This window comes from Chelonia mydas, chromosome 1 (genome assembly GCF_015237465.2).
Source record: "Chelonia mydas isolate rCheMyd1 chromosome 1, rCheMyd1.pri.v2, whole genome shotgun sequence".
Taxonomy (NCBI): Eukaryota; Metazoa; Chordata; order Testudines; family Cheloniidae; genus Chelonia; species Chelonia mydas.
In genome coordinates this window covers 113,200,654-113,339,287 of record NC_057849.1, presented here as the reverse complement: position 1 = coordinate 113,339,287, position 138,634 = coordinate 113,200,654, and the positions used below count along the sequence as shown (strand labels likewise).

The 138,634-nt window shown below is 42.9% G+C and overlaps 2 protein-coding genes across 15 annotated transcripts; one reads left to right on the top strand and one right to left on the bottom strand.

Annotated features, from left to right (window-relative positions):
- Nucleotides 1-27,251: 27,251 nt before the first annotated feature.
- Nucleotides 27,252-60,912, top strand: GPR45 (G protein-coupled receptor 45). 4 transcript variants are annotated; one of them, XM_043536548.1, is made up of 4 exons: nt 27,252-27,730; nt 48,571-48,727; nt 54,829-54,911; nt 56,684-60,912. In XM_043536548.1, exon 4 carries the CDS (start codon nt 56,972-56,974, stop codon nt 58,085-58,087), a length of 1,116 nt encoding a protein of 371 aa, XP_043392483.1. In that variant the 5' UTR covers nt 27,252-27,730; nt 48,571-48,727; nt 54,829-54,911; nt 56,684-56,971; the 3' UTR covers nt 58,088-60,912. The 4 variants fall into 4 exon arrangements, 3 of the variants coding, with proteins under 3 accessions (XP_043392483.1, XP_027686922.2, XP_043392491.1); XM_027831121.3 differs by lacking the exon at nt 54,829-54,911; XR_006287629.1 differs by lacking the exons at nt 48,571-48,727; nt 54,829-54,911; nt 56,684-60,912 and adding an exon at nt 44,972-45,239.
- A 10,484-nt stretch (nt 60,913-71,396) lies between these two features.
- Nucleotides 71,397-138,134, bottom strand: TGFBRAP1 (transforming growth factor beta receptor associated protein 1). 11 transcript variants are annotated; one of them, XR_006287624.1, is made up of 13 exons: nt 137,551-137,704; nt 130,904-131,605; nt 124,197-124,391; nt 116,131-116,285; nt 100,340-100,422; nt 90,850-91,191; nt 88,782-88,839; nt 87,029-87,172; nt 85,017-85,163; nt 82,113-82,272; nt 79,108-79,541; nt 73,078-77,806; nt 71,397-73,011 (listed from the first exon to the last, which is right to left on the bottom strand). XR_006287624.1 is itself a non-coding variant. In XM_043536504.1 (13 exons), exons 1-13 carry the CDS (start codon nt 138,106-138,108, stop codon nt 77,633-77,635), a joined length of 2,850 nt encoding a protein of 949 aa, XP_043392439.1. In that variant the 5' UTR covers nt 138,109-138,123; the 3' UTR covers nt 71,397-77,632. The 11 variants fall into 11 exon arrangements, 10 of the variants coding, with proteins under 10 accessions (XP_043392439.1, XP_043392440.1, XP_037753766.1 ...); XM_043536504.1 differs by lacking the exon at nt 137,551-137,704 and adding exons at nt 120,012-120,167; nt 138,009-138,123 and having other exon boundaries at nt 71,397-77,806; XM_043536505.1 differs by lacking the exon at nt 137,551-137,704 and adding exons at nt 120,012-120,167; nt 138,009-138,123 and having other exon boundaries at nt 71,397-77,806; nt 130,904-131,602.
- Between the last annotated feature and the right edge of the window lie 500 nt (nt 138,135-138,634).

Genomic DNA, 138,634 nt, shown 5'->3' with positions numbered 1-138,634 from the left:
CCTCATCCGGGCTCCCATATCATCTACTGATTGGGCTGTGACACCAGAGATTCCAGTGGAGGTGGTCCAGGAAAAATACAAAAGCTCCTAGACATCCTGCACATCTTTGTTCCTGGATCTCTTGCAATGCCCATCACCAAGGGACATTTAGAGCCAGCTAAATTGCTCTGGCAGATGCCTGCTTCTTTGGCACCAACATCAAAAGGGGCAGATCATCACTATCAAGTGCCTTCCTAGGGCTTCGGGCAACTTTATACACACCTCACTAGTTGTTACCAATTGGGAGGTCTTAGCAAAGTCAACAAAAATCAACACAGACAAGGAGCCCAAGAAATTAAATATAAGAAACTAGGTATCTCTGAAACTTTCCACCTTCCAGCGGTGAGAAACACAACTGCAGATTTCTTCAGCAGGGATTTTACATACCAGGGATTTTACATACCAACATGTGTGGTCAATCAGGAAGGATATACTCTTCCAGATCTTCCACCAGTGGGGGTACACAGTAATAGATTTATTTGCAACCAACCTGAACAACAGAAATTTTGTTCCAGGTTGGTCTGCAGCCTGGGTTCCATTACAGATGCCTTCTTTCTCCCCAGTCCACTCTACTTCCAATATGCATTCCCACCAGCTCAGCTCATCCCAAGAGTCCTGAAAAGGGATAAGGCAGACCATTCCAATAGCACAGGTTGGCCAAGACGGTACTGGTTCACAGACCCTACGTCAGCTGTCCATATGGTCACTAATATCTTTGCCTCTAGTCAAGGTTCTGCTCAGAACCAGGATAAGTCTGTATCCCAACCTCCAGTCTTTCCACCTCGCTGAACAGATGATCTCTGTTGAATACTCACAAGAGGTCATGCTTCCAAAATGTCTAAGCCATCTTAGTGAGCAGCAGAAAACAATACACTAGAGCTGCATATGTAGCAAAGTGGAAGAGGTTCTTCAATCTGGGCACCATCTCAAACACTTAACGCAAGATATACAGTGATACAATTAAACAAAGGGAGGCAGCTTTTATGTCCTCAACTCAGCACACAAAAAGAGTAGGGACACATGCTACTTATTGATATTGCTGGCAAAAGTCCACCTCGAGTGTATTAGGTGCCCACACACCTGCAGTGCACAACACCTATTGAAGAACAATTGTTACTGTACAAGTAAGTAACTTTTTTGTGTTTTTTATTTTCCCCCCATTTCTATGGTGTTTGAAGCACCACCACTACAAACTTCTGGGCCCTGGAAATCATAGGGATGGAATATTACCTCCAATTCCAAACCTTCCCCAACCATCACCCACCATCCCTGTCTCTTTTCAGAGATCCCTCTCACAAGAACATGCGACATCAGGAAGAGCAGCCACTTCTAAATCTCAGCTCAGTAGAAGAAGTACCTCAAGAGCATAGGGGAAAGGAATTTTACTCTCATTACTTAATTCCCAAAAAGTAAGGGGGCTGGCACTGCCCTATTCAGAACCTTAGACAGTTGAACACCTTCATTCACAAGCTCATTTGCATGATGGTGACTTCAGCCTTGATAACTTCAACCCTAGATCCACATGACTGGTACATAGTTCATGATCTTGTTTCCATATAGTAATTCACTTTTCCCACAGAAGGTATCTGAGATTTCAGGTGGGCAGTTTTGGCTAACATGCGGCCTATTGACAGCACCAATAGTATTCACAAAATACCTAGCAGTAGAGGTGACTTACATCAGGAAATTAGTCCAGGCTTATCTGTACTTAAACAACTGTCATATTTGCAAGAAGTCACATCAATAGGTAACTAACTCCATACACTAGACTTCTGCAACCTTTCACATTTCTAAGTATAAGAGTAAATAAGTCAATATTAATTGCAACTCAAAGGGTTGAGTACATAGGGGTGGATTTGGAGCACCAGTGGCCCAGTTGTCACAAGAGAGATTCCTAAACATACTAGACTTGTCCACCCACCTACAAGTTCATCATCGTGGGCAAGGACGTGTCTCAAACTTTAGGACAAATGGCCTCTTGTACATACATAACTCAGCATGCAAGACTTCACCTTTGTTGCATACAAGAGTGGTCTGTATATCTATTCGGGACCAGACCAGTTAGGAACAGCTGCTGGCCTGCTCCCTGACTAACTGTGCTGCTAGGCAACCAATGAGCCCAGCTGCACTGCCTTAGAACTCTGAGTGGCCACAGCACCTGACTGGCTGCTGGTTTAGCAATCCTGCTGATAAGCCTGGCTGATAAGTTCAGCAGCTGTTTGACTGATACCATGCCTGCAGCTGCACTTGCCCTTGTTCCAGTCCCTGCTCCCCTGTGACTTCTGGCTTTGACCCCCGGGTCTGCCTCTGGCTTATAACTCTAGTTGACCCTCTGATCCTGGCATTTAGCTTCTGTTTCTCTGGTATTGATCCTTGGCTCCACCTCTGGCTTACAACTCTGATTTATGCTCCCTCCCCTGGCTCTGGCATTTAGCTTCTGTCTCTCCGGAACTGACCCTCAGCTTGTTTCCTGGACTCTGCCCACGCAGGATGCACCAGTAGACTGAACTCTCACCTTCACCACTAGGCCTGACCACCCACGGCCTGGTCAGCAACAATATCAGCCAAGCAGGAATCACCTGGCTCTGATGATGCACATTTCCCCTGTGCAAGTCCTGTCATCATAAGTAAGCTGGTGGAAAGGCCCCCCTAAAGTTGGCAAGGGACTATGCTGCTCTCTATCATTGCCATGAAAAGCATTGATGACAGGTGTCCCCACGCTGGGTTGGACAACCTTCAGGCTCAGGAACTCCTTAGGAGGCCTACCTTCATGTAAATGACTTGGAGCTGACGACCATTCACCTGATGTGCAGTTTTCCTCCCCGTTCTGAAAAGGCTGACAGATCAACTCATGATAGGCAACACTACGGCTATGTTTTATATAAACAAGGGGAAGGAAGATCCACTTCTCTAAGTCAGGAAGCTGTGCACCTATAGAACTTTTGTACCTGCCATTGAATTACTCCAAGAGGAGTACACCTATCAGGGTTACAAAATATGCTGACAGATCACCTCAGCAGACAATTTACAGGTGACCACAAGTGGTTAGGAAATGACACTATTATCCAAAATATGCTGGCAGATCACCTCAGCAGACAATTTACAAGTGACCACAAGTGGTTAGGAAATGACACTATTATCCATAACATATGTTCGTTAGTGGGATTGTCCAAACATAGATCTCTTTGCCACCAGAGAAAACAAGAAAGGTCAAAAGTTTTACTCCAGAGGACAGAGTCTGGGATCCCTATCTGATTCCCTGCCCTAATGGATGCTTACCCGCCAGTTCCATTGATCTCAAGAATAGTCAGAAAGCTCCAGCACGGCCAAGGCAGTTTGGGCGCTCAGAGCTGAAGAAGGTCTCCGTTCAACCTCCAATTCAAATGTGTTTCTGGTCAGGATGTCATATCTCCTGGCACTTCCATGGTGTGGATCCTGGTCATACTTAAGTGCTTTGTTGCACTTAGCAGCAGCAGAGAGGAAATGTTCAGCAGAAGCAAAAAACATTATTTGCAATAGAAAGGACTCTGCCAGGTTTATTTACTGTGCCAAGTGGAAGAGATTTACTGGGCACAACAAAACCGGTTATCTTTTGTTTCTAACTCAGATACCAGGCATACTGGAGTACATTCTGTCATTAAAGAACTTTGGACTTTCACTGCAAGTCCACCTAGCAGTCAGCTCAGATTTCCACTCTTCAAGTCAAGAATAGTCCATATTTTCATGTCCTGTGGTAGCTAGGTTTTTGAAAAGCCTAATGCAGGTGTATCACCCAGTCCGAGAACTTCCCCTTCCTCGGGATCTAAATATTGCACTGATGCGGATTAGGGGCCACTAGCTACATCTTCTGTTTCATCTTCCCATCAGAACAACCTTTATGATAGCAGTAAGATCAGCTAGGACGATGGAAGAGCTGTAAGCTCTCATGGCGGGATCCCCATGTACAGTTTTTCATAAAGACAGGGTAAGGTGTCCTTGAAACCTCACCCAAATTTTTAACGGAAGGTAATCTGTCTTCCATCTAAACTAAGTTCTACATCTACCTGTGTTTTTTTTCCCCCAAAGCCATACTCTAGCAAAGGTCAGATGCTCTGTGTGGGCCCCTTGTGGGTTTGTCCTTGACCTAGTTTGCATGTCTCATTTATAAAGTTGCAAATTCTTTGTCAGCACTTTTCCTTTGCCAAGTGTGTTCATTTGTAAGTGTAGACTATATCTACACTACGGCTTATGTCGGCAGAATTTACATCACTCAGGGGTGTGAATAAATGACCCACCTATGCAACATAAGTTACACTGACATAAGCGCCGGAGTGGACAATGCTAGGTCAGTGGGGGTGCTTCTCCTGCTGACATAGCTTCTGCCACTTGCGGAGGTGGTTTTATTTTGCTCTCCCATTGGCATAGAGTGTCTTCACCAGACGTTCTGCAGCAGCATAGCTGCAGCTTTGTACATGTAGATATGCCCTGAGAGTCTTTATCTAAAGTCTCCCCGTGTTTTGTGATGATTTGTAAACTATTTTAATTAGTTCACAATGCTATGAAAGATCACTTGAATCATTTATTCGGTCCAACACCAATAGAATATAACAGTGAATAGAATAGTAGGACAAAACAGCTGCATGTACAGTACCTTTATCTCAACACCTGGTGATTCCTTTATTTCATTTGTGAGTTCAGGATCACTTATATGTATGAAGCTGCCTCTGTAACTAGGTATTAGTTAACCATGCCTTTGAGTCAAGTAGTCATTCAAGCAAATCATCCCTATTCAACAAATCACTTAAGTATGTGTTTAACAGTAATACATGCTTAAGTCCCATTGACTTTAAATGAGGGTGCCAGTTGAATATGTTATAGGATGGGGTGTGTGTGTGTGGGGGGGGGGGAGAACAAAGATAATCCAATTCAAATAGATATAGCAAAAATTAATCAATTTAACCATATTAATAAGAACATAAGAACGGCCATACTGGGTCAGACCAAAGGTCCATCTAGCCCAGTATCCTGTGTACCGACAGTGACCAATGCCAGATGCCCCAGAGGGAATGAACAGAACAGGTAATCATCAAGTGATCAGTTCCCTGTCGCCCATTCCCAGCTTCTGGCAAACAGAGGCTAGGGACACCATGCCTGCCCATCCTGGCTAATAGCCATTGATGGACCTATTCTCCACGAATTTATCTAGTTCTTTTTTGAACCCTGTTATAGTCTTGGCCTTCACAACATCCTCTGGCAAGGAGTTTCACAGGTTGACTGTGCATTGTGTAAAAAAAATACTTCCTTTGTTTGTTTTAAACCTGCTGCCTATTAATTTCGTTTGGTGGCCCCTAGTTCTTGTGTTATGAAAAGGAGTAAATAACACTTCCTTATTTACTTTCTCCACACCAGTCATGATTTTATAGACCTCAATCATATCCCCCCTTAGTCATCTCTTTTCCAAACTGAAAAGTCCCAATTTTATTAATTTCTCCTCATACAGCAGCCATTCCATGCCCCTAATCATTTTTGTTGCCCTTTTCTGAACCTTTTCCAATTCCAGTATATCTTTTTTGAGATAAGTCGACCACATCTACACACAGTATTCAAGATGTGGGTGTACCATGGATTTATATAGAGGTAATATGATATTTTCTGTCTTATTTTCTATCCCTTTCTTAATGATTCCCAACATTCTGTTTGCTTTTTTGACTGCTGCTGCACATTGAGTGGATGTTTTCAGAGAAATATCCACAATGACTCCAAGGTCTCTTTCTTGAGTGGTGACAGCTAATTTAGACCCCATCATTTTATATGTAAAGTTGGGATTATGTTTTCCAGTGTGCATTACTTTACATTTATCAACATTGAATTTCTTCTGCCATTTTGTTGCCCAGTCACCCAGTTTTGAGAGATCCTTTTGTAGCTCTTCGCAGTCTGCCTGGGACTTAACTATCTTGAGTAGTTTTGTGTCATCTGCAAATTTTCCCACCTCTCTGTTTACCCCTTTTTCCAGATCATTTGTGAATATGTTGAATAGGACTGGTACCAAAACAGACCCCTGGGGGACACCATTATTTACCTCTCTCTATTCTTAAAACTGACCATTTATTTCTACCATTTGTTTCCTATCTTTTAACCAGTTACCAATACATTAGCCTTTCTGAGTGTATAGATCTAAGATTAACCAGTTGGGCTCAATAATAAATGGGACATATTTAGTCAAAATCAGAGATGACTGAATGGACAAAATATCTGTATTGAATTGCACAAATTCTTTTTTTCTTAGATTTTGTGATCTGAAAAATAGGAAAGAAAGCCTCAGGGTTCAAAAACCAGCAAAAAACAAACAAACACCAGGAATTGGTCAGTCTGATTTAATTATATTATCCTTATAGATCTGGGAATATCCCTAAGAGTAGATATATCCATTGAATTCAGTTTCTTCATAGAAACTTGTTACAGCTCTAAACTATATCTGCTATTGGAGTGGAAAAAGGTTGAAAAACAAAAATATTAGGTAGTATAAATATACAATAAAGAGAATAATAGTTTGTTTTTATTTGTACTAGGTCACTCTAAACAACTCACTTATATCTCCCATTTGTACCAAAACTTTGGAGTTTTGTGATCAAACTCATTCAGTTAAGAAAGAATGTTACATCACTATGTTGAGTCTAGTTCCTGGAATTGAAATGAGGCTTCTTGGTCTAATATCTGGATCAAAATAAATCAACCACAATTCAGACAGAATTTTCTATGGTCCTGAACCTCAGAAATGCTAAGCACTCAATTGCTATTGACTTGAGTGGAAATTGTAGGTGTAGGTCTGTTGTAAGCCTGAATCCGAGGCCCCCGCTGACCCTGAGCAAGCCACTTGACCTCTATATGCTAGTCAACTCTACTCAAAAAACAAAACACAAAAAATGAAGGGGAAATCCTAAGATCTTACTGCAAACCAAGGGATTGATCCTGCTTCCACCACTATCAATGGCTAAGCACTTGTCTTCAGTGAAAGTAGGATCTACTGCCAGATGACACACATGGAGGTTAGTTTTCTGAATAAATTTCCAGGAAAGCAGTGTCTGTTGGGACAAAGCCTGTGTGTACTCATAACCCCACACCTGAGGACATAAAGGGCAGAGCAGTGCCAGATGCCTCTCAGTTCCCCAGGGTCTCTTACCACCCATAGTAGTGAGACTGCACTCAGCAGTGTCCACCTACTACCCTGTCATTCCCTTCATTGAATCGGTTTGTAAATATTTGTAAATACTAGAAATAAGTTTAGTTTTAAAAAATCGTTTCTTTTGTGTACTATTTGGCACCGAGGTGCCTTTCCGCCTAGTCGCCAAACCTAAATCCTCCAACTTCAAGCTATGCCCATCATATGATGGACTTATTTCAACCAACAGTCATCTTTTCTCGGTGAGAGCCATGTCACATACTGTTGCTTTGTATACTAGCCCTTCTCCACCACAACTTGCCGCCCCAGAGATACTTTGCTAAAGCTCTACTGACTGGAGCAGTCCATGAGGGAAGCGTCAGATTCCAAAAGATATTTCTGACTCCAAAAAGGGAGACTCTTCCCAGTGATACCATTCCTTCAGTGCTCCTGCAGAAAAGGCCTCTTCTGTTGCTGGTACTGAGAAGGGGCCAGCAACTTCTTTAGGCAGCTGTCCTTCTGCCTCCAAACTGAATTTGGCCTTGACTGGGAGTTCACTGCCAAGGACTGGTGCTGCCTCCACACACTGAGGCAGGGAAAATCTAAGCTGTGCTCTAAGGGTGATTCATGGCACCAGTCTCCTTCCCCAGAACTAGAAAGAACAAAAGTTTTAAAGAGAGCCACAGGTCTTCCGATTCTTTTAAACCACAGGTCCTGAAGCCTGATCACTGTGGGCAGACCAGTGGGACTGATTCTTTGGCTCGCCTGCTCTGTGTGGAACTAAGTCCCCACTGGCACCAAAGGACCACATCTCATAAGGGACAGCTGAGGGGAGAAATGGGTAGCTTACATTTTCTGTGTTTCTTAGATGAAGTACCTCAGGAGTTCAGAGGGAAGGTTTCTATTGTCACTACTCCCTTATTCCCAAAAGAAAAGGGGAAATGTATCCTATCCTTGACCCCAGGGAACTAAACAAATTTATACACTGACTCAAATGGAGGCAGGGGATGATAGACACTAGCCTCCATCATCTGCTCACAGAAGATCAAGGATTAGTCCATGGCTCTTGACCTTCAGGAAGCTTATTTTCACTTTTAGCAATTCGTTCAGCCACAGAAAATATTTCCAGTTTATAGTGGGACACTACCAAATACAGGGTGCTGCCTTTCTGCCTCTCTAAAGCCTCAAATATATTCACAAAATGCTTGGCAATAGTGGCGGCACATCACGCTTGGATGAATGGCTTTTGAGAGGGAAATCCACACAGGAAATTTCCAGTGTGCTATCTACAGTCCTCAAATTATTTCATGCCTTAATGATGAGAGTCAGTCATCCCCTTACTTCAACCCAGTCTGGAGGATTTATAGGGGCTCTTCTAATTTCAAATCAGCAAAGGCATACCTTCTTCTAGACAGGTTTCAGACAATCACATTCCTGGTCTCCATAGTCAAGGAGAACCCAGCAACGATAGCAAGAAAATACCTCAAACTATTACATCACATGGTATTGTGACACCTCTTGCAAGACTTCACCTCTGCCTTCTCCAAGGCTGACCGAGGTCTGTTTACCAGCCCACCAAACACCATGTGGCCACTCATCTCATGAAACCAAATCTTATTTTATCCTCCCTAGACTGGTGGACAAATCCCCAGCTGGTCTACCAAGGGGTAACATTCTGTACCCCTAGCCCCATGGTGATACTTATTATAGTTGCCTTCACGGCAGGTTGGGGAGCCAACAGAAGCCACCTAAAGACTCAGTGCATACAGTTTCTTCAAAGAGTCAGAAGATATTTGCATTTTTTTCCCCTTTCTCCTGACGGTCAGACAGACCTTTACTGGGTCAGACATTGACTCTCAGACCTGATCTGTCCATACAGTTGCCTATTCTCTCCCCAGTCTACCAGAACTGATGACAGGTTTTCCGTTCAGATCCCACATCTTTACATCTGACTGCTTGGAAGTTGGCTGGCTGAGCACAATGGACAGGGGTTGTTCCACAGGGATCTCAGAAATCCTTATGCAGAGAAGGAAGCCCTCTCCAAGATCAATCTATGCATCACAGTGGAAGACATTTTCCAGAGGGGCTTCACAACAAGGTCTCACCCCATTTCAAGCTTCTATTCCTAAAATTCTGGATTAAATATTCCAGTTCAAGATATCAGGCCACACCACCAGCTCTGTCTGGGTCCATTTGGTTGCCATTTCAGCATGTTGCACACACCCCTTCAAACTTATGCAGGGTTCTCTTATCCCACACTTAAAAAGATTATAAAAGGACTGGTTCATGCTTGTTTTCCAATTTGGGAGCCTCCCTTTTCCCCTTAATGTTTTTCTTACAGACCTCCCTTCTCTCCATCCCCTTCTTCCCCTCCCTGCCCCACAAACGCTTACCCACCTCATAACTCAAAACCACCTTTCTGGTAGCTGTCTCCTCAGCTAGGAGGGTTAGTAAAATTCAAGCACTAATTGCAGACTCTTTTTATAATGTCTGCCAGTAAGCAGTGCTTAACTTGTAATGAAAGAGATGCCGGGGCTCAAGCAATTTTTTTTACATTCCTAACTGATGTAACAAGCCCATAAGTGCCAGGGCTATGAACTGCCAAGCCTAGAGGTGCCAGGGCCAGTCCTGGCAAGTCCTGGCACAAATTAACCACTGGAGATAAGGTAGTGCTGAGGTGCAAAGCTAAGTTTCTTACCAAGATGGTGTCTGATTTTCATTTAAACCGAACCATCAACCCGTCCATTTTCTTCCCCAAACCCCACTCAAATCTGGGAAAATCTAAGCACCATACTTTGGCTCAAGACCCCTTCATTAGTGTTTAGACAGGATAAACCCATTCAGGAAATTTATTTGTGGCATTGGGGAAGGCTATGAAAGTCAGTTAATCTCTTCCCAGGCCTGATATATATGTGAGTGTTCAGTGGAAAAGGGGTTGGACACTACAGGGGAACGCTTCAAAGGGCTCAGGGACTGGAGTACACCTACTGTTAACCTGCAACGCAAAGGAAGAGCTGGCATTGTCCAGAGGAGAGTGCTTGGGTGGCTAACAGGCTGGTGATGTCAGGGAGCTGACACCCAGTTAAGCACAAGCAATTCTCCCTTTTGCTGGAGTCAGGAGGGTAACAAGGTGTGTCTCAGTCCTCAGCTCCCTGGGACCCATCAGACACACCCTCCATCTTTGCTTCTTTGGAATCCATGTCTCCTGGGATTCTGAATTGGTGAAGGAACAAGAATGTTTGTGCTTGCTCTGCCCTTTATGCCCTTGAGGGGCTATGAGGACAAGTTGGCCACAGGCATGGCCCCAATGGACACTGCTATTCAAAAGATTCCAGTTCCGTATGTATGAGCCACATGCACACCAAGAGTGGGATCCATGCAGACACAAACCTCTCAAAGAGCCACAGTTACTGATCGGTAAGTAACTATTGTTTTTCCTTCAGTACAGATACACATAGGTAATGAGTAAGGATATGATTTGCTCATAGAGGTCATGGATTCCATTACTTTAACGGATATCCGCAACTGCTTTGGCTTTGGCTTCTGCCCTGCTCCAGCTTCAGCCCCACTGTGACCATACCCTGATTTTGTACATTTTTACCATGACTTCTCCGTGAATTTTGCCTAATGTTACTGTGACAAAATCATATCCATAGTAATGAGGAAAACTCCTTCACTTCAGATAAAGGCCTATTTACTCAGTTTATGTAACTCAACATTAAACTTTCCCACTGTATCCAATCCCTCCCCTTCAAATCCATGGAGCCAGTGTTACTGCCTCTGCTTGTCTTTTCCTTGCTGAACTGAAATCACAGAGTGAAAATATTTTAAACTAATGGGAAAAAAGAGAAGTTTTAATTCAGGAAAGCATCCTTATTCAGGAAAGGTGCTTCAGCAGATGCTTAAATTTAAGAATATGCCTGATGGTTTTCCTGACTCTGGGCCTAAAAGTATAAATGTGCTTGGCATGCCCTCTGCTTAACAATGTATTGGTAACAAATAGCCTTTTCCAACCCTTCCTGAGCGGACCCCACAGAAGGTGGTGGTGGGGGGAGGAGGGGGAAACAGATGTTGACACAGCAAATATTAGCTTTACTTCAAGACAAAATGAAAGTTCATTAGAGTCCAGTTCCAGTAACTTTCACATTTCTTTGTAGGGAAGTACTGATTCCTAATGCAGAACTGTATGAGGATGAGACATTTTCTGCTCTCCATTAGTACCACTCTTTTGCCACAAGATGGAGCAGTTTACAACCTAATGAAACCAAGGGTATTTCCAAAAGGAATGTTTAAAGTATCCAGGAAGGAAATAATGATGAATTTTCCACTTACTGAAAGTACAATGAAAGATTAATGCAAACGTAAACATCTCTTGAAGATATTAATGGATTCATTCAGGTTTTTTTCTAAGGCTTTTTGGCAGGTAACTTTCCCTAATTGTTGAAATAATATTGTGCAATAAGGCTAGTTTTCAGCAGACTTATTTCCATTTATAAATAGTTTCTTTAAAGGTTCCTGAACCCACGAAATCACTTTCTCTTCTGAGAGATATGTAGGTTGATGTTTGAAACCTGATGTTGGAGCAGTGGTACTGTAAGAATCATCCTAAAGTTAAAAGATGTAATCTCTTTTAAAATTGAAAGACATCTAATATTAGCTTGCTGGTGAACAGACATGACCCCAGTGCACCACTTCAAAAGAGCAGAGGGTTTTGTGAGGAGAGGATGAGTGTTGAACATATTTATTTTTAAAAGCTCTTGATAATTTCCCACAGAGATTTAAAAATATGTCTTCCAAACCTGGGCAAAAGTCATTACTGCATCTCCTCTAGACTAGAGTGTTACTTTTAAGTAGAAAAGGACATCTTCTAGGCTTCTGGGGGGAAGTGTGGAACACTAGAAAAACCAAGAATGTAGCAAAAGATCTACAAAGGTTTTTGCTTGCACCTGATTCTTTATTCTATTAACGAATTCTATTATTCTGATTCTATTAACGAAAAGGTTAATGTCTACTCTAATGATTTAAGACTAGTGTATAGCACCTGACATACCATTCTTGATTCAGGTTGCTACTCATACTAGCAAAGCCAATTTAATTCCGGGTTATTAAGTCTCACCCACTGTCCTAAACACATGTTGTTGTGCTTGAATATTGGGGGCTCAAAGTCCAGAATATGATCTCCCCGACCACACATGCTGTCATATAAAGTAAAACAGTATATGTTAAGAATAGAAAATCTGAATTTCTATGAATTTTTTGGCTGTGTCACAAAAATAATAGAAAAATGTAGTTTGCTCTGGATGTGTGTGTTACTGATAGCTTGATTGGTTGACAAAAATGAATGGGCCTGGTTCACAAATGTCTTAAGTGCCTAAAGCTAAAACCACAAAGGTACATAGGCATTGCAATACCTAACCCCAGGTGTCCTGCCAGCTGAGTCAGCCATCAAGGCTCCCCATACAATGCATGGGGAGAGTTAGGTGCCCAAGAAAGGGAATCTCAGATGTCAGCAATCTGAGCAGGGAACCACCTAATCCAGGTAGGATTGAAATGCAGAGGAAAGAGTGGGGGTGGAGGGAGGTCCAGATCCTCAAAAGCATTTTGGCATCTAATGATCTGGGCCTCTAGACATCTGACTGACAGGTCAGAGGCAGACACTGATCTCTGCTCAGTATTCTAAACTATGAACTGTCTTCTGGTTTTAGGTGCCCAAGCCAGATCAGCCCATGCTCAGGCAGACAAAACCCAGCCCCTTCTAGTATGGAGACAGCCAGAGCCAGACATACCATTATAGCCAACAGCACAGTGATGAGGGCACTCACCTGGGGTGCGCGAGACCCGTTTTCAAGTCCCTGCTCTAACTAATTCAGAGCAGGGATTTGGACCTGCACCTTCCACTTCCCCCTGAGTGACCTAACCATTGGGCTATTGGTTATTCCTGGAGGTTGTCTCTCTTTCACAAGGAAGCTGATCTGCCTAAAGCACCTAAGTCCAGGATCTGGCCCTTCAGTCAGGCGCCTAAGGTTCTGATCAATGGGAGTTAGGGAGATCTGAGCCTAATTCCCATCCCTTTCCTCAGCATTTCACTCCTGACGAGCTTAGAGCTCCATGCTCAGTTTTCTGGCTTCCGAGAATCCCTAGGTGCCTAACTCACTGTTGAGAATTCCACTAGACAGCAGGGTGTGCAAGTCCATTTGTGATTCTAGTCCATATGTCTAGTATGATAAAGAATTATTGAATCTGCTGCATTTTTGTGGAATATTTTGATTTTTATATAAACAGATTTGCAATGTTTGTTTTAAAAAATGGCAAAAACTTAATTCAGAATTTTGTGGTTCTTCATCATGACAGACTTGCAAAACAAAGCTGAGTACTAATTTCTGGCAATTTAGCTAAGTAATAAGATGCGTCAACTTTCTATCTCACTAGTGTAAGGCTTTTAATGTTGCCCTAGGATGTGGAAAGTTCTGCAATTAAATCTGCACTTTTACCTGTACAGTTAATTTCTTTCATAAAATGCTCATGCGTATAGAAATTAATCATTACAGAAAGTACTTATTTATATAAGCACTTTTGGAGGCATGGAAAGGAAAAAGTGGGACAATCAATTTTCTCAGCACACAAAAAATGGTTTTCAAATCAGAACATAAGAACGGCCACACTGGATCAGAGCAATGGTCCATCTAGCCCAGTGTCCTGTCTTCCAACCAAGGCAAGCAGGGCCGGCTCCAGGCCCCAGCGTTCCAAGCAGGTGCTTGGGGCAGCAGTTAGAAAGGGGCGGCAAACTGAATCTCCTCTGTCCCGCCCGCCCCGGTGGAAAATCGGCAGCAGCTTCTCCCTTTTGCCGTCCGCGGGAGCAGTTTTTTTCACTGCTTGGGGCGGCAAAAGCTGTAGAGCCGGCCCTGAAGGCAATGTATAGTGTTTCACTTAAGATATTGTTTCAAATATCACCTTTTCATTCCATTCATGCTGACCATTTTATCTATCATCTAAGTAGCTGGGTGCTATTTATAAAATGAAAATTGCATTAATTCTACCTAAAAAAAGCTCCACAGATTGTGTGCAATCCTGAATGGGTTCAAGGTTTGGGGGTTGGCTGCTAAGAGGACGTTGCCAGTCATTCTACAGCTCTTTCACTGGGATATCTGCCTGTGCACAGAGGTGAATTTTGCACTGTGTCCGTAAAGTGGCAAGCCTTGGCCACATCCTGATCTCCACTGGTCAGGAATGACACAGCCAAGGCCCTCCACTCTTCCGATTGATGCCTATGAGTCTCACCTTTGAGGTTGCTGGCACAGTCAGTTGATTGTAGCTGCTGTGATTTGATATGGAGGGGAAGACTGTCACGAGGAGAAGTTAGTCTAAGGGATTTGAAGCCAGAGCTAGCACTGTGAACTGAATCTGAAACTGATTATAGAGATTCAGTGCAAAACCCAGAGTGTCTGAAGCAACCTCTCTTGTGCATTCTCCTTAGCAGAAAACCAGTTGCAATTTCTATATGCCCTTCATGCCAGTCGCAGATAGTGCTCATTGCTGTAAACTAGACTGGGAGTTTCAGAAATGCCTATGGCAATTAAGCTCATTGAAAGTCAGTGAGAGCTGGTCTCTTAAATCCCCTTCAGCTTGTCTACATAATGGAGTTATTCAGGAATAGCTATTCCCCATTAAATTCATACCTTACCCTATTCTGTAACTACTTTCATTAGTAGACAAGTCACGAGGCTCCTTTGAAAATCTAGGCTTGAAATGACAAAAGCATGGATCCCTGTATCCAGATCTATGTCTGTGAGGAAGGGGGTGCACTCTTTGGATGGTTGAAGAGGAAAGCTGTTCCTAGCCACTGTAACTATTAGATATCAATGGAGAGAAATCCAACACAACCCTGCCACTGTACACTATCTTGACAGTTAGGGAAGATGTCCTCAGAAGGTAACCACAACCACTTCCTCAAAATAAGTTTCACTTCATAGTAGCATCATCTCCACCTTGTCTGGATTTAGCTTGACCCAATCACTTTTTTGTTCAGCCTCCTGTTCCCCGCCACACACTGGGACAGCTGAGAGACAATGTAGTCTGTACTTAAAACACACTGCAAGTAGAGCTTTAGAATAAACTGGGTTTTTTTTTTGGTTTGCTGGTAGTCCTAAAAAATCAAGGAGAAAAAAGACGTTTCGGGTTAACCTAAAACAAAAAATTTGAATTTTTTGGCAAACTGAAAAGTTAAAAAAAAAAATCATTTTGGGTTGAGTAAAACATTTTGTTTAATTTTTGAGCTTTTAAAAATATTTTTAAATAAAATTCAATAAATTTCTAATGAAAACTAATTCAGAATGGAAACATTTCATTTAGAAAATATCGAAACAAAAAGTTCAGATTTGTTTGTATTATTTAGGGTTTTGGGGTTTTTTACCCAAATAATTTTGTCAAAATGAGTACGTGAAATGTTTTAATTGACCCAAATCTGCATTTTTCAATGAAAAAAGTTTCAGCCAAAATTTTTTACCTAACTCTAATAGTGCATACTACTGACAACAAATAAAAATGCAGTGTTTTTGTAGCCATGTTGGTCCCAGGATATTAGAGAGATAAGGTGGGTAAGGTAATATCTTTTATTGGAATAAGACAAACTTGTGAGCATACACAGAGCTCTTCTCCAGGTGTAAGCTTGAGAGCTTGCCTCTCTCACCAGCAAAAGCTGGTCCAGTAAAAGATATTATCTCACCTACCTTGTCTCTCTAACAGATAAACAGTAATGAATATAGATAGGGTGTGTATCATGGCAGAGTTAATATTCCTGAGGAAATGTTAACTTTTGAATTTCCTAACTTTTGGGTGCTTGATATTGTAACTGTCTTATTATTATTTGTTATTTATATTCTGGTACAACTTAGAGGCTCCCATTTGTGGCCCCATTTTAGCAGGTGTTTTACCAGCACATATCTGCCCACAAAAAAGGTGCAGTCTTCACAGGCAAAACAGATGAAGGATATGGCAACATGCAAGCCAATGGTCAAGGGTGTTTTTGGCATTTGTCATGTTAAATACAAGATGTATTTGTTGTTTTAGGGTCCCCTGTGAGAACTGTATAATGAGATAGAAAAAAGGGGCTAGAGAGAGGGGTGGGCTTCAGAGCCTGAGCTCCAACCCAAGCCATAACTTCAAAGATCTGTCTACACAGCTGTTGTTAGAGTGCTATCACTAGCCTTGCTAGCTGGAGTCTGTTGACCTGGACCGTGCAGTCATAACCTTATAGGTCTCCTCAGAATCTCCCCTCTTGCTTGTCCAAGTTACCTGGCATTATAGGGGGAGGAGGGATGGGAAGCCACTGAGGTTTTGTATATTTTAATGTAGTCAGATTTTGGACAAGGGCTAGCACTTTCCAAAGTGCCTAAGTGACTTGAGTCTAAGTCCCATTTACTTTCAATGTGGCTTAAGCTCCTAAGTCACTTAGGCACTTCTGAAAATTTTACCTGAGATCTGCGGATTTATACATTTGAAGTTAGGCATTGATCCCAAATTGTCTAGGACTGTATTTTTCTTAATAGCCTGTCGCCATCACCATTTAATTTAAAAGATACAACTTCTATATTAATTGGGGAGAACTTTTTTATGTTGCTTCACTACCATCACAGTGTTCAAATGGTAAATGGAGACACCTTTTTGAGTCATTTAAAAACATACTTAGACTGTAAGCTCTTTGGGGCAAGGACTCTGTCTGTGCTGTGTTCATATGGCGTCTAGCACAGTGGGGTCCCAGTCCATGACTAGTTGCTATGGTAATATAAATAAATAATAATAATACCTTGAAATTTTTGGGTCCCCTCAATTACTCTTGGTCTTTGCTAGGTAAAGCGGTAATATGTGCTACTTAATAACTTAATAACAGTGTTTCAAATTGTTAGTATTAACAGGTGCTAGATACAATTCCAAGTCAAAAGAGACATGCCCAGTACCAGGTTGTGGCATTTCTACAGTCTTCTGTATTTTGGTGCTTGACTACACTACAAAAAAAGGCATTGCAACATTTACAAAACACCTTTGGTTAACACTGAAGGTTGCACCAGCAAAGCTAACACCTTTGCATTAACTTGAGCTGGTTTTGACAAAATTGCTTTTCCAATTAAACAAACATTTTTATGGAAATTATTTTCTTGAAATGTTTCAGATTTTCAGTGAAAAATGTGGTCAAAATTACCCTTTGGGAAAGTTCTAGGAAGATAAATGTATGTACTTACCATGGCCCAGCATTGGCATGACGGTTTGGGATAGGCTGAGAACCATTTCACACAACCAAGAGACAGCAGACAGCGGAATAATACTAGTAAAACAACAGAAAAATCATACATCCAGTCACTAGTCAAGCTAATTACACCCCTCATAAAATCTTAGATCTCAAACACAGGTTACAGTAACTTTCTCATTTGCCCCTGAAGTGGTGCGCTTTTCTATCATAGTGCCTTCAGAGATCACCTCTCTCCTGGGAATGTTACTTCACGTGAGATCAGCTGAGGTTCCTCTCTCCTTGGTATGTTACAGGTGAGATCAGCTGAGGTTCCCATGAGGTGATGTGTTGCTAACTGTCACGATTTGATCATGATTCTCACAATATTTGTTGCTTTTCTTAAAGGCCCAGGACTTGGAATCTGGAATATGAGAATCTGAACTTTCTTTTTTTTGTAAAGTATGTTTCTACCTTGGTTGCAGAGAAAAGCTTGAGAACATTAACCCTAAATTCTCAAAAACCCAAAGGCAAATAAATTCACTCCCAATTTTATTTTATTTTTTTAAATCTCATGATTTTTAAGCCAATTTCATTATTTTTGTAGGCTGATTTCAGAATGGTTGAGAGTGGTAATACTGAGATAAGTCCTTAGACTTGCATGGCTAAGGGCAGGGTATTCTGTGCAGAGAGTTCTTGACTCTGGAATCAGCTTTTCCCCTTTGAGCTGACAAGCCCCCAGTTTGTTGACTTTTATGACATGCTGCCCGTCCCATTTATTTACTCGAGGTTCCCTGAAGAGATGGGCCCAGTGTATTTCCTTTGTAGCGGTGAGGGTGAGACTTGTTTCTATTATATTGCTTTTTTTAAGTGTGTGTGTGTGTGTCCTAGAAATTGTGACAGGCACACTGTGGAAATCAACAAGATAAATAAGGGCTTTCATTTATGTGAGGCCCATGTCAGAGAGCTTATGCAGATTGGCTTGTTAGATTGGCTTGTTTAGCCACCAACCAGTCCAAAAAAGGGACAGTTGATTCAGCCTTCCTGCTTATTTTTGGCAAACAAAGGACAAAGCCACATCACTCGATCAGGGATACTGCTCCAGGTTTAGAAAACCGTCCTTGGCACTGGAGGAGTCAGAGGAGATAGCTGCACCAGTATCTCCAAGGAGTCATAGGAGTCCTGACAGACAGTCAAGAGGCTATGCTTACTATGCCTCCAGATACAACGCCCCCAGGGACTGTTGGTACTGATTCCTATGGGGCCCACCGCAACTGATGGATCCTTCCTCTGACCTAATTGGGGCCCTTAGGATCCCTCTGACAGGTGGCTGGATCCCTTTAGGTGGTCATATCACTCCTCCCCTCTCATCAACTGGAACCATCAGTGCACAAGGAGGAAGAGCTGGATTCAGTTCTGCCAATACTGACTGTCCCAACCGTGGCTCTCTAATCATCTCCAGATGACCGCATGACTCCTTAGTCGCCTTCTCCACCAGATGATTACAGTCTGTACCAGCAGCTATTGCAAAAGGTCACTAATGATCTGCAGAGCCCATTAGAGGAGATCCAGTTTTAGAACATGATTAAGAACAGTCTGTGGTGTGGATTCCAGCCTGGTGGCAGATATAGTTATAGGCTCCTTTGTGGATAGGGGAAGCAGTCTCTATTAAACCTCTCTGTGAAGGTGGCTCGTTCTCCTGGAAGCATGTAGTGTTTTGCAACATGTTAGAGATCACTGACATATTCCTTAAAGGAAAAGAATTAGTATTTTCAGTGTTCACACGTAGTTTTTGACGCAGCTTGCATGCTGCATAAATCTATTCTCCCCTCCCCCGCATAAAGCCTGTTTAAGAATCTAATATTTATTCTAATAAACATGAAGGCAGCTCTCTTTATCCGTCTCTGTAGATAATACTCATCCCTTCACTGTGAAGACAGATGTCAAAAATTAAAACTGCTATGAAGAAGCCTAAGAAAATGTGTGCTTCAAAATGTCTATTACACAACCATTTAAAGCATCTTCTGAATCATGTCATTGCCCTCATTTCATTTGTTCCTTTGGTTCATTTTTTTCCCCTTGTGCCATTTTCCTCCTCAAACTGTTCTTGCTGCTTCCTTATTATTCAGATGTATAATTAGAAATCCATTATTATGTTTTATGGAGATGTAAAGAGTAGGAAGAAAGCGGCGTAACTACTTTTTACATACTGCATGCAAATTATCCACCTTGTGTATTTTGGCAGGGGCTCTGAATGTTCGGCAGATGTAGTTTTCATTTCCCTTGGAGCTCTGTTTACCCATTTTATTGCTAGTCATCAAGTAGAGCAGCAGAAAATCTAAAGAAGGGGGGGAACTTTCTATACAAGGAGCTTAATATATGTGGATTGTAGCTTTTTGGCTGGAATGTATATACATAAATGTACTGCACCTACACAATGATTTTCATGGCTATTATATATAATTGATGGCCGTAAAATACACGAGTAAGAAATATACCATACAAGAACTGTCACTCCAAAATTACAATTGTTAGACTAGCATTTTGTAAGATATGATTTTAAATATTCTGCCCAAATAAAGTATGCATGGAATAAAGGAGATGGAAATACCGTGTGGCTGTTTCATTTGTATCTCAGCTCTGAAAATTAAAAAAAAAAAAAGCCTGTTTCCTGAGTCTGCTTCCTCTAACTGAGCATATTTATGGCCTCATAAATGTCAGTAGTGCCTTGGTTACCTAGGTGGTTTGATGTACTTAGTGCCTGATGATGTCTTTTTCTGTGCACAAATGTGACACTATGCTATCATTCATAATATGCACACGGTATAACATACCTTGTCTGCCTAAGTGATGTGATGGAGAACCAATTCTGGTCTCAGTTGTTTCTGTACAACCATGGCCCATTTTATGGATGTTCACTCCAACTACCTAGTGCCTCAGCTGTGTAATGCACGTATTACTTTATACTGGTGCTGGTCACTGTATCTGGGACAACTGCATGGAAATAGCTTTTAAGAGACAGTAAAAGAGCAACATTTCTTCCACAATTACTTTGTTCTTTTCCTTAAGGTATTTGGAGAGGAGATGTCTTGAGGGGAAATAGGGTATTTGTTAATTGAGGTACTATGGATCTATGGTATGTAAATGTATTAGAAATGCACATAATGTATAAATGCACATAATCTGTGGTAGTGGATTTAGCAGTTCAGTGTAAATTTGATTCCTGTGTTCTAAATATTGGAAATGCAATGGGTGAAGTCCTCCTATGTATGGTTTAAAATGAAAATAAAGAAAGAATGTCAGAAAAATGTACTAGCTGACTCTTTTCGTCAAAGGGGCATTCATGATAGCTGGAAGCACCGCAGATAACATATAGTATTTTGCCAAAATGAACAGTTCTTTGGTTTTTTTCCTTAAGATGTAATTTCATGCACCTGACCATAATAATGCAGTATTTCACAGAATTAGGGCATGTCTATACTTACGGCTAAATTGGCACTGGTGTGATCAATGCAGCAGTGTTGATTTAGCAGGTCTGGTGAAGACCCACTAAGTTGATAGCACAGTGCTCTTCCATCGACTTCTGTACTCCAGCCCCCTGAGAAGCATAAAGTAAGTCAGCAGGAGAGTGTCTTCCATTGACACAGTGCAGTGTAGACGTTGCTTAAATTGGCCTAAGTTACATCGACTTAAGTTACGTAAATTATGTAACTGAAGAAGCATAACTTAGGTCAACTTACAACTTTAGTGTAGACCAGCCCTCAGTTTCCTTTCGGGGGTGGAAAGAGGAGGAAGCAGATTTTAGAAAACAAAACAGCACCATTCACTTAATACTACAACATTCACCTAGCATATTATAAACATAAGAATTAAGGATGACTGTTTCTTTTTTCACTGGACTATTATATTCGTATTAACTAGTTTGCATTAGTAATGGCATGTAATGAAAGCCTTTTGTCTGGAAACTGAAACTGTGCTTTAGTTTTGAAGGAGGGAGTTGAATTGCTTGGATTGATTTGGAACCTCAAATTTATGTAAGAAAAGAATGATGGTCCAGTGACAGGTTTCTAGTCTGCAACTTAAGAGACCAAGGTCCAATGCCTTGTTCCATCTGCAGACTCCCTGTGTGATCTTGGGCAAATCATTCTGAGCCAGACTCTCAGCTGGAGTTAATCAATAGCGCTCCAATGAAGTCAATGGATTTGCACCACTTGAGGGTCTGCCCCTTAGCCTTTCTGGCCTCAGTTCCCCATCTGTACTTAAAGATCAATTGAGTACTTCCCAACCTCATAGGACAGTTGTGAGGATAAATGAAGGATTAAAAGGTGGTCAGATACTGCAGGAATGGGGCTGATAGATAGATAGATAGATATGTGGTAAAAGAAGATGTCAGTGAGATAGAACGGGCTTTCTTCTACTGTCAGGTGTGTGTCTTGTATTTTGGCTTTTTTGCATAAAAGGGAACTATGGTGCCGCCTTTTCACTAGAGAAATAAAAGAACCTCAAGGACCTTTACGTGATTCCTATAAAGGAGTAGAAAATTAGGAGAGTAGCTTGATGAAAATAGCAAGATCCATTATCCTCCGCCTTTCAAACCTGCTTTTTCTAAGAAAAAATGTGCACTGAGTGAAAGGTAATAAATTCACAGCTTTGGAGAGTAAAGTCTTTTATCCATGCACAGGACAGGCATAGCACAGATGGCACTGCAGGCTACCTCATACCACTCTGTTAATGTGTCTCATCTCTGGACTAGAGGGAGCATCTCCCAGGGTAAAGCATTGTTAGATTTGCATGTCATTCCATTTGTTCTCTGTAGACTGAGACTAGTGATGGGTGAACTTTAAAGATAAACATCTAAAAATGTATATGTCTGTCTCTCACCCTTAGAAGATGGCATCTTTGTGGTGGGTGTTCACAGGAGTCCCCCTTGCCTCTGATAACGGCAGTCTTTGCGAAGCCTCTCCCCAAAGCTAGTCTCTGAACAGCCTTATCTTCAAAAGAAAGATGCCAGAGCAAGAAAAATATCCAAAAGGGTGGAAGGATGGACTCCAGAGGAAAAAGTAAAGTGCTAAACATGAGTAACTTGGTGGGAGGAGGTACAGTCTGCAAATTCCCTGAATGTTAGATCCATTGGCTGTGGAATAATCTCCAAGGGAAGTGATGGACACATCATTGATTGGGACATTTTGAAATGGTAGTATGCAATGTTGCACTGGAAAGGAGCTAGACTAGATGACTTACTTGGACTATCTCATCTCTAAATTCTGTGATTATAGAGTGAAATAAAACCACGTAAAGAAATTCTGGCACGCTTTTATCAGACATGCCCACTGACTGGTGAAATCCCAGATCTTGCTCTAAATCAGGGGTTTGCAAACTGGGGGTCAGGACCCCTCAGGGGGTCGCAAGGTTATTACATGGGGGCGGTGAGCTGTCAGCCTCCACCACAAACCCCGCTTTGCCTCCAGCAGGGCCGGCTCCAGGCCCCAGCTTTCCAAGCAGGTGCTTGGGGCAGCAGTTAGAAAGGAGCGGCAGTTCCTCCGGCCGCAGCGGCAATTCGGTGGCAGCTTCTCCCCTTTGTCGGCCATGGCGGCAAATTGGCGGCAGCTTCTTCCTTTTGCCATCCGCAGCGGCAGTTTTTTTCACTGCTTGGGATGGCAAAAACTGTAGAGCGGGCCCTGGCCTCCAGCATATACAGTGGTGGTAGATATATAAAAAACTAAAGGAGTACTTGTGGCACCTTAGAGACTAACCAGTTTATTTGAGCATGAGCTTTCGTGAGCTACAGCTCACTTCACGAAAGCTCATGCTCAAATAAACTGGTTAGTCTCTAAGGTGCCACAAGTACTCCTTTTCTTTTTACGAATACAGACTAACACGGCTGTTACTCTGAAACATATAAAAAACTATTTTTAATTTATAAGGGGGGGTCGCACTCAGAGGTTTGCTATGTGAAAGGGGTCACCAGTACAAAAGTTTGAGAACCACTGTTCTAAATTATATGTAGATAATTTTTTGGGATAATGATACCACTGGAACATTGTGAAGGCCAAAGATTGATCCAGGTGAGGTGAGAGATGCTAATGACAGTGCAACATAAAAGCATGTAGCAGTGGACCTGTAGACAAGGTGAGTGCTGTGATTTATGTTTTTACCTTAGGTGCTATTATCAGGCTAGTTGTGCACCTATCCTACATCTATTGATCGTTGTTAAGCATAGTTTTGTATATGGCCTCCATGGTTAAAATGCCAGGCTTCTTCTGTTCCCCTACTGTATAATACTGGCACCTTTCTGTCCTTCTATTTTAAGCCTCTTCACCTGGATTTACTGAAGTAGCTGCACATCTCTCACTGCAAGCAAGATCAAGCTGACACGTCTGAATTCCTTAGAATTCTATCTGGAGTGCAGAAGAACCACATGAGCATGGTTTTGGGGGTTTTTTCTCCTCTTCCTTGGGATGGTTTTCTAGATGGACAGAAGGAGATTTCTCAGAATGTATTGGTCACATCCTGTTTACTCAAGCATGTGTAGAGCTCAGTTGTTGCAAGGACTCGGAACTTTCCTTCTTCCCTTTGCAGGACTTGTTCTCTTAATGGCTTATTGATACAATTTGCTCAGCTAATAAATTAAAAGATGTTGTTTTTAATGTAAACCATACGTAATGTAATGTAAACAATGTAAACAAACAGGGATCTGAAAATCAATCTGGGTTCTATGCTGTTTGTGCAACATCACCACTAATAAGGAGTCTTCAGGCCAAATTCTGCCCCTCTTTACATTTGTGCTACTCCAGTGTCTTCAAATTCTGCCCTCAGTTATACCTCTGAAAAACCGCATTGCCTTCATCTGAAGCCTTGGCCTCTAAGTGTAGGCCTCAATCCTGCAGACAGCCTCTACACTTGCACTTCTTTAAAGTGAATAGCTCCATGTGACGCAAAGTTCACCTTTGGAGACCGATTTGCAAGGCTAGGGTCTGAGGCCTTGTCTATACTGGATGTTTGCCATGATTACAGCCATTAGTGACTAAGCAATGGTGTAGCTGAACTGGTGAGAATCACTAAACAAGCAAAACTGCTGTTTGAGCTGGTGGCGCTTACCCTTGCTTGAAAGAGAAGGCAGAATTTGAAGATAGTGGAGGTGGAGATGGCTGCAATTAGGCAAATCCCCAGTGTGGACAAGTTTTGTTGGTGTGTGAACCAGAAAGAATCTGGCTCACTGTCCCATAACCATGTTGGCTCTGCAGTGCCAACAGCTGTAAAGACTAATACACACTACAGTATTTTTTAAATCACTAAAGTAAGTAGATACAACTCTGGATAGACACAGGAAGCAGAGGAAGCAGGTGTCATTTTTACATAGCTACTTTTCAGAGCAAAATTGCGTTTTAATCATAATTTTTAATTTGAAGGCAGTACTGTGTAAAAAAAAAAAATTGAAGTGTTTTTAAAATTCATTTGATCCAGCTGGAGCTTGCACTTCCTCTTTAACTTTTTCTTTTATTATTTAAAAATCTTAATTATCTGAGACAAAATTGGTAGGGAAATCTGCAGAATCTGGGGATTCCACAGAGCACTATCTGCAAACACTCATGCTATTCACTGTTGCCAAATAGAAATGTGCCAGCATTGAAATACCCACCCACTCCCGCCTGCTGCTGCAGCAAACTAATAAGCACATTGACTACATTCATTTAAAGAAAAATGCTGTTCTTTTAATCTTTACATTCTGTAGGCTTAGATTTCTGATTGTGAGTAATGTCATGTTTATCACACATCAGATGGTGCAAAAGCTACTTGACACACCTCAGTGCATTAGGTATTTTAAAAAATATTTTAAGGGTGCCAGCCAGTGAAAGTAGCAGAATATCATCATTGCCTGCAAGTTGTCATATACCTTTTTTATGCCCGTACCAGAGCGAACGAATCTGAAATCAGAACTGTTTGTTTGTTTTGTTTGTTTTCGGGGGGAAGAAGTGCTGGTCAGGTTCACCAGTTGATCTCGATAATCCTGAAGCCAGCTGCTCCAATAATAGCAGACAAACTTATTCAACATCTTCCACAATATTTCCACACTAAATCATTCTGACAAGGATCACATTATATCTACAGTGATGTATAAAATTATGTTTTATTTATATGTTTAAATTAAGACTGGATGACTCTATGACAGAGGTGGGCAAACTACAGCCCGCGGGCCACATCTGGCCCACGGAACCGTCCTGCCCGGCCCTTGAGCTCCCGGCTAGGGAGGCTAGCCCCCGGCCCCTCCCCTGTTGTCCCCCCTCACCCACAGCCTCAGCTCGCCGTGCTGCCAGCACTCTGGGCGGCAGGGCTGTGAGCTCCTGCCAGGCAACACAGTGGCGTGGCTGGCTGCAGCCAGGCAGCGTGGCTGCCAGTCCTGGTGCTCTCAGCGGCATGATAAGGGGACTGCGGGGGGGGGGGGGGGTTGGATAAGGGGCAGGGGATCCCGGGGGCAGTCAGGGGACAGGGAGCAGGGGGCAGTTGGATGGGGTGGAGGTTCTGGGGACAGGGAAAAGGGGTGATTGGATATGCATGGGAGTCCCAGGGGCCTGTCAGGGGGCAGGGGTGTGGATAGGGGTTGGGGCAGTCAGGGGACAGGGAACAGGGGGGTTGGATAGTGGGTGGGGTTCCGGGGGGGCAGTTAGAGGTAGAGGTCCCTTAAGGGGGCGGTCATGGGGCAAGGAGCAGGGGCGGTTGGATGGGTCGGGCGTTCTGAGGGGGGCAGATAAGGGGCGGGGCCAGGCTGTTTGGGGAGGCACAGCCTTCCCTACCCAGCCCTCCATACAGTTTTGGAACCCCGATGTGGCCCTCAGGCCAAAACGTTTGCCCAACCCTGCTCTTTGAAGATATATTCTAGTTCAAACACAAGTTGATGGTCTTGACTGGATGAAATTCTTTGGCCTGTGTTATGGAGAAGGTCAGACTAGATCAGTGGTGTCAACCAGGGGTACGCATACCCCTGGGGATACACAGAGGTCTTCCAGGGGGTGCATCAACTCTTCTAGATATTTGTCTAGTTTTACAGCAGGCTACATAAAAAGCATTAGCGATGTCAGTACAAACTAAAATTTCATACAATCATTTGTTTCTCCTGCTCTATATACAGTACACTGAAATGTAAGTACAATATTTACATTTCAATTGATTTATTTTATAATTATATAAAAGGAGAAGGTAAGCAATTTTTCAGTAATAGCGTTCTGGGACACGTTTGTATTTTTATGTCTGATTTTGTAAGCAAGTCGTTTGTAAGTAGGTGAAACTTGGGGTACAGTAATCTGGAAAGGCTGAGAGCCACTGGACTAAATGATCATAATGGCCCTTTCTGACCTTAAAATCTATATCATTTAAATGTCACATGTATATGAAAGCTGGAGCTGGGCTGATTCATTATGTATAAATATGTTTGTTGACTAGCATGAATTTCAGGATGTATGAGGAGCATATTATCTAACTGATTTTTAAGTTATTCATCAGGCTCGGGACTTGAAGCTCACTGCTCCTTCCTCGGTGCCTGCATCGCAGCCTAGAAATCCTGTTCTTGTTTTGCTTCATGTTTAAACCTACAGCCTATGGGGGGGCGCTCTGCTAGGGGTCCCTGGCATACCATGCACTTGCTGCAGCCCCACCTGCGGCAGGTCAGCGAGCCGGGGGAAAAGACACATCCCCCAGAGCAGGGCGCTGCGATGAGTCATGACCTGCCTCTGCCTCTCCTCCCACCGCCCCCGAGGATTGCCACCCTCTCCCTTGCTGATCGGCGGGAGGCCGGGGAGCGCCTGGAGGGGGCGCTCTCCCCCTGCCCGGGCGCTCGCGGGCCCGCTCCGTGCTCCGGGGACGCCAGCTGTTCCCAAGCTGGAAATAACCCCGCGGCTTGGGCGGGCTCCTGAGTGCCGGGCTCGCTCCTGCCTCGCCCGCCGCAGCCGCGGCGTCCCTGCTGCGCCGCTGTCAGTGGCCTTCGCCTGAGCCCCGCGAGCTGGGCTCTGTAGCGGGGTGGGCGAAAGGGCTGCTGAGGTGGGCGGCTGCCCCCGTAAAGAGTTTGGGCCAGGGCTGGTTGTGTCACTGCCCGTGGGCGGGTTTCATCTCCCAAGCGGAGGGTGACCAGGCGGCCCTCCAGCGCCGAGGGCCAGCGAGCTGTGGGTCTGCCCCTCTGCGGGCTGGGGGTGCTCCGAAGTGACTGTGTCCCCTGGGGCAGCAGCCGCCGCCGCCGCCGCCTGGCGAGTGGACCAGAGCGGAAATCGTGGTGAGCAGCTACACACACAGACCCTCCCTGAGTGATCCGTCGTCCGTCCACGAGGAGCCAAGGATCTGCCCCGGTCAGTACCCCGCTCTCTGCTTTCTTCGTGGGGTAGTGCAAAGGGTACCGGGGCTGGAGGGGCTCTCGTGCCAGCTCTTAAAAAAAAAAAATCCCATTTCACTCAATAATAAACTGTATAATTATGGAGGGTGAAGACCAGGGCCGGCGCCCTGGAAGTTTTCTGTCCTGTCCATTTGTTTTCCTTCAGTCGCTAATGTTGTACAGCTCTAATGTTAATACCGACGAAGAAGAGTTAGTAAAATGAGGTCAGCTGTTTGCTGTGGATAACCCTTCTACGTGTTGCAGTAATTATCCAAAGTTTTCCATAGCTTCAGGGTATAAATTATGTCTTTAGGGGCCTAATCCAAAACACCATCTCATGAGCTCATGGATGGGTAATGCTGCCAAGAGCATATCTTATCAGAGTAATTTAATACCTATCACTAAAAATGCACCTTTGTTAATAATTTATACCCCAGTTCTGTCACTCTCACTCCTGCTGAATAGTACTTGATTACTCCCATTGAACTCAGTGGCACTATTAGGTCACTATTTTTAAAGGTTTTTAGGCACCTGAAGATGTGGTGCCTTTGAAATTCCCACCAGGTGCATCTTCAAGTGTCTAAAAACCTTTAAAAATCTGGCCCTAACTCCACTAATAGCAGGAAGGGCGAACCGTGGCCAGTGGGAGCTGCGGGGGCCCGTGCCTGCGGACAGTGAACATCAGCAAAATGTCTCGCGGCCTGCAATCAGATTACCCTGATGAGCCGCATGTGGCCTATAGGTCACAGGTTGCCCACCACTGTAACTCGAAGATTGTTCTAGAGTGTTTAGCAGAGTGAGGAGCCCAGGAACTCCAGAATCTTAGCCTTGACTTCGCAATGGTTTTAAACTGTCCACTTTTTCCAACTGTAAAGTAGAGATAATACCCAAAATCTAACCCTTTAACAAAAATCCTAATCCCTTCCCCTCAAATGAAAAAGCAAACTGCCAGAATTTATGGAAGGTGAGACTGTGTCCCCATTTTCTTCTTGCCCCAGTTGCAAGCTGGCAACATGCTGCTGCGTGAGGGAAGCAGCACCCATAGTGTCTTTGGTGACCATGAATGGTCAGAAACTGTCAGCCATTTCATCTGAAAGTATTGGCATTTATATTTGGTACTTCTGACAGAGCTGTGCGGTCAGATCATATGGATGTTTCTGGTACAAGTCCCAGGTGTACGTGTTCCATAGAGCAAAGGTTTTCAGCCTTTTTCTTTCTGCGCCCCGCTCAACGTTCTCCAAAAACACTTCACAGCCCCTCTGTGCCGCAGCTATTTTTCTGTATATAAAAGCCAGGGCCAGTGTTAGATGATAGCAAGCAGGGAAATTGCTTGGGGCCTCACGCTAAATTGCTGAGGCTTCGGCTTCAGCCCCAGGTGGCGGGGCTCGCAGCCCTGGGCTTCAGCCCCACATACTGGGGCTTTGGCTTTGTGCACGGGGTACCAGCAAATCTAATGCTAGCCCTGCTTGGGGTCCTGGGCTGAGAACTGCTGTTGTAGAGGTCTCCCATCCAAGAACTATACAGCAGCCTCAGCTCAGCTTGCGAGATCTTACTGGATCAGAGCAAAGACGGTGGGATAACTGCAAACAGTAATGCAGTTCTTTAAGTTGCTTCTTTGCTAAGGTATCTGCTGCCACTGAATTTTGTTCTCACATGCTTCTGGGCTCTCTACTCCTGTGTGCTCTATGTCAGTGGCTCTCAACCTTTCCAGACCACTGTATCCCTTTCAGGAGTCTGATTTGTCTTGTGTTCTCCCAAGTTTCACCTCACTTAAAAATTCCTAGCTTACAAAATGAGACATTAAAAATACAAAAGTGTCACAGCACATTACTGAAAAATTGCTTACTTTCTCACTTTTACCATATACTTACAATATTTATATTCCAACTGACTTATAATTACATTTTAGTGTATCGTATATACAGTACAATTTCATTGTCTGTATGAAATTTTAGTTTGTACTGACTGCCTGAGTGCTTTTTATGTAGCCTGTTGTAAAACTAGGCAAATATCTAGATGAGTTGATGTACCCCCAGAACACTTCTGTGTACCCCTAGGGGTACGCGTACCCCTCTTTGAAAGCCACTGCGCTACAGTCAGCAAATAGGGGTATCTAATGAATGGCGGTAGGGGGCATGGATCAACGTTCACGTCGCACTCCCTGTCAGTACCTGGCTCAGGCCGGGGAAGCTAATGATCCAACTAGCGGACCAAATTCGGTGATGAATCCTGGTCACGTGCCACCTGAGGCATGCTGCACATACGCTAAGAAGAGGATGAATGGCTGTGAGGGCAGTGGTATGGAATAGCAGCGATCTTGGTACAAACAGCTTGTGAGAAGGAAATGGTGGGAGGTTTTAAGACTAACTTTGTCCTGTCCTTGACATAAATCTAACCTCAAAGGTTAAAGGTCTGCAGAAAGCACTGTTACGTGTCCAATACTTGAATTGGAGTGGATACAGGTAATACCCCACCCCATCCCCCCTCCCCTTTTTTTTTCTACTGCTGGTGAAGTAAGCCCAGAGTCCCCACAATTCTAGCTCTTCAGGCTGGCTCCTGTTAAATGATCCAGTGAATACATCCATAATAATGGTAGCCAACAAGGGGAGATCGTTAATAAATAATAACTGTTTATTATTAGTCAAAAATACATACACAAAAAACTGCTCTTTTTTTCCCTTCATAGCTCTTGACTTATAAATTACTGACCATCACATTTTCAATCAAATATTAATGAAAGATACTGGAATGAAGTTTTTCTTGACATGTAGGTAACTGTTCTATACAGCTGTCCTGGTAGACTTTTGGTGGTGAACTCTGTGAAAAAATGTTTCTAATATTATTACTGTTAAACTCCTATTTCTCAGAATAGCTTTTCTGTAGGAACGTGGCAGATAAAGCGCTATTATCATTCCATAATACACAGTGACAGGGGAATGTTAAAACTATACAAGGGATAGCCTTTTGTGTGTTAACCAGTTTTCCTCTCCATCATCTCTGTTATTGTAGCTGATAAGGATCACTTAGACTGCATAAGCAAGCATATTGGGGGATTTTAAAGACAATTCTGTGTACTCAGAGATTCAGAAAATTAATGACAAATGACACTATCAAATTTTCTTGTGCTATTTCCAGTTTATTTTTCAGTCTGAGTATGTTTCTTAATGGTGGCTTCCAGTAATGGAATCCTAGCATCCTCCACTAGATTGTTCCCACATACTTGGCTCTATATGTAGGCCAGCCATTCAGTTCCTATCAAGGACAGAGCTGATCTACACTAGCTTTGAAATGTTTTCAGAAACCAGTGACCGACTACATGATAGTTAAAAGGCAGCATGGAAAATATAGTTTACCTTTGGAAATTGGGTTCTTTCATTGTCTGACTGTGTTATACTTAGTTATCCCCAGTGGTGAGATGGAGCTGGTTCCCACCGGTTCGCTAGAACCGGTTGTTAAATTTAGAAGCCCTTTTAGAACTGGTTGTTCCGCGAGGAAGCCCTTTTAGAACCGGTTGTCCCTCGCGGAACAACCGGTTCTAAAAGGGCTTCTAAATTTAACCGGCCAAAAGTGGCGCCTTAGGCGCCGACTCCATGGGTGCTCCAGGGCTGGAGAACCCAAGGGGAAAATTTGGCGGGTGCAAAGCACCCACCAGCAGCTCCCCAGCCCCAGCTCAGCTCAGCTCACCTCCGCCTCCTCCCCTGAATGCGCCGCCCCGCTTTGCTTCTCCGTGCCCCCCCGGACTCCCAGCTTTCCGCGAATCAGCTGTTCGCGTGGGAAGCTGGGGCGGGCTGAGAAGCAGGCGGCGGCTTCGCACTCAGGCCTGTGGAGGTGAGCTGGGGTGGGGGGCGTGCAAGGAGGGCTGCCCGCGCCGCAGCAGGTAACCCGGGGGGGGGGGGGCCGCAGGGGAACCACTCCCCACCCAAGCTCACTTCCGCCACCCTCGGCCTGAGTGTGAAGCCGCCGCCTGCTTCTCAGCCCTCCCAGCCTTCCTGCCTTACAGCTGATTCATGGGGGGGGGGCGCGTTCAGGGGCAGAGGCGGAGCGGAGGTGAGCTGGGGCGGGGCAGGGAGCTGCCAGTGGGTACTCTGCACCCACCAAATTTTCCCCGTGGGTGCTCCAGAGAGTGGTGCCTAAGGCGCCACTTTTGATGTGATCAGTGGGGAGAGCGGCCGCTCCCCCTGCTCCCCCCCAGCTACGCTCCCCCGCCCCTAGGAGCCAGAGGGACCTGCCGGATGCTTCCTGGGAGCTGCCCCAGGTAAGCACCGCCGGGACTCCCCACCCTGTCCCCCGGCAGGTCCCTCTGGCTCTTAGGGGTGGGGTGGGCACCCACTATGGTGGCCCACGAGACCCTCCTTCCCGGTTCTGGGGGCAGTCAGGGGAGGGGGATGGATGGGGCAGGGATCCTGGAAGGGGGGGGCAACAAGGAACATGGGGGGTTGGATGGGGCAGGAGTCCCAGGGGGTGGGGGTGGGCAACGACCCCCTCGTGGGGTGAGGAGGGAACCAGTTGTTAAGATTTTGGCAGCTCATCACTGGTTATCCCAATGTGGTGATCAGGGCACAAACATAATCTGTTTACTATAATCTCTATATTTGCATCATATAAATCCATAAAGTGGAGCAATGCTCAGAACTGTTATATGCTATTTGAAAGCACCTAAAGGGTCTTACTGGAAACTGTAAAACCACTTCTCCATGTCCAAAGAGTGAAAATATTCAGAAGTTTGCTTTTGTCAGATTTCTACTCTTTTTTTTTTCCCCTCCCCCTTCCGATGAGACATCTCACTATACTGATATTTACAGCCCAGACTCCCAGAAGGGTTGATTTCTTTCCTTCCTTGTTACTTATAGGTTTTCTGCTCCTGAAGAACAATATAAAACAGCTGACCCTGTCCAGAATAATAGCATTAAGGTTACACAAGGAAGACAGTTGTATTAAACTATGTGTTAGTCTGGATCTGTGTGAAGCTCCTTCTGAATTCTTGTGGAATAAGAAAATGTGATTTATTTGTTTTTAAGAATTATAAACAAATGATGGGTTTGGTACTTGGTTAACTTCCAACTTACTGAATATAAAAGTGTTAGCATTTTAATACCAATGTTAGAAAAAGGGAAAACTGGAGCACTACATGCCTTAAAAACTCGTTTTAAAATTAGCATTATCTTGATGTATTAAATTCAGTGACCATATCTTAGAAGACTTTAAGAATGTTAATTCTGTTTGTTTGAGGAGAATGGCAAATACATTCACTTTGGGTTAGGAACAGAGGACTGAGAGTGACCTCCTGGGTTATCAAATCCAGTTCTGGCTATCCCAGGCCTTTCAGGTCAAAGTTTGACTAGTGTTCAGAGTCCTACCTCCACCAACTGCTGGCTGTGAACCAAACACATAGGCTACATCTATCTGGTGTGATTCCCCTGCTCATGTACATGTAGTTGCACTTGCTGTCAGTGAGCTAGTATGAAGGTAAATAGCCATGGTAGTGTGGGTGGCAGCAGTGGGGGCATGGCTGACTCATGCCAAGTACAACCCTGTCTGAAACCAGTGAGTATGTACTCAGCATGGCTCAGCCATATACCTCTGTGGCCACTAGCCATGCTACTGCGGCTACGCTGCTATTTATAATCTCAATGAGAGCTAGCGTGAATGTGTGGACATAAGCTAGGGGTGAGATTCCCCTGCTCGTAGTATAGACAAAGCTGTAGACAAGACTGAGGGATGGTACCTGCCAAACACAATGGGCTGGTGTTAGCCGGCACAATCAGTTGAAGTCAAAGGAGTTGTGCCTGCTTACCCCAGGCTGGCATTTGTCCCAGCAAGTTTGGTATCCCAAAGGGGTGGGGGGCGGGAATCAACCACACAGAGCCTTTTTTTGGCCTGTTGCTCCCATTGACAGTGTACAAGATGGGAGAAAGGACACCAGTACCACTATAGTCAAGGTGAGCTGAGGAGACAGTGAATAGTAATACCAGTCAGTGAGGAAGGGCACCCACAGCAATTACCCAGCGTGACTATGCTAAGAGAAAATTGAACGTAATTGTTGTTAGACTAACAAATCTAGTTTACATCTTTTTCCCTTAGTCAGGAAGGAGCCCCGCTATTTTTATATGTGGATTCCATGTACACAGCCTCTCTTTGTGCATGATTTTAATTGTGCAAAAAGAAAAGGAGTACTTGTGGCACCGTAGAGACTAACCAATTTATTTGAGCATAAGCTTTCATGAGCTATGTGACGAAGTGGGACTGTTCTTAATGTTTCCTCTGAATAGTGTGGGGGTGCCTCAGTTTCCCCTATGAGTTCTTAAGTGTCTAGGTGGTGGGTAAGGTTGTATGATCATTGCAGAGCCCTAGAGGGCAGGTGTATGCAGGGGTCTGGACACAGAGAATGGCCAACACCCTGTTTCCCGGCAACTGATGGCCTGGCCCTTCCCCCCTGTGAGGTGAGAGCTAAAGGGTTGGAGAACAAAGGAATCAGGTGATCTCCTGGCCCGGGAAAGGGAAAATCCCAGAGGAGGAGGGGCTGGAGGGCGTTTCAGTTTGGGGCTGACTGGGACATGGAGTGAAGTGCAGACATGGTTGTCTGGCTCACTGCCCCCCAAAATGGACCCAGCTGAGGGGTCCTGTTCTCTGCACCTGCAAGCTCTGTTTTAGACCATGTTCCTGTCGTCTAATTAAACCTCTGTTTTACTGGCTGGCTGAGAGTCACGTCTGACTGCGGAGTTGGGGTGCAGGACCTTCTGACTTCCCAAGACCCCGCCTGGCGGACTCGCTGGGGGAAGCGCACGGAGGGGCAGAGGATGCTGAATGCTCCGAGATCAGACCCAGGAAGGTGGAAGCTGTGTGAGCTTTGTGTCCTGAAGACAGGCTGCTCACAGAAAGGAGACTTCGCCAGAGTCCTGACTGGCTTTATGGGGAGCAGTTCCAGAGCATCGCCCGGGGACTCCGTGACAACTGGTGAGAGCGGTGGGATGTACTGCACCCCGTGGATGGCGCTTCCTGCAGTAAGTGACTGGGGAGCAGTAAAACGAAGGGGAATTGACGAGGACCAGGCGTGCTGAAGGCTCAGAGAGGAGCAGTTTCGGGGGGGCGGTTAACCCCTGGGAGTGTGTGACCAGCGAGAAGGACTGTGCAGTAATGGGGTCCCCCTGGGGACTGCAGTGAGCAGTCTCAGGGGCGGAGGAGCCTGCAGCTTGGCCCTGGGAGAGAGAAGGACTTTTGCAGTAACTGGGTTCCCCTGGGGATTGCAGTGAGCAGTCCAAGGGGTGGAGGAGTCTGCAGCTCGACCCTGGTAAAGAGGTGGTGACCTCGAGAAGGGCTGGCACACTAGGGGTTCTCCCTGGAAACCATGGGGAGTTAAGAGCACAGAGGCCTGTGAGTCCACAACAACTTGGAAACAGTGGAGTGATGGCCTATCACCATCTCCTTAAGAAGGACACTGTAACTCTGTGCAGAAAGAGAGGGTTGAACATTGGAAAATTCACCAAAGCACAGTTAATCGTGCAGCTGGAGGAGGATGACCGCTCTAAGGAACAGATTCCTGACCCAAATGGGGCTGTAGCAGGATCTGGGAGCAGCTGGAGTAGTAGCCAGGCATCCCCAAGACTCCTTTCCCCGACCTGACGAGGGTCTTCATGATCGGGTTCCCCATCAGGGGATCGGAGATGGATGGGATTGGAGCTGAATCCGAGAGAGCAAGAGGACTCACGAAAGCTTATGCTCAAATAAATTGGTTAGTCTCTAAGGTGCCACAAGTACTCCTTTTCTTTTTGCGAATACAGACTAACACGGCTGCTACTCTGAAACCTTTAATTGTGCAGAAATTTAAGTGTTCATCTTCTGCTTCTCCAGTGTGCTCCTGAGAGAGTCAATGCTCTAGTGACTTCCCCAGGCTGTGCTCCCATTTATAAAGATTAAGTCATCCAGCGATTTAGGTGGCCAGTGAGAGATGGACCAATGAATTTTAAATATCAGATGCATGAAAGATGTTGCATTGCAAATGGCTAATGAAAATCCATAGACTGAAATAGGTTAATAAAAATGACTGACAATAACAAACTGATCGTGATTTTTCGAAGTTAAGGGAAAAGATCCAAATCTGCTGCCCACAATGCTCAATTCAACTAGCTTCAGTAATATGATTTGCACCTTATGGAATAATGCCATATTGGCTTTTATCTTTGGGGAGTTCCTCTTACAGGTACCTGACTCTCTCAGCTACCAGAAGGGGCGTGTCCATTTCTGAAGGCCCCAGCAATGTTTAACAAAGTTCTTGCCTCCACACGGGTTGGCTGAAGATAATACTGGAGAAGACACGTTGTCTAACTGCTGCTGATGGACCATGCTTAGGGCTAAGTTGTGAGCTAATCACTGCTACATACTGATGCATAAAGAGGACATACGGTGCACTTCTCTATGCAGGCTACTCATATGGTGGGTCCCATTCCCCTTCCTCTGCACCTGGGTGGCACAGAGTGGGAGGAGCCTTGATTCCAGACCCCCCAGTGCACCAGCCAGGGCAGTATAGCTAGTACATAAGGAAAAAATAAGCTTTGCCAAGAAAAGCGCTGGGACAAATTACTTCCCTCAGGGAGCAAGAGGGAGGTAGAGTCCCTCCTTTATCCCTGGGATAACACAATCACATGCTGCCCCTTGCTTAGGGCCCACTGCAAGATGCCAATGTTTCTGTCTACGGTTTCTGTTTCCCATTTCGGGCAAGTCCTTATGGCATTGATTCTGGTTGACTTAAAGGGACTTGCTGCAGTGACAGTGGCTCTGTATTAACGGTCCATTGTCTTAAACTGTTTCAGAATAAAATATCAAACTTTTAAGGACCCCTCAGCTGCTGGAAAGGCTGACTTAGATACTCTGTCACTGCACCTATAAGTCAGTCTGAACTCATATTGCCCCAAACTTTCTCCCTTGCATTCAATGTCAGCCTTGATAGTCATTGTACTGTAGATGTGCACAACTAATTGGATCAATTTGATAGAAGAAGAATACAAATAGTTTGATGCATGATGCTATTATAGTAACTTTTTCTGATTTCCCATTCTGACTGTAAGCTGATTTTCCTCGTGCTGTCCCTTTAACCCTGCAGGGCTCAATTGTGAGCTGCCTTATATGCCTGTGCATGCCCTTTTACAGTCTGTGTCTGAGGGGGAACAGCAGCCTGGAGAGAGGGAGGCATTACTCTCCTTTCCATAAGGATGGGTAGGGAGTGGGCAGGCAGGGGCACTGAGTGGAGTCAGGACTCTACTTTCCCTTCCCTGTCCCATCATGCATCTGAGCTGGTGTGGAGTAGTGTTAGCCCTGGCTGGTATTTGACCAGCAGCCTGGCTGGTTTTTTTTAAATGGATTTGCCGGTTGCCAGAAAAATTAAATCTGCTGGGTTCTTTTTACATGCGTCTGAAGATTTGCATTATCACAATACACTGGGATAGCTAATGTTAAAAGTTTGTGTCCAGCTAAAGATGCTCTAGTGTTCCCACTTCTGCCGTTTAAGTAATCTTATCTATATGTGTTATCTCTCTAGATTCGATAAGTGTCTGTGGAGGGAGGAGGGGTTGTGGAGTTGATAGAAGATTAGGATTGGAAGAGACCTTGAGATCTAGTCCAACCCCCTGCTTGAAGCAGGACCAACCCCAACTAAATCATCCCAGCCAGGGCTTTGTCAAGCTGGACCTTAAAAACCTCTAAGGATGGAGATTCGACCACCTCCCTGGGTAACCCATTGCAGTGCTTCACTTCCCTCCTAGTGAAACAGTTTTTCTTAACTAGTTGCTTTGTGGTGGGGGTTGTGGTGGGCTTGTCTTGTGTGGGGAGTGGGTTCTGGGATTTTTGTTTTGCATTTCAAAGGTGGTAGCCCTAGGGTGGAGGGGAAGCTGATCTGCATTAGATAGAGAACAGATGGATGTGGTGTAAGTTATGAATGTCTAGAGCAGCTGAGCTGGCAGAGAAAAGGCCTGAAAAACCCAGTGGCTGGAGGGCCCTGCTGTGGTGAGTCCAGGGAGGGAGGATGAGACCCTAAGGAACACCGAAGCTAATGCTAGCCCCATAGTAACACCAGTTTGGTTCCTTTAATGATTAAGCTACCTTACTCCACGTAGGGGCAACCAAGAAAAAAGGGTGGTGCAGGGGCACTGGAACAATGTATGGGGGGGGTTGAGAGCTATTGAACCAAACTGTAAACCCTGCATATGATGGAAACCACTCTAAGCCAGGGGGTGCTGCAGCATCCCAAGTTCCAGCACCTATGGGGTGGGGTGGGGGCACAATAAACAGTCTGGTAAAACAGCAAAGATGGCTACCTCTGACCCGACCTATTTCCTGCACCAGGAGGGATGGCCACTCTGGGTAAGCAGATTCCATAGTTCCATCAAGTGTTGGGGTTAGATCAGCAATCGGAGAAGAAACAAGTTAATACCCTGCTCTGTAAAATTGGAGATGAAGCAGAGACATTCTCTTTTCCAGAAGCCTTGTAGCTGCTTAGATGAAACAGTTCAAGACTGTTAAGAAGAATGAGATAAGCATTTCATGCCATGCCACAGTGTGGTGTTTTTTTTTTTTTTTTTTGTGGGCACAATTTCACTTACACAAGCAAGAGAAGGGTGAGTCAGTGAATGATTTTATAACAATCCTCTACAACCTAATCCAACACTGTGGCTAGTGGGAGGTAAGTTCTTCTGTCATCACAGACAATCTTGTTGTAGGCTGAGGGACAGCCAAATGTCAGAAGGAATCCAAACTGATCCTAATGTCACACTAGAGATAGCCAAAAACATAGTCTTTCAAAGTCAGTACATAAAGAAGCAACAGACTCTGATCAGAAATAACTTTGAGGAGGAGTCCACTTTAGAAGCCATAGATACAGGGAGGAAAATACCTCAGGATGCCCAGAAACAATACCCACCTTGACCAGAATAAGCACAAAGGGATCCAGAGAGGGCTATGCTAACATGGAGTAAAGAAAAGAAATACAAGAACACGAAAGAATGCAGGGGTGTGGCAGACCACTTCACAGAAGATGGCTTTCTCCTGCAAGGGATACCACATGCATAATGTCTTCTTTTTAGACATTTCCTGCAACAGTTTGCTGATCTAAATGTATGGTACCAGCTATCTTTCAAGAAGACCCAAAAACTGCTGGGGTGTATACCTTGAAGCCATAGGAGATACTAAAAAGAACCACTGTGGATCCCATGATCGCCACAGGAAAACATAAAATGGACTTCAGAATAGACACAGCTGCTGCTAACTGATTCCATAAATTACTTTAGAGGAGGATGAAAGCACCAACATTTTAAGAGCCAAAAAAGATATAGAAAGGACCAGGACAGTCTCCATTAAACATTTGGCCACTCAAACTACATCTGAAGAGGTCTATGTTGTAGATGGCCTGTGCACGGTTTTACCTTCCCGCCCAGCAATCATAACCAGGCCTAAGGCTATAAGGATAGAACCCGTCACCATGGACCTAGAGCCAGAAATCAGGAAGAAATTTCCTAAATTATTCCAAGGAGTAGGGAAACTAGAGGGGGAATAACACATTAAGCTTGTACCAAACGCAAAGCCTTTGTTCTGTTGTTGCCTAGGAGAGTCTGTTCCTTTTTGCCCAGGGTGAAGGCATAGCTCAGCCACATGGAGCCATTTCCAGAATAGGCACCCCTGCCAAATGGTGTACAGGCATGATGATCCCATAACCAAATGACAAGGTTCAGATCTGTGTAGACCTTACCAGGCTTAATGAGAGTGTCTGTCGAGAGTGACTTGTACTCTCATGCATTGAAAACACCCTTGGACAACTTAGTAAAGTAAAAGTCTTCTCCGTATTGGATGCCCAGTCTGGTTTCTTGCAGATACCAGTTGCTGCAGAATCTATACTAGTAACAATTTTCATCACATCTTTTGAAAGGTTTTGTTTCATTTGGCATATCATCTGCTCCTGAACACCGAGGAAAATATCACAACTCCTCGAGGGTCTGCCTGGAGCAATTCTCTGACAAATGAATTATATCTATGAATCAACCCAAACCCAACATGACTAGTGTCTCTTTGTAGTCCTGGAAAGACCGGAGAAAGCACTTAATGACAAATGCAAAGTCTCAAAAGACAGAGTCAAGTTGCTAGACCAGATCATTGGTGGAGCAGGGGTCAGTCCAGATCCAGAGAAAGTGCAAGTGATTACGCGCAGATGAAGGTGCCTCAGAGTGTCAGTGTATTCTGTAGATTCATGGGCATGGTGACACATCTGGGAAAATTTTTACATCATCACCTGGCAGAGAAGTCAATGCCATTATGAGATTTCCTGAGGCCACACATTTCCTGGTATTGGGGAACGAAACAGAGTCTGACATTCAGAGATAAAGCAAGATCTGAGCACTCCACCAGTTTGGGACTTTATATAACCAAATACAACCACCACAGGTTTTGCTGGTGCTTCATTCTGTGGGATAGTGGCAGTCCTCCTTCAGGAACAATCACTTTCCCTGTGGCGTCCAATAGCATATTCCTCACAAGCACTCACCTGTACAGAGCAGCACTATGCAGACATGGCAAAAGAAGTCCTGGCCATTACATGGACTTGGTGAACATTTTAGACACCTTCTAGTGGGCATAAAATTTCATGTGGAAATTGACTACAAACTACTAGTTACTCTTCTAGGTTCAAACAAACTAGATAAGTTACCATGTGGGATGCAGCATTTTCAAATGAGGCTCATGAGGTTTCAGTTCTAGACTGCTCATATACTTTAGAAGAATATCATAGCTGATACTTTCCAGGCACTGGTCCCAGACACACCACAGCAAGAGCGTAAACAGAAAGAGCTGTTCATAGAAGATTCTGTCGATACAGTCCTTACTACTTTGTCAGTCAAAGAAAGATGCCTGCAAGAACTGAAAAAGACGCAAGAGGCAGATGAATTACATAGCCACGTCATGATTAACTGCAAAGAAGGCTGGACAAAAGGCACAGTCAGAAATCTCTGCGAAACCATATTTGGTGGTTTCTGGAGATCTTACCATAAACCAGAGTCTGTTGGCGGGGTCCAGATGGGTTATCCCTACATCCATGCAATAGGAAATCCTTGACAGACTTCATGAGGGACACCAAGGCATTACAAAGTGCTGGGAAATAGCTAAACAGTCTGTTTGGTAGTCTGGGCTGAGCAAACCACTACAAAAGAGAGTTGAGAAAAGTGATGATGTGATCCTGTGGAACAAACCCACTGGAACTGTTGCTACCATCTGCTCTACAAGACAGGCAATGGCAGCAAGTTGGGAACTGATCTTTTCTGTCTGGATAATACAACTTATCTTTTGATTGAATATCTCTTTATTCCCTGAAGTTTGCCTGGTTGTTCATCCAGTGCAGTTGTGGAAATTAAACCCCATCTTTTCCCATTTTGGGATTCCATAGCACACAATCTCTGACCAGTGGTCCACGCTTTTCCTCTGAAAACTGAGGTTTCCAAATACCTGTGGTTTCACTCATGTCGCATCCAGCCCACAGTTCTCTCAAAGCAGCAACAGAACAACTTCTTTCTAATTCCTCAGATCTTCATCTTGTCCTGTTGCGAGGGGCGTTGACCAGTATGCAAATGGCTTCAGCCCTGCAGAACTGTTGATGGGGAAGAAGTTGAGATCCACTATCCCAACCGTCCATTCCTAACTAGACCCTTGTTGGCCTGACTTCCCAAGACTACAGAAGAAGGAAGGTTAATATAAAGCCTGTTGGAAGAAGGACTCAAACAGGTGCCATAGTCAAACCCTTGAGGATACTGAATCCAGGAGATTGCATTTGGTGAGAAATTCTCAGGAAAAGGGGACAGTGTAGGAATGTTTCAGGGCTCCTCGAGTCTGCTTTGTTAGGATGCCAGGGGAAATCATCTGTCAGAATAGGAGACATCTTGTTCTGGAGGTTCACCTGATGATGCAACACCCTGACCTCTTCCCCACAACTGAACCTATGAATAACACCCTGCCTGTCCACATAGAACTGCGAGCAGTTTCTCCAGCTCCTTTTCCCTGCAAGGAGATATCCAGCAAGAGAAACACTGCCTCCTGCATTCCTGAAGAATTACATAAAATCTTGAGGATTCAAGAAAGTCAGAGGACTAGTGGTCAGATGTCATAAAAGGGCATAATAAATCCCTGATGCAAGGCTGAAGGTTCAGGCAGCCTACCCTGCTCTTCATATGGCTGTTGGTTCTTGTTATTTCATTCTTGTTATATGCTTTAATGAAAAGTTTGGATACCAACCTTCCCTTTTCAGAAAGGAGGATGTGGTGTTAATCATGAATCTTTAGAGTGGCCACTAGAGGGCATAGAGCAAGCAGGTAAGAGCCTGAACAGGAAATAGTCATTCTTGCATTCACTTCAGCCCTGATATACTGGCAGTCTGTAATCTCTACCGTGGAGATTACTTCCCCCCCTGTGACGGGGTCAAGGCTCATCACTGCGGTTGCCTCCCGCTGGTTGCTCTGGGAATTAGCTCTGTCCAGTCATGGAACACCTTTTGCACATGGTGCCTTGCCATTCGTCTGCTCTGCTACTTTGGGGACCCACGTTGCTCCCCGCTTAGCGGCGCCCTCTTCAGGACACCGCCCTCCAGCAGTGCCCACTGCTCCGGTCTGACCCCCTTCTGGGGGTTTGGTGTTATCAGCAATCTTCGATCTACACCAGCTCTAGTGGCCAACTGCAGCCTCAAAGTCTAGCCCCTTTGTCGCAGGGGCTAGCCACAGCCTGTATCAGGCCACGTTCCTTCTCAGCCAGGTGTAGTACAAGGGGTAAAGGGGGGACCGAGGCTTACCCGCTACTCTGGGTCCCGACCCAGGGACCCTCTAGCGGCAGCCTCTCAGCCCTCCTTCTCTCCCCTTGTCAAACTATTGTCCCTGGGCCGCTTCTTCCCCTTTGGCCCTGTGCACCTGCTCAGTCCTTTGTAGCAAGGCCTACAGCCTGGGGTTTTCCTTGACCAGAGCTCTCCAGCACCACTCAGGAGCCAGTCCTCCTCCCTTGCTAGTCAGGGAGAGACTGCCCTGCTCCCTAGCTGGGCAGCCTTTATATAGGACCTTGCCCGGTCCTGATTGGCTGCCCCTTCCCCCGCCCTGATTTGCTCTCCCCAGGCCTTCATTGATTGGCTTCTGGTTCGCGCAGCCTTTCTGGCCTGGTTCAGCACTTTTCTCAGGAGGCGGGGCTCGGCCCCACCCCCACTACTCCAAGAGGAAGGTGGGTGCAAGAGACCTGAGTGACTCTAAAACATGGTCTACATTACATACATACTTCAGTATAACTACATTGCTCGTGGGTGTTAAAAATCCATGTGTGTGGATGTGGGTCTGGGCTGCTCCCGGGGCAGTGTAATTATACACTGCCCATTACTTAAGTCTTCCGGTAAGACCAAATCTAGTTCATGGATATTAGCTCACATCAGAGGCTTGCTATAATTTTGTGCCACTCAAAATACTTCATGGCCCGGAGGCTGTATTTAACACAGATGGCTCTTATCGCTGGATATATATAAGTACCTTAGTTGAATGCACTCTTGGCTAATCTTTAACCAAGCACATTTTAGTGAAGAACTGATATTTCATTATAACAGGAAGCTTTTAGTACCAAAAGGTTAAGTGGTTCATTTAAATATTGCCCATGTATCTTTGCCATGTAAATTTTTTTTTAAAAATTGCCCCTCTTGTGGCCAAGTCTCACAGGCAGTGGATAAAAATAACGGTAGGTTACAGGAGTCTGCTGCCATGACATCATTTTACTGGCATTCAGCATGTAGAAATTTTTTTAACATTTCCTCTGTAAACTTTTATCAGCATGGATCCTCATTCAGCCTAATCATAACCTGGTAATAGGTCATCCTACGATGGGAATTATCGATTGGCTAGATCTGAAGCATTTGCTTTTAGAAGCCCTAAGGGATTAGGGGGAAAGCATTCATGATATTCAGATAGCATCAAAAGCAGCAGCTATAGCTAATGGAGATAGAAGAGAGTCAAATTCTCTGCACCCATTTACCCCAACAGAGAGCTTGGCTCAGAAGCAATTGGGAGGGGAAAGAGAGTAATCAACCTGCTGAATGCCAGTTAAATGATGTAAGCAGACTCCCATAACCTGCCATTATTTTTACCCACTGCCTCTCAGCCTTGGTCACAACAATGACAAATTAATGTTTCTTGGTTTACTCTAAACTTTGAGATCCTTGAATAAGGGTGCTATAAACAAATTATTATTATTTATTATTCAGTTTCCCCTATTCTCCTGTTCTGCTTATTGGGAGGGGGGAAAATGCACCAGACATATTGACTGCGTACTGTTCTGTTTTGATGCTTTGCCAAATGGGGAGCTATTTCACGAACTTGCCTTCCAAGTCTTGCAATATTAGTCTGTTTTGTTTTCATATACTAAAGGAGTAACAGTCTCCACAATAACTACAGTGGGGTTGTCCCTCCAGTGACGTGCATAGTAAATGATTTGTTCCGTCTGTCAGTGTTTTAGCAATATCAGTATTGATTGATTAACGGAGTACCAGGCCTACTTAGTCCTTTCATCTTTTAAATGGGGTTCTGATACTTTTCCGTTGTATTTTCCGTGTGTAATCCTTTATGCTAGTGACTAATGATGATCCCCTTATAACTTTATACCGCTGGAAAACAGATGTTACTTATCAGAGCGATGCAATTCCAAGAGAAATGTGGCTTTGATTTAGAGGTAGAGGTGTGAGGGTCAATGGGCAGTTGGAGGGGAAAGGGTTCAAATCGAAGTCTTTGGATTATGTTGGATTTCTATTTAAAAGGCTGTATTTGTCTGTAAGCAAAGTGTGGACTGGTTTCCTTGCCTTATAATTAATCCTAAAATGTTAATAAATTCAAGTATTTTTTCCTGTTTAAGTAAAAAACCTTTTTGTTTAATAGGTAAGGTAGAGTGGGGGCTTCTTTAATTTCTTTCCATTTCTTATTTACACCAGTTTAGAATCTTAAGCATTAATAGAGTGGCCTATGGGAGTTGGTCCGAGCATAACTGAATCTATATTAGGGTAAGAGGATCTCACTTCTCCTTCCCCTCTGAGTTGGACCCACTGGCATACCTGAAGCTCTCTGAGACAGTGACTGTGGCTTATTATATGTTTGCACAGTAGGGCCCAACCTCACTGTGCCTGTGGGTGCTATTGCAATATAAATGTTTAATAATACAAATCCCTATTTCTTTTTTCCAGAGTGCCTCACTACAGTTTTGAAGTAGGGGAGGAGTATCCAATCCATTCTTTCCTTAGAAACATGCCTATTTTTTTTTCATTTACACCACTGTAAATCAGGAATGACTCCACTGCAGATAAGGGAGTTACACCAAAAAATGAAGGCAGAACTGGGCCCTGAATCTTTAAAGAATTTCTCAGAAGAACATACTTCAGAGAGTATCGTGAGGAGAAGAACACTTTTTGTCTTTTATTGTTGGAATGAGTTGAGCTGGACTCTGTGCTGCAGGAATAAACACCAACTGCTCCTGTTTGAAAGACCCTTTTTTCTCTCTCTCATTTTAGAAATTCAGACCCTTACATTCCTTGGAATACAATCTCCATGTCCTAGTTAATGTCAATTGTATATGGGCTGCGTCCAGCTAGGTCTTGAGTACACTTGCCCATATCCAGCCAAGCACTTAAGCATGTGCCCATGAAGCATGTGCTTAAGTCCCATTGACTTCATGTGCTTAAGGGCTTTGCTGGGGCAGAATGCTCAGCATCTTGCAGGATCCTGTTCTTGGACAGGGATCAGGACCTCCGTATTATGAGCTTGTGCAGCGGAAGGATATATAAACATTTAAGAAATCTCCTGGCATTTGTTGAATAAAATATTTAGATTTTATTACATAAGATTTAGCTTCAGCATCACACCAACTGATCTTGCTCTCTGTTGGAGCTTGTCCTCTGTTTCCCTTCATGTGTCACTTCTGCCTGTTCGATCAGCAGAATCCGGCTTCGTGTGCTGGGTCAGTCTGAGTTTAGTGGACCTCCAAAGTGCATCTTTCAGCAAACCTCTTCAGGATGTCGCTAAGGATCAGGCAACTAGGTAAAGTGCTTGAGACCAGAAATGCGGTCAACGATTAGGCTTGGAAAAATACAAGGAGAGCACAAATTGAGATCAAACAGCATGTACAGAAACAGGAACTAAATGAACTGGGAACAATTTACAAGTGATATTTATTAGGAGTGTGCATTTCCTTCAAGTAAACACAGCATCCTCAAGAGGGAAAGAGCTGCATCTAATAGAGATTTTGCAAGCTCCAACTACAGGAAGAAGTGGTGGATGAGTGCACAGTTGTTGATGCATCTTCTCTGCTCAGTGGTTTAACATCAAGTGGAGAACTTATAAAGCAGTCCGTGTGTAACTGCAGTGTGTGAAAAGTTAAAATCTGCTGTCTTTGGACTGCTCGTCTGTTGAAACCAAAGGCATCAGAAATAAATTAACCAACTATCCAGGCACAGTTCTTGGATATATGAACAAGAGCTGTATCCTGTGATGCATTTCAGTGCACAGCTGTGCAGATTTCTTGGATAGAGGCCCAGGACCAGGCAATTTGTAATGACGGATCACTGGCGGCATGCGCTATCTCCTCGGAAGGTTGTCCCTCAGAGGCACAACAGTGCACATGTCATGAGCAGCAGCTGTCCTGGCGTGCAGGCAATGATATGTGAGTCTACCCTCCTGTGATCATTACTCCATATGCCGTGTGGATGCAGACAATTGAAAAGCAAAGCACGAAGCAGGTTTTGGATTGGTTTGATTTTGGTGTCTGAAGTTAGTTTTATCAAGGAAAATGCTAAGTGCAAAATTGGTTGGAGAGTTGTTAATGTTTTGGCTATCTCATAACCTGACCCTCTCCACCACCACCACCACCACCCTTCCCCCCCCCTTCCCCCACAGCTAATTGTGAAGTGTTGAGATTCTAAGATGTTGAAAGGCACAGTGCTGTGAACACTCAATGTAATGCTGTTTATGGCATTCTATTATAATGCAAAACTGGAGATATGGTAGATATCTAGTTTACAAGCTGTTTACACCCTAAATTGAGAAGCCATGTTATCATCTGCACATATGCTTTTGTCTTACATCTTCTAAGGCAAATACAGTATATTGTTTTTTGGCAATATCCATAAAGTATTACCAAAGCCAAGAAGTTTGCATGTGATGCATTGTCATTTCTCTTAGCTAGTCAAGCTGATGTTCTGGTTGGGCTTGGAAAGCAATTAGGAACAGATACACAGCAATGGCATTTCAAGGTCCAATCAGACCCTGCATAATTATGTATACTTGAATCATTAGTTAGCTGTATGTTCTGGAATGATAAAACTGATCCAAATAAATTCAGCAAGCCCTAAGCCACAGTTAAATAAGCTTGTTTCTTAAACTGCCTATTCCAAAGAGTAAAGACCTCTATTCTCTCATAGAAGCTAGGAAAACTCTGACTCCATGAAACCACGGGGGTTCTTTTTTACAAGAAGGCAACTGAAGAAGGCTCATTGCTTAGTAGAACTGCCATATGCAGTTAGGTTGGCAAGAAGCACATTGTCCAAACATTTTTTTTCAATGTCTTGCATGCATTTCAGTCTTCATAGGTGGTCTGTCTAACGGTCATCTAGTGTAATCCACTTCTAAATGAGGTGCCATTTTTATTCTTGCTGTAAATATAATGAAACTTGCTCTAAGGAACCACCTCAGTAGGTATTTTAAACAACTACTTTAAAGTACCCTGAAGTTTCCAGTACCATCTTCTCCAGCCTTTAGTTAGACCATCCGTGTTAGGCAACTGTTTTTGCTGGTCCCTGGAGGTTGCTTACGGTAGTTTCAACTTCATTGCCTTCACTCCCCTGAAATCAAACCTATCTTTTTGTTGTTTAGCCTCCCACCATCCTCACAGTGGCTTAGCATATGTGGATGATTCATTTATTCTTTGCATTGCATTGCTTGATTACTTTTTTCTGCCTCTATAACCTTGTTTTCATTTTCACAAAAACTTATTTAGACTCTAAGATTGTGGTGAATCCTCTATAACCTTTCTGTTTGTTGGAGGTCTAGTTATTATTAGATTGTTTGTTTACTTCTAATTCTGAAGTTTAATTGTTTTTCCTTCTGCCATTGGTACAGGTGCAGCAATTAGATGGCATTAAGCCTGTCTCAAGTTAATTTAAATAGGCTTGTTATTGCCCTCTTTTATATTTTAGGTACTGTAAATAAATCTTTTTTTTTTTTAAGTGGATTGGATTGAAGTTGATGAATCTTTGGTGTTCTACTGCTTTAGTACTACTGAGAAATTTCTTGCATTGCCAGTATCATGGCTTATTAACTAGTTCAACCCAAACTAACCTTTTCCACTGAGGTTGAAAAAGCCAGAGTTTTAAAAAAAGAAATAAAAGGTAGATGGTGCACATGCACACACATGTGCTCGCTCTCTTTGTTTCAGTGTACATTTTGATGTATTTACATGCATCTTGTAGCTGTTCCCATATAAAGGGAGCTTGCAGAAGTGGTATAATCAACTAAGATAAATGAACCTCAGCAAAGGGGGTGGGGAGAAACAGTTCCAAGATTCCCAGGGCAAAACTGGTTATACGAAGTTGTTTGTGAATGTACTGATCTGGTTTCCTTGGCAACAACTGAGATGAAGGTTGAGAACAGCAGTTGCGTTCAGGGAGCCAGTTCTGTCTATGACAGTAAGGAAGATATCGGTTAATTCCTAGATTTAGCAAATGAGAGCCCTATTTTGAGAGTGTTTGTGTATAGAAGAGCAAGAGAGTAAACATTCCCCTATGATTTACAGGAAAAGAGTCTCTTCCACATGTAGACCTCTTCTGTGCAAAAGGAAGTGTCAGCTGCCTCTGCAGCACCATCTCCCTCCATCTTTGGACCTGAAGAGAGCTATCTGAAGATCTCTAGATCCCCATGTGGGGAGAGCATGGACCAGGGCGGGGAACCAGGTAGGCAGGCTTTGTTCAGTCCCTGCGGCAATGAGCTGAGGATCTACAGAGGAGTTAGTGCAGTCTCAGACTACATTAACTCTCAGCTGCTTCCCTCTGTGGTATGGTATATGGGTGCACATCACTTGCAACTGCTTTTAGTGCATCTTTAAATTTCTAGGAGTCTGGCTAGCTGCAAAACTGCTGCCATTTTCTGGTGCAGCAGATTGCAGAGGAAACATGCATCGTGCACTCTCCTGGGGAATCTTATTTTTATTTCTTTTTGTTTCTATTTAGAGCTGTGGAATGGATTCAGTGGGCATAAGTATAAATTACTATAGAGTACTTACTCCTTAGTGGAGTGAAACCAGACTCTGGGGTAATATTTCAGTCCTGGTCATGTGTGGAACTCTCAGTAATAGAAATTAATTATGCAGCGTGAGTAGGGACCATTCATCTATGTTCTCCCTTGACATTCGGAACACGTAATGTATTTACTTGATTTAGTGCATGAGGACTGAAGCGTAACAAAGTAAATTTACCTGAGACCCCAAATTTCAGTAGGCGGTTCATTCAATCCTACCTGAAATAACATTTGGTTTAGTAGTTAAATCTTGTTACAATGAATACGTCATTTTATAAAATATATGCCAAAGTATGTTTTCTTTTCAACTCTCCTGTACTTAACCACTGTCAAAAAGACATGTATTTTGGTCCTGTGTTTGCAAGAGGACTGTTCACTGACCACTGCAACGTTAATCCATTAAGGATAGGAAAGGGGGACAAAAGCATCTACAAATATTTGAGCAGTCAATGACCTTGAGGATGGAAAGGGTGATGCATAATTAGGAGTAGCAGAATGAAATTAAGAAAAGGAAACTCAGACTGGAAAACCAAAAAAAATATTTCTTGGCAGTGAGGTCTATCAGGGAAGAAAAAGTTCCAACAGTTGAGACGTAGAAAATTAGACTGAACAAAGAACAAGAAAATCAACTCCTGCACTGGCAGATGATATGTGTTTTCTGTTTCTAACTTATATTATTGTGGCGGGTTGAAGTCAAATAAGTATGACAATTAATGGCAATGAGCCACATTTAGAGGTAAGTCTAAGTAAGTTTAGAGGGGACATTAACTGATGTAACTTACACCTACTTCCAGTAGCCACTCTACCAATGTCTGAGGAAATCTATGCTGAATATGTAACCCTAAAGAGAGTTGGGAGAAAAGGTCCCTTTAACTGCATATTACTTGCTCAGGCAGCTGTTGTTCCTCTCTGCTTGCCGGTCACCTTCTGCCACCTACCTCCCTTCTGTGACCTGGGCAGGTCAGTGTCTTGAAAGTCCACCCAGCTCTTAGTGATTGTCAGCTCTTAATGACTTTCAGCTCTTAGGGTATGTCTACACTTACTTACAGAGTTTCTGTGCTGTAAGTTTCACCAGTGATAGGGAACCGGTGAAAGTAAAGCACTGGTTTGTGTACTCACTCAGTTCCTCAGGCATCAGAGAGTGTTTACACTACCAGCATTTCCATCGCCGATGAGAGCAGTGCTGTAGGGAAGCTATCCCACAGTGCAGCTCTCTCAATAGATCTTGTGGGAAGGTGGGGGTGAGCAGAAGGCATCCTGGGTCCCTGCTCAGTGCCCTGTGCTGCCCCATTACTTCCTTGTTTCTTTCGTGGCATTTTTTAAAAAATTCCCTGCTGTCTGGCTGCTTTCCCTGCCATATCTACAAGCAAAGGGAAAGGGAGTTTCAAACTTCCCGGGGCTTACAGGTGGGAGGGGCAGACATCCGTTTACCTGGCATCAGAGCAGCGGAGATGCTGGCCAGAGTGGTCACTTTTGGAACTTTGACCCCCATTGACTCATATCCTTTGGAGGCCAAAAGGTGTTTACGCTGGTAGACTGTGTCTTCACTTTCACAACAGCGCAAAAAGAACAGCAGTAAGAGCTATATGCCTCTCGTGAAGGTGGCTTTCTTTTTGTGGTGAAACTTCTGAGCTTCACTGCAAAAAGTCATTAACAAGTGTAGATGCTCCCGCGGTTTTAGCGCAAAAAAAGGACCTTTTTGCGCTTTAAATAAGTGTAGACAAAGCCTTAGTGAAGCAAGCTGGGCAGAAATGCTGTCCCACGAGTGTTTTCAGCTCTAGGGAGTACTTAACATAACAAAAGACTCCTAATGGAGCCTATTTAGCTCTATCTTTGAACAGTGGGGAGAAACAGGTTAAACCAGATTGGGGACCCTTAGGGAGAGGCCACACCTCCTGGCTAGGACACCTGTCTCTACCCTTCTTACTTTCACAGGGTTCTGGCATTCGAGCCCCTGGCTTAGCGAGTTCTTTTCAACTGAGGGTGACTCCCTCAATCAGGACTGGCTCAGCACAGTTCTGCTCCCCTTTACTCATACAATAAAGATAACATTAATAACATTACCACTCATTCAGTATTACAAGGATTTGTAACCCAACACCAGCCAAAGTTGATCACTTTGAGCAACACAGCTCCTGTCTGCTGAATACCTTCGCAGAGTAGATGTGTTCATGTAAATATAGTTTGCTCCTGAAGTCTCTCCCCCTCCACAGATAGCCGTCAGGGGAGAGTTCTTTCAGATCCTGCTTACATTAATATGCAAAACAAAAGTGATCCACACTAAGCAATTAGAGTTCAGGCCTGCAAGAGACTGAGTGCCTCATAGCATCAGACCATGAGAGAATATCTTGAATTCAGTACTTGAGCAAAATGAAAGGGTTGGGAAATGAAAATTTACAATCTATTAGCTGGAGTATCAAGACTCCTTTCATTCAGTGTATGAAATACTGCCACTTCAGCCTTTTTAAAATTTTATTGAATAGTCTTCAGTCAGAATCCTTACTCCCGTAGCCAGGAAGGCCAACTGCCAACAAATCATACGATCAAGTTAGTTCACCTTTGCTACCCTTAGCACTAGGGAAAGGCCCCTAGGAGAGGTGGAGAAGTTTCTTGCAGAGTCCCAGGCAAGTTTACTTTTATCCAGACAATTCACCAACTTTCTTAAAGAAGTGGAGCGGAGAGCAGCCAGACCCCCATTGACTCATACTGTCCAAAAGACAAGGCAGTAAAGTCTGTTCCACAATGTAACAATTTTTTCTTGCATGGGTGGGTTTTTTCCCCCCTCTCTCCTTTAGAAAAGACACATTTTAGAGGAAAGAAAGCAGACAGAATCTGCAGCAATAATAGAATCAACTGCTGTCAACTCTGAGGGGTTTTCTTATCGATGAGGGTACAAGCACTTTCAGATTGAGGGCTGGTTTACCGTTCAAAAAACTGTACTTTAATCAAAGCCTGACACAAGTGTTCTGGTATGACCATTACCACAGCAAAAGCAATATGGACAAGATTACTGGTTGAAAAATATAGTTCATGGGCTTTAGGAAACTAAAGCAAAACAAAACCAAAGAACATCATTTTCGTTAAAATTCTGCAGAAGAGTTTAGAGTTGAGATTCTGTGCTGAGCTTCAATTAGGTGCTTTAAGGCTTTTTTTTTTTTTTTTTCTTTCATCCTGCACTCGTGGAGGCTAGAGCAGCCACAGGCATGGGCTGTGTAAGGACATGACTTCACTGCCCTTGAAGGTGTGATTGTAATGGAGCTAGCACAGGTAACAACAATAGTGAAGCTATGGTGACACAGGCTTATGTTTGGCCTATCAGCCAGAGTACAAGCCCACTGAGGACCCTGGGTATGTGCTTGAATTACCAGTCGGTGCTGAAACCTGTGCCACCACATCTTCTCTACTTTTGTTACCCATACTAGCTAGTTTTAAGCTAGCTTGGGTATGCCTACCTACCACTGCTACAGTCATACCTTCTCATGGTGGTGAAGTCATATCCTAAAGTTAGCCTTTCCTGGGCTGCCCTATGGGTTACAGTGCTGGCTGAAAGCTCTGAAGTGCTGCATTCTGCATCCCCTGCCCACCTTGCCCCCGCCCCCATCACAACCCCACCATACTCCCTATACCCAGCCTTGGGAAGAAGTATACAGAAGGCTGCCTGTCTTCCACCATGCCTATGCAGGGGAATCCTTGCAATGCTCCCTGGAAAATGGCTTTTAAAGTCTTTTTGTGGCTCCATCCCATTTATATGACATAAAGGGACCAAAGCAGGGGTGAAGATCTCACCCTAGATTTTCATCACAAAAACAAGCCATTTTCAGTTGTGGAAAATCAAAAGTTGTTTTCTGATTAAATCCACCCAAATAGCAATGAAAACTAATTGTTTTCTTGCAAAAACTTCCATTTTTGTCAAAATAGCCATGATTTTTCATAAAAAATAATTTAATTTGGCCATGGTGGACAACTTTATTTTATTGCTCAGAGACTCTCTCTAGCCATGAAAGACATTCCTAGAACACAGTCTGGTATGGAGAAATAGTTTCATGTTGCTACGGTGTGTCTGCATGTGCTTGGTAGGAGGTATGTGTGTGCATGCGCACACATACCTCTTCACGCTTTTCTTTATTCCCCTTTTTTCCTTCCTTGTGCATCTCTCTCCTCCTCCTTTTTTCTTCTCCTGTGGGGTGAGACTTCCCCCCCTTCACGCTTCATTAGTGCCATTTTCCTTCCTTCCACCTTACTCAACTTTTGTACTTTATTTCCTGCACTGACTTGGTGCTCCTATCTTCCATCTTGCTCTGTCAGCCCCCACCCATGGATACATGAGGGCCTGGTACAGACATCCATCCTCATGCAGACCTGGGGGCCTCACAAAGGGGATCTTAATAGTATTGAACATTTAAAAAGGATAATTTAAAATATGAAGACCAAGCAAATTATTCATGGCTTTTTTTTAAAAATAACTCCAGTGATTAGTGCATAAATGGCAGTGGTAGCAGACTGACATTTTTGCTCTGTCTTTATAAAGCACTAGTAACTCAGACTGAAATGTCAAGTCCTTGGAAACAATATAGATGAGGTGAAATACTGGAAATTCTTGCTGTGGCATTGAAATTAGTCATATTAGACTTTTACAAAAGATGAATTAATGAGCCTATGGTGATGTGTGTGCCTGTGCAGAGTGTTCACGTGTTTTGAAACACTGTTAATGGATCCATTTAATATAATGGACCTAAATGGGGAAGACATTTGAGTCATTTACTTATGGACAGCAAATGCTCTTCCCAGACTATAGTTATGGGTTTGGAAATTCATTTTTTTTTCCAGTTATGATACTCAAACAAAAGTTTGTCCATCATTTGGAAGGTACACACAGGCTTATCTAATATTTAACACTTGTTTATGAGCTAGCACAGCCACCAAAGCAGAGGGAAGGACCCTGAATAAATATTAACAGAATAATTAGAAGGGTACTGCAGTTAGAAGTAAAGCTACAACTAGAAATCTTTCCAAATCCCAAGGAATCATTTAAACCTAGAGTCACAAAGGTACTTCGGTGCCTAGAAAAATCACAGGAACACATTGCGATCACAAATCTTGAGTTAGGCGTCTAAGCTCCCTAGATGGTGAAGGGGCAATTCACAAAAGCCAGCACACCACTGTGAGGGGTGTGCACTAAGCCCCACCCCTGTCAGGGAGATAGGTGCCTAACTCCGAAGCTTTACAACTGAGATCGGTACCTAAAGTGGATTTTTTCCACACAGCAGTGGGAGAGGGAAGACCTCCCTTACAACTTTTAGTCCCATGCTCCGGGTACTCAGCTGCTGTTTCCTTCACAGAGAGATGCTGAATGTAGGTTCATTTGAACAAGTGGAACTTTATTAAACCCTCCAGACAGTTCTAGCCTAATTTCTTCCAGCCTAACTCCTTGAATTTCTATTGTCCAGTCAAAAAATAGTCCCGACGGGACCGCTGACTGCAGTTCTACTGTCAAGATACACCTGGTTGAAGCCCCTTCTCTTGGGATTTGAACTGGGATCTGCCACAGCACAGTTGAGTGCCCTAACCCGTGAGCTGTGGGTAGTCTGTTGTGGGTGGCCTCAATTTCTCCTGTTGAAGCTGTCCTATTGGGGATAAAGTGTTATCACAACAGGGGGGCTCAGTCATGGCTCTTCCACATCCCGGGTGGGTGCGGTAACCATTAGGCAAAAGTCATTTTTGTGTGCACACTCAGCCAGTGACTCTTATTTATCCACAGTGGAACAACTTCAACAGGAGAGACTAAAGGAGCCTCACAGCTAAGAGATGGCAAATCCCCATTTAAATCCTCTCTCCTCACAGGTAGGCAGGACTTGACGCCGGGGTCTCTTCCAATGTGAGTACCCTAACCACTGGACTAAAAGTTAGGGGGTGTGCCCTCCCCTCCTTTCCCTCACCATTTTGTGTAAGCGTGCCTATAGAACCTGATGCACTAGGTGAGTTTGAGCACACTTACCAGCTACGGCCCCACAAGCAAGTTTAGTAGAGGAATGCCTATCATCCCCCAGTTCATGTATCACTCTGGGGCTTAGGCAACCGGACAGTGAGCATGGAGTTGCAGTGAGCATGTGCAGATGTGGGACCATAGGTGCCTAGGGAATGTCTAGTGCAATAATATAGGTGCCAAGAGAGGTTGTATAGGCACCTACAAAGTCTGGAGGCTGCTGAGCGGGGAGGTTTGAATCATAGTCAGGCCTGATTTGGGGATTTAGGCTCGTAACTTGTATTTCTCAAAATATAGCCAAATGATCTTGACTAAGCTTGTGGTTCAATATTAAAAAAGTTCAAGAGATCAAATAACCAAGCTCCACTCACTTATTGTCTAAAGACATGCAGTTCACTGTTCACAGTTGTGCTCCCATATCATGCATGTGAGACTACATAAATACAGTAACCTCTTTACAAGTTAGAGGGTACGCTGTGACGAAATTTAACCAACCAGCTTTTTGTCTTGTTCTTCTGGCACCATGGTGTACCTTTCCTTTGCTGTTTTGGGTACTGTATTCCAAACTAATTGCCCATGCAGATATCTCCATACTTGTACCAGGACAAACCACAACTGTATATTGCCTTTAACAGGTTTCCTGTTTTCCAGTGCCAAAGCTGACTTTAGCTTTGCGAAGTGTTGTGGGATACTTGGCATAGGTGAACAGAATTACAGGAAGAACATGATATATGTCAGGTAGCCTAACTACACAGAATTCATATTTAATATCATGTGGACAGTATTAGTGGTGCATAACACTTTAGTAATGTGGTGTGTGTGTGTACATAAAATGTGTTGGTGAATAGTAGCCAGTTAGGGGCTTACGTCCTTTTGTGAATCTAGCCCAGTGTAGTATTGCTATTAGCAGAGTAGGATTACGTGCTGTTTTACACACGAGTACATAAACAGGTAAAAGGCACCCAGGTATGAAGGGCAGGGAAGGCACAATTGTGAGATGAGACAGGGAATAAGAAATAAATCTAGGGAGATAACTTCCTCTCTCCTTTGTAATCACGTGTCTTCTGGACATTCCAGGGGCTTATTTTTCTTGTTTCCATTTGTCATTTATTTTCTCCATAGGCATTTCTATGGTGCATATTACCACAGAAGGAGTATGTGGCCTCTCTAGCATTCCTAATCCTACCAACAGTCAGACAATGGAGTAGGCAGGGGAGTTTAGTGGCTGAATATTAACCCACACAATGTTTTCAGGAAGGATTTGAAGAAGTACACTAGACCTTCCATTTGATAAATAGAGATAGTGGAGCAGACCACAGAAACTTTGAAATAAGACCTGATAAGTGAAAACCTGAAAAATGATTCAAACATCCAGAAACTTCAGTCATTTGTTTTCTCTGACCAGGTAATGTGAGGGTCTAAGTGTATCTAATAAATAAAACTGATATTGGTGGTCTTACTAGAAAATGTAGTTCTTTTATCGAACACTGGAAGCATGTGCTGTTAGGACATCTGACTATCTTTACATATAAGGATTAAAGGAATTTCATCATCATCATTGCATGTATCCCATGGTCCTTGAACAGATGCAGAGAGTGACTTTTTTGATTCACCTTCCTGTTTTCTCTAGGTCAGAGATTCACCAAGCAAATGTCCTTGAAGATGGACTCAACTCCAACTCCAATAAACCCTGAAGTTACTTGCTGTTTGCTAAATATTAGCTTTTGTTCAGCCCTCCTGATATCTGAAAAATATTTCCTCAAAGACAGATCTCTATTTTAACCATTTTAACCACAGCCATCTGCAGACGTTTCTCCATGGCCTTTTTCTGGCAAGCAACATGAAAAAATGGCAACAATCAAAGCATTAACAGGAAGACTTTTTAGCTCTTCTTTCTCCCACTTCATGTTTGTCAGGGATGGCATGCAACGACACTCCCATAGACAGTGATCTTGCTCTCAATCAGAGTACCCCATCCATAGGCTCCAGTTACATAGCTCAGCCTGCCCCATTCAGGATATTGTTGGTAATAATAATGGTATTCATGATTGCCGTTGGATTTTTTGGTAATGCCATTGTCTGCCTCATTGTCTACCAGAAGGCAGCCATGCGTTCAGCCATCAACCTGCTGCTAGCAACTTTGGCCTTTTCTGACATCATGCTGTCTTTGCTCTGCATGCCTTTTACTGCAGTTACAATTATTACAGTGAACTGGAACTTCGGAGCTCACTTCTGTAGGATATCAGCTATGCTCTATTGGTTATTTGTCTTGGAAGGAGTCTCTATACTCTTGATCATTAGTGTGGACCGTTTCTTAATTATTGTTCAGCGGCAAGACAAGCTGAACCCTCACCGTGCCAAAGTCCTCATCGCCATGTCTTGGGCACTGTCCTTCTGCATTTCCTTTCCTTCAGTGATTGGACGGACCTTTGTGGAAGTACCAGCCCGGGCTCCCCAGTGTGTTCTGGGGTACACTGAATTTCCTGCTGACCGAGCTTATGCCGTGATGCTAGTTGTGGCAGTTTTCTTCATGCCTTTCAGTGTCATGCTGTATTCTTACCTTTGCATTCTAAATACCGTGCGGCGCAATGCCCTAAGGATCCACAACCATGCTGAGAGCCTTTGCTTGGGCCAGGTGAGCAAACTAAGCCTCATGGGACTACAGAAGCCTCAGCAGATGAATGTGGACATGAGCTTCAAAACCAGAGCCTTCACTACAATTCTCATTCTGTTCATTGGCTTTTCACTCTGCTGGCTTCCACACACCGTGTTCAGCTTGCTCTCTGTGTTTAGCAGACAGTTCTACTACAGCCCTTCTTTCTACATCACCAGCACCTACATCTTGTGGCTGAGTTACCTCAAGTCAGTGTTTAACCCTGTCGTCTACTGCTGGAGAATCAAGAAATTCCGTGAGGCCTGCATGGAGTTCATGCCTAAAACATTCAAGATCCTTCCTAAAGTGCCTGGACGAACAAAGAGGAGAATCCAGCCAAGTACAATATACATCTGTAGTGAGACCCAGTCAGCTGTTTAGGAAGAAGCTGTGGGCCAGTGAGGGAAAAGTTATGAAAGGACTGGTTAAAGTGGCAATAGTTCATTTCTACTATTTACTTTCTGCATTTGTCACAAATCTTTAAAGGGATGCTGTGCTCCATTGTTCTGTGTGTTAAGATTGTATTTCTAACTTCCCCAAGCTTACAAATAACTCATTAGTACTGCTTCAATTAAAACCACTTGGGGCAATAATGTTGCAATACTTGGTGCCATGTAAAAATGTCACTTGTGACCAAATATATAGTCACACACCAATACCTCTAGAAGCTGGTACTAGGTGAGGTGCATATGGCCACTAACACATTTTTATATTGTGACAATGACTAACAGTTTTGTAGCTTTTCATTTTTTAAAATAGCCATAGCTGTCATATCCTGTGCAGCTCCCCAAGCGAGATTTTTCATGGAGGAGCTTTTTCTCACTGTGCTTCTCTTCTATTACCTAATTTGTTCATTGACACTTGTATACACTTTCCATCAGAGAATCTTAATATAACACATACCTGTGAGATGGCTCTTACCTCCATTTTACAGATGAGAAACTGAGGCACATAAAGGCGGTCTCGGGGGACACTGGCACTCTATTGCAGACCAGAAATAGAGTGCTGAAGTCCTGGCTTCCAATCTCATGCATTGACCTGTAGCCTATCCTTCTTTTATTTCTATCTTCAGCATTCTCTCCTCTCTTGGTTACATACGTTCGTTTCCTTTTGTGTTCATCGCTCTTGTTTGACCTAGTTCTTTCTCCCCCTGCAGAGGCCTTTGTTTTCCAGTTCTACCTTCCCAACATTTTCCTTGTCACTGCCCTCTGGTCCTGTCCTACTTCCCCAGTTTGTCAAGCTGTATCCTGTATCTCACCCCAAGATTGGTCCCTCCACGCATGCCATGCGTGTTGTCTCTCCGTGATCCTGTCCCTTGCGTAGGGAGTGTGGTGGTGGTACATGTGCCTCTTGGCCCTAAACAGCAACAAGAGGTAGATGCGCAAGAGAACCCATATGAAGCATCCAGTGCTGGTGAGCTTTTCCTTCATGCTGCCTGCTGCAATATGCTGCTCTGAGGGATCGAGAGAGCAGTGAGAAAAAGAAAAAAGTCTGGACTCCCTCACAGTAGGAGGAGGAACAGCAAGGGAAACCTTTAGTCCACATGACCCTGTTTATGCATATCAGCTGTTACGTATGACAGTAACAGCTGGGGCAGATGCATGATTGTCATGACAGCAGTGGCCTTTAAATTGCTTAGACTTGGTGCACTCAAGTTATTTTGCAATAACCTGTTTTGTTAAAGATTCAAATGCACAAACTAAACTGCTCTAAAGCAGTCCCATTCAGTGCTACCAGTCCATGCAGTCAGACCAGCATCGTCTCATGAACAAAAGCTGCTGAGAGAGCAAACAGGCTGTATGGAAAACTGCCTAGTATTCCTGTTTCTTACAACCTAAAGCCAGCTTCCCTCGTGTAAGGTACATAACTAGGATTGGCAGATATTTTTTTTTTTTAAATCCCATTTTCCCCATAGGGAGTTGTTCTGCCATCATCTTTTCCCCCCAAAAGAACAATTTAAGACTTGGTACAATAATTCAAGAAAACATCTGACATTGAGGGATCTATTGATCAGTGATCAAAATTCAGTGGAAAACCAAAGAATGGAAAACCTTGTGGTACAACCTTAGTTATAGAAAGACTATAAAGTTACTACTAACTAAAATCGGTGAAGCAGCCAACCACAGGGTCTCTCAGCTCTAGTACAGAGGTGCCCCTTTCTGTATCCCCTCTTGCGGGGAAGGTTGCATCAGTACTGAGAAACAATTAGATAGTTACAATAAAATGGCTGGAATGTCTGATTTCAGGGAGGCTGTACAGTTAAAAAAAAAAAAAATTTCAATTACCGTCCCATTAGAATGGAGGATATGTTTAAAATCTATACCTAATTAAAACTATAGGTTTGGAGAAAAGTAGAGTACTCCAAATTATCTGAACATCATTCTAACATAGGGGTTAATGTTAAAGTGTAATCGCTGATGGCCTGGAAAGCAAGTGTCAAAAAATATGATTAACATCACACTTTTTGCAAGATAGCATAGCCAAAGCTACTCTACAGTTGGATGCAAATGCAATGCCCAAAATTTGCATGGCCAGACCAGCTCCAGCTGTCAAAAACAAGTTAAGGACCAATGTTAAGGTCTTTTGGAGCCAGTGGCCTTTTCCAAATGCACATCATATAAGTAGCAAGGAATGATATGAAATAACAATCACATTGACTCTATCAGCATACTGCACTGCAATGCTGCTGCATAATGATGTGATTGAGCAAACTGTAGATTGATAGCATGTATGAATTTGGCTCACAGGACAAGGTATTAAAGGTGACATCCACAGCTTTGAGGACATTTGGCTGACTGATTTGAAAATGCCAAGGCATGCACGTACATAATGCAACTGCAGTTGCAGTTTCTTCCTGAAAAGTTACACGTTCTATGGTTAGGAAGACAGAGCTACTTTCATGTGTCTGTAACAGTCCCTCCTCCCTAGGTCTGTGGGGATAGACAGAGGACTTTCAACATCAAAGCAAAGACTGCCACCATTTGAGCTAAAGCAGTGACTAGCAGATGCCTGCTCTCTCATGAGCATCAAGATAGGGACATGTTACAGCTAATGTCATCCTAAAGACTAAACCTTTTTAAAGGGATGCATTGTGATGAGGTTTCAGAGTAGCAGCCGTGTTAGTCTCTATCCGCTGTTCCTCAGACGTTCTTGTCAACTGCTGGAAATGGCCCACCTTGATTATCGCTACAAAAGGTTCCCTCTTCACCCCCTCGCCCCCCCCCCCCCGCTCTCCTGCTGGTAATAGCTCACCTTACCTGATCACTCTCGTTACAATGTGTATGGTAACACCCATTGTTTCATGTTCTCTGTGTATATAAATCTCCCCACTGTATTTTCCACTGAATGCATCTGATGAAGTGAGCTGTAGCTCATGAAAGCTTATGCTCAAATAAATTTGTTAGTCTCTAAGGTGCCACAAGTACTCCTTTTCTTATTGTGATGAGGGGCGTTTTTAGCAACCAGCTAGGTGTCCAAGCCACTGCCAATAATTGGGATGGACTATCAATTATTCTGCTTCTTGCATTTAGCAGGCCTTTGCAGGAACTTAGCTTAACTAAGGCAAAGCTGGGAGGGAGGAGGCAGCAATCACATGGAATGTGCCTGAGTCTATGTCCTCTCTGATGCATCTGAAGAAGTGCTTTTTTTACCCATGAAAGCTTATGCCCAAATAAATCTGTTAGTCTTTAAGGTGCCACCGGACTCCTTGTTGTTTTTGTGGATACAGACTAAAACGGCTACCCCTTGATACTATGTCCTCTCTGATATGCTTGGGTGAGCATCTGTGAAAAACAGGAAGGCTATCTATATTTGACTTCGGGGGGCGGGGGGGAGGGAACGGGATGGGACAGACGGACATGAGAATGCAGACTCTGCAAAAACACATCTGTAAAACTAATGGCTTAAAAAATGCTTGCTTAATGGTTTTTCTTTGATTGACATGTTGTTGGTGTAATTGTAGCCGTTACTAACATAAATGGGGTAGACAGGTCTGAGGAATTTGGATTTGACCTTCTGGCCATCTCTTGGAATCCCAGTGACAGGCGGATAGCTGGCCACTTGGACCTTGTCATTTGACCACTTGTGACCCCTCTAGGCCGTAGGTAACTAGTGTTTGCGGGTGCTGTATAACTAAGGCTGTGAGTTTGTCACGGAAGTCATGGATTTTGTGACTTTCCAGGTCCTCTGTGACTTCTGCAGTGGCTGGTGCAGCTGGCCCCACTGAGCAGTCTTGGGCCACTATGCCCTCCCCCCACAGCAACAGTAGGAGTTTGGGTGTGGGAGAGGCCTCGGAGCTGGGGCTGGGGCGGGGGGTAAGGGCTCTGGGCGATGCTTACCTCGGGGGGAGGGGAGGGCTCCCTAGAAGCAGTGACATCCCTCAGCTCCTAGGCGGAGGCGTGGCCAGGCTGATCTCTGTGCTGCCTCCGCCTGCATGCACCACCCCCGCAACTCCCATTGGCCATGGTTCCCAGCCAGTGGGAGCTGTGGAGTTGGTGCTCGGGGCAGAGACAGCACACACAGCTGCCTGGTCATGCCTCCACCTAGGAACTGAGAGATGTCGCCACTTCCTGGGAGGCACAGAGCCAGGTAGGGAACCTGCCAACCCTGGCAACTCCCCTCCCCGCCCAGCACCACTAGGGGTCCCCCCCCCCGCCCCAAAGACCCATGGGCCACCCTCCCCAGGACCTGCGGCATCCCCAGGCTGCCCTCCCCACCCCAAGATTTAGTCAGGGGTATATAGTATAATCATGGACAGGTCACGGGCCATGAATTTTTGTTTCCTGCCCATGACCTGTCCATGACTTTTACTAAAAATCCCTGTGACTAAAACGTAGCCTTATGTATAACCTATTGTGTTTGTATGTGCTTGAGACTAAATAAAGCAGAGACTTTGAGTAAAGGCGTTCTGGTGAGAGTGCTGGAGACTAATAAAGTGAAGGCTTTAAGTAAAAGCTCTTGATTTTGTGTGATTTATGCCAGCCATATAGCAGAGGGAGGTGCTGTATCTCCCTTGGTTTATTTCCTGCTACTGCCTTGCAGAGAGTAAAGTTACTGAGTGCTTTGCATTTAGAGAGCCCCAGATAACAGATTTTGAGGCCACAGCAAGGACGGCTGAGAGGAAGGAGACGCTTGGCATAAACAGTTTGTTTTGTTACAGTAGAGATTAGAGGACCGCAGGACAGGGTCACTCCCTACACTTCCTGTGTTGTAGCTTGCGTGTCAATTGACAGGGCTCAGGTCGTTGACCTGGTTGAGAGAGAACTTATGCCCAAAGAAAAGGGAACTTTTGGAAAGATGGAGACACTCGGCGTGGCGTTGGGTAACAGCTTGACTGATTTTGTACAGGAACATGGTAATGGTTTTTGGAAGCTCAGCCTTTACCCTCCCTGGAGCTCCGTAAGCAATGGGAAAGCTGGGTCCGGGTGGGAATGTGGATGGCAGCGTCAGTATTCGAAAAGAGAGATTGGGGTTGAAGGAGAGGGTGCAAGAGTTAGAAAAAGTGAAAGCCGAATCAGATCCCCTCAGAGCAACCACGTTGCCTCAGACAGTACAGCAGCAAGCCTGCGCCAGAGAGAGAGAGTGAGAGAGTGAGTGAGTGAGTGAGGGGTTGCAGCAGGAAGTATTTGAGTTGCAGAAGCAGACTGATAGCAGCAAGGTGAAAGTTTTACTGAACAATCCCAGGATAAGATCCAGGCAGATCAGGGGGAAGGTAAGAGTCACTGTTGTGCTCTCAGAGCCTTGTGAGGAGAGCAGAGGGGAATAGCAGCTGCGATTAGAGGAAGTCGTAGTCTGGGAAGGGTCAACGGGTTAGAGGAAGACCCTGACTTGTATCCTTCTTATGATGATGAGAGGGATGGTCCCATGAGCTTCCTTTTCCCTTGGGCCCTGCTGGATAGTCCCTGTATAGTCCCTTGCGTGAAACACTGGCAGAGTTGCAGATGCCCCCACCCATAGCCTCCATAATAAACACCATAGTAAGGAAAATTGGTCCCCAAGGGAGTAACCAAGGAAGGGAAGATGGTAGAGGTCAGGCCCTTCTCCCTTGACCAGGCTAGGGAAGCAGGGAAATCAGTTGGCCTGTTAAACCGGAGTACAGCTTTGGGATGGCTGGCTAGGGTACCTGGCATCCCTGGTCTCACTCTGGTGGCTGAAGTGGCTTTGATCAGGGAATACATGACCCCAGAGGATTTTGCAGGGCTCCCTTATTCTGTCCCTGGCATCGAGAGGAGAGTGGAGTTTTCACCTGCTCTTATATGCCTGGAGGATTGGCAACCCTAGAAGGTGCCCAAAGGCATATTAATTTACAAGAGCAGGTGACAACCCCCACTCTCCTCTTGATGTTAGGATAGGGACAGGGGTACGGATTCCCAGATGCTTGGACCCACAGAGCCCCACTTTTCTTTAGTTTGTTAGATTTGTTGTTGGTGGCTGTACTTTGTTTGTGGCTTAGGTTTTCCTTCCTAAGTCATTCTTCACGCACACCCTTCTCTCCCCCCGGCCCCCATGCTTCTTTCTATATCCCCCTCTCCCCACCCTCCGTTGCTTCTTTTCCACACACACACTCTCTCGCTGCTGCTTCTTTGTGTGTGTGTTTTGTTTTAAAGGTTAAGAGAAATAGTAAAATAATAGTTAATAGAAAGGTTAATAAAAGGTTAATAGAAATAGTAACAAAAGAAGGATCAGGTCCCAGATTATTGTTTATTATCAGACCAAAATCGGGAGGTTCATGGTGTAGGTGAAATTTGAAGGGGTGGTGTGTGTACAGAATTTTTTGTTAGATACAGGTGCTATTTATTCCTTGATGAGTACCCAGAATAAGAAACTGATTGAACCTCCAGCTGGAGTTAAGACCTGACAGGGATTTAATGATGCAGAAAGCATTTTCCCCTGTTGTAGGAAAATTCCATATAGCATGGGGAAATAAGAAAAATAAAAGGGCAATTTGGCTTAATGGATTTGGGAAGGGAAGGGATCCTGGTAATTGATGCCTTGAGGGAACTAAGAGTGCTGATTGATTTCGCTAATAGGGTTCTGTGGGAACTGCCTCCTGGTACATACTGGGAACCAGTGGAAATGTCAGCAAGTTGCTGGATAGCAGCCCTTAAGGCATCTGACGAACTGGAGTAGCCCAAATGGTGCAGAAACCCCCCGAGAGGTGCAGGCCAAAAATAAAATACAATGTGTTAAAATTGATGCAGAAATCCTAGACTCAGGCCCCAATCTCCCTACCCCAGAAGCAGTATAGGTGTCCCAAGGAGGTAGAAGCCAGCCTGAAATAAACAATTGATGGACTGTTGAACCAAGGTGTTTTAGTGGAACAGTCAAGTCTTAATAACGCTGCTTTATGGCTCGTCCTTAAGAGAGATGGCAAGACTTGGAGGCTTGTGGTAGATTTCCGTCCCCTTAACCAGGTGACCTTGCCAATGGCTCCCGTAGTGGCCAAGTATAAGGAGGTAAAGGCCTCCATTGTAAGAGGGGCCCAGTGGTTTTTTGTGTTTGATTTAGCCATTTTTTGTTGTTGTTGCTATCCCTTTACATTGGAACAGCTACTATAAGTTTGCATTCACCTTTTGGGGAAGCAACTGTGTTTTGCTAGAGTTCCCAGGGGCTGGAACAATGCCCCTAATTAGTATATGTTATGCCCATGTAGTCAAGATGTGGGATGGGATGCCTGAAAGAGAGTGTAATTTCTTATGTGGATGAGATCCTGATCTGTACTTAGACCAGGGAAGAGACTCTGGAGGTATCAAACAAAGTGTTACAAAAGATTCAGGAAACTGGGTTAAAGGTTAGCCCAAAGAAAGCCCTATTATGTTCCTAGCAGGTAAATTATTTTGGAGCAACCCTGGGACAAGAGGAGGCACCCCCATGGTCAACAGAAGGCTGAGCTGATATTTAAACTACAAAGTCCCATGGATGTTACTGCTCTTAGATCCTTTTGGGGAATGGTTAATTTTTCCCAAGATTTTATTGAGGGGTTTCCAGAAAAGTCAGCCCCACTGCATGAACTGTTAAAGAAGGGAACAGAGTTGGACTGGGGCTCTCAGCAACAGGAAGCCAGGGTCCAGTTAAAGCAAGCCTAAGCCCCTGCCCTTGCCTATCTAAGGGTGAGAAAGTCATTTGTGCTGCAGTTGGCAACTACAGACAGGAGTAGGTGGGTTGTGCTGAGTCAGAACCATGGCATGGGCCTCCACCCCATGGCTTATGCCTCCAAGATTCTGAGGTAGAGATGGAATTCACTCCTGTGGAAAGGTGGTTTTGGCATGAGTTTGGGCTTTGCAGCATTGAGAATAGCTGGTGAAATTGTCCCGTGTAATTGAAAACTGCCCATTCCCCAGTTAAATATGTACTCACTGGCAAAATTAACTGTCATATGCCAACCCCCGCAAGCCCTAAGCAAATCAGGGCTGATGAATTTGCTGAGCCTCAACTGGGTGCTCAAAGCACAGTTAAAAGTTCAAGAGGCCTCTCCTGGGGAAAAAGAGGGGGGAGAGACAAACTCAAACCCACATGGGTCTAAGTAGAATATAAATTTAGCTGAAATGTCTAACAATACCTCCCACTGTACAGCGAGGGGCAAGGTTTGTTTTGCTTTGTGTTTTAGATTAGTAACCATGTAAATGCTGGAAGTCCTGGGAGATGATGTACTCCTGTGTGTTGTTTTTGCTGGCTTGGGTGTCGTGATCCTGCTCCTCTGGTGGTGTGAGTTTGGAACTTGTGTTCGAGGCATGGGGAAACTTCCCAGGGAGGACAGTGGTATACAAAGCAAATGATGCAGTGAAAATTAAGATCAACCCTGCTGACCAGAAAAGTTTGGAGCAATACTGCCATTGCCTCCTGGAAGCGTTTAAACATCCATGAGACAAAAATGACTCCTCCATTGACCCACCTCCAGATGCTGCAGTGGCCATCTGCTGCGGGAAGGGGGAAAAAAAGTAACACCAATATGGTTGGGTGACAAATACTAGTTTTATTTTTACTACTTTTCCCATCTGTAAACACCCTTGTGTTCATTTATGGACTGACACCCCTAATCGGACAGCACCAGGGAAAAACAATTCGCTTTAGGCTGCAATAGTCCCTTTCACCTCCAAACATTGGGCAGGAAAGTCTAGGGAAGGCAAGCCTACAGCTAGTGCCCCCAGAAGGGGAATGGAAGGTTATCTTGTTCTGCATTTTGGAGGGCCTGGATTCTCAGCACTGCAAACTAAGCACTGAGTTTTAACAAGATCATTTGCTGGGGCTCGGCTGAGAGCCCTGAGCTTTTGTTGGATCACAGCTTTGGTGCACCTAGGACTCTTTATGGGGATGACTGCGGCTATGTGAAGGACTCCTTTTTAAGGAAATAGCTGCAGATTTCTGAAGGACTGACTGCGGAGGGGAAAAAAATGGAACAGACACAGCAATTTGCCCCACTTTCTCTGAGCCTGTCCCCTTCTTACCTCCTTTTCCTCTCTTCACTTTTGATTTTGAGTTGAAGTTAATAAAGCAAGTAATTTGCATAAAGGACTGATTCTGTTAAAAGTAACTCTTACCTTTCCTATATTTTTCTTCTTCCTACACTACACACTCTGCCTTTTTCTCTTATAAAGATAGGATTTGCTACACCCCATTTTGAGTGGCAGTGGTAAGTATATCTGATGCTTCAGAGAAATGTTAAAATGCACCTAGCAACCTGTACAATGAACACTGGGGAGAACTCTCTTCCTTATGCAATCCTTAGGTCTTGAAGTATAAGATGCTACTATTATGGTCAAGATTGTCCAGTCCTTTTACATTTTCAGATTATTATTTTAGTGACAACATTATGTAAAGACACTTAATGGTTCCTTAATGTGCTGCTCTTTAATGTTCTCCTAGTCAAGAGCAGAATAATGAGTGATGAGTTTTTACAATACCCTTTAATTGATAGCTTCTGGATTTGTTTGTTAAATAAATTGTACCAGCTTTGAAGTCTACTATGCAATTCCTACCACTCCTATCTTTTTCAATTTCAGCTTTTTGCATTAAAGGAAACAAAACTGGACAGCACTCTGGCTATTACTTAATATAGTGTAATGTTCTACATTGTTTTCCCTTTGTAAATACAACCAAGGATCATTTTATTCATTGAGAAGTTTAAACTTATTAAATTTAAGGTGTCAGATGGCATACATATAGCAAAGCAATGGCTGCTAGCATCCGGTACAGTTAAAGGACTAAATCCTACACCTTCAATGGGTAAATATATAGTCAGTCTTATTGGGCTCCATTGTCCAACATTCTCAAGATAACATTCTTAAGCTAACAAAAGCAGAGGCCAGTGATCATGAACATAGGCATTACCACACCAGATCAGACAAGTGGTCCATTTAGTCTGGTATCTTGCCTCTGACAACAGCCAGTAGCAGAGCTGCAGAGGAAGAGAGAAAGAAACCATAAAGTGGGGCAAAACTCTGAATAGCTGGTACATAGTCTAAACATCTCATCTCTCTAACATGCTCTAAACCAACATAGGATAAAAATTGGAAGGGATGTGAGCTTGTACTTCAGAACTTAAACCAACCTATCTAACGTAACCATGAATGTTCCCATCCATTTAGAGGCCCAATCTTTTCTGAATTCTAATAAGATTCTCTAAGATACCTTGAGGCAGTGAGTTTCAAATGTTCAGTACACAAAAAGGAAATCCTTTTTCTAAATCAGTTTTAGCCTTGGTGCCTTGAGTGGTCCCTTGTTCTTTTGTTGTGAGAAAGGGTAAAGAAGCCCCTGATTTAGCTCTCGCCCTTCAAAGTTTTTTTATTCCTCATTTTTCAATGGACAAGGTCAGTCTCTCATGAGAGTCTAAAATAGCCTCAAAATATATTTCACCAATGATCATGATTTAACTTAGTTGCAGCTGTCAATTTTCCTGTATTTGTTTTTTGTGCCTTGCCCCAGAGAAACCTTCAACATGGATTTGCAACTTATGACAATTGTGTTGAGTATTTAAGGTCTTGTCTACAGAAGGAAGTTGCCCTGATTTAGTTTAAATCTGCTTTTAAAAAGATAGGCCTTGTCTACACTACAGAGTTTTGTCAACAGAAGTCAGCTTTCATTGACAAGACAGTGGAGGTGTACACGCTACAATCCTCCTTCTGCTGACAAAATAAAGCCACCTAGACGAGAGGCATAGAACTTTTTGCAGCAAAGTTATATCGACTACATGTCAGTGTAGACACTGTACTTGGTTATGTCGCTGTAAATAGCTCCATGAAGAGTCCAACAATGCCCATCCTGACTGCTCTGGTCAGCAGTTCAAACTTCGATGCCCTGCACCCGGATACAGAGGCATCCATCCCTCCCACTTTAAAGGCTCGGGAATTTTTGAAAGACCACTTCCTGTTTGCTTGGCATGGCCAGCTCACATCTCACCTTCCCAGCTGACCATGGCGGCTCCAGGGAGCAAACGCTCTCCCGCTTGGAGCACACCAGAGTTGTTGGATCTGCTGGCACTGTGGGGAGAAGAGACTGGGCAGTCCCAGCTCCCCTCCAGCTGTAGGAATTTTGATACCTATGGTCAGATTTCTTGTGGCAGGCTGGATAAGGGCTATGAACGGGACACACATCAGTGCCATACGAAGATAAAGGAGCTGAGGCAGGCATACCAGAAGGCAAGGGAATCAAACAGTCGCTCTGGTGCTGCACCGAAGACCTGCCGCTTCTATAAGGAGCTGGACACCATCCTTGGCAGCGACCCTACCTCCACTGCCAAGAACCCTGCAAATACTTTGGTGGGGCTGGAGACAGCGGACATCGGAATTAATCCTGAGGACAAAATCATGGATGAAGAGGTCAAGTTGGAGGACGATGTGGAGCACAAAGCAGGGTTGTCCAGTGGCACAGTGAGTCAGGACCTCTTCTCCACTTCAAAGGCGTCTAGCCAGTCCCACCAGTTGATGCTGCTTGGTTATATGAGGTAGAACCCTTCTTTGCTTTGTATGTTCTAGAAGTGGGTGAAGGGATAGAAATGTACAAGACTAGCTGTGGTTGCATGTGCTTCACATTCCCCTGTGCAGCTAAGCAGTGCGGAGGAGCAGGGTGTGTGTGTTAATGCACAGCGAGATTTCACAGGAATCCTCCAGAGAGATCTGTAGGAAACTTTACTGGAGGTACTTGCCCATCCTATGCCAAAGATTCCTTGGCAGAGGTGCTTTGTTCCTTCCCCGTTGTAGGGAGCATTCCCGTATATGCAGGGACCAACGTGGCACACAGGTGAGCAGCATAGGGACCCACTCTGAAGCCGCAAATATGTAGGACATACATCCTGGCGTCCTTGTTTACTCTCAGGAGTGAGATATTGGCTTCAATGACCCTCAGCTGTGGAAAATGGTGGCAGAGTTTACAATATGGTCCCTAGTCACCCGCAGTGATCCTCTTAAAATACCACCTACACCTTTTGCCCCTACCGTTAGTCTAATGTATTTCAAAGTCGCTCCACAAAGTTCATCTCCGCTGTAGATCTACTTAACTAGTCAAATCAGGGATAATATGGCCAGTCATATAGCACCAGAGGAAGGCCATTAGAATTGCCAAATCTGGAACGCTCAACAACTACTTCTATTGAATCCCCATAAACTCAGTCAGGGGATAGGAAGGGAGGAAGCATGGTAAGTGACAAAAACTCTCCTTCCCCTGGCAAAAAACCCCCAAATTGTCTAGTGTTCAGGAACAAGGAAACCAATTTATCCAGGACTTGTTCAAAATTTTTACTATTTCATTTGACCACCTCTCTCAAGAGGCACAATTGAGTTACCAACAGGGGTGAAAGTAAGTTAGAGGACTTAGCGGTACGCCAGAGTCCTGAGCAGGGGGCGTGGCCTCCACCGGAAGAGGTGTGGCCTTAACCGGAAGAGGCAGGGCCTTAAATCCCTGGGCCCTTTAAATCTTGATTTAAAGGGCCAGGGCTCCAGCTGCAGTAGTGGCAGCTGGGAGCCCAGGGCCCTTTAAATCATCCTCTAGCTACCAGCTGCAGAGGCAGCTGGGAACCCCAAGGCTCCAGCTGCCGCTACTGTAGCAGAGCCCCGGGCCCTTTAAATCCCTGAGGAGCCCGGGGGGCTCCTGACTGCCACTGCTACCCTGGGTCTCTGGCAGAGCTTTAAAAGGGCCTGGGGCTCCGCTGTGGTAGCGGCTGCCGGAGCCCCGAGCCCTTTAAATCCTCGCCTGAGCCCTGCTTCCCGAGCCCTGGGGTAGCAACAGCCGGGCTCTGTCAGGGATTTAAAGGACCCCGGGGTCCAGCAGCCGCTACTGCCCCGGCCCTTTAAATCCACTCCGGAGCCCTGCTGCCGCTACCCCAGGGCTTGGGCAGCAGGGCTTAGGCAGGGATTTAAAGGGCTCTGGAGCCCTTTAAATCGCTGCCAGAGCCCCGCCGCTGCTACCCCAGGGCTCAGGCGGGGATTTAAAGGGCCCCAGGGCAGTAGTAGTGGCTGGAGCTCCAGGGCCCTTTAAATCCCCGCCAGAGCCCCGCCACAGCTGCCCCAGGGCTTTAAATTGCCATCTGGAAAAGCCGATCCTGGTACAGCGCACCGGCTCTTACCAGTATGCCTTACCGGGGGGTACTGGCTTACTTTCACCTCTGGCTACCAATAAGCCAACACTTCACTCATGCATATATTCCCTTCATTTAGCAGTCCCATACCAAGGCACATATCCCTCTAGAAAGTAAGTTACAGAAAGTAATTAAAATAATTTATTAAAATCAACATGTTTACATTTGTACATTCCACATACTGCTGGATATGTTCACTGACATACCGAGCAAGAAGTCAAAATAGCAGACAGTAAGTGTGAAGGTTGCCATCGTAGCAAGCTTAATCCAGGGGTACTTTTAGTTGTGTAATTAGCCATTAACTTTGCAGCAAATAGCAGCACATTTCATAATCTGTGTTCAGAGGACATAAAGCTAATAGCTTACACTTCAGACAATGTTCTACACCAAGGAAACAGTCTGCATTAGTAATTCATAGGTAATAGAACAGGTGACATGAATTAACTCATTATTGCTAGTGTAATTTTAATGTAAAAAAATGATGTAACTATAGAACAAGCAGACTAAAGCTAACTGGGACTGAATGAGTGATTGTATTACTGTAGAGAACAATGAAAACTATCAGAGTGACAGCTTTTTAAATCATTACTCATGGTAAGACATATACAGAAAGACTGATAAAACATTTTGTTGTAAAGTCTGAGCCTTGGTTCAGAGTTAAGCTTTCATATAAGAATGTATAATGAAGATATTAAACTGCTTATATGCATATATTCCCATCCCGGTATGATCAAAGATACCAGTCTCATAATACTGATGCATAATGAAAACTGATATTTTAATGAACCCAAGAGAAGCATGGCTGAGGATGCATCTAAAGCTCTTACGGCTACAATCCAGAACTTTCAGTGTGCTGTAGCAGTGACCACATGGGATGTGAACACATGGCAAGCTGTTGGGCTGTAGTGTCACATTTTGAGGCCTTGTCTACAGTTGTTCAGCAAAGATGCTACCTATGCCGATGGGAAAGCTTCTCCCAGCAGTGTAGGTACTCCACCTCCCCAAGAAGCGATAGGTATATGGATAGGAGAAGTCCTCCTGTTGACATAGCGCTGTCTACACCAGGAGTTCGGTTGGTATAACTGTGTCGCTTAAGGTTGTGGATTTCCACACCCATGAGCAACACAGTTATACCAATATAAGTTTGTAGTGTAGACCAGGGCTGAGTTGCAGAGCAGTAACTTGCTGTATAAACAAGCCCTTAGTGAAATGTGGCATAAACCCCCCACAAAATAAAGTTTTGGAGAGAGAGAGACTTCAAAGAGCATAAAAATCTCAAATCAAACTTTGTTTCATACAGTACATAAAAAGTAACTGTCTCAAACACATGGATAGGAATTTATCAAGAATATTCTTGTAGTACAGTCAAGTTGCATGACAATTTGACAGATTAAGGAGGACAACTGATTGAAATCCTTTACATGCATAATTTGGACTGTTCACTGCTGTTTCTAGCCTCTAATTTGAACAGAACACTGGATTCTGAAGTACAGTTTTTGTTTTATCAGTTATTTTCCCCCTCGTTTTTGCTTCAGATAGGGAGGAAAGCAGACAGTAAATCAGGACAAGACGACAGTCAGGTTTTTTGGGGGGAGCAGAGAAAAGTTATCCTATCTCACCAGAACAAATGTGAACACACTAGTCAAAGTAGGTGACTAAAGGAGAGCCTCCCTAACTGAGTTACCTGAAATTCTAGGCCAACATTCAGGGCAGGTCTACACTACAGGGAAAAGTTGATCTAAGCTATGCAATTTGAGTTACATTAGTAGCGTAACTCTAGTCGACATAGCTTAGATCTACTTACCTAAGAAACTCTCCCATTGACTCCCTTACTCTTCTCCTTCCAGTCCAGTACCGGAGTCAGAGAACAATTGGCGGTCGATTTAGCGGGTCTTCACTAGACCCACTAAATCAACCCCCGGTGGATCGATCGCCACAGCATCGATCTTACCAGTAGTGGAAACAAGCCCTCAGTGAGGTTTCATTATGTGCGAGTAGCAGGCAGTACAGAAAGCTATGAGCTGGGTGCTGAAGCAAAAACGAAACTCAACCGGAGAAGTTTGTTTCATGTTGATAACAGCTATCATATGAATCTGAAATTGTACGGACAACACAGGATGGAAAGAAGATTCAACTCCTGTAGTAGTGTTGAATAGTATCATTGTTACAATGCTGCGTTTTATATTCTATGCTGAAATTTTGATTGGGAAGCTTACCAAAGATGTGATATACTAGAGAGGCTTGCTCTTGAAGACAGAAGTGCTTTGAACTGACTCCAGAACCAGCAATGATTGAATAAACTGCTAGAACAAGAAAAGTGGCAGAGATACTGCAAGACAGCTGATGTGAAAGCACACACACAGAGCGAATAGTGTCTCAAAGGCAAGAATAAACCAGAAAAATGGGACTTCCAAATCATAGCTGGTGTCATTTCTTATCTCAGTTGTCAGCAGGGCTGCTGACACCAACCATCTCTAATGAATCCCTCCCGGAGGCAGTAAACAAAGACCCAACACGTTCTTTATGATAGAAGTCTTACTAGCTAAAAACAGACGTTCCAACCGTCCCTGAATATAGATGGTTAGCATAGTTCTTCACTCCACGCTGAAATCAGTGCTGCTGCTATTGGTATTAGACAGGGTTAAAAACAGGTAAAAGGCAGAAACAATGAGAGAAAGAACAGGAGAACTTGTGGCACCTTAGAGACTAACAAATTTATTTGAGCATCAGCTTTTGTGATGAAGTGAGCTGTAGCTCACAAAAGCTTATGCTCAAATAAATTGGTTAGTCTCTAAGGTGCCACGAGTCCTCCTGTTCTTTTTGCGAATACAGACTAACACGGCTGCTACTCTGAAATGAGAGAAAGGTTAGTCATGGACAAGCACACACACATGTGGGTCAGCATCTTTCTGCAGCTTCTCTCTGACATTTTGCTTCAAAGATCTTAAAAGGGTGGCCAGCGAGGCTGACAGTCAAATCATTAAGCGTTTTCAACCTCACCAGATTACTCCAAAACTACCTCTGGGAAAGTCACTCTTTAAGCAGAGTCATTAAAGAGTGTAGTCAGCCATGTTTTCACTGTCCTCTGTGGAACCTGGATTTATCTTTGGATCACTTTCATTTGGAAATTCTAGCAAGTTTCCAAACACAGGTTATACACAGTTTAGTGATGCTGCATTAATGTACCGATTTCTCCAAATTTGAATTTAATTGGAGGTAAATTCTCAAAGTGGACGACAATAGCACAAATAGAAAAGTTGCAGAATATGATGCTGTAACTGAAGAGGTTTTGAAACAAATGCCTTGCAGATTTCTCTAGAATTACAAGTTTAATTATGGTCTTTGTGCCAGAGGCAGTAGTCCCACAAACCTGCTAATTTATTTTTTGCACATAACTGAGTTGTTTTGAGACAAATTAATTTATACTGCTTAATTTTTCCAACAGGCTTCCTGTCAAAGAAAGGTGTTTCTCTAAATTTTAGAATTGTACTCAAAATGTGCACAGCTGTAGTTAATACACTGAAAGCAGTAAGTGATATAGAAGTTGAAATTCAAGCAGCAATATATTGTCCCCTACCCCGCCCTCCAAGATTACACTTAAATTAAAACCTTAAGCATCTTTTTTGCCCATTATCCTTCCAGTTCAGGTTAGATTATGTTATTCTACACTATCCATTTTTGTATACCCTTTAACATTTGCCTTGCATGTGCGCAATAGCTGGATTTTAATTTGTTTTAGATGAATTACAGGTTGTGTTTAGATAACATTAAATGTTAACAAAAACTAATATTTGGTCTTATTCACATGTAAACTTAGTTAAGGTGTTCTACCATGAATCTGCCCATAGCCAGGTATTATAAATCCCCAGGGCGCCACTTCTTGAAACAGAGTGTGAAACATCTGGATTTGACATTCTGCCTGGACAGTAACCTTACTTAAAAAAAAGAAATATTATATTTCCTTTTATTAGTGAGACATCTTTATGAAAACAAAATTAGTGTACTGCAGCTGATATTTTTGTATAATACCTGTTTTCCAATAGGATATATAAAGCACTTCTTACAAACTCCATGCTATTGCCCACATCAAAAAATGTCTATATTCAAATCTTTACAGAAACTAACACTTTTTGTGATTTCCTCACGTCAGTACTCCTCGAGTTACATGGTTTTGGTTTATTTTTTTCAACAATATTTTGTCTACATTACCAACCTCTGAACTTATTTTATTAATGTATCTGTGTTTTGGACCATATTGATTTATGATACCCCATTCAAAAAAAGTAGTTACGTCTAGGTTGCAGTACTGCCACCCTTACTTGTGCGCTCCTGCTGGCAGCGGCACTGCCTTCCCAGCTGGAGAGCAGCGGCTGCTGGCCGGGAGCCCAGCTCTGAAGGCAGAGCCACCCCCAGTAGCAGCACAGAGTAAGGATGGCATGGTATGGCATTGACACTCGTACTTCTGCACTGCTGCTGGCGGGGCGCCGCCTTCAGACCTGGGCGCCTGGCCAACGCTCTCCCGTCACCCAGCTCTGAAGGCAGCGCAGAAGTAAGAGTGGCAATACCACAATCCCCCCTAAAGTAACCTTGCGACCCCCCTGCAACTGCCTTTTGGGTCAGGACCCCCAGTTTGAGAAACACTGCTCTCCTCCATGAAATCTGCATAGTACAGAGTGAAAGCACAAAAAAGACCAAATTTCATTGGGGGAGACCAAATTTTACGGTTGGTGACATTTTTCATGGCCATGAATTTGGTAGGGCCCTAGACATTGTGCAGATACACTTTGTGCTGAAAAATCCCAACTGACTCAATCTGAAAATTTAGAGGAGTCATACCAACTATTTCAACCATGTATCATTCAAGAATCTATTATACTTATTACAGCTAGATTTCTTCTTTGGCTTAAAGAATTAAAGTTTTAAAAACGTTTATACATAATCCTCTTATGTAGAGTGAAGTTGCCTCCTTCAACTCTCAGGCTCCTCTCGAAATTTGGTTAAACAGTATCTTGAAGAGTTCACAGGATCAGCAAATGTTGTTATTTTTGAAATTATGATAGAAAAAGCATTACCTGAAGAAGAGCTCTGTAGAAGCTCTAACACTTGTCTCTCCCATTGGTCCAATGAAAGATGTTGCCTCACCCACCTTGTCTCTTTAACAGAACACTTCAGAATTTATAGAGCATTTACTAAATCATACCAAATTCACTAGCACCTGAGGGTGTCATTACTGACTTCTTCACGACCTCTCCTCCCCTTTCCGTCTAGGTCCTAGATCTCACACAGGGATCCGAAAGCACTGACCCTTACTATTGCAAGGAGTCCCACTGAAGTCTCTGCTTGCTGTCATAAAGTTATATTACAGCAGACATTTATAATGTAACTCATACTCTGACATCACTGGTTACATGTTATCCTCCATGAACATTCAAGAATAAGACCAATTTATTCAACTGTATTTACAGTATATTTGCATATTAATAAATAAGTCCATATTAAAAATTATTAAAGTCTCTTTCCCCAACAAAAAAGTGACTAGGGTCTCACTAAACTGTATCAGACAGCTTCATTACAACTGGGTTTTTCAAATACAGATGTGTGACTGTATGAGGCCATCAGTTTCCACTGAGTTTATTACTTTATACACAGCAAAACAGTAGAAACTAGCAACAGGCCAGTACTTAAATTTGTTTTATGACAACAATACAGCAGAACGGGGGGTGAGGGGGGCGGAAGAGGGACAAAGTGCATCAAAAGCCAACAATTTGTAGAGCACAGAACAAGTTCATAATGTGATCCTGTGGAACAGATTTCAGCAGAAATGAGGACATGCTGCAGCTAACAATCGATATGCATTTTTTTCTTGAAAATAAGCTGCATCATGCCAGTCTCTTCTCTACATGGCTACAACACTGTATAATCTCTTCATAAAGCATTCTAGAGACAGACAAAATCTGACTCCTGAATAAAAGGGTCTCTCCCCGCCACACCATGTTTATAAGCAACACATTCAGTGCAAATTTAAGTTTCCTTAAAAAACATTAGTCTGCCCCCGTAGCCATCCTTTCTGTGAAGAAAAGGCTTATTTTCTTTCAGAAGGTAGATTTTTTTTTATAACTATACACAGAAGAGCCTATTCTTGCATGTCTCTATTTCTGATAGTTAATATTTTCTTTGCTGTCTACATTCATAAAGATCAGCAGATAAGTGGCCATATTTCACATTTATTGAAATCTTCCCATTAGCCCCAGGATAATCTCTTCATCTTGATTTATTGTTAATGTAGCTGCACTTTGCTCTTTATCCAGCACGTTTTCCAAGGAGTAAGTCATGGAAACTAGTGGAACCTGGAACTTATTTCAAGTCTGACTGTGATGGGTCATGTTAGGATTCATGAGTCTGTTTGCAGCGCAATGGGTGTGAACCATACCACCATTTGGGTATCTCACAAACGCAGGCTCACAGAAAGGACTTTGGCACACCTGGCAGAGCTTTTTGTCCGAAAGAATAATTGGGCTTCCTTTTAGTTTAACCTATAAATAGGAGAAAAAACATGAATCCAGTATCACTGCAAATAAGGAAGGGAAGTAGAACAAACAACATAACAAATCAGGTTGTTTATAAGACAACCGTGTCCATTAAAACTTTTTACATTACAGCTACATTAGCTGAACTGTACTGAGTGAATAGATCTGGGTCACTTGATTGGGATTTATAAAGCCCAATTACATGGATTACTTAAATTAAGATCGACTAATTTTGCATATTAACAGCAGTTTGTTGTAACTATTCCATGTTTCCTCCTAATACTTTTTTTTTTTTTTAAATTGCACTTGATTCAAATCCCGAAGCTTCCCAAGTAACTATGTGGAATGTATAGCAAGATTTGCAAGTGTATGTTACTCAGTTTCCCTGGAGATGTATTAGATTCTTCTCTCAGTCAAATTCTGTAGGTCAATTTGTTAACTATCTCAATTAAATGGACATAAGAGCACGCTGGAAGCATTGTTGCTTCAAGTTGCAATGGGGGAGGTTTAGATTGGATATTAGGAAAAACTTTTTCACTAAGAGGGTGGTGAAACACTGGAATGCGTTACCTAGGGAGGTGGTAGAATCTCCTTCCTTAGAGGTTTTTAAGGTCAGGCTTGACAAAGCCCTGGCTGGGATGATTTAACTGGGACTTGGTCCTGCTTCGAGCAGGGGGTTGGACTAGATGACCTTCTGGGGTCCCTTCCAACCCTGATATTCTATGATTCTATGATTCTATGATTAAGTAATATAACTAAGCAGGGACGGAAGGTGGTTTCTCAAGTGAACATTGTGCTTACAGAAGTGATCCAGTAGGTTTGAGTTGGGATGAGTGCTGTGCAAATGTTACCACGCAACTCTGTCCAATACATCTCAATCCTGATTACAGTTCTGCAGTTCTGAGTTTCTCAAGGAGAGCATGCTAATCATGAAACTAAACACAAAATGTGGTAGGATGTGCACAATACATGCATTAGTCTGGGAACACCCAATTCTTTCACTTGCAACCTAAACAAAGTACACTAAGCTAGCCACTACTCTACCCAGGCCCAACACCATCCCCTTTTAAAGGGAAAATGAAATTGTTTTTGTCACAATGTTTTGAAATTTAACACTGGGTAGAGTTGGGCAGTTATCAGAACGGTCCTGAGAACTGGAGGTACAGCCAGAGGAAAAAATAATTTTGGATAACTGAAGAGAACTAAGGGAAGGATTTCTTCCCTCAGGAATCAACTACCTTAGTTTATAGAAAAATATAAAAAAAATCCACGTATTTGAATTATAACAAAGAAAGCAATACACCCACCTTGTCATGTTTATAGATTAAGTTTTCAGCTTTTGCTAACCCAAGTGTAATCTGAGTCATTCTTGTTGTATGAATGCTTTCCCTCATTGCTCCAGTCAGGAATGGGGAGAGGAGCTGTACTGACCAGCTGTCAGGCACAAGCTGTAAGACACGGGCTGCATCAAATTCAGCAGCATGATTATTCAAGAGATCTACAGCAGCCATGACCAGTTCACAGTCCGAAGAGCCTGGATTTAGATACACTGAGAGCAACATATGGAAAAGCCTTTGCCTGTATGGTAGGTCTTTACTCTCAGAGCTCCATATGCAGTAATCTTCAGCAGCAGAAAAGTCCTTTGATTCGTGGACTAGGATATGCAAAGCTTTGTCATGTTCTTCCAATTTCCCATATAGTATTGCCCTTTCCATATGAAGATCCGTCCCCTTGATTTTATCTGCCAAACGAGAATCAATGTAAGACCGTGCTCTGTTCAATAAAGGGCATTATTTGCCACCCCAGAAGGAATCAAAACTTAAGGGAAAAAAACTGCAAAATACTGCTATCTAGGTGACAAAAGGCAGTGTCATTCCATGTACTTTATCTGAAAAAAAGTATATTTTCTATAAATCTACCTTGTGGGCTCAGTGTACCTCAGCCCATATTGTGAACTATGAAAAACACAAGAAGTCAGTACATTTCTCAGCCTCCCTTCAAATTCTGGAATCTTTCAAGTCCAAAAAGAAAACAATATGTTGAGCAAATGTCCCTTTTATGAAAAAAGAACAGGAGTACTTGTGGCACCTTAGAGACTAACAAATTTATCTGAGCATAAGCTTTTGTGAGCTACAGCTCACTTCATCAGATGCATTCAATGGAAAATACAGTGGGGAGATTTATATACACACACAACATGAAACAATGGGTGTTACATACACACTAACAAGAGTGATCAGGTAAGGTGAGCTATTCCCAGCAGGGGTGGGGGCGGGGAGGGAGGGACCTTTTGTAGTGATAATCAAGATGGGCCATTTCCAGCAGTTGACAAGAATGTCGGGGGGGGGGCAAGGGGGGGAGGGGGAATAAACATGGGGAAATAGTTTTACTATGTGTAATGACCCATCCACTCCCAGTCTTTATTCAAGCCTAAGTTAATTGTATAAAGTTTGCAAATTAATTCCAATTCAGCAGTCTCTCCTTGAGTCTGTTTCTGAAGTTTTTTTGTTGAAGAATTGCCACTTTTAGGTCTGTAATCGAGTGACCAATTTGATTGAAGTGTTCTCTGACTGGTTTTTGAATGTTATAATTCTTGACGTCTGATTTGTGTCCATTTATTCTTTTACGTAGAGACTGTCCAGTTTGACCAATGTACATGGCAGAGGGGCATTGCTGGCACATGATGGCATATATCACATTGGTAGATGTGCAAGTGAACGAGCCTCTGATAGTGTGGCTGATGTGATTAGGCCCTATGATGGTGTCCCCTGAATAGATATGTGGGCACAGTTGGCAACGGGCTTTGTTGCAAGGATAAGTTCCTGGGTTAGTGGTTCTGTTGTGTGGTATGTGATTGCTGGTGAGTATCAAGAATTATAACATTCAAAAACCAGTCGGAGAACACTTCAATCAATTTGGTCACTCGATTACAGACCTAAAAGTGGCAATTCTTCAACAAAAAAAACTTCAGAAACAGACTCAAGGAGAGACTGCTGAATTGGAATTAATTTGCAAACTGGATACAATTAACTTAGGCTTGAATAAAGACTGGGAGTGGATGGGTCATTACACAAAGTAAAACTATTTCCCCATGTTTATTTCCCCCCCGCCCCGCCGCCGCTGTTCCTCAGACGTTCTTGTCAACTGCTGGAAATGACCCACCTTGATTATCACTACAAAAGGTCCCTCCCCCCTGCCCCCACCCCTGCTGGGAATAGCTCACCTTACCTGATCACTCTCGTTACAGTGTGTATGGTAACACCCATTGTTTCATGTTCTCTGTGTATATAAATCTCCCCACTGTATTTTCCACTGAATGCATCCGATGAAGTGAGCTGTAGCTCACGAAAGCTTATGCTCAAATAAATTGGTTAGTCTCTAAGGTGTCACAAGTCCTCCTTTTTTTTTGCGGATACAGACTAACACAGCTGCTACTCTGAAACCTTTTATGAAAGAGACCATACAAATTCTAATTCCAGAACTATGTTGCAGCTGCCAAAACATTAAGTGTTAACACCGGGTAGAGAAGGGCGATAATTTAATCCATCTATAAATCTCTTGTTAAGGAAGGAAATCTTAATTTTCAGCAAATGTATTTACAGTAAGTAGGTGCAGCACAACTTCAGAAATTTAATGGGAACACAAGTAATTTCCTTCCAAAATATCCTGCTTTATTTTCAGTTGGGAAAACACTAGTGTGCAGTTCGAACCACCACCCATGAGTAAGCCTACCTTTAGTTCACTACCAATTTATTCCATGTTCGTGTAAAATTCTGAAATAGGAATTCAGTGCTTCCAATTTTAGGTATTGCAAAAGTTAGCAGCTCTTTGCTCTGAAATGTAAGATTTTAAAGGGGATAGTTTATACATTACTACCTTTACCCTTGGTTAGGCTTTAACCTACACATTAACATCTTCAATGACTGGCACTGTCATATTTGTCTGCTAAATGCCAGGTGCTCATACGGTGCAACATAAAAAGAGCTTGCTCAGGTTGATAAGGAGTGACTAGGGTATGTAATTTCAGTTGCTATTAAAACAGTAATAGCCAGTTCAGTGTACTGGTAAGAAGACTGAGCTCAAATATTCTATCTTTGTTTTAGGTTCATGAGCAGAGTCAGTTTGATGGCACTGGAAACCACAATGCTTTCTCCATGTAACAGATATAGCACAGATAAAGGCAATTAAAAGTTTCCCTCCCTACAGTATGCCTCAAACCTTTTCCATCTCCATACCTACCCTGGTCTCAGTATAAGCTGTCAAAGGAGAATATTGTCTTTCATTTATAACAGAGTAAAAGTACTTATCTTACCTAAAATAAAATGAATTCTATAAAAGTCAGATTTCTGAAGAAGACTGCGTAGCTTAGTCTGTGTTTCAGTCAATTCCACACAATTGTCTGTGGTCACAGACTTTAGTTTCAGCACTGTCTCCAAATACAACACAGCTAAGTGGGTATGATACTTTTCCTTCTGCAGGCATAAAGGACAAGATTAATTCAATACATACAAAATGCATTACAAGACAGACAACACACCCACCCCAAATTAAACAGTGATTAGTCTTTACAGGATATTTAGTGTAAATACAATGACATGTACAGTAAATATTGTCCAATAAATTGAACCATTTTTTAATCTTATAGACTGTGCTCTCCAGAAGATTTTAGTAAGTTCTGAAGCCTTTTGTCCCTTCAGTCAATGATTCTTCTAGTCCTGTATACTATCTGATGGTTGTTAGTTTCTGCTGTAATGGACCAGAGTCTATATCCCTTATATGTATCCTAATATTACAGCAGATATTCGTTATATAAAACGTCAAATCCTTATTTTACTCCTATTGAGGTCTTGGCCTCAATGGTATCTTGCAACAATGAGCTCCACAGGTGAGTGGTGTTGTATAAAAAAAATTCCCTTTATCCGTTTTATTTTTGCTGCCTTCCAATTTCATTGGGAAACCCTTCGTCTAGTACTATGAAAGTATGAAAAAGAGCACCTGACCTTTTTGATAATAGTTTTAACATATCCTTCTGTCACATCCTTTTATATCTCCCTCCTCTGTAATTGAATAGTTTTAATCTAATTAATTTAAGTCTGTTCTCTGGACCTTTTCTATTTCTATTATATACTTTTTGAGATAAGGCCACTAGAATCGGATAAAATACTTAATCTGAGGGTATGCCAAAGTTTATATAATGGCATAATGTTTTCAGCATTACGCACTTACCCTACTTAACAAAACTTAAGTCTGATATTTTTGAACCACCATTACTGAGAAAAGATTTTCACTGAAGTGGTCCACAATAACTCTTAGGACTGAGTGGCAATAATTAATTTAGAACCCAGAGTATATAAGTAGTTCAAATGGTTTCTTCTAATAGCATACCCGTGCATTATCTCAAACTGTGTCACATAATAGAGTCCGTAATCTGGTGACAGTGGTTTACCTAGAAATATTCAGGACATCAGTTGAATGCCATTGCTTCATGGAAACAAGTATGCTCATTAGCATAGTCAGGGCTGCCTCAACTGCAAGATTTTAGTGAATGATGGGAAGAGGAAACTACCAACTTATCCCAAGAACGCAAAGTTTTGTTAACAGTTCATGTTGGGCAATTGGGCACCAAAAGTCCTGGTCCCCCGCCCCCACTATCATTGCTTTGCTTTATCTAGGTCAAATCAAATCGCTTTTTCTCTGTGTCTCAGTGTAACACCATTTACCTGCCTCAGGAGGTTTTGCTTCACTTTTAAGATCTGTTGTATAGTGCTGCTGTGTACTGATAAAAGGCTATTGCGTTCCAATCTGAGGGCTGCTGGATGTCAGTGCTGTGTAAACAATTCCTGTATATGCAATTTCTAAAGTGCTCTGTGATCTTACAAGGGTGCTAAATGACTTAATTCTATGAAGTTATGTTCCTCCAGCTCTTTACGTAGGGATTGAAGAACAAGCTTGCCTCTGAAATATTGAAATTGTGAAGTTAAAAGTAACACCAAAGTGTAACAAGATTAGCAATTATTGCTCAACTGATTTTTTTTATGACCTTGCCAACAGTAGAATTTTTTAGATCTTTAATTCCCTCTGGTTGCAAGTCTACTGGCGGAAGCACACACAAGCTCAGGCCAGCTCAGGTGTGTTTAGCATCATGATGTTTAACTCTTGTGGTAAAAACACTTAAACCTGTCCACAATACAGCTTCCACTGGTGGACGTGTTCTAACTGTAATTAAGTGTTTAAAAAAAAAATCTTAGGAGACAACTTTCCCTCCAGTCTGGTCTGTATGTTGCTTATTAAAGTAATGAACTCTCTGCAGCAGGAAACATATCTGTTTATTCACCATTCTTCATGTCTACTGCACTATGCGCATGAATAGTGTCATATAAGTAATAAATAAGGCTACGATTTAGTCACAGAGGTCGCAGAAGTCATGGAATCCGTGAATTAAAAGACCCCTGTGACCTCAGCCCCCATGCAGCTGGAAGCTGCAGGGTCTGGCTGTTGCCCGCAGCAGACGGAACCCTGGAGCTCCTCGCCATCATGGGCGGTGGGGGAACCTCTGAGCTCCTTGCTGCTGCAGGCACCGACGGGCTCCTTGCTGCTGCGGGCAGGGGACCCCACAGCTCCTGGCCAGGCCCCTACAACTCTGAGCCATGGGTGGAGGGGAACCCTGGAGCTCCGAGGCCCCACAGGTGCTGGGAGGCCCCCGAGTTCCCAGGGGATCCCCATTTTGTCATGGATATTTTTAGTAGAAGTCAGGGACAGGTCACAGGCTTCCGTTAATTTTTCTTTATTGCCAGTGACCTGTCCCTGACTTCTACTAAAAATATCTGTGACAAAGTCTTAGCCTTAGTAATAGATGGCACTTCTATAGTTCCTTCCATCTAAAGATTTCAAAGTACTTCCCATAAATGATTTAAGCCTCACCGATGAGGCAGGAAAGCATACATTGTCCAGAGATGGAGAAAGTGTCAGAGAGGTTAAGTAACCTGCACAATATTACAGAAGCCCAATGTTGCAGAAATGGGAATGGAAGCCAGATCTCCTTATTCCCATGGTTACACTCTAGCCATAAGATCCTCCTCTCTTTCTCTGCCTTCTGGGTAAACTTGAAACAACACTGTACAAATTTGCCAAGAAGGGCTTCATAAAAAGTGTAATTGAGGTATCCCAGTTAGCACACTGAATCAAACTTTTCTTCTGGTATTTCTGAAGAGCTTACCTTTATTTTTCTATCCAAGACTAGGTACTCCAGATATTTAACAAGTGACTTGGGGTACTTGTTAAGGCAGTTTATGACATTATCTGGATTAAAGCTGTTTTTCCCTTGTTCCTCCAAAGGCCTTTTCGTAAAAATCTGTACCCCCACCTATAACAAGTTAGTTGCATTGAGAAAGTCAGACTACATCTTTATTTTTTGTTTTAAGCACACACTTTTGTTAACGATTAATTAAGAAATCAAATATGAAATATTCAGAACACACACTAAGCAAAAATAATGGATTAACAAAACGTACTGAACTGGGCTGCTCAGTCACTGCTTCTGGATGCATCACATACCTACTGCCCCAATTCATAATCTATACATTGCCCTATTTGTAAGCCTTTTGTGGTAGGGACCTTTTCAAACAAATACTTCTCATTCTAGGACACGAATGTGAGAGAAGCATAACAAAATATTAAATACCCCAAAGGACAAGGCAAAAAAGGAAGACTCAAAGGTCAGAATGTCAGCTCAGATTTTCAACCTTCTCTGATTCCTTTAAGTAAATCTAATTGATCAACTTTTATAATAGCTAAAATCAACAAGATTTACTAATTGTGGATTTAATTACCCTGCTTCTGATACAGTGACAGTACGAATCCATGAGGTTGGTTTCAGTATCAGTTAAGTCTACATGCTAAATAATAGATGGAATAACCATGCCTTAATTCAGAAATAACTAGAACCTATTTAGATGGTAAATTCCATGGGACAAAGTCTGCTACTTGTGCATTTTACAGCACAAGCACTCAGTTGGCACTTAAGCTGGAGTACTAAATACTCATTCATATTACAGAAATGATGGACTTGGATTTTGGCCAGTAAAGAGCATAAGCCACTCCTGAAGCAGAATAAGTGTTGCCAAGAGAAAAGGTTGTTTACCCCACTTTCCCACACACATCACCACTTCTGCAGCCCTTTAGAGCAGAGGCGGGCAAACTTTTTGGCCTGAGGGCCGCATCGGGTTTTGGAAATTGTATGGAGGGCCGGTTCGGGAGGCTGTGCCTGACTCCTGCCCCATCCTACCCCGCTATTCCCTGTCAGCCCCCCCAGGACCCCTGCCCCATCCACTCCCTCCTCCCCGCCCCCCCCCCCCCGCTCACTGTCCCCTGACCACCCCCCAGAACCCTGCCCCTGACTGCCCCCCGCCACCCCATCCAACCTCTCCTTCCTGACTGCCCCCCCAGGGACCCCTGCTCCCATTCAACCCCCCCTATTCCCCACCCCCTATCCACACCCCTGCCCCCGACCACCACCCTGAACTCCCCTGCCCTCTATTCAACACCCCCTGCTCCCTGTCCCCTTACCACGCCGCCTGGAGCACCGGTGGCTGGCGGCGCTACAGCCGCGCTGCCCAGCTGGAGCCAGCCACGCCACCGTGCAGCACAGAGCATCGGGTCAGGCTGGGCTCTGCAGCTGCGCTGACCCAGGAGCTCACCGCCCACAGCATTGCACCAGCAGCACAGTGAGCTGAGGCTGCGAGGGAAGGGGCACAGCGGGCGAAGGGCCGGAGGTGAGCCTCCCGGGCCAGGAGCTCAGGGGCCGGGCAGGAGGGTCCCACGGGCCGTAGTTTGCCCACCTCTGCTTTAGAGCAATGGAATACTACCAGTACTGAACTACTAACATGTGACATCAGCTTGTGTTTTAATCTTCATACATACTCACACAAAAAATCCTTATTAATATGAAGCAAAAAACTCTAATATAAATCCCCTTTAGCATACATAATGTCATTTCTTCCATTGTTTAAGACGACAGCTTAATATTGTTTTTAAATCTATTGTTTACAGTAGACATCTTCAAATTCTGAAATGAAGCACTTGCATCAAATAAATTAGATAGGAGATAGTTAAGACTGAAAGATTTAAAGGGGTAAGAAACACGAAAGGGGAAAGTGATGAAGTTATTAAATTTTACCAAGAATTTATTTTCTAGAACTTTTTGTTTTGAGAAGGGTTACAATCACAAACCTCCTCACTTTTCTGTAAAACCCATTCAGCATACTTCCACACTAGTTCTTGGTCTGAGCAGAAGGTAAGGAAGTCTACTATATATTCATAGAGGTCTGAACGTGTAGAATCTTGAATGTCGCCGTTAACTATTTTCACCCATAACTGAAACAGAAAAAGTGTACAAGAATTAAACTTCTTAGGAGTCTGCCTTTAATATATACTTAAAATCTTCTATTAAGTCCACTGCTCAATGAAAAAATTACAGCAACATTATTACAATTGTACATCTTTCCCTGCTTGTTGGTTCCTACTGAGTTCAGTGCATGCACATGTGCACACTCTCTGTCATCCCTTATACTAGTCCCTAATGGTTAGAGATTGGCTTAAATCCTGAAGCATGGAGGTTTACTATTCCTTTAAAATTTGTTAGCACTAACTCTGAATATCCCTTTTTGAATGTTGCTAAAGTTCTTGGCCTCAATGGACTTGCACAGTCTAATTATATGCAAGGAAATATTTTTTTCACAGTATCAGTTCGGAATTTGCTCTCTTTGCTCTTAAGTTACATTCAGCTTCTGGTTTCTACTTGAATCCTGCTCTTAATATTCTAGCACAAGTTCAAAATAACTGAATCAGACAGCAATTTAGCAAAAAGCAACCTAATTTTCTTTTATGCCTGTTTTGTTCCTAAATGCAGAACTGTATTAGCTTGCCTAGCAGCTGCAATCAACTTAGCCTAGTTCTGACAAACTTGTATGAACACCTGTAAATGTGCTAAGTAGCTGGCAGACACTATTTCAAGGGCATCAGGGGTGCTGGAATAATTTTTATAGAGGGGGGTGCTAAGAGCCATTGAACCAAACTGTAAACCATGTATATAATGGCAACCACTTCAAGCCAGGGGGTGTGGCAGCAGCCCAGTTCCAGCACCTATCAAGTGCATTACTGGGTTAAGAAGTTATATGCTGAATGATTTTTCTCACCCTCCACCACCTCATTTCTGCACCAAGGACCTGACCAATCTTACCATTAACTTGAACGGCCATTGATTGAGACCCTGAAGAAGGGATTAAACCCTTATAGGAAATACAAGAACACAGGAAAAAACTTCTTAAATGAATAAGTATGCTTGTGAAATATTGGAACAGTTTTTGTTGATGCACAAACACACACCACAGCATATCCAGAGGCTGCTTTTCTGCCCAGGATCACTCAGGTGACTACCTGCCTCATTTACTTAGTCAAATATATGTAAGTCAAAGTTTATTTAAATCTAGGAGACAACCATATCCCAAGAAAACAGAAAAACACAAGCTACTAAAGACATCTTTACAATCTACTGAAGGGACTATCTTCTAAATAAATTACCAAGATAGTTATTCAGTATGAGAGGTTCCTGTCAGAGACTGAACATTTTAATGCTTCTAGCTGAAGATGCACAGATATGATCACAACAGTAACTAGGGTACACACACACTTGGGATTTCTATGTCCATTAACCCATCATAATTCTGGCTAAGAATTATTATGGTGTAAAAGTTTATCTTGAAAAGTTAGCTTTTTTAAAATCATCACTTATGTGGCTTTGTATTTCTCTAACATTTTAACCAGTCTGAGGAATTAGGTTTTTAAGAGAAAGTTCATCCTGCTGTGGATATATGCCAATTTTGAAATTAGAAGTTACCTAGACATATTTTCAAGGTGGTTTATGAAGGAACTAACAAAAGCTTTATTATACCATCTTGATTAAATACTGATTTGTCATTCTAACCTGAAGTGCTGCAGCATCTTGACCATTGTAGTGATGCAGGAGTCCAAGTGCAAAATACCTGTATTTTAAAAAATGTATGGACATTTAAGTTCTTAGATCCTCTTCATCAGTTTAAATATGGTACAAATAGCAAACGATAAAGAGCAGTGGTTTACTGTCCTCACACATTTCATGCTTTCCTTCATTTTAGAATTCACCTACCCACAAAGTTCTATATTAAATATCAGTGGAGCAATTCTAATTCATTAACAGCTGTTATTCAACCAAAATCTCATTTTTACACTGTAGTGTTTATAAAACTCTACCTCCTCTCTAAAAAAAAAATCTGCTTTTCTTTACTGCAATACAGACTAGTGTCAAGACACAGCAACACGCAGTTCTGAACAAGAGTCTCCCATGTCATATAATTTGTTCTACTATAGTATAGCTTTCCGTTGTTTCCATTATAATGCCTCTTTATTTCCATCGGTTTAAAATTCTACCTTTCATATTTATTCCAACTAGCTAGTCATGTAAAGTCTTTGTCATCAAGTGGATTTGTTGGACATTTGAAACAGTAAAACACTCTTAAATCCAATGAAAATCACAACCAGCATTCCAATCCAGCCTGTCAATCATCCTATGTTATATTATTGTGTAATATATTTTTGGATGTCTGAGAGGGAAAAATAGAGAAAGGTGCAGACAGTTTTCTCACTTTTTCTGGGTACATATACTGTATACAGTGCTGAATGTCAAGCACCTGATTCTCTACTTTTTTATTCTCTTCTAGGTCCTCCCCTTCTAAGGTATTCCAAAATTAATCCCTTTGGGGCTCTCATAACTGTTCTTCCTTTCTCAGTTCAGTGGAAGCACCAGCAGGGAAACAATATCAGATTTCAGAATTCAAACGTGAAGTTTCTGGCCAGTGAATAAACTAGTAGTCTGAAAGTTAACTACTACATAATTTAACTATAGATTTAATTAGAATTCAACTTAAAAATAGTTCTGTTCATGTACTAAGGCTTCTTTTCTCCCAGCGCAAGACATCTCAACAAGAAAAATTTTATTCTTATTGTTCCACTTTTAATTGTTACACTGTCTCTCAGATCACAAGGGGGACAATATCAATCACCCTATCATTTGTTCAGTACTGTACAAATAATTTAGTTTTTACTACTTAGGATTGCCAGGTGTCTGGTTTTCGACCGGAACGCCCATTCAAAAAGGGCCAGTGCCGACCAGGCCATTAAAAGTCCAGTTGGTGGCACAGTGGGGACCCGGGGCTAAGGCAGGCTCCCTGCCTGCCCTAGTTCCGCGCAGCCCCCGGCGGCTGGTTCCTCAGAGCCTCAGTAAGAGCTGCCGGAACCCTGCACCCCCACACACACCCTAACCCCCTGGCCTAGCCTGGAGCCCCCTACTGCACCCCAAACCCCTCATCCCCAGCTCCACCCCAGAGCCCACACCCCCAGCCGGAGCCCTCATACCCCTCCTCCCCTGCACACCACGCCCTGTGAGGGTGGGGAAAAGTGAGCAACAGGAGGGAGGTATGGAGCGAGCGGGGGCAGGGTCTTGGAGAAGGGGCAGGGCAGGGGTGTTCGCTTTTGTGTGATTAGAAAGTTGGCAACCCTACTACTACTACAAAGTATCAAATGACAGCTGAGGTCCTTTAAGCCTAGAAACACCTAGGGAACAGGCAATCAAACAGTTTCCTAACTTCAAGGGAAATCCTCCCCCCCAAAGTTTTCATTTTCAAGCTCGTTAATTATGAAAAGGAAGTTCAATCTGTGCTTGCCTGAACCAGCATAAAATTGCAAGCTCCCTACACACAGCTTTGCCAATGCACCTCAAGTCTGAATTTCAACCCCACCCAGACATTCCAATCTCTCTTAAAACAAATAGTCAAGTATGCTGTTTTGCCATTTGGTGCACACACCAACACCACAAACTGAAGTGAGCCTAGCCTGACTGGGACACCTAGAGAAATGGGTTCAAATCTTTAAGTGACTGGTAAATGTACAGACCCAAAACAAAACATTTCTCCCACTCCCAGCCCAGAGTTGGTGATCTATCTAATGAAATGTCTCACTTTGTGTGTTTCTCCAGCCAGGTAGCACTGTCTGTTAGAAGACAGAAATTCTCTGAGACCAGTAGATCCAGAAGGCTTTCATGATTAGCTTCTGCATATAGCTTGAGCAAAGCTGTATCAATGTCTTCCTTGTAGCCATTTGCAACTTCAGTGCTGCGGACTTCATTCAAATAACTCATGAGGAATCGTTTGCACTTAGTCATCTTCTCCTGGTCCCCTTGGGTCAGCTGGTTTAAATCAGCATACTCGTGAAGAGGCGGATGAGACCGTGTGAATGAAGAGGAAGTAGGCAACAGGAAGGGGTAGAGAGAGATCAGCTCCCGGACATCCAGCTGGCCGCTTCTGCAATTACAGTGTCAAACTAAATGAAGCAAAGAAGAAAGAAAAAGTATACATAGGCACACACATACACAAAAACCACACTGATGTTGTGTGCACACATGCTTTTGAGTACAAAGACACCTTTAAAATTATCCTACCAGAGACATTTCCCCCAAAACAAGTCCGGGGATTTTTCTAGTTCTACGGGAGAACTCGTGTCATTCCATGTATGTGCCCCAGGGCATGAGAACTTCATGATTCAGGGAGACTAGTCAGGGGACGATCAGCCTTTCCTTCTTGGTAACTGGTATGAATCCACCTCAGGTAAGTACTGACAAATTAACATCCGACAGCTGTGGCCCATGTGAAATTAGTTGGTGGCCCCAGTCCAGCTCTTAGGGGACTACTAATTTATATTATTTGTGCTGGTCTCTGGTGCAATCAACTATCCTCTCACACGGGGCTGAGCCACAATGAAACCACCAGTACAGTATGTGTTCTGTAGATAAAGGTGACTGGTCCCATGGATGGTCCACCTGGCACCTTTCACTAGCCACTAAATTTGCTCTTCTTTAAAAAGACAGAACCTCAGGGAGACCTCTATGCTTACAAAATTTATTTTAATGTGGGCTGGAGAGCATGGTGGCCAACATATGGCAAAGAGCCAAGAAAACAAAGGGTTGATTAAATGAACAGCTCTTTATAGATATACGCTATGTTGTGTAGGGCTGACTAAAGTACAGATCTCTAGGGTGTTAAAACCCAACTGACAACGAAGGAATTACCAGTGTTTAAAAAGAGTGTTGCCTGTGCTAACAGAAGCCTTGTTTTTCTTCGAGATGCTCCTTCAGCCAAGGCTGAAAATATTCCTGAAGGATATTTTGAGATTAAAAAGTCTTGCTAGGAGAAGAAGTTACTGCATATGTTCAGATTTCTAGAGCACCTAAGGATGTCTAAAACATCTGTCTGACTTATATTGTAAAGGTTTCAATGCCTGGGACACTAATCAGATTTGGACACAAGTTTAAACAGAGCCAATATTCTCACAGAGCAGATCCAGAAAGTGTAGAAAAGTCTCTCAGAAGACTGCACTAAGTTTGGAGGACCGAACTGGAGTAAATTAGAGTTGCAACTGCACTAATGGGATGACTGGGCCTTTTTTGTTTTGGTTTCCATGCTTGCAGACACTCTACTGGACAGAACAGAACGACTGTAAACCTTCAGAGATGGAAGCAGAATGCTCAGAAAGAACAGGGGCTGCTAAGTCTCATCCTGAATTACTTTTCCCATCTTTTATCATCTTTTATTGTGTGGAGCAATGGAAGAAGTGTATTTATGTTTGAAGCACAGTGATCAGATACAATTTCTGAAAACCTCAGCCAAAACCTCATCCCAACCTTGACCTCTTTTACTCCGGGGGAATTATGCATCAACAAATTAAAACTTCTGCAAAATTCTGCATATTTTGTCAAAAACACCACAATATAAAAACACCAGTTTCAATTATTTTGATAATTTATTTCAAAATACCTGTCAGCAACCATGTCTCTAACAATGCAGACAACAAAAGAGAGATTCAGGAAATATTTTTTTGACAAATAGATTCCTTACTAGGTATATTAATACAGAACTCTGAGTAATAATTCATTTAAACTATGGCTGTCGATTAATCACAGTTAACTCACATGATTAACTCGAAATGTAACTGATTAAAAAAATTGCAGTTTTAATCACACTGTTAAACAGGTTTCAGAGTAACAGCCATGTTAGTCTGTATTCGCAAAAAGAAAAGGAGTACTTGTGGCACCTTAGAGACTAACCAATTTATTTGAGCATGAGCTTTCGTGAGCTACGAATACCACTGAAATGTAATAAATATTTTTGGATGTCTATATTTTCAAATATACTGATTTCAATTACAACACAATACAAAGTATACAGTGCTATTATTTTTATTACAAATATTTGCACTATAAAAATTATAAAAATGGTATTTTTCAGTTCACCTCATACAAGTACTGTAATGCAATCTCTTCGTTGTGAAAGTGAAACTTACAAATGTAGAATTTTTTTGTTTACATAACTGCACTCAAAAACAAAACAATGTACAATTTTAGAGCCTGCGAGTCCACTCAGTCCTACTTCTTGTTCAGCCAATCGCTAAGACAAACAAGTTTGTTTACATTTACAGGAGATAATGTTGCCGGCTTCTTATTTACAATGTCACCTGAAAATGAGAACAGGTATTCGCATGGCACCGTTGTAGCTGGCACTGCAAGATATTTACATGCCAGATATGCTAAAAACATTCGTATGCCTCGTCATGTTTCGGCCACCATTCCAGAGGACATGTTTCCATGATGATGACACTCATTAAAAATTAATGCATTTATTATTGTGGCTGAACACCTTGGGGGAGAATTGTACGTCTCCTGTTCTGTTTTACCTGCGTTGTGCCATATATTTCATGCTATAGCAGTTTCAGATGACCCAGCACATGTTCGTTTTAAGAACACTTTCACAGCAGATTTGACAAAACGCAAAGAAGGTACCAATGTGAGGTTTCTAAAAATAGCTATCACTAGATCCAAGGTTTAATAATCTGAACTTAAAATCAGAGGGATGAGGTGTGGAGCATGCTTTCAGAAGTCTTAAAAGAGCAACACTCAGATGCGGAAACTGCAGAACCCAAACCACCAAAAAAGAAAATCAACCTTCTGCTGGTGGCATCTGACTCAGATGATGAAAGTGAACATGCATCAGTCCTCTCTGCTTTGGATCGTTATCAAGCAGAACTAGTCATCAGCATGGACGCATATCCTCTGGAATGATGGTGAATTGAATTACTGTACTGTATATACTTGATCATAAGCCAATTCGTTTATAAGCTGACCCCCCACCCCCCAAGATGGTTAAGTAAAAATGGTAAAAATTGTATGACCCTTTCATAAGCTGACCCTGTATTTCAGGAGTTGGCAAACTTCGGCTCCCGGTCCATCAGAATAAGCCGCTGGCGGATCAGGACGTTTTGTTTACCTGGAGCGTTCGCAGGCATGGAGCCCCTCAGTTCCCAGTGGCCGCAGTTTGCCATTCCCAGCCAATGGGACCTGCGAGAAGTGGAGTCACTTCCCACAGCTCCCATTGACTGGGAACAGCAAACTGCGGCCTCTGGGAACTGAGGGGCTCCGTGCCTGTGAACGCTCCAGGTAAACAAAAGACAATGTATTAGATATTCAATTGAATGATTTCATAGAGTTTAAAATCATCAAATTTTGGTGTACACCCATTTATAAGCTGATCCCCGCTCTTTGATGTGTCATTTTTTTACCAAAAATATTCGGCTTATGAACGAGTATATACAGTACTTGTATTAGGTGAATTAAAAAATACAATTTATTTTGGTTTTTTTACAGGGCAAATATTTGTAATAAAAAATAGAAAGTGAGCACAGTACACTTTATACTCTGTGTTGTAACAGAAATCAACATCCAAAAATATTTAAATGAATGGTATTCTATTATTGTTTAACAGCATGACTAATCACAATTTTGATCATTCAATTAATCACGATTGATTTTTTTAATCTCTTGATTGCCCTAATAAAAATAGATAACATGCATATCTAGCTTTTCCCGAAGGCCTACTATTCACTAGATCTGCAAAGACCTTACTGCTTAAGACTCCCTCTTCAGAGTCTCTCTCTCTCAGCCTAGCTCCCTCCACAGTTTCTGACAATCAACCCCGTTCTCACTCTGAGAGTCTAACTCTTGAGTGTTCTTTTGTTTTCTAGCTTTCCAGCTTTGGCAAAATAAGGTTTGTAACCTATGACAGACTGAATATTGCATTCTTGAGCCATTTACTGTCTTTCAGGTGCACGCTGGGGTGTCAGATCTATTGGGTGACTGTCTTGTTTGCTCTTCCCACAACCCACTATTAAGTCAGATTAATACATTCACACTGGAAATTCTAAGAACTCTGTAATTATTCAGTGTTTTGACCTCACTAAGCCACTTACAATATTACATATTATTCATTGATTAATACATAGCAGCTCTACAATCATCACAGTGGGAATGCATAAAGCAAGCACTTCAACCAACAGTGTCCATCCCCAGTTACCTGGAATCTGCTTCTGTAATGAAGTACTTTTACAGCTTTCCATTTTTGTGACTGGCAAACAGATCAACTGCTGGGAAACCATACTTCTATGAGATCAGTTTGAAGATGTTCAGATTCACACATGGTGAGCTGTGCTGAGTCAGTCTGCCTTCTTGTTTAGTTCTCACTGTCTATTTCTGTTATAGAACTAGTGTCTCCTCAGCCCATTCCATTACTTCCAAGCGTAAGATCCACCTCTGAGTTCTCCCTTGGTTGTTGAGGTTTTCTAGCATGCTGCTGCTGTCCAACTGGACCAGAATAGAACATTATCCACAAGGTAGCTGTGGAACCTTCACAGGACAAGCTTCACCACTCAATTCCACAAGGCTGATGCTCTCATTCCTACCAATGGAGCTCCAAGTGCCCTGCACTATTCTGCAACCCAGATGTGTTCTTCACCCAAATAGGCTGGCATCTTTCATGAGTACCTGAGGGACGGCAGGGCAGACAGAAAGACCATTGACAGTGGACCCTCCCTAGGACTGTCCAACATCTGAGACTCCAGTAGTTGGACTGGAACCAACAACCACTCTTTCATGAATAATGGTGTGCAGTTCCAAACCTTCAGCAGAAATTTCTGGAAACCTGATGTGGAATTATGACCATTCCATAAGAAACCATAAGGCCCTACTCCATCCAATCAGGCAATCCTATTAAACACTAGATGGGGCTGACTGAAATCATGCCTTCTGGATATAAAAACAATACAGTCCTTCTTCTGAGGGAACCAGTTCTCAGGGGTATTGTTGAGAGAGACCATCCTTCTGAGGAATGGGATATTCCATCTCCTAGATTCAAATCAGGACAGATGCAGTGTCTTTTGGTGCCATAGCAAAGTCCATATATTGCAATCACCTCTGCTTTTGATGCCTGATACATGGTTTTCCCCGGACTTACCTGCCATCTTCCTTTTTGGTACTTCTGTGATGTGGATGAACAAAAGGAGCTTTTCTCCCTGTTGTTGGGCTTGTGGTGCCTTTGAGGTATGGAGATGTGAGGGTCTGCTTTGGTTTGGATGCTCCTTTTGCCACTATCTTATCCAATTTTTTCTCCAGAGAGAGTAAAGCCTATGAATTTGGATGAGCACAGGGTTTGTCTGGTGTGAGCAACTGCAGTCCAGGACCAGATGTGGCACCTAGCTGAGAATCATACTGTCCAATGAGGTGTCTGAAATGAAAGGTGTTGCTAGGGACATTTTCGTAAGGGCAGAACTGAAGTCAGGATGGGCTTTGTCATCCAAAACTTGTAGGTCATCTAGCCAAGAGACCGTAGCTCTCATAAAACAGATAGCAGCCAGAGTTGCTCGGAGCACCCAGCTAAGGCTCAAAGTCCTTACTAAAGGTGACCTCCATCTTTCTTCCCGTTGTGTCTCTGGGAGAGAAACCCCCTTCAATATGACCATCATATCCTTTGCTATGATGCCATCACAGCATCTACTTTCGGTATTTCTTAATGGCATTTTTTGGCTCTTGCATCTTACGGCACCTAAGTGCATGCCTGCTCATATGCTTTTCCTTGTCAGGGCACTCCCATTAATCCTTGATTAAGTCTTCAAAGGAAGGGGAAAGCGAATTCCTGTATCAGGATGGGATCTGGATGGTATTTGAACTTAGTCTTCCCATCTACTGCCACATTTGGTTAGATCTGTATGGAAGATGCCATTTTCCTGCTGTATCAAACTTATGAGGGGACAACATTTTCCTCCCCTCACCCTGCTGAGATCCTAAATCAGAAAGCTCTCCCTCCTCCTGAGTAGTGGAGGTGGGGTCTGAGTAAGAATAAGAAACTTTTAGATATTTTATACTCATTCTCTTTTGTGCCTCCTGCGGGCAGGGGAGGCTCTTCTCCCCCGTTTTGCAGGAGTAACTCCATGCCTGTGGCCAAGGTGGGGTATCTCTGCAGTCCCTTTTTATCAAGACACCTAATAAGAGGTTGGGCCCTTTAGATACATAGAATCATAGAATATTAGGGTTGAAAGACTCCTCAGGAGGTCATCTAGTCCAACCCCTGCTCAAAGCAGGACCAACACCAACTAAATCATCCCAGCCAGGGCTTTGTCAAGCCGGTCCTTAAAAACCTTTAAGGATGGAGATGTCACCACCTCCCTAGGTAACCCATTCCAGTGCTTCACCACCCTTCTAGTGAAATACTGTTTCCTAATATCCAACCTAGACCTCCCTCACTGCAACTTGAGACCATTGCTTCTTGTTGTCATCTGCCACCACTGAGAACAGCCTACCTCCATCCTCTTTGGAACCCCCCTTCAGGTAGTTGAAGGCTGCTATCAAATCCCCCCTCACTCTTCTCTTCTGCAGACTAAATAACCCCAGTTCCCTCAGCCTCTCCTCAGAAGTCATGTGCCCCAGCCCCCTAATAATTTTCATTGCCTCCCCTGGACTCTCTCCAATTTGTCCACATCCCTTCTGTAGTGGGGGGACCAAAACTGGACACAATACTCCAGGTGTGGCCTCACCAGTGCTGAATAGAGGGGAATAATCACTTCCACGATTTGCTGGCAATGCTCCTACTAATACAGCCTAATATGTCGTTGGCCTTCTTGGCAACAAGGGCACACTGCTGACTCATATCCAGCTTTTCGTCCACTCTAATCCCCAAGTCCTTTTTTGCAGAACTATTGCTTAGCCAGTCGGTCCCCAGCCTGTAGCGGTGCATGGGATTCTTCCTTCCTAACTGCACTTGTCCTTGTTGAACCTCAGATTTCTTTTGGCCCAGTTCTCCAATTTGTCTAGGTCACTCTGGACCCTATCCCTATCTTCCAGCGTATCTACCTCTCCCCCCAACTTGGTGTCATCTGCGAACCTGCTGAGGGTGAAATTTATCCCAACATCCAGATCATTAATAGAGATGTTGAACAAAACCAGCTCAAGGACTGACCCTTGGGGCACTCCGCTTGATACTGGCTGCCAACTAGACATCGAGCTGTTGATCACTACCCGTTGAGCCTGACAATCTAGCCAGATTTCTATCCACCTTATAGTCCATTCATCCAATGCATACTCCTTTAACTTGCTGGCAAGAATATGGTGGGAGACCGTATCTAAAGGTTTGCTAAAGTCAAGATACATCACATCTGCCGCTTTCCCCATATCCACAGAGCCAGTTATCTAATCATAGAAGGTAATTACGTTGGTCAGGCATGACTTGCCCTTGGTGAATCCATGCTGACTGTTCCTGACCTTCCTCTCCTCCAAGTGCTTCAAAATGGATTCCTTGAGGACCTGCTCCATGATTTTGCCAGGGACTGATGTGAGGCTGACTGGTCTGTAGTCCCCCGGGTTCTCTTTCTTCCCTTTTTTAAATATGGGCACTATATTTGCCTTTTTCCAATGTCCTCCCCTTCTGGATCCTAGACTCATTGTTTAATTGAAGGATTCTTCTGAGGAGACTCCCATAATCTTCAGAGAAAAGAACTAGTTAGCAGCCCTGCTTTCTTTCCTCGCGAGGAGCTGATGACACTCTTCATATTAGGAGTACTCTGGATCTCTTCTGGCCAGGGACTTACCGTATGAGCTGGCCTGATGGAGTCCTCTTTGTCCTTAAGACTGTCTCCCTGAAGTGCTCAGCAACTCCTAGTTGAGCTTTTCTGCATAGCACCTCTGGGGAGAGGGTGTCCCGACATGCTGGTCTAAGACTGAACCCCGAGCCCAGCACAGCACAGGATATAATTTGCACTCTGTAGAGCCTATAAATGCCACTTCACATACAGAGCACTGCTCTGATTCAGGAGCAAAGAAAGCCATCTGTTCAGGCATTTATTTTCCTCAGGAGATTTCTCTATTTCACTGTGTTTCTTTATCCTTCCCTGCTAAATGTGCACTACCCCCCATTCATCACAAAACTCTAGGAACACTGAGCCACACATTGGGAAATTTCTTTCCCATTCATTTCTTTTTTGTCATAGCATTTCTCACAATTCTATCCTCCTTAGCATGGGTTCATTAGCAAAGGGACAACATTTAAATTTATTTTTGTCTACAGTTGTAGGGCAGTTAGCATTCTATACATAAGTCACTGGTTGGCATGAAGGTTTTACAAATCATATTTCAGGAGTCTGTATACTGATCTATACTATTCTAATCATTCTAAATGATTTCTGGTGTGAAGCCAAAGAAGGGGTGGAAATAGCCAGGACTTCACTGCAACAGTGAACAGTCTCCAGAATTACAAAGAGGGGAACAGCCCATGCGTCACAGAAATGTAGGAGACGCTGACAGTAAAAACAAAACAAAACAAAAAAACAACCAATAGGGTGAGCAGCATCATTTTTAACCACACTTATGGAATGAGAACAGAGCAACAAGATTGTCAGCAGCCATTTTATTTCCAACAGTGAAGTCAGGAAGATTTGCAGAGATTTTTAAAAATGGCAAGCAGATCTTGTGGACGAGACCCAACACTGTTTAAGAAGGCAAATCTGAATATAAAGAAGAGCTTCATAGAAAAATCTGACAGTGCAATTGTGTATCACTAGTATATAATTTGCAACTGATTCTACCTTAATGCAGAAATGTTACTGCTTCCCAAGGGTAACTGAGAGCACTAATACATCTCTCCTTCCACTCCCTCCTGCCCAATTTAAGTACTTTAAGTGGACACTGTGCCATATTTTGCAGTTTTAATAGATTTAAGAAAGCAGAACAAAACTTACATCAGACCCTGATCTTGGAAGCTGATCTGCATGGGCATGTAATCAGTGGGTCTCCACATGGGCACAGTGGAGATTAGATTACAGGATCAGGGCCCTAGTACTTTATGTCAATTATATTTATGATACAAAAATATTAAGTTAACATTATGGGTCACCCTTCATCCAATCATAAAGCTGAGGACCAAAATAATTTTGGTCCTCTTCAACTATAGCCATTTCTACCACAGCAGTATTACACTCGCATCATAAAATATTCCTTTGAAATACCTTTAAATTCAAGCATGTAACCTTGTTCAAAGATGATTAACATGAATGTTTCATTTTGTCAACACACAGAATTACCTGAAGAGTTCTTTTGCTTCTAGGAACTGAAGCTGTGCAAAGTATATAAAACCTGCTTGCTGCAAGATTCGTTTGTACATTACCTGAAAGATGGGAGAAAAGGTTTGTTAGTTTTTTGAATGGAGTCATTTACACTATCATTACTGCAATAGCTAACTACTTCACAAAGCATTCAATGTATGATATAGAACTATGCTTCTGAATTATTGCACATGATATCAAACCCTCAGCTTATGCATTTTAAATCAGGTTTACTCAATAACAAAGAATTTTAAAAATATTCCCTACATGAAATTTCTGAATATTTAAAACAATTTTAGTCAAGACTCCTGAACACAAATCCAGATTGACAAATTTAACTGCTCACTGCACCATCTGACATCCGACTAAGTTTTCAGGAGAAGTCAGGGTATATATCTTAAAAGTAGGGCTGTCAAGTGATTTAAAAAATGAATTGTGATCAATCATGCTGTTAAACAATATACCATTTAAATATTTTTGTATGTTTTCTACGTTTTCAAATATATTTATTTCAATTACAACAGAATACATAATGTACAGTGCTCTTTTTTTTATTCCAAATATTTGCACTGTAAAAAACATAGTATTTTTCAATTCACCTAATACAAGTACTGTAGTGCAATCTCTTTATCATGAAAGTTGAACTTACAAATGTAGAATTATGAACACAAAATAACTCCATTCAAAATCAAATCAATGTAAAACTTTAGAGCCTACAAGTCCACTCAGTCTTACTTGTTCAGTCACTCAGCTAAACAAGTTTGTTTACATTTGCAGGAGATAATGCTGCCCGCTTTTTGTTTACAGTGCCACCTGAAAGTGAGAACAGGTGTTCACATGACACTGTTGTAGCCAGCATCACAAGATATTGACATGCCAGATTCACATGTCCCTTCATGCTTCAACCACCATTCTAGAGGATATGCATCCATCCTAATGAGGTGTTCTGCTTAATAATGATCCAAAGGAGTGCAGATTGACGCATGCTCACTTTCATCATCTGAGTCAGATGCCACCAGCAGAAGGTTGATTTTCTTTCGGTGTTCCCAGTTCTGCAGTTTCTGCATCAGAGAGTGTTGCTCTTTTAAGACTTCTGAAAGCATGCTCCACACCTCGTCCCTCTCAGATTTTGGATGGCACTTCAGAGTCGCAAAACTTGGGTCGAGTGCTGTAGCTACTTTTAGAAACCTCACATTGGTACCTTCTTTGCATTTTGTCAAATCTGCTGTGAAAGTGTTCTTAAAACGAACATGTGCTGGGTCATCTGAAACTGCTATAGCATGAAATATATGGCAGAACGCAGGTAAAACAGAACAGGAGACGTACAATTCTCCCCCAAGGAGTTCAGCCACAGTAATAAATGCATTAATTTTTAATGAGTGTCATCATCATGGAAGCATGTCCTGTGGAATGGTGGTCGAAGCATGAAGAGGCATACGAATGTTTAGCATATCTGCCACATTAATAGCTTGCAATGCCGGCTACAAAAGTGCCATGCGAACGCCTGTTCTCACTTTCAGGTGACATTGTAAATAAGAAGCAGACGGCAGTACCTCCCAGAAATGTAAACAAACTAGTCTGTCTTAGCGATTGGCTGAACCAGAAGTAGGAATGAGTGGACTTACAGACTCTAAAATTTTACATTGTTTTGTTTTTGAGTGTAGCTATGAAACCAAAAAAACCAAAATCTACATGTATAAATTACACTTTCACGATAGAGATTACACTACAGTATTTGTATGATGCGAATTGAAAAAATTTCTTTTATCATTTTTACAGTGCAAATATTTATAATATAAAGTGAGCACTGTACACTTTGTATTCTGTTGTAACAGAAATCAATATATTTGAAAGTGCAGAAAACCATCCAAAAATATTTAATAAATTCAATTGGTATTCTATTGTTTAACAGTGCAATTAATCATGATTATTTTTTTGAGTTAATCGCATGAGTTAACTGCGATTAAATCGACAGCCCTACTTAAAAGGGGGAAGGCAAAAAAAAGGGAAAGTGCAAGCAGACAGGTAGGAAGAGCCAGACCTTATAACAACTAGAAAGTGCTACAAAACTAAGGTTCTTCTAGTGTTTCTTTAAAACTTCAGGGAAAGTTATACTTTCAAAATTTTTACGTACTTGGCATACACATTTTCATCAACATGAAAATAGCATTTATTTTAATTAACCCACCCACACCTATAAAAGCGGAGGTGAAACTGACCAGTATATTTTAAGCTCAATGTTGATTTAGTGGTCACTAGATAAAGTTATATGCAATATTTTAGGTATTCCCTGTATTAACAGAAGTATCTGTATTACTGAAAATACAGAGACAAGTACACTTCTCAAATTGCAGTCTGCAGCACACCTGCTGGTGGTCACATGATGCTGGTTCCTCTCGTTTCCAGGAGCATCTACAGTTATGATAATCTGCCAGCTTCACTGACATAAATTGATTTTTACACACTGCTCTAAACAGTGTTATGAAAGCTGTCAACACACACAGTGCTAACAGCTCCAATTTTGAACTAAAGTACCTAGGAAAATTGTAGTATTCCTCAACAATCTATTGCATGCAGAAAGATACTGCACAAGAATCAGAGGCCTAAGGCAGGGTGGATTGATTTACAAGTGATTTTAAGTAACCAACTTTAATCATGATTTAAATCAGCAAACAGGAAACTTTGATTTACATTGATATTAATTGTATTTTCCATGTGGAACTTTTCAGTTATTTTCCTAAACAACAGAGCTTCACTCTCATTGGTTCATATAACCATTAACAGTTGATTTGCAACCAAATTTGGTATTCTTTGCTATCTGAGAGGGTATACTATCCCTATACATTTAAACAGTTATATGTATAACACAAGTATTCAAATTCTTAATTTTTACATTTTTTGTGATAGACAACGGTGGATGATGCATTTCTTATTTACTAGGTAATTTTTTTACTCTCAATTTGTGTCAAGCTACATTTGAACACAAAATAGAATTCAGTTAAAATGTATAAAAAGCATTTTAAAATGAAGTTTGCTAGATACATAAAGTATCAAATTTCAATTTAACCCAGCTTTATTAAGCAAAGGCTGTAGATAGTGAATTGATTTGTTTCTGGTCACTGTGGGCCAGATTTTCAAAGGTATTCAAGTGCCTAAAGATGCAGACAGGTACCTAATGGGATTCTCAAAAGGGCCCAAGCAGGGCAAGGTGCCCAACTGCCATCAAAATCAATGGGAGTTAAGCATCTAACCTGCTAAGGAGGTTTGAAAATCCCACGGGACACCTGCCTGAATCTGTAGATGCTTAAACCCTTTGAAAATCTGGCCCCATGTCCTTTTTGAGAACTAGCAGATCTCACTTTCTCCCCAACCTGTTTTTTTCTTAGATTGGGAGTTGAAAAAGCAAGAAAGCTTGTTTTCCTCTTCCAACCTGTGTCTCAACTTCGAGCTAACAAGTCCAGAAGAAATTTTCTCTACACACCTGCTAGAAAAAGTTAAACCAAAAGTAATTTAAGGCCACAGCTTTTCTGCACAACAGAAAGTTCCTATATGTGCAAAAAAGCCAAGACAGACTACATATACTCAATGAAATACAAAAGTCATTGTGACATATATAAAGCTTGAGTTGACCTAAGAAGTTAAAGATATTTTCCCCCAGATTCTGCTAAAAAACTAAAAAAGCAGCAGCCTTTAATTCATTAAAATTTGAGGAGGGCTCATTTATGCAGCATATTTTTATTTAAATGATTTTAATAGATTATAGTAAATTTAGGCCTTAATACAGGCTAACAATTTCAAGTTCAATTTTCAATTTTAAGAAAAATGTATTTAATTTATATTAAAACTTTTAAGATCAATTTTTTATCCACCTTGGTCATAATGGAATAGTTGACTGACTTGCCAAGGCTCAGTGAACCCAGTAAAGGGGAGGTAAAGTAAGACCATTTACAACACACACAAAGGATTGTAAATTAACAGTGACTAAGAAAGGCAAGAAGAGTCCGTTTCAGAAGTCATTTTTCCCACCATGCCATTGAGCCTCTCCGTAGTGCTGTATTTCAGGTGTCCCTAGAACTGAGGGCATGTATGAACCATAATATAAATCTTGGAATACCAAGGCACAATGAAGGTTATCAATTGACTAGTGGTACCACTGAAGATCAACACCAACCCAAAAAAAAAAAAAAAGTATTTGTGTCATCTGAAGAAGCCATTGTAATATAAGTGTTAATTTAACAGTTTTGGGTTTTTTTGGCCAGCTAGTTTAACACTATTGGCTCTGCATTTATGTCTGGAAAAATATAAAAAGCAAGCAGCAGCACTCTCTATAGTCTGGCCGTTTTCCGGCTGCTAAAAAACTGCATATTATAGTTTATGTTATTTTTTGGAGAAGCGTCAAAATACAACCTGTTACAAAATAAGTTACCCCACATGCTTCTTTTCCCCTACCTTCTTTATTTTGTGGATATACTTTGTAAGGACCTTATAAGAATATTCCACATTGTTCCTTTAGGTTCATATAAGGAAAAATAGCTGCTCTTTGCAACTACAACTGACACGGACAAGTTTACTAAGATTAAATAAAAATGAGGTGAAAAACTGGATATTTAAAATAGACTGCTATACTTTAAACAGGTCAAACAAAGTAGCCAGAGGGCAGTGCAGAATAGTAAGAACAGGTTGCTGTACTTGCAACTGTTTGAATAACAATTCACTGGTCCTACAGAATCAAAATAACCACTACAGAGTAGAGTGTGTTTCCCAACTTCTGCTAAGTCTGTATATTTTCAAATAAGTTACTAACTTCCAGTAAAATGACCATTTAAGCTCCATTTCATATTTATAAATCTACAGGTGATTTTAATATTTGGTAAAATTATATTGTACAAAGAATGAAGAATTATTCAGGCAAAGAAATGTGCACCAGAAACATTCCCAAAACAAAGCTCGCATTTGAGTGTTCCAGCAAAACATGTTTATAGTCATGTATAAAGTGCAATTTGCTAGATTTTTTTTTTTTTTTTTTTTTTTTAAAACTGGGTGACACATTTATATCACGGGACAGAGCCTGATCTCAGCAATGGTAGAAACAGTCACTTGTCCCAAGACTTGCTTAGATGCGGTCTTTGAGCAATACGGCTATCATCATTGATAAATAATCAACACAGAAAAGATGCCCACAAAGAGGAAAAACATTTTAAACAGAGGGTGCCAGCTCCTAGCGTGTAGGCCTTGAAACAACTGGCTTTGTCTGCCTCTTCTCTGTCCAAGCACAACAGCAGGCAGGAGGTGTTACTGACAGATTCCCTTGATCTCTGCCATCATAAAATGACCAACATTAAATTAGCCTCTTTCTTGAGAAAGGTGGAAATGGACAGCAAGGCTAAGACAAAATGTTGGACAAACCACTTTGGAAAGAAAAAAGGATTTGCAGTTTGCATGCTTAAAGTTCAAAGAATGGAAAGGAAGATCAAAATGCTGGGGGGGCGGGGGGGAATCAAACACGCCAAGAAAGCAAGTGCTGGGTATTCTAAGGAAGAGGAGAAAATACACCTGGTGCAAAATTTGGCAATATTTCTAATAAAAAGTTTTATAAAGGGATGAGGAAAATACTCCTTTTAAACTGAATTTTACTAAAGATTTGCACAAGAGGCCCTGCTGGGAAACTAAACTAAACAGGTACTTTGATTATCTGTCATTGCCACAGTCAAAGACAGGAAGGTTGATGCTGCTTCCAAACATCAGCTCTTCGATAACATTTTCAGAAGACTAGACTGTAGAAGCCAGCTGCTCCGAGATGACTTATCTTCCATTTTAACTTGATTTTGATGTTACTGAATGAGGATGGAAACTTTACAGACTGACTCCCTGTTCACCTATCAGTAAATTTTTCATTTCATCTTTAGACTGTCGGGATGTGTTCTTCCTGGAAAAGTGAGTGCTTGTATCTATCTATTTAGAAAGAAGCCATCTGAGAATCCCCTTCTAAAATTTCATCGCACCTTGCTTGTTTATATTTTTTTTAAAAAATGATGCTTAAATAACCTCGCAAATAGGTGAGAAACCACACTTCTGTTATCCCAGCCCCATCTCGCCATGTATGTCTTCCTGAGGAATCAGTTCTGAAGAGAAGTTTTTCCTTCTGGATAGTTGCCTTTATTCATATTAAAAGCATTAAGACAACTTATCAAGCTTGTCTTCAGACTTGTAAACACAGAAGCCCTTTTAGTCTTTTCAGAAGACTAAGAACTATAAAGATAATGAGCCTAAAAAATGAAATGAAAGTTTGGAAAAACATTCAAATAAAGGAAAACATTTGAAATTAGAATTTAGGAGTAACACTAAAGCTAGAATCTGAATTTGTGGATTAAAAGGAGTGGTTGATTAGTAAAATCAGATTAGTGAGTGAGTAGGCAAAAAATTTTCTTGAAGTCATTCTTGAGGCAAAATTCTATACGCTGTTACAGAATGGAAGTGGACATTGGTTCTGGTGATTGCTATGCAGAAACTGGGTCCACATCAACTGTCAATTTTTTTTCCCAAAAGAAACACATTCCTTATAAAAATCTAAGGAGAAACCTCCCAGCATAGCATACACATCAATATCACCATCTTGGCTCCTTATTCAAGTAGAGGTTTCCAAAGTTAGCACAAGCTGCTGTGTTATCTCTCTATTTTTAGCTCTTAAACAGTAGCTATCACACATTTACCACAGCACTGGGTGATTTGACAGCTGTATTATCTGAGTAGGATTAAGCCAGAAGATGGTTGGTTGGTTGTTTTGAGGGAAGGGGTTGTGTGGAAAAATTAAGCCTCAAACTCAAAAGGAAAAGTCTACTGATGATTTACCTCTTATCTTACTAAGTCTGGTAGGCTGAATTTGGAATAATTGCTCCTTTTTGGCTTCAGTAAAGTTATTCCAATGGGCAATATTCCCTATTTTCATGTTACACTAATTACTATATGTTAAGATTTTTAAACAATTTAGAAAAAATGCAATTGCAATTTTTCGTACATTTGCTTGTTTCTTTTTCCCTTTTCATAAAAACTGGTCTACAATGACCTGGGACAAAATTTTATATAAATATACTTAAGCTTTTATAATATTGTTCTATCATGGAAACATTTGTCTAACATTTTAATGAACGTTTAAATTATATAAATAGGAAAAAGGTCTTTAAGAGTTGTTACAAAAAATATTCTGTACAGGAAGCAAAATCTATTTCTAGACCTGATGCCCTTACTGAAAGAAAACAACAGATTAAGAAAGCATTTCTTAATGAGGGGACGGATGCAGCCTTTTTTATATACTAAAGACCACATGTCAACTATACATGACAAGACTAACCCATTTATTTTGGGATTCTAGTTCAGCAGTAGAATTGGAATCCCATTGGTTAACATGAGGATAAATACACGCCTTTATTTTCTTTGTGATATTAAAAAGCTTTCAATATGCTTTTGGGAAAACAGGTTTGTGATCCCTTTAAAAATCTGGAGTCTGACCTGTAAATAACCCATGGCCAGAAGCCATGGCTAAGAGCTAGCCTGAGTCTGGAGGAATTTTTGGAAGACAATTCTGTTAAAATGGAAGGGTCCAACATGTGAGCAATGTGGCAATGAAAAAAAAAGCCCAAAACCCATGGTCCAGAATATGAAGAAAGAATTAACTATAAAAGTTCTTCTCACCCTGGAAAAACTAAAGGGATACTACAGGTCAAGTCTGGGCAAGGATATCAGTTGTTTTCATACATGCACACTGTGTTGATACCTTATAGTAACAGTTATTCTATATGGTGTACACAGAGATTTAAGCAACAACTTCAAGGTAACTGGTTGTCTCCATGTTAACTGCTTTAAGGGAAATGGAAATGGTTTATTGTGTATGTTTGATTTTACCCATATTCATGTACTTTCATGGCAAAGCAGTAAATAAATCCCAACACTTTCTTCAGATGTCTGGACAATTGTGAAAGTCACATTTGCTTGCATGGACTGAAGTGTTTGAGATGCCTACGTGGAGTAATTTGGTAAATCTTGGAGAAAATGGTTGTTCACTTACGTAAAGTATGTAGGAACAGAGAAGAATGATTTATTCTAAAAATTGTAAATATGTATAACTTGGAAAAAAACTTTCCGCCCCAAAAGTCCTGAATCATCTTTATTTTTAAATAATGGATTGCAATTAAATATGTGGTATGAACAGAGTGTGGTATGGTCTTTCCTGTACTTCATTCATACAACTTAAATGAAAGTAGTACAGGGAAAATTATCTGGCCTCATGGCATGGAAAGGTGTTAAATATAACGTGACACATTGTCCTTGGGTTACTGATCTTGGTTTGCTTCTTTATGATTTGAAGAGCTTGATTTTTTTTTTCTGCCTATTTTGTTCCTCCGATATATTGGGAATTAGAAGTCTGGTCTTCCCTGCAATGCTTCTCAGACATCTCAAATATTTGCAGACTATCACACCATAAAGTAGTGAGGCTGTTGAATCCAAGACATCTTTCTCCAATCTATTCATTGGGCGCTGGACTTAATATCAAAAGAGAATCAAATCCAGGTATAAATCCATGATTAAAATTCCCTTTCAGTTTGTCAAACTTTATTTGCTTGTGAAGTTACTACATCATTAGTTCTCCAGAAATGCCATAGAATTTTCCAGACCAAGACAATACCTAAATGTTTTAAAGTAAAAATAAAAACAGTAGGGGAAGTTAGACAAAAGCCATTCAGGATTTCTTCATGCATCATTAAAATGGGATTGTGATCTTTTCATTTTTTTTTTTTAAATTTCACAGGTCACCTTCAAAACTCAACATTTACATAGCACTTAAGTTGTAGCTTGGGAACTTAATGTATTACAATCTTATTCCCTGGGCAAGTTAGTGATAGAAAGGTAAGGAAGGTGTCACTTGATTCATAAAAATCAAAAGAATCATAATTTCAATGGTTTTACCCTCTGCAGCATAGCAGGGGGAGGAGGAGAGAATCACTGCCTTCTCCTGCCCCCCACCAGCTCCCGGTCCTCCTCTTGGCGGAAATTCTGACAAAACAATGTTGTCAGAAATGCGTCAAGTGGGTATCATTAGAAAGCCCTTTCTCCCACAAACATAACAGTTCCAAACATAAATTTAGAATTTTTGCTTTTTAGATTATATATATTTTGTTTGAGAGTTTATACTTTAACACAGTGATTTATTGCTTACATAAAAAAAGAATGATCTTTGGTAATCCTAGGGAAGTTAGCCTTGACATGGTAGGACTGAAAACATTTATTCATCAAAGTCATCATCTAGGGCAACACTGCTAGACATGCTGTCACACTAATCCTCGCAAATCTCCATATAAAGCAGGCTGCTGGCCAAACATTTGAAAGGTAGTGAGCATCTGGTCTTCACACATGAGTATTTGATTACCAGAAGGATTGATTGGGGAGTGCCTGGTAATTCACACACTGCTGTGATCAGTCCAACATCCAAGACCTACCCAGGCCTGAGGGGAGGGTAGTTTGGGATGTGCTCAATTATCCTGGAGCCACTGCACAACTTGAAAATTTGCCCTATTAATAGCAGGTAAATACACCCCTCATGGTGGCAATTTCTCTATTTGTCTGCTTCTTGGAAAGTATCCACCAACGTAGATCTGCCAGTGTCGTAATGTTTGTCTTCAAACGGTAAACTCCACATATGAATGTCTCCAGTGCATTTATGACCTCACCAGTGATTGTCTCAGCCATTCAGAGCTAGGAGAGGCTCTTTGGAGGCTGAATTAAATGCCTTCCAGTAAGATAATTTGATCTTTTCAGCTAATGTAACAGTAACGTCATAGCCTGAAAAAGTGTGGAAACATGGCAGCGCAGTGACTTTTAATGGTTCAAGTGATAGAAGCATCTGAGGGATATACAGTGATTCTGTTCACCAGTAGTAGGCACAAAAACAGAATCTTCTGGAAGTCTTCGGTAGCATCCCACGGAGAGCACTAGAACATCTGTGTCTTGCGCAAAAATTTTGAGTTTAGTAGCATTTCTCTTTGTGACACTGATGGCATTCAAGAGAATTCTAATGGCAGCCTCCTCATGGGACCTACGAAGAAACTCCACTGAGTAGCATGAGGCAGTAGCTTCATTATGCTATGCAACAACAAAAATATCTGCACAATTCTTTACATGCTGGAGCATTTTTCCTGCAAGATGTATGGTTGATTCATCCTTTGTGCGAGTATGAGACAGTAGCTTCTTCACTGCAACATTAGGGATGTTTATGGAATCAATGATTTTGTTTTGGACAGGTGTAATGCTATGGAGTCTTCTTTTTGGTGAGATTTGTAATTGATTCTTCTGCATACATGTCAAACACGAAGTGGACTTCAACATAGGTCCAGTATTTTCTCTGTAGTCTCATAGTTAAGTGTTCAACCAAATTCTGGCAGGTGTTACAAGTTTCTGGTTTGTTGAGAGCTTGTCCCTCAGCCATACCAACTACGATTTCTATGCTGAAAGGCCTCTGCTGGCATAAGGCACTGGGTCACATTGTGGGTAGATGCTGGCTTGGGAATACCATGCACAGAATGCACTGGTTTGCTTTTGGTCTTGCACATATGCCCGGTATCATACTGCCTGGTAGGTGACACAGCTAAGAGTGCCAAGCTTAGGTCAGACTGCCAGAAACTGGTGGTATATTCTATCATAAGATTTCACCAAGTCAAAATACTATACTAGTTATTATGAAGCCATAGACAATCTGTTTCAGACACTCTAACCCCTCATGCACCATCCAGACAAACCAGACTTCTGCAATAAATGATTATTAAAACCCAAAAATCACATGTATTAGGTTCTTCCAGTTCCAAAAACTACAAATACACCCCTGGTCAAAATATACTTCAGATCTTACCTAAAAACCATACTGGCAGCCAAACCTTTAGTAACTAAAAACTAAAGGTTTATTAATAGAAAAGAAGAGTTAAGAGGTTAAAATGAATCGTATAATTACAGTTAATTTCAGAGTTTGTAGATCATAATACCACCAGTGATGTTAAATCTGCCAGTTTGTAATAAGTCTCTCTAGTTCACCCCAAACATTGGGGTCCTCAGTCCATTGTTCAAAGCTCTTCTTTGTTAGAAATCATAATCCAAAGATGTGGAGCAGGAAAAAGACAAATGAATGTCTCAGTCTGCAATTTATACTCTTAGTTTAGGTACATGAAAAGTTAATGGCAAAACATGGAGTCCTGGGTCACATGTGCCTTGCTGAGACATGAGGCAAGCATTGCCTATGTGCTGCCTGAAGAGACATCAGGAGTCGTCCCTGGAAGAGGTGATGTCCTTAATAGACCATCAAGCAGGCTGGCTAGGCTTGATGTTAATTTGTTTTGAGGGTGTTACCCTCAAACACAACAGGTTTGAGATACAAATACATAGCAAAGTTTCATAACTTCATATTCAATAATGACATGCATATAAACAGGCTAATCATACTGAGCAGACTATAACTTTTCCGATGATACCTTACCTGATTTATCACAATTGTGCAACAGTGGTGATATATCAATGATGATACATTAGTGAAAACATGGTCACCTCTCTTTTAGACAATGTCACACCTTGTTCCATCACATTCAAACATATATTGTGGTACCATGAAGAACCTGTACTTCCCCAAAGTCTCATACAGATCAGACCACACAGATTAGGATGCAACCAGGACATGAGCAAACAATGATCTGTCTGCAGTTAGCTCTGTAACAGTCCCGACCACCTTCACACTGACTTTTTTCTTTGCATCTGAGCACAGCTTTAGTCTGTTCTTACCTGGAGCCCACAGATGGATGAAGTCCTCAAAACCCTAAGAATTATCCAAGACTCCATCAAAGTCATGATCCAAAGTAGCCATTCAACTGATAACCTGTAGCTATCTATCACTGAAGACGCCTTCCATCTTGACATTAATGAGCACCAGTCAGTTATATGCGAATGGGTTGCCAGTAAGAGTAAGTTCATCTTGTAGCTTTAAAATTGCCCCTTCCTGGCATTTAACAGCACCCAATGAGTTTATATCAGCGGTGGGCAACCTGTGGCCTGCCCACCACTGGTTTAAATGGTGCATGGTTACTTCTGCTATGCTTAAAGTTTTGTTCAAAATTCATCTGAGTTCTGGGGATTGGGAGGGGAGAGAGAGAAGAGCACTGATGTTGTGTCATACCCCACCAATCTCCCAAAGGCTTTCACCACTCTGTTTTCGTGTTCTAGGGCTTCATCTAAACCAAGTGCACAGAAGGGAACTGGTGACCTTTTAACAACCCAATTTCCTTTTTGAAATTCTTATATTTTATTTATTTTTTATATATATATATACATATACATATATATATATAAAAAATAAAATAAATAAATACCACTGAATCACCTTTTTTGCCAGTGATGACAAATGAACTTGAAGCTCTCCTTCCATTTACAACCATCTATAACATTAAAAAAATTAATCAAGTATCACATTCTGAGCATTAACTGATAATACAGTACTGTCAGTCGAAAGCCACAATTTAACTTTGCGAGGACTGAATATTTGACATGTCTGTGTTAAAATACACTGAAAAAAAAGTTGATTTTGAACATTTTCTTGAATATATTTACATAATTGTTTGAGATTTGCCATGTTTGGGACCATTACGTTCCTGGGAGAAAGGGCTTTCAAATGCTACCAAACTCAACCCATTTCCAGTGACACTGTATTATCAGTTTCCACCAACCGGAGGACTTGGAAGGGCAGCGATTCCCCCACTGCCTTGCTACAGAAGGTGACACCATTGAAATTATAATTGTGCATTTTTTTAAAAACAAAAAAAAGACACCTCCCTTGCCTTTCTATCATTAACTTGCCCACTGAATTACAGATGCTTCCACACTATTGAGAAAGACCCACTGTTGAATGTCATAGTGACCAAAGGAAGGCTCAAAGAGAAGGAAGTCAGAGAAAGATAATTAATGGTGCTTTGGAATAATGATAGGTTTCAGGAGTAGCAGCCGTGTTAGTCTGTATTTGCAAAAAGAAAAGGAGTACTTGTGGCACCTTAGAGACTAACCAATTTATTTGAGCATAAGCTTTTGTGAGCTACAGCTCCCTTCATCGGATGCATGCAGTGGAAAATCTGAACGCATCCGATGAAGTGAGCTGTAGCTCACAAAAGCTTATGCTCAAATAAATTGGTTAGTCTCTAAGGTGCCACAAGTACTCCTGTTCTTTTTGGAATAATGATGTATTTCTACAAGTTTAAAAATGTCATTTACTTGGATAAAAATAAATCTTATTTTGAACAGATTCATTTATTGGGTCAATGTTTTATTACATTTTAATTTCTTGAGCACTTGAAGCTTTTTTTTTGCCCCCCCCCCCCCCCTTTTTTTTTTTTTTTATTAAAGAAATATGTTCTTTTATCACATTTGTGGTGACTTAATGCTACTTCTCTGTATATTTCGGCTTCCACTACAAAAGTGTTTATTAGTATATTTACTCCACTCTGTCATCAAGGACAGATCTACACTACAAACTACATTGCTCAGGGGTGTGAAAAATCCACACCCCTGAGCAACACAGTTATACCGAGCTAATCCCTGGTATAGATAGTGCTATATCAATAGGAGGGCTTCACCCGTCAACACAGCTACTGCCTTTCATGGAAGTGGATTAACTACACCAACAGAAGCAGCTCTCCCATTGGTGTAGTAGTGTCTTCACCAAAGCCTGCAGCTCAGCATTTTAAGTGTGGACCTGCTCTTAGAAGCCCACGCACAGGTAGGAGGAAGGGAACAGATACACTCATCTCAATGGCTCAACAAAAGTAGTTTCCAACTAAGATTCTGCCTCATGAATGCTTCTGATGACAGCCAATAGTCATAATAGATTCATAGAACTGGAAGGGACCTCGAGAGGTCATATAGTCCAATCCCCTGAACTCATGGCAGGACTAAGTATTATCTAGTATTCTCTTAAGTCAGCACTGAATTTCACTTTTTAAAAACGCATCCATAAATCACTAAACCACACATATACAAATGTGTAACTAATATTGTATTTGTCAGGGGTTACAACAGGTGCCTGAGTCAAGTCTCATGGGTTCTATTCCTGACTGCCAGCACCTCACGTAGTTAGGTCACCTTTGCTTTAGTTTTCCATCCACCCTGCATCTATGGAATGGACATAAAGCCTACTTTGCATGCAGGGCCGGTGCAACCACTAGGCGAACTAGGCAGTTGCCTAGGGCACCAAGTGGTTGGGGGCGGCCAAAAGCACGCTCTGGGGAGGCGGTAGAGCGGAGGCGAGCTGGGGCGGGGGGGGGGGGAGGGGGAGCAGCAAGTAACGGGGGGGGGAGCGCCACGCAAAGGAGCGCCACGCCACTCCCCGCCCCAGCTCTCCTCTGCTCCGCCTCCTCCCCTGAGCACGCCGCCCTGCTCTGCTTCTCTCCCTCCCAGGCTTGCGTGCTGAACAGCTGATTGGCGCTGCAAGCCTGGGAGGCGGGAGAAGTGGCGGCGTGCTCGGGGAGGAGGCAGGGCAGAGGTGAGCTAGGGCGGGGAGTTGCTGCACGCAGCTCCCTGGGGCAAGGGAGGGAGCGGTGGGGAGCTGCCGCACGGCTCCCCAGGCCGAGGGGAGGGAGGGAGGGGGCGGCAGAGAGCTGCCGCAGGGGGGGTGCCGAGCTGCCGCAAGGCTGGGGTGGGGGGTGGGCAGCCGCATGTTGGAAGTTTCGCCTAGGGCGTGAAACATCCTTGCACCAGCCCTGTTTGCATGTTTGTGAGGCATTCGTATTCATAAAGCATTGAGACCCTTAGATGGAAAGTTGGAGCTAGACAAATTCAGACTAGAAAAAAGGAGCATTTTTTATTTATTTTTAATAGTGAGGGTAATTAACAATGGAACAACTTAACAAGGGTTGTGGTGAATTCTCCATCACTGGAATTTTTTTAATCTAGAAAGGATGTTCTTCTAAAGAGATATGTTCTAATCCAATCACAACTATTAGACTTGAAGCAGAACATAATCCAGGCAAGTCCTATAGCCTGTGTTATGTAGCAGTCAGGCTAGATTATCACAATGGTCCCTTCGGAATGCCTTAAAATCTAGAAAATGTTACCCAAGTGATAAGATTTCATAAACTAAAAACAAAGATTGCAAAAGAAACTGATTCACATCCACACAATTGTTTTTTCTCCTTAAAACCAAAATGTCTTGTTCGGTAATCTTAAAAATGTGCTAAATAGTTGGACAGGTACTTTACAAAAGTTTGCCCGTGTGGTTCTTCACTTATTCTCAGGTTTGGGGTTTGTTTTTTTAATTATATGGTCTATAGACCATGATTTCAAAGAAATCACAACACTGAAAAAGTGAGATGATTTTACGATGATGAGGCAACCTCCCCTGCACAAGGAGAGCCTAGATAAAAAGCACAACCCATCATTCGCTTTTCTATCTATTCTCTCACCATCTCAATTCTATAGCACAAGATCTCTTTACCAGCATGATAGAACATGCACCATCTTTTAATGAAGTCATTAACACCTTTGAGAAACAACTGTAGAGAGAGAAGACATCCAGGCAGCAGTACTCAGCACTGCCAACTCATAATCACTTCCAACCCGGAGTCAACGCAGCAGCATACCTATCTCCTCAGACCCAAGGAATAGGAGATATTAGATTTCTCCCTAGAGAGCTCTCACTCTTCAGTTACTTCTTTGCCACTGGACCAGCTTCCACATATGTTCAAGGTAGGACAAACCTGAAATTTCTCTTTTGGAATGTTCCTTCGGGCTGCCTTTGCTAAGATTAGGGCTTCTTCCACTCTGTGGCTGCTTAGAAGATCCTGAATCTGTTTTTCTAAAGGTAATGGCACCAAGATGTACACACCTTTATTGGTAGCTACAATTACCTTTCCTGAGTACAGAAGACAAAAAAAAATGGGCAATTGGCATTTTGAACAGTACAAACTGATTTCTAGAGACTTCATTAAATGTTAACATTGCTATAGAATACAGAATGATATAAAAATTTAGTTGTCGTTTTTGTTTTCAAGTTCTGAAGCTCATCTTTGCAATTAATATATTTAACAGATTTTATACTATACCTTTAAGTTTGTCCCTAAAAAAACTACAAAAAAAATTTAAGTCCACTCAAACTAGCAATTTTTCTTCGTTTTCACAGGCATTAATGTGTGTTCTAGTACAGAAAGTTTTCTGTACATCTTTGTATATCATGAAACAGTGAGGGAAAAAGGTGCACCCCAGCCTGCAAACCTATATTTGCATATTTGTCAGGGAAGAACCAAAACCAGAATCATCATACTCTCAACACAAGTGCCACCTTGTTCTGTGACCAAGCTCTTAAACCAGACCTAGAGCAATATACAGCTTATTGCTGGTATATTACTGAATTCTGAGGGTGGTCAGAGTGTTTTGCCTTCCATTGGCTCACAGGGACAGCAACATTGCCTATGTTGGTACTGCTTAGACGATTCATGCTTTAGTGAACTGTAGACTTGAAAACAAATTCCAGTGCAACTTAGCACAGTTCTACCATAATATACAAAGCTATATTATATTCCATGTAGATATGAAACTAAATCCAGAGCTAAAGGAAAGCCAACTTGAAATCACTTCTAAAGCTTTTTTGGCATTATTTTTATGGATATGACCTATGTTTACCAAACAAAAAACATCGGTATTTTCAGTTTTTCCACTATCTGCATTTGTCAGCTTTTTACATATAACCTGTTTAACCTGTTTCTGATTATCTTATACGGCAACCAAAGAAAGTGTTATAAAGTGTGATTCCACACCTACAAAAGGTGGCAGGAGAAGGAGGAGGAGTCATCTGCAAATGTATTACCACAAACTACTCAACTCACTTACAAGATTTTAAGTTGACAGTGTTCCTTTGAAGGAAAAAACTGTCAAATTACAAGTGAGGGCTTCACTGACAGACACCTGCTCCACTTTATGCACAATGGTATCAGTCAGATGACTCGTGCATAAAGTTTGCAAGTGTTACTTTATTCAATTCAAAACCAAATCTCAAAGAATCTCTTAACTGGAGGTTCTTCAAGATGTGTGGTCCCTATCTGTATTCCACTGGGGGTTACACATGCGTACCATGAGCCGGTAGCTGGAGAATTTGAAAGTAGCGTCCATTGGTCCACGCAGACGTGCCCTGGCTCACCTCATGCCTCCGACCAAGGGGATAAAAAGCAGAGCAGATCGACTGCCTCTCCAGTTCCTTCTCCACCGTGAATCAGAGGAGAAGAGGGTGGGTGGTGGAATACAGATAGGGACTACACATCTCAAAGAGCCTCCAATTACATGTAAGTCAACTCCTCCTCTTCTTCCAGTGATGGTCCCTATTGTATTCCACTGAAGGTGATTACCGAGCAGTACTTAAGTAGGAGGAGGGTGCAAAGATGTAAATGGTAGGGCTGAGCAAAGGACAGCCCTTCTAAAGGAGGCATCAGCAGAGGAGTCCTGGACTAGGGCATAATGTCTCGTAAAGGTGTGAATGGAGCCCCATGTGGCTGCTTTACAGATATCAAGAAGGGATACCTCCTGAAGCGATGCCATAGTCATTGCTTGTGCTCTCATGGAATGAGCTCTTATCTCATGGTGGGGGGAAGGTTTGAGAGCTGATAGTGTAGAATGCAGTTAGAGATCCATTTGGAGATCCTCTGAGTAGAGATCACTTGTCCCCCAAGTCTGTTATAATGATGAATAGTCTCTGGGACTTCCCAATTGGCCTTTTACCTACAAAGACCACCACCAAGGACTGCCGGACATCGAAGGTGTGGACTCTGTTCGTCTGAGGAAGAGTGCAGTTTAGGAAAGAACACAACTAAATGGATTGATTGGTTCAAGTGGCTCAAGTGAAATTTCAATACCACCTTGGGAGGTGAATTTGGATAAACGTAGTGGAACTTTATCCTCATGGAATACAGCATAAGGAGGATCCGCCATCATCGATCCAAGCTTGCCAACCCCTCTGACTGAGGGGAATGGCTACAAGGAATGCAACTTTTGTGGAGAGAAGGGAAATGAAGCAGAAAGCTAGGGGTTTAAAGGGTGGCATTGAGAGTTGTGAGAGAAAAAGGTTGAAGTCCCACAGAGAAGTAGACTTGTGAATAGGTGGAAAGGTTCTGATTAGGCCTTTCCAAAATCTAGTGGTCAGTGGGTGAGTGAAGACTGAGTAATCCTCAGAAGGAGGATGGCAGGCAGTAATCGCTACCAAGTGGACTTGTAAGGAGCTGATGGATAGCCCTAATGCCTTTAGAGAAGGGATACAATCTAAAATGAGAGGGATACCCGAATCTTCTGGAATAATGTTCCTTTGATGTATCTGAGGAGAAAAATCATCTCTACTTAGCCAGATAGCATTGCCTAGTAGAATCCTTCCTAGTGTTAGAAAGTATGTCTCGTATGACTGTGGAACATGAGCGTTCTAAGGATGATGCCCATCCATAAAACAAGCCCTGAGGTGAAGCGAATACAGATTGGCGTGCTTGATCTTGCCATTCCACAAGGTCAGAAGCTCAGGGAATGTTGGGAGGAGGATCGCTACTCAAGATTACATGCACAGGAGATTTAGGAACCAAAACTGTCTAACATAGTACAGGGCAATCAGGATAACTCATGCACTGTCCTACCAGCTTTTGCACAAAACTCGTGACGGGTTGTAGCAGAAGGCATGCATAGATCAGGTGATCTGACCAAGGAAGAAATCTCTCACCTGGGAAGTGGTGACATAGGGCTCCTCTGCAGCAGTGTCTTGCATTTTCTGTTAGTTATGAAGGTGAATAGATCTATGATTGGGGTTCCCCATAGATCAAAGATATTGTGCAGTACCAAGTCATGGAGTTCCCACTTGTGGTCAATTGAAAAATGTCAGCTGAGGGAGTCAGAGCGTATTTTGTTTTCTGGGAAGGTAGGCTGCGGATAGGGCGATTTGGTTGCCGACGCACCAATTCCAGAAGCTGACCTCTTCTGAGCACAGGGAGATGGATCTTGAGCCTCCCTGTTTGTTGACGCAGAAGACGGTAATAACACTGTTTGACAGCATAAGGACGTAGTGAGTGTGGATGAACAGAAGAAAGGCCTCGGCATGCCTTCTGGACTGCTCACACCTTCAGAATATGGACTCTTGTGGCATCAAGGTGCCTCGTGCTGCATGGCTGTCCAAGTGAACTCCTCAACCAAAAAGGGATCCATCTGTAGTAATGGTCCTGGTTTGGAGAAGAGGGGAGAAAGGGGACATCTACCCATACCTGTGAAGGATTTGTCCACCACAGTAGGGAAGAAAACTACATTTGTAGGAATTGCTACCATGAAGTTCATAGGATGGAAGTTTGGAGAGTATACTAACTGGAGCCATATTTGAAGGCAACGAAGGTGGAGTCTTGCGAACACAGTGACATAAGTGCATGATGCCATATGACCTAGAAGAGACAGGCACGTTTTGACCAGTACTGGAGGGTTGATTGCCATTGGGGCTACAATATTATTCTTGGTCTGAAACCTGTCCATTGGCAAGAATGCCCTTGCAATAATCGAATCAAGGGTGGCCCAATGAAGTCCAGAGACTGTGCGGGGTGAGAATAAATTTTCTGGCATTTACACTGACCTCCAGGGAAGAGAGAAGGTGTAGCATGGGCCTTCTGGAATGACTTGGCAACAAGGAACAAGTCATCGAGGCAGGGGAAGACAATGAGACCGAGGCATCTGGTGTGAAAGGTCACTACTGCAAATACTTTAGGAAGCGTCAGCGTGGGATGAATATCTAAATGAAAGTAAAAAGAAAAGGAGGACTTGTGGTATCTTAGAGACTAACAAATTTATTTGAGCATAAGCTTTCGTGAACTGCAGCTCACTTCATTCATATCAAGAGCTGTAAACCATGTCCTTTTTTATTAGTGACATTACAGGGGCCAGCATAACCATATGAAACTTGAGTTTACAAATGAAGCAGTTCGGGTGATGGTGGTGGTGGAGGTGGAGGAGAATTAGTCACCATATTTCCTTATACACCAAAAGAAGGGCATAAGTCAAATAAAAGCTGCCCCCTTGGTATTCAGGGGACACATGTTCTATTGCTCCTCACAGTAATAGGGAGTCTGCCTCTTGCTTGAGAATAGTCTTGAGAGTAATCCCCAAAAGTTAAAGGGGAAGATGACTCTGGAGGAGGTAGGGATGCAAACTCATTCATATAGCCAGAATGGATGACATTCAGCACGCACTGATCTATTGTTACTGCACTCCACATGTTGACAAAGTTTACTAGACGACCTCCAAATGGTGTATGAAAGTTGGGTAATGTTGGGCTCAGTGGCTCGAAGCTATTGAGGTCCCATCAAAAATAGTGCTTCTTTGGGGGGTTGAGATTGGGATGCCATACCTATTGCAGAAGGTGCAGGGAAGCAGGTCCTTTAAACCAGCTGCCATTGTGTGGCAGTTCATAAGTAAGGCTAAGATTATGTCATGGAGGTTACGGAATCTGTGACTTCTGTGACCTCCATGACATTTTCCATTTCAGCCCTGGGGCCCCGGCAACTCCCAGCCACTGGCCCCACAGCTGGGGGACCCTGGAACTACCAGCTATTACTAACACCGGGAGGGGACTCTGGAGATCCCAGCCACAGTGGGTGCTGGACTCCCCTTCTCCCATAGCAGGGCTGGGACTCAGCCCCATTTTATCACTGTTATTTTTAGTAAAAGTTAAGGACAGATCACAGACTTTAGTGAATTTGTTTATTGCCTACGACCCGTCCAAGACTTTTACTAAAAAAAGTGACAAAATCTTAACCTTATTCATGGGGCAGAGGGTAGCCCTATAGTCCTTCCAGGTAGGGATAGAAGGATGTCAGTCTTCTGACTGAATAACTGATTCATTGAAAAAAGAAAAGGAGTACTTGTGGCACCTTAGAGACTAACAAATTTATTGGAGCATAAGCTTTCGTGAGCTACAGCTCACTTCATAGGATACACTCAGTGGAAAATACAGTGGGGAGATTTATATACACAGAGAACATGAAACAGTGGGTGTTACCATACACACTGTAACGAGAGTGATCAGGTAAGGTGAGCTATTACCAGCAAGGGTGGGGGGGGGGAGGGGAGAGAACCTTTTGTAGTGATAATCAAAGTAAGCCATTTCCAGCAGTTGATAAGAACGTCTGAGGAACAGTGTGTGTGTGTGTGTGTGTGTGTGTGTGTGTGTGTGGGTGGGTGGATGTGACCCTCCACGCTATTCTGAATCTTTCTAGGGAACCCTGACACACACAACTATGTCTCTCTTCACTTAACAATGCCAGTAGCCATGGCTCTACAGGATGTGTCAGCAGCTTCAACTGCAAATTTGAGGTTGTCTTTGCTATTACTTTGCTTCATCTATCACCACCTGGAAACAAGCTCTGTCCTGTTATGGAAGACTGTCAGTGAACTCTGCAAACTTGGAGTAGTTCAGGAAGCTGTACTTGGCCATTAGTGCCTGGTAGCTGGCTATCCTGAACTGAAGGCTAGATGATAACATCTTTTTCCCAACAGGTCTAGACGCTTAACCTCTTTGTCCACAGAAGCAGACCAGGGGGTTGCTGTCTAGCCCTTTTGGAAGCTGCTTTGACCTCCAAAGAGTTGGGAGAGGGGTGAAAAACAAGGATTAGCCCCTTACCAACCTGAGTAGAGGATGTCAAGGAGTTTGCTCTAGGATTCCTGAATCTCTTCAAGAGGAATCTGTAGTTCACCAGCAACTCTACAAAGATGATCCTGGAACTGCCTGAATTCACTTGGGTAAGTAGGAGTGGAGTGGGGAGGGAGACAAAGGGGTTACCGGTTTGTCTGGAGATGAAGACGGAATCTTGCTGGTTCCAGCAGAACTGATGGATCCAGTGCATAATGCTCTTCCTTCTCTGAGGGGAGGCAAAGAGTAACTTCCTAGCAGATCTGACCAACTCTGCAGGGGTGTATTGGTCCCAGGGGCCCCAATATGGCCAGTAGGAAGAGTTGAAAGGGGTATGTGGAGGCATCCTGGCAAGGGGCGACAGCAGCTCAGAGCTAAATGTGGAGATTGATCCTCAGGTGGTGTAATTCTTTTGGGCAGCAGAGGATACGTAGGGTAAGGAAAGAAAGGCTCCTCGATTGCTTTGGAGTTTCCTGATGAGGAGAAAATTGATTCCGGTTCCAGAGGTGGTACCATCAGTGCCACTGGAGAGAAGCTGCGCCTCAAGGAAAGAGCAGGAAATGAACTTCAAGTTGTTGACTCCCCAGGTGATGTTATAACATCTCTGGAAAGGAACAGACCCAATGGAGGGGATTCTGGATCCACCAGTGTGAAGATGTCCTGTTGAGCAGCATGGGACCCAGTCCTCCCCAGTGCAAGCAGGGTCATCTTTGCCCAGACCATTGGAGCCAGAGAGGATGCTGTCGAAGACCTCTATGGACAGGCAGTGAACATCTTTGTCAGTGCTAATGGATCCAGAGGTTTTGGAGGTGTGAAGCATGACAGTACCAACAGATCACATTCTGTTATCAACAGAGCCCAATGTTTAAGAGCTTTCTTGTCAAGCCTCTGGCACTTAGTACATTCTAAGTCCTCTTGGGTTGAGATGCTAGGCTTGCTCAGAGCTAAATGCGACTTCTTCAAAGTGGATTTCAAGAACGGCAGTCTCATGCGTTTGAGAGTGCTTCCTGGGTTCCCGAGAAGATCTATGAGGGTAGATTCTCTGGCACCAGCATTGGCCTTAGCAGCAGGAGGCTTAATCCTTGCTAAGTAAGGCTACTGTAGGGTGAGGAGGGGAGAGAGGAGAAAGTTCCCTGGCCTGCTCTGATTGAGGCCTCATGGCCTTTTCCATGAGGTGTTTTTGAAGGTGGAGTTCCTGCTCTTCTCAGTGTGGTTGGGGAACTTGAGGCAGATATTGCATCTCACTGTGATGTGAGCTTTTCTGAGGCAGTACAAGCAGTGTCGGTGGTTGTCGCTGATCCAGAATGATTTCTGGCAGGAAGCAGAGTTTGAAGCACGGAGTCCTGTACCCACACAAGGTGGGGGGCGGGGGGGAAGAAGTGTTCCCCCAAAGATGAATCTAGCATTAAAAACTATGAAGACACTAGAGGGGTAGCTGTGTTAGTCTGTATCCACAAAAATGAGGAGTCCAGTGGCACCTTAAAGAGAAACAGATTTATTTGGGCATAAGCTTTTGTGGTTTTACCCAAAAAAGCTTACGCCCAAATAAATCTGTTAGTCTTTAAGGTGCCACCGGACTCCTCATTTCTATGAAAACACAAACTATTAACAGTACAAGATACTAAAAACTATTTGCAAAGCAAAATCTTATCATAAGGGACAAAGCTGAAGCTACAGACAGAGGTTCTGACCCGGATCATGTGGTAGTGAGAAGGAACTGGAGAGGAAGTCGGTCTGCCCCGACTTTATCCCCTCAGTTGGGGGCACAAGGTGAGTCAGGGTGCATGCACAGACCAACAAAAACCACTTTCACATTTTCCAGCTCTGGGCACAGGATGCGCATGCATAACCACAGTGGAATACAATAAGGACCATCACTCAAAGAAGAACAAGAAGTTTCATTTGCAATGTTTTATAGGAATATAGGACATAATATTCTTTAGTGAAAACGCTATTAACAGCAGGATAAAGTGTTACATTTAAGGATGTTCTATTGTTTGTTTGTTTCAGGAGAGGTAGCTTATTCTTCAAAGGAGCCCCCTTTTTTTATTTTATTTTATACTATGTCAGCATAAAGTTTGATTTTTAATGTTCCAAGAAATTCATGCAAAGAGATAGGTGTACTAGCAATACCTTCAAAGTCTTGTAGGATGTGGCCTTCCTTAAAAGATAGGGTCTGTTTTAGTAGTTGATCCAGCATGCTATGCACTGTAATAAACTCATCGTCAAGAGCAACTACATAAGGAAAACACAGGGCTGCTCCAATCACATTCTCTGACCAGTGCACAGGAGCACGCTGGGAAATGCCATCCACAGTTGCAAACATACCTGCAAAGAAAGGGAAGACAGTCTGAAGCATAAGCCAAAGCCTGCAGTTTTCCAGGAGTCAAGCACTGGAACCTTTCTTGCCGTGAACCCAGGATTATGAATAATTTACAAGTGTAAACAATGAAGGACTTTTTACAATGGAAAGGCATTTCTGTTAAACTTTTTACAAAACACTGAATCTTCAAGGATCCTGTGGCAATTAGACATTTGTTGATTAATTATGTTCGAAGTAGGATACAAAAAAATTCTTGCATACAGGAAAGTGATACAAGCTTCATTTCAATGCTTATTCCTCCTAGATGTAAATAATTCAAGTCCAAGAAACTTACAGTGAACTATTTCTTTTAAAAACAAACCATGTGTATGCATTTTGGATGCCCTTTAACCCAAACCCAAGCCAGCATTCCATGAGCCTGTCCCTTCTAACATGTGTGTATATATATATATACACACACACACATTCATATTCCTACAGGTTGCCTGAGCGTTCTTCCTCTTGCAATTTGGCCTGTCTACTCCCTTTAACATCTCAAATGCCAGCAGAACATTTCAGTCCCCAAGTTAATTCAATTCACCCATATTTCCTGAGTCAATTGCTATAGCAGAGTGAGGGCCCCAACTCTTTCAGAAGAGAGGGTTTTTTCCCCTTACAAGGCATGCATCTACAAAAATTGAAAAAAAGTCCAGAAAGAAAGGCAGAGGTTCTTGCAAAGCAAATTGCCACACAAGGCAAACAGAAAAAAATACACTGAAAATTTTATAAAAACACATTAAAAATGAAGATACAGTCTCCAAAGTCTTAGTAAATTTTTAGTAAGGCTCTTTCCACTTAATTTATGGTTATTTTCTCTGCTATACGCTACGTATTTTGGATTTTTTCAAGTAGCCATTCAATAAGTTTGACTCATCTCTCTCTTTTGGATCATTTACTACTAATCATACTATAGACTTTAAGAATCTATATCTCCCTCCCCACTTCCTCTCAGATTTATGCAGCATCTCTGTTCGGAGAGAAAATCCAATTAGCACTTCCAAAAATTGTGCAGTAAATTCCTTATGTCAAATCCAAGCCACACTTTTATACAGAATACTCAATATCTAGAGATAATAAAAATCACTTAAATTAAGCCTCATAATATAATTCAATATACAAAGTTTAGAATGTTTTGGTTTTAGTGATAATTTACAGGTACTCTAGACATTTAAGTCCTGTGGAACAGGTAGAGCCTGGGCAGCAACAATATAGTACTTTCTCAAGCCAATTTCTGCCTGTTTACCTCAACCCTGAATCTGAAAGGCCTAAGTAGCTCGATTACATGTTTGTCTCCATCCTCATCTGAAATTGCCACCACCACTGCCAATTATTGCCAGCATTGGTAGTTTTTGTGATGTGGACATGTGGCTACTGGGAACTAGAATGAAATCAACTCATTTCACATAAGAAACTGAGTAACTATGTGATGGTAACAAGCGTTAGCCACTACTGAACTACACTAGCTTCAAAACTGGAAGTGTAGAGGTTTTTCCATTTATCAATTTTCAGTCATCCAGACACCAGCATTTTTCTTTTGAAGCATGCTACTGAGCACGCACATAAACAAGTCAGGCAAACTAAGCCTCACTTTTCTTCTCTTCTGCTTTTGACTTTGTTTGTCAAAATGGGATATGTCCAATTAGGTAAAGTGATAGAACTTTTGCCTACCACAAAAGCTGATGGTATTAGGAGCTTTCCAAGTGGGTGAGAATAGGGAAGAAAACAACTGTATTGGTAACTGATGACTACACAGTCTGAACAGCTGTGAGGAAATGCACCACATAACCTTCCTATTCCTCTGTCTAGTAAGCATGAGTGGAAATGATAGCCAGTATGAAAAAAAACAACCCTCATCAACATCTGCTCTCGTCCTGTCTACAATAAGGCTCAAGTATTAGTGGGAACCATGTTTGAAATGATTATTGTTAGAAGAGTGGTAACACTTAAATGCCAAGATATATAGAACCTATGTTACAAAGCAGCTGTAAAACCGTACCAGGAAAAGTGCTGGAGGCACATAATTCTGCTTACAGTGAAGGAGGAGATGTTAAAAATAAAAATTTAGAAAGTTACGGTGAAACAGAATGAAAGGGAAGATGTACAAATTCAATAACAGGCAATTTAAGTAATGAGACACAAGCAGTTAGACACTGTCTAGACTAGGGAAAAGGCATGAAAAATGAAACCCAGGCCACACTTATGTTAAAAACAGAAGAATGGCCATACTGGATCAGACCAATGGTCCATCTAGCCCAGTACCCCGTCTTCCGACAGTGGCCAATGCCAGGTGCTTCAGAGGAAATGAACAGAACAGGGCAATTAAGTGATTCATCCCTTAACATCCCGTTCCAGCTTCTGGAAGTTAGAGGTTTAAGGACACCCAGTGCATGGGGTTGCGTCCCTGACCATCTTGGCGTTCCCAGACCTGAAGAAAAGCTCTGTGTGGCTTGAAAGCTTGTCTGTCAAACAGAAGCTGGTCCAGTAAAAGAGATTAAAAGAGACAAGGCTGGTGAGGTAAATATCTTGAGTAATTTTGTATCACCTGCAAACTTTGCCACCTCATTGTTTACCCCTTTTTCTAGGTCATTTATGAATATGTTGAACAGCAGTGGTCCCAGTACAGTTCCTTTCAGGAGCCCACTATTTACCTCTCCCCTTTCTGAAAACTATCCTTTGTTTTCCATCATAACCAATTACTGAACCATGAGAGGACCTTCCCTCTTATCTCATGCTTTGCTTAAGAGCCTCTACTGAAGGACCATGCCACCAAAGGCTTTCTGAAAGTCCAAGTACATTATATCCACTGGACCACCCTTGTCAACATTTGAGGACATCCTCAAAGAATTCTAATTCCCTTTACAAAAGCCCTGATGATGCTTCCCCAACATATCTCTGTGTCTGATCATTCTGTTCCTTACTATAGTTTCAACCAATTTGCCAGGTACTGAAGACAGGCTTACTAGCCTGTAATTGCCAGGATCACCTCTGGAGCCTTTTTTTAAAAATCGACCTCACATTAGCTACTATCTGCCAGTCATACAATGGTTGATTTGAGTGATGGGTTATATACCACAGTCAGTAGTCCTAAATTTCATATCGGAGTTCCTTCAGAACTCTTGGGTGGATACCATCTGGCCCCGATGATTTATTACTGTTAAATTTATCAATTTGTTCCAAAACCTTCTCTAATGACATCTCAATCTGGGACAGTTCCTCAGATTTGGCATCTAAAAAAGAATGGCTTAGGTGTGAGAATCTTCCTCACATCCTCTGCAGTAAAGACCAATGTAAAGATTTCATTTAGCTTCTCCGCAACCACCTTGTCTTTGACTGCTCTTTAGCACCAAAATGGTCCAGATGCCTCACTGACAGTTTGGCAGGTTTCCTGCTTCTGATGTATTTAAAATAAAAAATGCTGTTAGTTTGTCTCTTTTGCTAGTTGCTCTTTGAAATCTTTTTTGGCCTGCCTAATTATACTTTTACACTAATGTGTGTTTGAACACATAAAAAGATACACTGATGAATAGCTGTTAAACACAACATATTTTCCTACTCTAGACCTAAGTCCTAGATATTATGCTAGGTGAGACAGGAAGAGGGCCTAACTGTCATTGTCTCTAGAACTTTCATGTAGCAATAGAAACTAAAAACAGAACAGTATTTAGCTAGTTGAGGAAGGCAGGGAAGAAAAAGCAAGAAAATTAAAAGGAATGATCCAATGCAGAAGTGGTTGAAGTGGATGACAGGAAATCTTTGGTGTGGAGATTCTTTACACTAAAAGTAAATAAAAAAAAATGAAAAATAAGAAGGGGAAGGTAAAAATGAAATTCTTTAGAGAGACTTATTCAGAAGTAGGTGTTAAACAGATTGATTAGATAAAACAAAATATATGTATCCACGTTGATTTTCACTGCAGCACATCAAATCTGTAAGTGCCAGTCTACATTTAGAGCTAGAGCAGGGGAGGGCAAACTACAGTCTACGTGCCGGATTAGGCCCGTCAGGGCTTTCAATCTGGCCCGCGCGATTGCCAGCCCTGTGATAGAGCAAGGCTAAGGCAGGCTCCCTGCCTGCCCTGGCCCCGTGCCGCTCCCGGAAGCGGCCTGCACCATGTCCCTGTGGCCCCTGGCAGAAGGGGAAGGGGGCAGGTTGCTCCACTGCGCGCTGCCCTCACCTGCAGGTACCACCCCCCGCAGCTCCCATTGGCCAGGAACGGGGAACTGCAGCCAATGGGAGCTTCAGGGCTGGTACCCACAGGCAAGGGCGGCACACAGTGGAGCAATCTGCCCCATCCCACCCCCAGGAGCTACTACCAAACATGCTGGCCGTTTCCAGGAGCGGCGCAGGGCCTGCCTTAGCCTGGCTGTGAGCTGCTGCCACCCTGGAGCTGCTCAAGGTAAGCGGTGCTGGGCTGGAGCCCGTACCCAAAACCCCTCCTGCATCCTGCACCCCAACCCCCTGCCCTGAGTCCCCTAGCCCCCTACCCTCAGCTCCCTATCACAGCCTTCCTGCACCCCAACCCCCTACCCTGAGCCCCCTTCTGCACTCTGCACCCCCTCCTGCACCCCAAACCCCTGCCCTGAGCTCCCAGCCACACCCCAACCCCCTGCACCCCATGCTGAGCCCCTTCCTACACACCCCGCACCCCAACCCCCCACCTCAGCCCTACATTCAGGGCCCTGCATACAATTTCCCCACCCAGATGTGGCCCTCAGGCCAAAAAGTTTGCCCACCCCTGAGCTAGAGTGGTAAGTCACAATAACTTTTTGCCATACTATTTTGAGGTTACTCGTGCAAAGATAATCTAGATATTAAGCACAGTTGTCCAAGATGGGGATAAAGGTTCATCCTGCAAGTGACAACAGCAGGATATGGCAGTTGATTCTCAACCTCTGATAACTCAACTGATATACTGATGGATCACTTCACTCTTTTCAGGGCAAAGAAAAAGCATGGTATAAAAACCTATATATGACCGTTCTAGTCTATATAGGTTTTTATACCATGCTCATCACCATAGTATCTGAGTGCCTTCCAGTAGTGCATTAAGCAACATGACTATGTATGTCAAATGTTTGTTCTCTCATCCTCTCTTCAAAGGAAAAAGCAGATGCACTGGAGTGTCTTAAAACACGCTCCCAAAACAAGCATACTTGTTGGTATGTGTTTATGTAAGAGAAGGGAAGGTCAAAGAAAAGTGCCCTGTATTTGGCCAGATTGGCAAGGTTTGTAATGGACTGTACTTAACACTTCAGACACATAACCAACAAATCCAGTAAATTAAATATAATTGAAACAAACCTAATTGGTAACAGCAGTCTTGTAAATGCCCATAGCGGCTGGATCCCTTAATGCATTTTGTAAAAGCTGCATAAAGCCCTGGAGTTGGGACCTTGATACTTGAGACAGACTGACTATCTCCTTATGCCATATTGCTACATGCTACACTTATGATTGGGGAGGCACTCAAACTGGCTCCCCATCAATCTGAGAGAAGTGCTGGTAGTAGAGTATTCCCTGTGAGGGGCCTTCAGCTCTGAAATGGACTTGCCTGTGATCAGAGAAGTATACTGGTCTTCAGAGCACACCCCAAGACAGCTACAGAGGAAGTAGGACAGAGAAATCAGACCTCCCAGGAAGAGAGGACTTTGACGTTTTGCATGCAATCTAGTTCTTTTTTCATAGTTTATGGCAGAATTCCCCCAAGGTGTCCCTTTTTAATTTGTCTAATGTAATTATTATTCTTCCTGAAGTCCATTATGGAGCACTACTAATTGAGCAGCATTATGGGGAAAATTTAGGCAAGTGAGCAAGGCAATCAAAAAAGTAATTTCTACTGCTATGCTGCAACATTTATAAGGAACCAAGGTGGAATGCCAGTTCTAAGAATCCTCAAACACCACTTAATGTTAGTATTATAGTGAAGTGGGTGTACCAGTAACTCTCACACTGCTTTATGAAGATGGGTGAGTATAACTATCTTTCAGTGATGAAGAAGCAGACATACTGATTTTAACTAGCTTGTCCTCAGTCATGCAGCAAGTCTGGCACAAGAAAATTTGGGTTGCCTGAATCCCAGCTTCAATCAGTCACTACAGCTAGAATTTGATACCAACAGCTTTTAAATTTAATTTGGTTCATACTTTTGTTTGCCCTGGGCAATGAGACAGTAGAATTTATTCCACCTGAATTTTTCTATTTCACTACAGACACCCCAGAATCAAATTTATCTAGATCAATTCAAGTTTACCATTTTTAAAGTGTTATGCAGATTTTGCAAACTTGTAAAACCATGCAATAAGAACACCCAGGACTAGTTTTAGTGGCTTACTTATCCTTCAATTTTCAAGTATTGCAAGTATAGCCAGCATTTATTCTACATTATGGCATCAAATACTAAAGTTACCTCAATCCGGGAAGCTGATCGTGAAATGGAGAGAAACTTTAAATTGGAAGTTTAAAATTTTTTTAGTCTCACCTAACCCTCCAGGTCCAGCCAGCAGAAACTCCTGTCTGCCTATCCTTTTCACAATTGGCCGTTTCTCATCACTGCAATAAGGGAACAGATCCTGGGAGATGCCAGTATTATAATTCAATATGATATATTGTGTAGTGAGAGCAAGGCACAAGTAATGACCATCTACAGCCACGGCACAGGGTTGCTCCGGAGTGGACACTTCCTTCACTATCTGGACTCTATCCTCATACACCATAAACATCTGGATGGTCCGCCGTTTCACTGAGATAATGCAAACTTCTACACAAAAAGGGTCCCCACTCATAGGGTTTTCATTTACTGTGAATGTCACAGCTCCCTTGATTCTAGCTCCAGTGGGGATAGGTTCCAGGTTCATCATGTTAACTAATGTTATTGTGTTGTCACAAAGCACCAGTAGCCTGTTGAGTGCTGAAGCTGCTTTCAGCTCACTGACTGCTTTCTTGAAGCCCAAGTATTTATGCAATTGTTTGGTGGCAGCAAAAGTTACTTTTCCAGCTGATATCTTCTCTTCCAGTAGGAAGTGATAGACAAAGCAGTCATTGGTTCCAATATAGAGGTTTTTCCCACAACACTCAATGCATTCAACGTTGATTCGAGCTTTGTCTCCCATGAGCATCTCCCGCTCAACAGCAGGAACGAGCTCGAAGGCCTTCAAACTCATTGTGTCTTCTGGATGATCTGCTTTGGAAGGGAGAAAGAAATAGCATTTTATTCACATCCACACAAAAGGAAGGCCAAACATCATCACGCAAAAAAGTTATCAACACAGAACATCAGATTGTCAGCGCTCTCAGAAATACATACTTGAATCAAGTAGCAACCATTAGTTTGAGTACAATACAGCTGGCTAAGTTAGCACAGCAGCGAGTATGAAAGACATAAACAAACTGCAGTACGTCATTGTAAGGCTGCTCCTGAAACAAAGCAGCCACTAACACCAAATTCCAAAGCAATTTGTTAGAAACTGGACAAAATTGTCAACAGCATCCAACTCAATAGGGCCCTGACAATGACTGGGGCTCCTAGGTGCTATTACAATACAAATAATAAGAGCATCTAAGTCCCACTGACTTTCAATGGCCTTAGTCAATTCTGAAATCATTACCCTCTGTCTTTAATATGTAAAAGGCTTGGCTATCAAACTTCTAGTGAAGGACAGCCTTTAGGTTGATAAGTTAACATCTCTCACATAGCACTTCATGCCTCTTTGATCAAATTTAAGTTAATGACAACCTAGAATGCCTTTATAAAATAAGCCATTCAGAAATCTTCTGCTTCTAATCATTGGCATATTCCACCCTCAATATGCACATGACATCTTCTACTGTTAAAAGGCAGTGCACAAAGAGAGTATACAACACATAACCCTCGAGCAACCTAGATTGTGGTGAGTATATTCAAAACATACTTCTGACTCAAAAGAAGTCACCTTAAAAAGGAAGAAAGGAAAACCTTTAGGGGACTGAATAAATTGAAGTAGTATGTGTAAAGGGTGCAGAGAAAATGGAAGCATTTTGGTTAATTCAAAGCATAGCTTATTTGAGACTATAGCTAGTTGCTCTGGTGCATAAACAAACAGGCCTCTTCCAGTTGCTAGATTGTTACTTTCTAGTTTTACCCTTCAACCAATGGAGCTCCCAAGTGGTCACTAGTGTAACACAACAGCAAGCAAGCACCTTATTCTGTGTCTACATGTAAAGACACTAGCATATTTTGGGCACTGTAGAAGTAACTTTTCATAGCATGCTAAAAATCGAAAAAATCCAGACAAGAAACTTGGGGGCACAAAATGCTGCAGAGACAATTATTGCTTTTTCTGAATTTAAAGAAAAGTGATTTGCAAGATAAAAAGTCTAGGTCTAGTTTATTCAGCCACAAAGAATCCATTTCAAAGCAGAAGAAATAAAACACTAAATAACTTAAATGTTGGTGCTGCAAAACAGCAGTCCAAAATAACCCAAAACTGCAATTTACATATTCCAATATATTGAAATAGTTTAGTACTTTTAGTCTACATCACATCTTTCAAAACACATTTTGAGAAGGTCAAATTATATTTTTAATTATAGCCTGAGGGTTCAAGTTAAAGCTGGAGTAACACACTACACACAATCCATCGCAAATCTCCCAGATAACGGGAGCTTTGCACAAAAATAAAGAGCCATATGGTACCCTCACATATTAACTACGTTTTAACTGGAAAGTGTCAGTTTCATTCTATGAGGAAAAATTAAGAACACTACTATTTCTGAACTCTGTTTGACTATCTGCATTTGCAATTACTAGATTTACCCACATAATTGCACACCCAATTTATTTGAAAATGTGGCCCACAAAGTGTTCTCATGAGGTTTAAAAGTCAACACCACAAAAATTAATAAAAAGAAAAGGAGTACTTGTGGCACCTTAGAGACTAACCAATTTATTTGAGCATAAGCTTTCGTGAGCTACTGCTCATGAGCTGTAGCTCACGAAAGCTTATGCTCAAATAAATTGGTTAGTCTAAGGTGCCACAAGTACTCCTTTTCTTTTTGCGAATACAGACTAACACAGCTGCTACTCTGAAACAAAAATTAATGGGTACTGTTCCCTGTTCTCAGAGTTATTGGTCACACTACTGCACTGATTCACTTCAGAAGCTTCTCTTCGCAACCATTATCTATGAGCACTTTTCCCTATATGACCGATATATTCGCAGATTGTGAATCTCATGGATCAGGACCTGTGTAAATCACAGTTTTTATTTTAATTTTTTAGAAAATTCACTATAGTGTAAATGGCCAAGTACTGAATTCACAAAGTTTGCATGGAATTAATTTTACAACTAAATGTGGTCAGCTTCAAGGATTGAATGATATTTTCACACAGCACTATAAGATAAATAATTTTTTTGTACTGAAGACTTCACTGTAGATATTTTCCTTTTTATAAAAAAATGGAAAGATCATGATTTGGAGGCATTTACATGATTTCACGGAAATCATGATTTACACAGGATCCTCCTACATATGGATAACTACTACAAGGGGATGGATCCAGCCCACAGTGTGGTTGTTTAACACCTGATCTACATTGGTATCAATTATAGTTTCATTATATCCAAATTAAATTTGGAATACTAAAAAGTTAATTTCCCATTTAACATACCAAATATTAGGCAAACAAGCATGCGTGTCATCGATGAAATCTGAGTAGTGACTAACTTTTCCTACTCAAAGAGGCCTTTGTCCTTAAGAATTGTGAACCACCAGAAAGCAGCTCTCTCACATCCCTCCCTAACAGAGTTGGTGAGGAAGTAGAGTGGGTGACAAACTTAGGCCTGGTCTACACTAGCTGAAGTCGATATACTTAGATCTACTTACCGCGGTGTCTTCACTGCGGTAAGTCGATGGCTGACGCTCTCCCGTCAACTCCGCCTGCGCCTCTCACCCTGGTGGAGTCACCGGAGTTGATGGGAGCGCATTTGTAGTTGATTTATCATGTCTAGACTTGATGAGTCTTAAGCAATTTCCCTCTAATTTGTCCCTAAAACCTGAGAATTCTGACTGGTCTTTAGTCAGCATACAACTGATGCTACTCTGAACATCATTTTAATATATTTTAGAGTTAGAGGCCTGTGGGGGAAGTCACAAGTAATGATTATTAGTCCACAAGTACTTAGAGGTAAACAAAAAAAATAAAGTCAAATAAAATGCATGTGTCCTAAACAGCTACCTGCACAAGTACAAGGCCACCAGTACCACCAAAACACTACTATTCATCATTCAGTGAATAAATATCAAAGCATTAAATATGAAAGTTTCCATAAATGTTCCCAGAGCAGTCTACTTTTGAACCACTAGATCACAGAAAAATGTAAGCCTTCTCAGAAAGACACCACCAGAAACTATTTGGGGCCAGTGTTTTCAAACCTGGGTCATTAACGTTAGACTCCAAAATCCATTTTTAATCATCTGCATAGAAGTGGCCTGATTAAGAGGAGATAAACAGCCACAACTTCAATTTAAGATAGTGAGTTGCGAGTGCTAAGGACCTTTGAAAAATCAGGTCACTTCTATTCAGATGCTTAAAAATAGCTTTAGGGGCATAATTAAAGGTATTCAGGTTTTTAAATCTGGGCCTAGGGCTCTGTCTACACTGCAGCAATACACCTCCTCCCCCCACGCCAAACTCAGGCAGCGCAGGGGGAGGGGGGGAGTGGAGAGAGAGAGACAGAAGGGAAGACACACTGCTGCGCGGCTAAAACTTGCCGAGGAGACCTTGGGGCTCGGGCTGGAGCTCAGGCTCTAGGAGTCAGGGACCTCCCCACTAGCAATTTCCAGCTCCACAGCCCAAACCCTGCAAACCCAAGCCAGCTGACCCAGACTAGCCATAGGCGTTTAATTGCTTTGCAGATGTACTCTGAGACCGAGAAATGTATAAGTCACATTTAAAAAACACAAACTGATTCAAAACTCAGTGGGCTTGTCAGCTAATAGTGACAACAGTCACACACAGAATCATGTTAAGTAGAAGCATTACCAAGCTGTTTTTGACTATGTTGTTTGCTGCTCTGCCTTCACAATCAGTACCTTCTAGATCATTTAAAATTGATCAAAATAAATGTGTACCTGAATGAAAGAGGAGAGCCTATTCCAAAATAGCAACTATACTGGTTAAGAATCTCACCATGAGATCAACCTGGCCAAATTTTCCTCTAGGCTGAAAGGTAACGGAATGTGACGTGATCTTACACACATAGCATTTTCCAGGAATTGCCAATTAAATCCCAAACTGAAAAGTTTATCTGTGCTATTTTAGAATTGCCTCTTCACATAGGGCTTAAATTAGATTTCTTACTTTAAGCAATGAAAATAGACCCTCAGAATGAAATAGCCCAGGGTTAAAAAAATGACAATGTGAATCTCTAGGGCAACGTAATCACATTGTCCCACAATATTATCAGAAGGAGCCGATGAAGGGAACTGTAGCTCACGAAAGCTTATGCTCTAATAAATTTGTTAGTCTCTAAAGTGCCACAAGTGCTCCTTTTCTTTTCACAATGTATACAGTAAAAGAATTGCACCCAGGTTGGCTGCCAAACCAAAAACCTGAAGAATAGCCTGTAGCCTAGAGTGAAAAGCCAGCCCCTAGAGACTTGAGACTGGCCTTCTCACCTGAAGCTGTCAATATTCACTCAAAGTTCCTGTAGCCCAGGGTAAAAATGCTGATTGCCAGTGGGAGAGCTATACAATTCTGGTCCTGACCAAGACTATTATTTTTAAAACTTTAGAATGAAGGGGATAAAAAACAGATATTCAAGTAACTAAAAGAGAAATACAATCTTTCTGTAAGGTAAGGTGCTACAATCAAATCATGCAAGTCCAGGGGAAGATGCTCTCTGGCAATATAGATCTAGTTCCTAGAGAAAATAAGTGATTGGGCCATACAGGAGTACGGTTGCAGAGAAAATTTTTTCAACTTCAGCACAATCTGTATGCTACATCTTTTAAAAGTGTATCTGATTAAATGTTTTGCAGCATGTTGAGTCTTAAGCACATAGCCCTGGAATATGTACCCTGGAACGTGCTGTTCCTTGTAAGTGCCAGATTCCATCTCTCTCAGAAATACCAAGGGAAGTTGTTCCCTACTGAATATCAGTAGTGTGCTCCCTAAATAAGATACAAGGTAGCATCCATTGTAATTAGTATTGTTTCCATTACATTCAACATACATAAAAAACACAGTATTCTGACTTTAAATATAAATTAAGAACTTTCTGGAGATATCATTGGAAAGCCTCCCCCCTCTTCAGGCTTTGCCACATTGATTAGTCAGTACAATATAGTATGCAGTATAGTTGTAGCCCTGTCTGCCCTAAGATATTAAGCACACAAGGCAGATGTGGTGATCAAACAAAAACACCCTATTCCCCGTGGGTGAACACTTCCCACAAAGGAATCACTCTCTAACTGACCTAGGAGTCCTTATCCTCAAAGGAAACCTGCACAACCCTTTCAAAAGATGAGCCTAAGAGCTTAAATTAATAATTCTGTTAGACGCTAAAAATCATGGATTGAATTGACACACAGGCTTTAGGGCTTATTACAACAATCTACAACCCACTTAACTCCCCTTTCTGTCCCATGGCCGCAGAGATGTTAAGGGGTCACTCTGCCTTGAAGGGTCCCTGGCAATAGGGGCTAACCGTTCCGCTGGGAGCGCCTGTCCCAGCCCCAGAGAAGATCGCCCTGCGTGTCTCTCTCTCTCTCTCCCCAGCAGATGTTGGTCCAACGGACGCTACCACCGCCCCCACCTTGGCTCTCCGGTCTTTACCCCGTAGCGCCCGCCCCGCCCCGGGCAGCTCCCTGCGGCTCTCAGGCACGAGTCGCACCCACAGCCCCGGGCACCCGCTGACGAGCCAGCTCCGGCCACACAAAATGGCTCCAGCAAGTTCCCCTGCAGCGCCGGGAGCGCAGCCCACGCCCGGCTCCCCTTCCCGCCTCGGGCCGGCGCTGCCCTGCACACAGGGCCGGAGCCGGGGCCGGGGCCGGGGCCGGGCGGCGGCGGCTCAGCTCCGCCCCGGGGCGTTGAACGCGGCCCCGGCCGGGGAAGAGGCTCCCGGCGGGGGAGGGGCCGACGCTTACCCGGGCTGTCAGGGCCAGGACCGCGGGCTCCAGGGCGGCTTCGCTGGTGGCGGCGGGTCTCCGCCCGCGTCCCGCCCCGGCTCCCAGCCTCCTCCGGAGGCGGCTCCCGCGGTCCTTCCGGTCACATGGGAGGCGCCGGCGCGGCGCCCGCTGACGGACGGGGGGGAAGGGCGGGGCGTGAGGCCGCGGGGCGGGGGAAGGAAAACGCACCGCCCCCTTGACTTTCATGGGAGCGCGGCCTGAGAGAGCGCGACCCGCAGCCCCGCCCCAGCCAACCTGCCCTCCCCTCCCCCAACCAACCAACCAACCAACCAACCAACATCCTCTGCTCCCCCTACACCCTTCTCAAACATCCCCCCCCGCATCCCGCAGCCTCACTCCCCCACCCACCCCCCAGCTCTCCACGCCGCCCCCACCCAACTCCCCCTGCAGGCCCTCCCCTCCCCCCCGGCACTCACCTGTCCCGTGCAAGCCACGCCCCCATGCCCTGCGCACAGCTGCTCGCTTCCCCCACGCACTTCTTACCAAGCAACAAGCCTCGCACACGGTTCCCTCCATTTATGCCCGCATGTGGACATTCATTTCTTCCGTACCTCACCCAGGCTGGCCAGGCATCCGGTTTTCAACCGGGACCCTGGCGGCTCCAGTTGGCACTGCCGACCAGGCCATTAAAAGTCCGGTCGGCAGCGCAGCAGGGGCCTGAGGCTAAAGCAGGCTCCCTGCCTACCCTGGCTCTGTGTGGCTCCTGGAAGTAGCCACCAGGTCCTTGCGGCCCTTAAGCGCATGGGCGACCAGGGAGGTGCCATGCGCTGCTCCCACCCCGAGGGCTGGCTCCGCAGATCCCATTGGCCGAGAACCGTGACCAGTGGGATTTCCGGGGGTGGCACCTGCGATTGCGAGGGCTCAATGTGGAGCCTCCCTGGCCTCCCATCTGCCAAGGGGCTGCAGGGATCTGGCGGCCACTTCCTGGGAGCCACTGTAAGTTCCTCGGGGACCCCACACCCCCTCCCGTACGCCAAGCCCCTGCCCCAGCTCCGAGTCCCCTCCTGCATCCAAACTCCCTCCCAGAGCCCACACCCCCCAC

Coding starts and splice junctions, on each gene's coding strand:
- GPR45 (XM_043536556.1), top strand. CDS start 56,972: ATGGCATGCAACGACACTCCCATAGACAGTGATCTTGCTCTCAATCAG.
- TGFBRAP1 (XM_043536504.1), bottom strand. CDS start 138,108: ATGGAGGGAACCGTGTGCGAGGCTTGTTGCTTGGTAAGAAGTGCGTGG. Junction 100,423..116,130: donor TTCCAAAAGAGAAATTTCAG/GTTTGTCCTACC, acceptor CCCATCTTTCAG/GTAATGTACAAACGAATCTT. Junction 87,173..88,781: donor AAGATGCTGCAGCACTTCAG/GTTAGAATGACA, acceptor TTTCTGTTTCAG/TTATGGGTGAAAATAGTTAA.